At 46.4% G+C, this 144,179-nt stretch overlaps 1 protein-coding gene across 2 annotated transcripts; it reads left to right on the plus strand.

Moving 5' to 3' along the window:
- Positions 1–658: 658 nt before the first annotated feature.
- RGS9 (regulator of G protein signaling 9) lies at positions 659–69,573 on the plus strand. Of its 2 annotated transcripts, XM_048818970.2 has the most exons (19): positions 659–875; positions 12,933–13,029; positions 21,391–21,441; positions 21,602–21,708; positions 23,188–23,239; positions 24,210–24,268; positions 25,548–25,624; positions 27,823–27,904; positions 29,562–29,624; positions 43,639–43,668; positions 44,359–44,420; positions 48,363–48,476; positions 50,790–50,905; positions 51,432–51,519; positions 52,249–52,387; positions 53,901–53,986; positions 57,598–57,715; positions 64,076–64,578; positions 68,232–69,573. In XM_048818970.2, exons 1-19 carry the CDS (start codon positions 813–815, stop codon positions 68,386–68,388), a joined length of 2,064 nt encoding a protein of 687 aa, XP_048674927.2. In that variant the 5' UTR covers positions 659–812; the 3' UTR covers positions 68,389–69,573. The 2 variants fall into 2 exon arrangements, with proteins under 2 accessions (XP_048674927.2, XP_074975311.1); XM_075119210.1 differs by lacking the exons at positions 57,598–57,715; positions 64,076–64,578; positions 68,232–69,573 and having other exon boundaries at positions 53,898–53,986.
- Positions 69,574–144,179: the final 74,606 nt, after the last annotated feature.

Raw genomic sequence — 144,179 nt, forward strand, 5'->3', positions numbered from 1 at the left:
TATTAGCAGTAAAACATTTTATTAAACAAAGAAAAATATTTTTAAATGTTTTCCAGTAAACAGTCAGAATGTTGACTTTTTCACAGCTTACTACATTTAAACACCATTAGGAATGTTGATTTAAAAATACTTTCCTATTACACTTTTGCAGAAATGTTGGCAAAGGCACTTTTTATTAAACAACTGAAAGTGCTGATTTAATTTTTAGAAACGAAATGTTAACCACTGGCAGAAATATTTGTTTTTTTAGACAGTTTTCTAAAGCACCAGCCGAAACACTGAATTTTAAGGCAACTGCTTATCAATATAAATCAGCAAAATATGTTGATTTAAAGACATTGTTAATTAAATCTCTTTTACATGGTGGAAAGTTAAAAAATCCTTTTAAATATCCTCAGAAAACTGGAGGGGACTAGTTGGCATTCCAGAGCATGTAACAATGTATTGGGTTTGGAACGTTGAGACTCTGGAAAGACCCGATTGGCTGAAGGCACGCCCTTTCCCCCCACTCCTGAGCCTTTCTTCTCCCTGTGTGTGCAGGCGAGCTCCCCCTAGCGCTGAGAGGCGGGAAGGGCGGAGGCCGGTCGGCCATGCAAATCAGGTCCTCGGAGCTGCTTGTTGATTGGCTGTGGCGGAGCAGTGTTTGCTCACCGCTGTCCTTAGTCTCTAGACTGGGGAGTGCTCCAGTCTCCAGCAGCAGCAGCCGCCGCAGCAGCCCTGCAATTGAGGAGTAGAAACCTGGCTTCTAATTGTTTTGTTGTTGTTTTTAGTTTGCTTTCTTGGTGGCTGTTGCCTTGACTAAGTGGGGCACGATGACTGTGAAACGGATGGACCAAGGGCAGCATTACAGGCCAAGAATGGCATTCCTGAAAAAGGTAACATGGTCTTGAAAATATAATAGTAATTCTACCTGATAGCGACCATCAACATCTATTGCAGATCCCTATTTAGGACCCCTAGACACATCTGTAAAATGTTTGCCGCCTGTATGGCTAATCAAGGGGGCAGTTTGACGGGCAGGGCGTCAACAGGCATTTTGTTATTATGTATTATTTATGACCGTTTGCTGAATTGAACGTCTTCAAGGGCACTTGTGTGACTTATCGGTTATTAAGTGTTTGAAAATCCTTTTTAGTTCTCTTTTTCCTGCTCTGTTGTTACTGAAGGATTCAAGGCAAGTGTCCTCGTTTTCTGCAGGCTCCAGAGGAGGGCAACCTGTTACATGGTACTGTTTGCATCATGGGAGTTGTAGAGGCATTGTGATAAAAACTGGGAGGTGTTTAAGATGTATATTCAAAACAGCCACAAAAAACATTAAGTCCTCTAATCATGCAATTTTATACTATGCCTCCTATTGGAAAGTTTTTCTAATTTTTTTCCCCTGAGGGCCGCTCTAACTGTATCATTCATTGGGACAAAAATCATCATCCCAAAAGTTCGATTCCCTAATTCTGCTTTGAGACATAATCTGGTTTATTTTCCTTCCCAGGAGTCGCTCTTTGCTACATATGACATACAGCTCATGTACATTTTCAAGGGGTACATCTTGCCAAAAGGTTTGCAGTCTGGCTGCTCTACAGCATTTTGGAAGGGGCGTGTGTATTTATAATTGTTAGACGTTTACAGAGCATAACGATGAAAAACTACGGTTTGGATGAAATGTATAATTTTGTAAAGTGTTTCTGTTTTTTTTCAACGTCCATTTAGAAGCATTTTAATATAACCAGTATTTGAAAAGATTTTAAACAGGATAGGTATTAATCCAGCTTTTCTCCCATGAGTAGTCTGTCTTTCTTGTCTATGGCTTATCCTGTTGAATGGAATTAGCTGAATTTTCAGTGACAAGTACAGCTGCCTGGTTCGGGTTTGCAATATAGAGAACTCTCCAAAACAATCAGGGGCAACAAAAAAATTAAAAAAAGTACACACATCCACTCTTTTGGCAGAGCATGTATGTAAACACCCCAACAGGAGGAGGTGGTGGGTACACAAATCTAAAGGTGAGATGAGATGGAGTGTGAATTTATTCAGTCTGACAATGTGAGTCCTATAGCAACAAACACTTGCACTTTGCATGCTGAAGGAGGCACACACAATACTTCCTGTGGGGCTATTTGTTTCTCCTGGCTTTGGCAGAGAAGCTCTGTCCTGTCAAGAAGAAAAAATAGTGGGCCAAATTTGGGGTTGGTTTGTACTCTGTGAAATTCTACTTACTGTGATGGGAAGGTCCAGAGCATTGGCCTCTATATGAAAACAAAACCAAATGCGCAGCATTCAGTTACCTAGCTGTAAAATGGGAGTGGTGCTGCTTATCAACCTTTGCAAAGTGCATTGAGATTCTAAAATGGAAGAGTCTGTGTAGGTGCAGTGAATGCCAGTACACTCCGGATTATCTGGTTAGCAGTGGGGATATGGATTTTGTTCAGAATTGGAAGTTTGGATAATTGGAAGTTTGGATAATCAAGAGGGCAGGAGCCATTCAGCAGCGGGGTGACTTCCCCTGCAGCGTGGTCCTCCTCCTCCTCCTCCTGGCAGTCCTGGCCAGGGGTCTTTGCTCTGCTCTGCTCACTCACTCCTGTGACAGCGGGGCTGCAGGCGGCTCACTGTGCTGCAGGAACCATTCAGCAGCAGGGTGGCCTCCTCTCTGGCCAGGGGCTCCTCCTCCTCCTCCTCGCACTCCTGGCTGGGGTTCTCCGCTCTATATCCAAGGCACTGCATTATCCAAATCACTTCCTTGTCCCCCAACATAAGCTGCGTGGGGGAGAAAGAAGGGATTTGGATACTGCAGAGGTTTGCATAACAGGGTTTTGGATGAGTAGGAGTATACTGTATTATTATATTGGGCTATGTACAGCTGTACATCACTATCCATGAGGCTAGTCATGACGTATAGTGCTATGCAACGTGAACAACAGCGGCAGAATCTGGCCCTTTATTATCACATGGGGTCCGAATACAGAGGACACATTTTTAAATGAAGTAAGATGGACCTTTCGTGTTAGCTGTTTCAGTGTTTGGAAAGCTTGCTATCAGTGGTTCCATCCTGCACGTACAGAGTAGTGTTATTGGCTTCACTGAGAGGTGAGGTTGCTCAGCACCAGTCTGAATCAGACCACTATTGTACCAATATAGAGTTGACAGCGAAGTTTCCTGGAAGCTTCGTACAGAGGCTTATATGCCTAGCTTTACAAGTACACACTCATCGACAGCTATCCTGGCAAATGCTGCTAGCTCTTTTAAAACACAGTGATACGTATCTGAGACATATTGAGCCCAGCTTCTGGCAGCTCCGCTGGAGGACGCTCCCATTCAGCTTACATGGGGCTGATCCAAAACCTTTTGAAATCAATGGAAAGACTCTCGGGGTACGTCAGGGTGTTGCAAGAAAATCCCTGCGGCAGTGAGGGTCAACCGACTTGGGCTCGCTCTCCAGGGTTAAAAACAGCGGTGGAGACATTCCCACTCGGGCTGGAATCCAGTCTCTGAAACCTTGCGGGGGACAGAGGGTCCCAGAGCCCAGGCTCCAGCCCAAGCAAGAACATCTACACTGCTATTTTTAGCCCTGTATTGTGAGCCCAAGTCAGTTGACCAGGGCTCTGACACTCACTGCAGCCCTGGTGCAGAAAGGGTGCTCTGCAGTCAGCATGAGCCTCTGCTTCCTGCACCAGTACTGGTATACAGTTTTGGGGGGGGCAATGCCCCCTCCCATGCCCCCCCCCCAGTCTCTGCCCACGTGCTCAGCACCTTTAACCTCACGGACAGCAGGACTTGAGGATACGTGGTAAGTGTCTGCTCAACACCTTGCAGGATCAAGCCCGTAGGAAGCTGAGATACCGCATAAAGTCTTCATTAATTGCTCAAGTCTGTGCAAATGCCTTGCCATCAGTTGACACCCACAACAATCACATATTCTCCAAGTGTGTGTTTGTGCCAGCTAGGCGTATGGGCTTTTCTGCTGACGTCACAATGCTGTTGGTCCTGGTAGCAGTGTGGGAGTTGCAATCCTAGTGCCTTTGACGGTGCCCGTGTGGGCTGCCTGTCAGCTTGATACTGGCATACACAACGTGGGGTGCATGTGACAACGGATTCTCTTCTCCCACGCATGAGCTTTGTAGCTTCTCCATGCAACTGATGCTCATCTGAAATGGCTTCACGCTGCACACGGTTGGTTGTGAATTAAATGGCACCACTGAGCTAACTGTGTGCAAGGGAGCTGGGCTGTCATGCTCCAGGCTTAGGGGTGTATAGCAACATGCTGTAGCAATGCATCCAGAAAGCAAATGCAGGTAGCAGCTGCTGCTTGTGCTGTGAGTAACCACAACAGCTCAGCTAAAACTGAGGGCAAACAGCTTTCTAAAGGAATCTCCAGCAGCACCAATTAAAGCAGCCAATAAAAGGGTTTGTGCCCTTTATTGGACTGAATGATTTTTGGGTTTAGTTGCTTTTATCCTCCTGCTTGGTGTTTTAGGATAGAAATGTCCTGTGGGTCTAGTTCTGGGCCTGGAACATGAACAAATGTTCACTGGGCAATTGGCTTTGAGCAACAAACTCACTTTCATTTCTGATCTAATTTATAAGCCATCCCAGATTCCCAACAGCCAGCACAGTAACCTGACCTCAGGGATTGCTACCAAATGGTTTGGCTGCTGATGTTGCCTGGTTAGAAGAGGATGAGGGAAGTCGAGAGAGCAGTACCCCATTTCCCCTCCCCCCATGTGGTGTGGGGAGAGGAAGTCACTATGCCCCACAATCTCTAAAGCATCTTCTAATTATGGGAGCCTCGGGTTTTGGGTGGTGTCTAAACTTGGGCACCCAGAATCAGACCTGCCAAAAAATTATAGAGTCTAGTCTGGAAAACGTGAGCCAGAATCTCTCTGTGCCTCAGTTCCCCACTCTGTGAAGTGGGCATAATATTTAGCCACCTTGTAAAGTGCTTGGAGCGCCTCAGGCAAAAGGTGCCTGGAAGTGTAAAGCATGAAACAATCAAGCTTTGAGAGCTTCCTTTGCCGTATTAAAGGGGGCTGGCTGTGCCAAGCACCTGCTGTGGCGTTTACAATCGGGTTTTAAGTGGTGGGTTAAAAAGACGCTGTTAAATCCCTTCCCTAGGTATTTACATTCTGATGCTCTCCACTCTGTGTGGTGTCCTCTTAGCCTTTTCTGTTTTGTGCCTCCTTACATGCTGTGGTCATTCAGAAATTCAGGGTGACAGTGGGGATAGAACTCAGCCCTTCCTGCTCCAAAAAGCACAGGCCTCTCCTAGTTGAGGTTAAGGTGAATCTCTATTCGCTGATGGCACTATCGGGTCTATGACACACAGTCGAGCAGTTCTGATTCCATCCAGCAGAGAGCAGTGCTAGTTCATCACATTACTGGTATAGAGCCAGCGGAGAGGTTACCATCCGTGAACAATAAAAGTGAGAAAAATGGAGGGTAAGTTAAAGAAGAGAGGAAAAGAGAAGAAATGGGAGGCTACAAAAGCCAGTGGAGGGATGTAGGTGTGAGAGTAGTGGGTCGTCTGTAGTGAGGAACTGCAGTAGATGGTTCGTGCTGAGAACCAAAATCCCAAAAGAGCTGGAAGTGAAGTGGTAGGGAAGATAATAAGGGACTAAGAAGGGGAAGAAGAGGAAAAAAAGGGGCCTGATCTGGATCCTCTTACTCTCGTGTCTGTCTCTTGGCGTTACTCCTGCTTTACCCCAGTGTCAGTGGGATCAGAGTCAGGCCCAAAGGCAGGTGGTGACAAAAGTTGGTATATAAGAAGCTTAATGCGAAAGGCGCATGGGAGATTCCGAAGGACAACAAAGACCTCGGCGATGATCCTTGGGAAGGATTCTGTAGGCCCCTCTGCCCGTAAGCCAGCACCTGGTAACAGGTGTTTCTAACACCAGCTCAGCCCAGCCTTCAGCAAGACACACGTGTGCAGATGGAATATGGCAGGCATTGCTCTTGGAGAAGGCAAGGCAGTCAGTTTGGCACCTGCTGCCTGTTTTAAAGCACGGTCTGGTGATGGGAAGCACCTGCAACAGCTGCTTGGGTTCTTTTATTTATGTGTTTTTCTCTCAAACCATCTGAGAAGCGCTGTGGCAGGAAAGCCCGTCAGGCAGTGAAGCAAGCTTAAGAAATAAACCCTCCAAGTTACACATGCGTTGGGTCATACCCTCAGTGGGTGTAAATTGGCACAGTTCAGTGATTTACACCCGCTGAGGACCTGGCCCACCATTGTGCAGTGGCTCGCCTCAGGGCTGGTGGTGGGATATGTACCTTTCCCTTCGGTTCTGTGCTAGCTGCATCATGACTCATATCACGTAGGTAGGGCTGAAGGATGGGGCCTGCCTGTTCCCTCTGCTTCTCTTTCAAGCTGGTCTCTCAAGCCCCTTCTAGTGTCTTCTGGAAGTATGGTTTAGTTAGAAACAGGCCTGACTCCTGGATCCTGAGCTCAGAACTGGAAGTTTCAATCCAGCTCCATCTTTGGTATTAATTCCTTTAGCTCAAACTCTCTCCTCAGCCTTTTGCCCTCAAATCGTCCTTTTGGAGCGGGGTGCCTGCTTTTTCCCCCTAGCTCCCAGCGCTTGTGTCGCGAAACAGCTGTTTCGAGTGGCTGGGAGGGAGCGGGGAGGAGGGGGAACGCGGCACGCTCAGGGGAGAAGGCGGGGCTGGGACGGGGATTTGGGGAAGGGGTCCAATGGGGCAGGGAGGGGTCGGAGTTGGGGTGGGGATTTTGGGGAAGGGGTTGGAATGGGGGCAGGGAAGGGGTGAAGTTGGGGTGGGGCCAGGGGCGGGGAGGCCGCGAGCAAATACCCCTTACCCTGTGGAGTGTCCCCTTTTTTGAATGTTCAAATATGATAACCCTAAGAGGATAGCATAAAGGACTGGAACTTGGAACACCTTGGTTCTATTCCCAGCTATTTTACTGGCCTGCTGGATGACTTTGAGCAAGTCACTTCCCTGCGCTCTGCCTCAGAAGACAGGATAATATTACTGACCTCCTTAATAAAATGCTTTGAGTTCTGCTGATGAACAGGGCTAGGCATTAATGTTATTTTGACTTTTGCATATATCCTTGTAAATTTCATGAGGAGGCACCCTTACAGTGGTGTGGGGTAACACTGAGCAAAGAAGGGTTCTGTGGCAGAGGGGAATCGCCCTTAGCTGTTAATTTCCAGGCTGGTTAGCATTTGTGGGTAGGATTTTTGTAGCTGAAGAGCGATAGTGGGCAGGTGTGAGTGGACTTCAGGGAAACACACTTTCCATCTGCACTTTTTTTTTTTTTTAAATAGAGTTTCAGTTGGTTAACAAGCTCTTTAATGTTTGTAAAAGCACTTTGTGACCCTGTCTCGATACACGACTTAATTGCAGGCCTAGAAAAGAATAAAATGAGGAGGATGATGCTGGGATTAAGATGAAAGGGTGCTTTACCGCCTCGAAAATTGGAGCTGGGAGTGTGTCCTTTACAAATAGGAGCAGGGAAGGCTGGGTGAGGGAGCAGAACCGGGCAAGCATTTATGATGGAGTAAATGGCAGATGTTTAATTAGAGCACTGTGAGTTGGCGCTGGCATCATAGAGAGTCTACTGGGAGAATGTGTCGAGTGGCTTTGTGTTAGAATGTGGTTAAACCCCTTCAACTCTGAATGCGTTGCCATCACAGGCAAAACGCTCCACAAACACCATTTGACTCCTGGGTTAAGGTGTTGGAATTTGAAACTGTCTGCTCTGAGGGGAACTGCTGTGTAATCCCTAAACCTGTCTCCGCATGGCTTTAAAGTCAATCCTGTTTGCATAAGCAAAGGTCAATTAGGCAGAGAGCAGGGAGTACACACATGGCAAACAGCGCAGTAATCCAGTGGCAGTAATCCATCCACTTTATGCCTTTAAAGAGGAAGGGATCAGTATAGTGGATATATCCCGAGAGTTCATTTTCCAGCATCAAAAATGTATAATTGATCATGGTCTGTTCTTTCAGGCTGCTGCATGGGCATAACTCATGTTTCGTAGTATATTGAAGTGTATCTGAGAGGAGCAGGGAACTGTTTTCTCAACTCATCTGTGTAATGAACCAGGGGCAAAATCCTTGGCCACCTGGAACTTCTGGCCTGTTGCTGCAGTGCAGCCATTTGAAATATCCTGGGGACAGCAGGGATGGTGGAACACAGATCCTTCTGCTCCAGATACACAGGCCCTGAGCTAAACATCTCCATGAGGTGTTAGCAGCCTCTGACATTAAGTGCTTATCTATATAGGAAGTTATTCAGAAATAGCTATTCCTGATTAACTCTTCCTAATTAACTCCATGTGTGTGGACATACTTATTCTGGAATAAGAGGTCCTTATTCTGCATTAGCTTAATCCAGTTTCCATTGCCCTTTTCTCCCAGCACCCTCTGTATGACACCTCTCTACTACGTTTCATTTATTAAACTACAGTAGAACCTCCAAGTTACAAACATCTAGGGATTAGAGGTTGTTTGTAACTCTGAAATGCACGTAACTTTGAGCAAAACGTGATGGTTGTTTTTTCAAAAGTTTACAATTGATCTTGACTTAATTGACTTAATACAGCTTTGAAACTTTGCTACGCAGAAGAAAAATGCTGCTTTTATATTTTCTTAGTTTAAATGAAAAAAACACTGGAACAGTTTCCTTACCTTAGCTGTCAAATCTTTTTTTTTAAACTTTCCCTTTATTCTTTTTAGTAGTTTACATTTAACACAGTACTGTACTGTATTTGCCTTTTTGGTCTCTGCTGTTGCCTGATTGTGTACTTCTGGTTTCAGTGAGGTGTGTGGTTGACTAATCAGTTTGTAACTGGTGTTTGTAACTCTGGGGTTCTACTGTAAACCCTTCTGAAGAATTGAAAGGGAATGGGTGTGGGGAGGGAAAACTGTTAAGGGACGAGATTATAGTTTTATAATGACCATGGTAGGACAGGCGGTGTGGTGTAGTGGCTAGGGTACTGGGCAGGGAGTGTGTAGACTTAGGTTCCACTCCCAGTCAGCCACTGACCTGCTGTGTGACCTTGGCCTCTCTGTGCCCTGTATCTCCTCCCACCCTTAAAGCCTGTCTTGCCTATTTAGACTGTAAGATCTTCAGGGCAGGAGCTGTCTCTTATTATGTGTTTGTTCAGTGACTACTTCAAAGCAGCCCTGATCTTGGTGGAGTCCTAGAGGTGCTATTGTAATACAAACAATACAAGAGTTGAAGCAGGAGGTGAGCATTTGAAATACAACTGACAATCCTACGGGGGAAATAAACCCATTTCCATACATTGCCTTCCAATAAGGCTATTTTTCTGCAAGGAAACAAACCCGCATTTTGAAGCAGCATAAACGCCTCCGCCTCCATAAAGGGAACATGCTTCTCTATTTCCTTTGGCTATCTGCAGGGGGTTCTTATGCTATATTATTGTAGAAACACGCCACTCTCAAGGAAACACAAATGCCAGATGGAAGAAAAGGAGCATTCAGAGGAGATCATGTTGGAGAAGACTTCTCACGCCCACCAGAGCTATCTTGGAGGTTTCCTGGTCCAGATAACCTAGGAGACTCCTTTAAACGCATTTGTTTTCTGTGTCCCTTTTTGATTTCCCAGAACAGTTGGAACCCACTGAGGAGTAAAAACAAAACGGCCCCAAACCTCAACCCCATAATGAAAGCTGTGGCCTATGTCATGAAACAAGAACTAACCTGCCTACAAAGGCAGTTGTGCCCTAAAGCATTTGGATAAGCTACTGCCTCAACCGCTTAGCCACAACAATGAGCTATAAAACCTCACTGAGCCAGAGGGTTTTACATAGTGACTGTACTGAATGTGCAGTGCAGAAATTCTGAGTTTAATCATTTGTATTGGGGGATGCCCCCAAGGACCAAACCTGAGTGCTGCAGCCAGATGTCAATGGGGCTGGGCTGGTGACTCATGATATGCAGCAATGAAGGAGATAGCTCCAGAGACACTTGCTTGTTTAGCACTTGGAGGCTGCTTTGGATTGCAGAAGCCTCTCCTTATAGGGATTTCCAAGCAAGGGGAAAAAGCAAAGCAGGAGGATTGGAGGATTAAATAGCTGACACTCAAAATTCTGTTCACTGTGCTACCTCCTCCTCCCACCTGCTGCCTCCTGCATTTAGACTGTACGGTCTCTGGGCAGGGACTGTTTGCTTTGTTCTTTGTCTGTAGAGTGCCTAGGATCATGGGTTCCTGACCCTGGACTGGGATTCCTAGGTGTTACCATAAAACAAACAATAAACTTCTTCCGCGAGTACTGAGTTCAGGATTCTGCTTTTCCTCTCCACAGTTGATGGCCTCCCAAGTACAGACCAGGGAGACTTTGCCAGAGATGAAATTCACCCCCTATGCAGAGATCTTAGGAACCACTGATCTGCTCAAAATAGGACTGATGTGGGTCTTCAGTGGTCCTTATGCTTTGTGCTGGCTCTTTGCGCTGTGGTAAATTTCACCTGGTGTGAATTGATCTCTGTTGTAGCCTCCCCCCGTGGACCAAGGCCAAGACATGGCTTCAATATGTACAAAATGAAAACCAGCTAGAGAGCTCTCCTGGGCAAAATCATGTTACAAAATGTGACAAAGCTGCAGAAAGGAAAGCAGATGTCCTCATTGTATTTTAAACAGCCCTTCTTGGCTCCTGCTGACAAGCTGGTGCTGATGGCAACTTCTAATCTCTAGGAATCCCTAATAAGCAGCCGGTTCCCTTAGGAGAAGAGGAAAAGACCTGCTGAGTTTTGATCAGCAAAGTGCGCAGTTTGCAGCCGAATCAGCAGGCACCACCCGATGGTAGCTCCCTAGCTTGTCTCGCTTGTTTTCTTTGATATATGTTATTTCTTAAATGACCAGAGGGTGCTCAGCAGGGGTAGGAAAGCTACAAGTCTCCGGAGTTATTTGCTCATTAGGAAAAGAGAACATCCTGCACCAGAAAACTGAGTGGGTTTTATGAACTAACTATTGGCTTTTGACTAGTAAAGGCCCAGCAGGGAGATGCTGAGAGCCCTGTACAACCACTCCAGACACGAGGGGTCAAAATGGAACATGGGCTAGATAACAAGCTGGCTCAAAAGACCAGGCCTGGAAAGGCACGGCTCCCACTGAAGCTTCTGGGACTCGCAGGGGTCAGAACTGTGGTGTATGTAGCTCTGTAACTTATCTACCATGGTCTTGTTTTCTGTGCATTGCACCTTTAGATTTCTGCACACCTGCTCTCTTCAGTACTTCTACAACCCCATTGCTACATTATCAGAGGACTTCACCATCTTTAGTGTATTTTTCTTCACAACACTTCTGGAAGGTAGGGCGATGCTGTTATCCCCATTTACAGGTGGGAAACAGAAGCACAGAGGGGCTAAATGACTCACCCAACGTCACACGGGAAGTCTGTGACAGAACAAGGAATTGAATCCAGGTCTCCCAAGTCACAGGCTAATGCCCTAAGCACGGGACCATCTTTACTCTCCTCAGAGCAACTGTTCTGTCTTCCTCCATCTTCAGAGCAAAGTCTGGTAGCTAACAGGAAATAAAATCTTGAAAGGGAAAAAAGTTATTTTGTATTCTTTTAAAAAGGGCTGAGAGGACAATTTCAAAGGTATTTAGATGGCTGAAAATGCAGATAGGCACCTGGGAGCTTATCTGTATCTTTAGGTGCCTCACTGACCTTTAAAAATCATACCCGAGGGCCCAGAACCTCAAAGGTGTTCAGTCACATAACTCTCAGCTCCCATTGAAATCAGTGGGAGGTAGGTGCTTAAATACTCTTGAGGATCTGGGCCTAAGTGTTAGGGCAGGCGTGAGCAAGAGCTCAAGAATAGCAGCACAATTGTTTCTCCCCTCACTTATAGGCACTTTACACTGTTGTTACTTCACTTGCTTCAGTGGGGTTGTTGGTGATCTCACCATTGTGAGAGGTGAATCAGGCCCAGTGGTGTTCCGTGGTCCACAAGAAGGGATGAAGAACCCCAAAGCTGCCTCTTTGCTAAGAGCTGTGTTTTATTTCTATTTCTGTTGTCATGGATGATCCCTAAAGTAGTCAAGAAAAGGAGGGTGCCGTAGCCATCTTCCTAACCGGCTGGATGCTGAGTGCTGCCTGAGAGGTGCTGGCTGCCCTGAGCTCTCTTTGCCGTCGGGCTCCAACTGACTTGCACTTTTTGCACAGCCCATTAGCGGTGGAACGTACTTTTGCTGCTCTTGTGTTTTTAAAAATCCACCCCAGCTATTCTCTGCAGGCCCTGAAACAGACTGTCTTGGGTTTGGCTTTCACCCAGTCTGTGTGAAGAAAAGGAGGACTTGTGGCACCTTAGAGACTAACAAGTTTATTTGAGCATAAGCTTTCGTGAGCTACAGCTCACTTCATCGGATGCAACACTTGTGTGGACACCTTTGCTAATTCAACCTGTGAGTGATGCACTCTCAAGTTAGTCTTTAAGCAAAAGGGGATAGGTATGCAATGGAGCTAGCTGCCTGGGTATTATTCAACCCCACTGGTATTGCAACAGTTCTCTTGATGTCCCAGCAAATTGCTAGGAGAACAAAAAGGAACCCATGTTTGTAGTTTGTCAGTTGGCCACTGTCTCTCCTGAAAAAGCCAAGCTGAATTCTCTCTCAGCCGAATTTGTGTGCAACAGCTACATCCAGTGGCCCGGTAAACTAATCACAGGGGCGTGCCTCTCCTATGGGGTAGCCTAGCAGGGAGTGATTGCAAGATGGCACTTGGAGAAGGGATTGCCCATTGGGGTTAGCATGCTTGTACAAGTAGCATGTTCACATAAGCAGCTTCTGTGAAAGAGGGAGGGGAGGGGGGTGAGCCCAGCCCCTTAATTCTCTCCCCTTGTGCTAGTCTGGATTAGTTGCCTTTACAAAATGGTCCAGGTCAGGCTGTGCTCTTGTTTTGCCCTCCTGTTTGTTCTCACAAAACTGCTTGTACCCATCATGCTTTGCAGATTGAAGCCCTCCTCATGGAGATGCAGAATCCAGACACTGGCATCAAAATGCACACTCAGAGGGTGATGATCACAAATATCCCACATGCTATGACAGGTAAGATGCCAATGGCACTACCCTGCTATTTTTCTGAGCCTCTGGAGAAGAGCCTGTTTCTTTGTACAAATGGTAATAAACCCCAAACTGGCTTCTCTTACTATTATTCTATTTACAAGCATGTATATGGCTCCCATCACCATGTATCAGTGGCATAGCTAGGCTAGGAAAAGTGGGTGAGCCCTGCTTTTGGGTGGACTGGCAATGACGGGGGGCCACCTCCACCTACGGGGATTATGGTTTTGTGGGGCCTGGGCCAGGACAACTGGGGGTCCTTCCCACCCCTTCTGACTGCAGTCCCTGTGTGCCCCTGCCATGGAAATGGGGTCAGGGCGTGGGGGCTTGCCTTGCTCTGCCCGCCTACTGGGCGCTTCCGCCAGGGAGCGGGGTCCAGGCCCCTGGGGCTTGCCCCAATCCGCCTGCCAGCCTGGCACTCCCGCCGGGGAGCACGGTCCGGGCACAATTTGGGAGGGGCCTGGATGGAAGTGAGTGGGCCAAGGCCCACCCGTGGCTACGCCCCTGCCGTGTATGCTGGTAGTTTCAGGCAAAAAAGAAAAAAAGTGGGCTTGTGTCCTTCCCCCACCCTCCTTATTTTATGACTCTGTGATACACAACTATTTATCATCTGGCATGAGGCCACTGTTTGTTAGGGATAAAAATCAAGACCCTTTCTCCATTTACCATCACTGGGGAGGAATATTGTTCCTTGGTTAAAGGCTGGATCTGTAGGTATAAAGAATGCTTAGAATTCTATTAAACAAGTACAGCGCAAATGAGCATTTAATATACAATTAACCCCCCTGAGTGGGGGGGATTAACTCTGGGTAGGCTGGGCAAAAACTCCATAGCCATGCTGGCTTAAAAGTGTATTACTAATACTTTCTAACTAATGTTCTAACCCTCTAGGATAGACAAGGCAGTGTGTGCCAGTTAAGAGCCTAAAATGGGCCATGTGCCTGTGCAAATACCTGATTTCTGCATGCACATCAGACATTTTGCCCACTTATGAGAAGTGTCTTCAAATATAGGCCTGTTGTTTCACGCACCCATCTTTGGAAATCTGGGCTGAAATCCTGGCTCACTGTGTCAATGGCAAAATTCCTGTTGACTTAAATGGGCACAGGATTTCGCTCCAGCTCTTAAAGCAGAAGATAGGAAGGTCATTACTAGTTAAGAACAAATGATTGCCCATACAGCCTTAACAAGTCATACTGTGTCTGAACTGAAGAGCTGTTCCCCTCTCCACCTCTGTGACGTACCTACTTCAGAGAGATCTTCAATAGCTATGGCGTAAGGTAGTGTACTCTCCTCCTGTAGCATTCCCTTGTGTCAGGGTATAATGCTGCAAGGGGTCCTGGTCCCTGGCATCTCCTGCAGGCCGTCTGTCTCTTGCTGGGTCTTCTGTGGCTCAGCTCTCTGGTCAAGTCACTAAGTTCAGTCCCCTTCCAGGGTAACAAGAAGGTCCAACTGAAAGTTCACAAGAAATCCCAATACAAAAGAGCCTCCGTCCCATTCTTTGGGGTCAGTCATCAGCCTCACCTTGAGCTCACTATTGCTTCCAGTGGGCTTGCATGATCCTTCCTGAGGGACTGGTGGGGGAACCCAGGCCCACTGCCGACTCCAGGTTCTGGCCCAAGAACCCTGTACTGGGCAGGCAGGTCGACTTCTTCAGACTTGCTGCTGTTTCCCTGGGCTGCTTCCTTCCTCTGATCTCCCGCGTGTTGCTTTCCTGCAGCTTGTGCCTAATGCAGCCTTCCTTTGGTTCCCAGGCCTCTGGATTCTCCCCAGGTCCTTCTAGCTCCTCCTTTCTCTGCTGGAAGAACCATCCTTCCACCCCTCTCAGCTTCCACTGAAGTGCTTTTACTGACCCTAACTCAGGGCTCCCCTCTGACAGGAGCCTGACCTGCTCTCTGGGGGTTTCTCTCCACAGAAGAATCATGTCCCCTCTGCAGTCTCCCCGTGCCAAGTTCTCTCCAGTTCCTTGTGAGGGCCAGGTACCTAATGATCCTTACCTACTTCCACCCCCACTGGGCAGGAGGCAATGAATCAGTCATAGGTGCACTCACTGGATCTTAACTCCATGTCTAGCAGGTGATGAGAGTGTGCCCCATCACATCTGGATATACATTTGCAGAAATAATTAAATGGGCAGAGCGATACCAGACTGTAATATGGAACTTTAGAAATGAATAGCAATCAATTAATCTCCCCTTTGAGCATTTTCTGGTAATAATCATTTTTCTTGAATTCGCTGGAGAGGAGCAAAATATTCAACCCACTTCTATGCCTCTAAATTACAGCTTTTCCTCATTTGAATAGGTTGAAGAAGAAACAGACAGGTAGCTGTGTTTTGATGTGCCAAGTTTGTCATTGCCATCAGCTGCTAACACACTCTCCGTTTGTGTGTGCCAGCTCCTTTCACATGGCGCTGGAAATACACTATCAACACCTTTACTTCCCTCTCCTAGAAACCATCAAAAGAATATTACACTATAAATACCTGCTGTTTCACACACCTTGTACCAAATTCTGCTCTCGTTTTGCCCCTTCTGCAGCCCTGGGGAACCCAGGAGCGCAGAAGATCCTACTGTTCCTCTCGGCCAAATCGTCCTCTCCAGTGATGTCCTGGGGCTGCACAGGGGTCACTGAGAGGAGGATTTGGTCCTGAAGAACTGTAGGGGAATATTGCTTTCTCCATTTTCTGGATGGGGAAACTGAGGTAGAATAATAGAATCAAAGAATATTAAGAGGCCATCTAGTCCAACCCCCTGCTCAAAGCAGGACCAACACCAACTAAATCATCCCAGCCAGGGCTTTGTCAAGCTGGGCCTTAAAAATCTCTAAGGATGGAGATTCCACCACCTCCCTAGGTAAGCCATTCCAGTGTTTTACCACCCTCCTAGTGAAATAGTGTTTCCTAATATCCAACCTAGACCCCCCCCACTGCAACTTGAGACCATTGCTTCTTGTTCTATCATCTGCCACCACTGAGAAGAGCTGAGCTTCATCCTCTTTGGAACCCCCCTTCAGGTAGTTGAACGCTGCTGTCAAATCCCTCCTCACTCTAGGTAGATATGTTAAGTAACTTGCTAGACGGCATGATGGGAATTGGTGTCAGGGCAGGGAGTAGCTGGCAGAACTTGGGAAGTTCTGACCATCAATCTTATTCTCAGACCATGCCTTCTATCCTTCTACACACTATGGGGCAGACCCTTTGTTTGCTTAAACAGGTGTAGCACAAAGTCAGTGAAGTGATATATAGCAGCAGAGGCTCCGGCCCTACATCTTCCAATAGCGCTATTACGATGTTTTAAGACAGCACTGTGGAGCTGGGAAGTTCTTGTTATACTGGAGATAACCAAGCGGCCCCATTACATTTGTGAAAATATGATGAAAGCAAATACGAATTGCGATGATCATAGAATCATAGAATATAAGGGTTGGAAGGGACCCCAGAAGGTCATCTAGTCCAACCCCCTGCTCGAAGCAGGACCAATTCCCAGTTAAATCATCCCAGCCAGGGCTTTGTCAAGCCTGACCTTAAAAACCTCTAAGGAAGGAGATTCTACCACCTCCCTAGGTAACGCATTCCAGTGTTTCACCACCCTCTTAGTGAAAAAGCTTTTCCTAATATCCAATCTAAACCTCCCCCACTGCAACTTGAGACCATTACTCCTCGTTCTGTCATCTGCTACCATTGAGAACAGTCTAGAGCCATCCTCTTTGGAACCCCCTTTCAGGTAGTTGAAAGCAGCTATCAAATCCACCCTCATTCTTCTCTTCTGCAGGCTAAACAATCCCAGCTCCCTCAGCCTCTCCTCATAAGTCATGTGTTCCAGACCCCTAATCATTTTTGTTGCCCTTCGCTGGACTCTCTCCAATTTATCCACATCCTTCTTGAAGTGTGGGGCCCAAAACTGGACACAGTACTCCAGATGAGGCCTCACCAATGTCGAATAGAGGGGAGCAATCACGTCCCTCGATCTGCTCGCTATGCTGATGCATTATAAAGTACAACCGTGATTAAAAAATAATCAATGGTTAAATGATGGGAAGGGAAAACACCTCTGGGTGGCCATAGCCTGGTGGTTGCTGTCTGCTTTTACTCCGGTTCTGTAATTCCTGCACTAAGTGCCCTCTTCCATAAGGTCATAAATCCTGCCAGCTGAGGAAATCTGACTTCTGGTCTCCTGCACTCTAATCACTGTTGTTTCCTGGGCTGTGATATTCGTAGTGCTGCCTGGATTGCATATCCATTGGCCGAATACTGAGTGTTTCCAAACAGATCAACGTGTAGGTAGTGCGGGGGCCTAGAGTGTGTGGTATAAATGGGCACAACTCCACTGAAGGCAATGCAGAGAACTTGGCTCTTTGTGTTCAGGAAACTACGTAGGTGCATGCCAAATCCCTAAAAAGTTTCAGAATTTCTTTGCAGGGGGCAGATAGTTCCCATGTTTAATTTGCTTCTTTTAGGGAGAGCACTTACAGTCAGAGCTCTCTAGGTATGAGTGACAGAATAATCTTTTAATTTGATCTATTTAAGGAAGCAGTCAGTGGGATAAAAGCTCCAGGCTCCTAGTGCAAGGCTAAGTAATCAGTATAATGTCAGGAAAGGTCAGCACTTCAATCTGCAACTGTAGGTGACATTTGAAGGGAAAGGTTAGTAATTGATCAGGGACTGAATGCAATTTAGCTTGGCCTTGTTTAAATGGCGAGAGCTTCACAGTTTTGTTTGCTCCCCAGAAGATAATGAAAAGGCTCTAGTGGAGGCTGATGGCTGACGTTGTGTAAGCCAGATCACTGGGGTTTAAATGATTCCCAGACCTCATGTGGCCCCTCTGTGCAGAGGTGATTTCACCCCCCTGTGAGGTTTTAAAACTGAAATACCTAACACAGCCACCCTGACCCATCACATGCCCCTATAAGCACCTCCTCACCAACTTCCTTTTGGGCACATTTTCTTCTAGGGAGAAGGGATTCTTCTTGTAAATATTGGAGCCCTGAAGATCCCTCTCCCCCATTTCTTTCCTTAATACCCCACACCTCTGAGGTCCCTGTTACAGCCACCAGCCTCCTGGCCCAGGATGACTGAGCTGGGTCCTGTTCAAGGTCCATCACTACCACTCCCTGACCATCATGATAAGAGAGCAGCGGTGCTGATGTTGTCATCCAATGCTGTGAGAGGGTAGTTCCGTTTCCATGACCCATTCCATACTTGGCTTTGCATAGGATTGGCCACTTCGTGTCAGTCCAGATGGCATTTATTATGATGGAGATATCTCGACAGAGGCCCACAAAACTCAAGTCACATAGCCAGCAGATGGTAACAAGTCTTAGATTTGAACCTACAATGACCTAAAAATGAGGGGCTCTGTATTAGTCCTGGTTGATGGTTTTTAATCAAAATATATTGTTGACAAAATAGCTTTTTGACCAAAGTGAAAGTTTTAAAATTTAATTTTGGCTGAAATTTTTCAATTTTTTAAAATTTTGTCTAAAAAAAATGGAAACTGAAAATATTTTGATAACCAAAATCTTACAGTTTTTAACATTTTCCTTTTTTGGTTCAGTTTTCAGGAAAAACTTCTGGCTTTTGGTTTTTAAAACCCAAACATTTAAATTAAAAAAATGATTTAAAGACACTTAAAACGATTTTTAGTTTTTAAAAAACATTTTCAGTGAAAATGTTCTGTTTCTGAAAATAAAAAATTCTCATGGAAAATTTTGCAAAAAAGATTTTTGTTTCCCAAAACTTCCTGTAGAAAGACATTTTTTAACCAGCTCTACTTTGTTTCCCATTACCAATTCCCCAAGGCTTCTAGCTCCTCTGCCTACAGAATGTATTTCTATTCAAACGATAAATCCCCTTTCAAGCTGGATTCATGAATGCTTTTTATATCACTGAGTTATACATTTTCAGCCTTTGAAACCTGAATTGTTTCTTTATGCTTCAATTTAATTTGAGAGTAAGGATTCTAATTGAGTTGTGTGATTCCTGATGAGCATTCCCTTCCTTTTCATGCTGGCAATAAAACGTTCCCTATGAGTTCACCTTTACAAAGAACACATCCACTTCACATTTCCAATTATGTTGAGTTTTGATGTGGAGTCTCACTAGCAACACTGAAAATTGTTCGTCTTTATAAAAGATTTTGTTTGGTTATTGCAGAAAGATATTCATTAAAAACTAGCAGAGATATGAATTTTAAAATGAAGGTGTTTGTAGATATCTAAAGGCACAATAGCAGCAGCTAAAAGATGTTTAAAAATACCCTGTGCAGGGACTGGCTGGGTGTCTCACATAATGGGCAATTACTATTATTTGTTGTTTGTATTGCCATAGCACCTAGGAGCTCTAGTCATGGACAGGACCCCCATTGCGTTAGGTGCTGTACAAACACAGAACAAAAGAGACAGCCCCTGTCCCAGAGAGCTTGCAATCTAAGTAGTGATAATACTTTTCCCTTCCATTGTGCTTCTATTTCAGGATCTCAAAGCACTTTGCAGACATTAGGCTGAACTTCATCCTCCCTCTAAGGAAAGGTCTATGCGTCAAGTCCCACTTGAGCCCAGACATGGCCTGTGCATGTCAAAGCTGTCTAGGAGCAAGGCCTCCCAAACAGCAAGCCCCTTGCTAGTCTAGCAGTGAATTGAAATTCAGCTGAAAATGACCATCCGGGCAAGTCAACTCCACGACAGAAAATAAACAGTTCATTGCCCGCTTCAGCTGAAGGTGCAGTCGGATTGCTAGGCCCTGACCCAGGCATGGGAGTTTTGGGTTAGAACCAGGGAGCTCCTCTTCTGCCCCGAATTCAACCAACACCCACCCAGTGAAGAAGCAGGCAAGCCTTCTTATCTCGCCTGATGGGTCCTGATTGGCTGCTGCCTCTGTCTCTCCTGTCTAGCCGCTGGGGAGGGAATCACATCTTGTTGGTTCTGCTGGTACTAGAGCCTGAGTGGCATCTCTAGGCAGTGCTTGGAGGACTAAACGCACTGCCCCTCTTTCCCAAGTGACGTTCTTCCATTGGGCGGGTGTGTCACAGTGGCGATGCCTTCATCGGGGTAGAGGAGGCCTGGTACACCCTGTCATAATGCACCATTTAGGGTTTAAGTGGGACTTTACTGTGCTTGCCTTTTGTTGGCCTTCTGCACTGGGGTGAATTTCACCGCTCCATGAATGAAGGAAACCGGTGCGTATCGGTCATGTACACATGGAGCAACTACGCCACAGGGAGATTAGGGGCCTCATGTTCCTCTCTGCATACATGAGCAGAAAAGGCTAGACCTACAGAAGGCTGTGGGTATTTTGCCTCTGTGGCATGCTCTCCCTTGGGTGAAATTCATTCCTATTCAGAGGCCCAGCACAAGAGGCCTATGGATCGCTGAAGTCCCACTAAATCTCTACTTTGAGGGCTTAAATAGTGCATAGCCCTGGCGTCATCCCTTTTCAGAGGGGTGGCTCTTACCCCACTTGCAGCAGGGGTGGCAGAAGGTTCCTAACAGTGGGGGGGCCACCGGTGCCTGAACTGTGGTCCCAGCCCTTGTTCTGCCCCTTCCCCCTGAACCTCTGCCCCTTCATTTCCCCCGAGACCCTGTACCCACACAGCCTCTTCTCCCTAAGACCCCACTCCCTTCCCCCCGTCACTTGTCCTTTGGGACGATTAAAAGTGGGGGGCCATGGCCTTCTGGCCCCCCCCTCCCCGTTCTGGTGCCTCTGACTTGCAGCAGCCCCTCTTTGGTGGCTTCATGAGTTTCCATCTCTGCGGGGGCTGTAGGAGCGTAGAGCAGAGGAGATACAGTCACTGGGCTCCTCTGCACTAGTCTCCTCCACTGCCCCAAGCATGACAAATTTACTTTCCAGTGGCGCTGTGCTCAGTCATTTCAGAGTGTGCTGTGCTTTCCAGTTAGCTGTGAGGTCCTTCCGAGTTAGTTGCGTGACACAGGAAATGCTGAGAAGCCAATGGGTGAGACCTGTCTGACAAGGGGGAAACATCAGATCAAGTACCATCATCCAGGGACAGTGTGATAACTGAGAAGGGCCTGCTGTAGTCTGGAGGATCCCTCTTTACTGCATGGGTTTGACTGTATGTTTACTGCCCGACCAAGAGCTGGACTGGCAATTAACCAGAAGCCTGTGGGTCACACCTGCTTTGAATAAATGGGAGTGCAGTGTAGTTGCCTTAATTTTTAATATGTGCGGGTTGCCTGGTTTAAAATAGGGCTTGGCATGCTGGGACCTATAGTCCTCACAGGCTCCATCTCCATACTGGACATAATGAGTGTACTGGTCCCCATTGCAGGACTCTGTGGGCTGTACACCACTTCTGATTTATAGTGTCTGGTATTTTCTTTGCCTTGTAGGTAGTGATATACTGCAGTGGATTATCCAGCATCTGAAAATCACTGAGGAAGGTAGGAGTGTAACCATCTAATGCTTTTATAGCTTTGAATCGTGAGACTATAATTAATTGTTAGATGCAACCTAAATTCTTTTCTCCTGGGTAGTGGGTTGCTTCTGAATTCTGCTGCAGTCTCTTTGTATCATCAATATATCTGACTTCTCTTTTTTTAGAGGCACTCAACTTGGGGAATCTAATTGTCAAGTATGGATACATCTACCCTCTGCAGGAGCCAAAAAACCTCACCCTCAAAACAGATAGCAGCCTCTACAGATTTCAGGCAAGTTATATCTTAGACACAGAACACAGGCTGGACATAATGTATTCTACATCTTGGCTTAGAATCGGAGGCTTCTGTGCTTCTGTTTAATTAAATTACTTTTCCTTGTAGCTTTGAAATGCCAGTGGTTCCTTCTGAATGTATTTTCCCTTGCAGCTTGTACACTAGCAAATAAAATCATTGGAACAATTTCAGGAGACAGTATAATGAGCAAATAGAATACACTGTAGTAACAGGATGTGATAAGAAATTGGGATCATGGTTCATGGCTGGAATTGCCTCCACATACAAGAAAAGATTAGGGCAGAGGTGGGCAAACTACAGCCCGTGGGCCATGTCTGGCCTGCAGGACCGTCCTGCCTGACCCTTGAGCACTCGGCCGGGGAGACTAGCCCCCGGCCCCTCCCTTGCTGCTCCCCCTCCCCTGCAGCCTCAGCTTGCCGTGCCACCCGCGCTCTGGGCGGCGGGGCTGCGAGCTCCTGCCGGGCAGCGCAGCGGCATGGTTGGCTCCGGCCGGGCGGCAGGGCTGCCATTCCTGCTGCTCTGAGCGGCATGGTAAGGGGGCGGGGAGCGGAGGGGTTGGATAAGGGGCAGGGGATCCTGGGGTGCAGTCAGGGGACAGGGAGCAGGGGGCGGTTGGATGGGGTGGAGGTTCTGGGGGGGGGCGGTCAGGGGATGGGGAACGGAGGGTTGGATAGGTGTGGGAGTCCTGGGGGGCCTGTCAGGGGGTGGGGGTGTGGATAGGGCTTGGGGCAGTCAGGGGACAGGGAGCGGGGAGGTTGGATGGGTGGAGGGTTTTGAGGGGGGTAGTCAGGGCAGGAAGTGAGAGGGGGCAGATAGGGGGTGGGGGCCAGGCTGTTTGAGGAAGCACAACCTTCCCTACCTGGCCTTCCATACAGTTTTGGAAACCCGATGTGGCCCTCAGGCCAAAAAGTTTGCCCACCCCGGATTAGGGCACTATCATATAGTTTTCAAATGAGGTTATTAATACCAGTCGTCTGGTTCCCTTCATGTTCCCCAATCCATGCTCCAACATCTTTACAATATCAAGGAGAACACTGGAATGATAAGCATGTACTTTGCTATTCTGAAAGCTTGCATGGTTTTGAAAGTCTCACCTTGTTAACAATAACTGATTGTCAAAGCAGAGGAAGTGGATATGTAATTGACTCCATTAAACCTGATTTAATAACAACAACAAAAATAACCTTGTCTTATCCTCCTAACTGCTTATGCTGAGCTAAGAAGATGGATATTTTGTGGGTGTGTTGATTCAGCCCTTTAAATGGTAGAAGTATGGAAATGATAAGCTTCTTTTTGTAGCATATTTGCAAAGCAGGTGACTCCCTCCTTCTTCTGTTTACCCAAAAATACAACAATACAGTATGATACCAACAAACGTAATGATTGTAAAGAGCCAGATGCAGCTGATGGTGGCTACATGAAAACTGAGGTCTTGTTTTTGGCTTCTTTCTGCAGACACCCTATTTCTGGCCCACCCAGCAGTGGGCAGCAGATGATACCGACTATGGTAAGTGTTAACATTATAGCTTTTCTGTGAAAGCTGAATGGAGCGTGAGGATGTACAGCACACTCCCATATAATCAGGTGGATGCTGATGATACTCTTGAGTGCTTTCTCCAGGTGCTGCTGTTCTGGCTATGTAGGGCTACTTACGAAGACTGGGCTGATCATCTTGGTTTATTATTATAGGGCTGCTCATGGGCTTTAGGGTACACACTACTTTGTTCATTGCAGGGTTGCTCCTGACGTCTGGGTCACCAGCTTTTATTTACCTGATACTTTTGTACCTTCATAGAATATCAGGATTGGAAGGGACCTTAGGAGGTCATCTAGTCCAACCCCCTGCTCAAAGCAGGACCAATCCCCAATTTTTGCCCCAAATCCCTAAATGGCCCCCTCAAGGATTGAACTCACAACCCTGGGTTTAGCAGGCCAGTGCTCAAACCACTGAGCTATCCTATATATTTGTCCTGAAAGCCGAAGGCCTCGCCTTCTGAAAATAACCCAGTTTGGTTTTAAACATTAAAAGAATATATTTTTAAAAGCTTTAGAACAAAAACAAAAAAAAAATTGCCCCAAAATTGGGAAAAAAAACCTTCCTAACCTTTTAAGAGTTTGATCCAGTGCCCACTGAAGACAAATTGAAACCCTTCCATTGACTCCAATGTACTTTGGCCCAGGCTTTCAGGAAGGCACAATTTGTTGGCCTATAACTGCATAATCAACCACATCAAGCTCAAGAGTGAGGGAGGATAGCCATTCTTGCACTTCTGTATCGACGCATGGAGGATCCTTGACAGAATGCAGCCACTAAGGACGTCTTCCTTGAGTGGGCTTCTGTGAGATTGGAGCTTGTGTCTGGGAAAGATGTCACAATGGACAATGGTTCACTCCTTTGTCATGGGGTCAGCGTGCCAATTATAGGGATTAGCTTTATTGATCTGCCTAGTGACTGAACCTTTTTGCTTTTCTCCCAGCAATCTACCTAGCCAAGAAAAATATTAAGAGGAAAGGGATTCTGGAAGAGTATGAAAAGGTAGGAAGACGTTCTATTGTTTGTGCCTTTGCCAGCTCCGAGCCTGCTTTAGCTTGAGCCAGCTGCTCTTGAGATTGGAGGGTGGAAAGTGACAAAAAGCCTTCAATGCACTCCCCACTTTGTTTGCACCAAGCCCCAGGGGCACCTCTGTTTTGTGAAATAGCTGCTGATGTACAAAAGTGTTTAAAGTAAATGATCATATTAGTAGGGCCGTTACCCTCTCCAGAATGCTGGAATGAAGTATTCAGAGTGAACGGAGTTCATAGTAATTCATTTCAGAACCACCCATTTTTTCTAGCTCAAATTGCCAGCCTATCCCTTGTTTAGTTCAGAGAGGAGGGCATGTTTTTTATCATGTTCTTCATGTTGAGAACCAAAAGCTCTGGACTGAATGATATTGTTGTCACAGTTTCGGAGCAATTGCAGCTGTATTCACCCTCTTTGGTTCACCACTTTAGACTTCTGGCTCCCAGCTGTCTCCTCTCTTGGGCAGAGACCCACATCTCCCTCCCTCCTGACTGGGGATTTTAAGGCTGCATAGGTCCCTGCCTACACTGTGATATCCCCAGCAAGCCAGACTGTCTAAACGGCCTGTGCCTGCGTTTTGCTTCCTGTCCGAGGGGTATGACCCGGGTATTGCCTGCAGCTATAAGTCACCACCCAGCTCCTTCTGAGCAAGCACATTTAAGCATTACAGAGAAAACATACTAAAATAATTTTAAAAAACCCTATACGCATGCTAGAAAGCTTACCAGAGATCACCCCCTGATTCTAGTCTTTGGCTCTGGTAGGTTTTAGTCCTTCCAAACGTACAGCTGTTTTCCCTGTGGTCACAAATTCATCCATCTTTGACCCAAAATGAGACCCCAAGTCTGCGCAGAACAGCCATTTTTTTAATTCAACTTGGACCTTTGATCTTGGCCTTCTGTAACAGGTAATCAGCAGACAATGGCCTTCTCTTCAGGGCACAGTTTCAGAAGGCTGGTTTTTGCATAACCAGAGCTGGGGAATTCACATTAACTTCTCCCTTGGGATTCCTCAGGAAATACACTTCACTCTAATTGTCCCAGAAGCCCATACTTGTCTGCTACATTTTCTGTATCGTCTTTTGAACTCCCAGGTCTCACATTTGTCACATCTGTCCTATAGAGAGGTTACATACAATCCTGGCCTGCAATAATACATAAACTTAGTCTTCCAATCATATTGCAGGAAATTGCCAGGTCTGTCACAATTGTTCATAATTTTGTACTAACAGGTTTGTTTTTTTTAATTTCAGGAACATTACAACTTGTTAAATAAAAAAATAAACTACAAATGGGATTTTGTTGTTATGCAGGCCAAAGAGCAGTATAGGTGAGCTCTCTCCAGTTCTGTTACCTGTTTCTTTATTTGGGGGCATGAGGGACTATGGGGTGTTGACTTGATGTGCAATCAAATAATAGAGTTAAATTAAAAATATTAAATTACAATTTTACAGCAGCTTATTAACAGTCCCTTGGGAACGTGAAGGGGAAAACTGTTTCCATATGAACTGTATTCCTCCACACACGACCTGCTATTCGTTTGACACTTAACAAATGAGAAATTTTAGCCCAAGTTTTCAAGGGAGTGGGCAGTGGCCTACACAAATTCACACTCTCCCATTGCACCTGCATTTGCTCTTGTAAACAAGCATAACTAAATTTGCTTATACACAATGTGGAGTTGCAGTGTGGTTTACATATGCAAAGAAGCACATGTGTGGATGTGCATATACCCTCCTTGCGTGTACAAATACCTCTTTGCAATTGCTTCATTGCACATGCAAAAGTAGGTTTTTGCACTTATATCTGTTACAACTTCTGTTGAAAATGAGGGGCCTGATCCTGCCGCACAAAAGACCTTACTCAGGCAAAGCTTCCAGCAACTTCAGTACCAGTTTTGCTGGAGTAGGGATTTCCAAATCAGGCCCTTGACCCTTTGGAGTTGTAAAAGGTTCTCTTTGAATCACAATCTGAGTGGCCTGGCTGACAGCCAGCATGAGGTCTGTGGTGCCATCTTCTCTGTTGTGTGTGCTCAGCCCCTTTGAACTTTGAATCAGGCCACTTTTATTTAGGGGCTTAACCCTGGATTCCTGTCTCAACCTTTCGGCATCCAGGCCCTTGCATATAATATGTTGCCCTGGTACCCCAGCACCGCATTACAATTGCATCAGGCAAGTCAGAACAGAAAGTATCAGATTGCCTCATAGAAACATGCCATCAATTCCTGTTTGTTGCTGCAAATTAACACTGTTTGGTACAGATCTGGTTCACGCTAAGGGGATGTCGACACTGCAGTCCCAGCGTGTGATTGCAGCTGATGGAGACATACCCGAGCTTGCTTTAATCTTGCTAGTTAGGGTGCTGGAGCAGTCGAGCTCTGGGGCAGTGTTGACTTCAGTGCGGTCTAGTCACCCTGGTAATTACCCAGGTTCCGGGCGGGCTTGTAGAGCCCATGCTGAAACGCATGCTACCGTGGCATCAGTGCTCCAAGACCCGAGCTAGCTAGATTTAAGGTGGGGGAGGTATAGCTCAGTGGTTTGAGCATTGGCCTACTAAACCCAGGAGTGTGAGTTCAATCCTTGAGGGGGCCATTTAGGGATCTGGGGCAAAAAAAATTGGGGATTGGTCCTGCTTTGAGCAGGGGGTTGGACTAGATGATCTCCTGAGGTCCCTTCCAGCCCTGATATTCTATGATTCTATGAAGCTAGCTCGGACAGTCACACTCCATGATTGCAGTGTGAACATAGCCTAAGAGATCCAAAGTGCGGTTTTTAAAGCCAACACTGATCCTCCCAACATCTCTGTGAAATTTCACACAGGGCAACTGAAACAGTGATGGGGAAGTGACTTGTTCATCGCTATGCAGCGAATGCATTGGGAACCAGGACCCCAAGTCAGAGGTTTAGACCTAGGACTGCCTACCTTCCAGGCCTACATGGTGTGCGCTATGTTACTTCTGTGTACGGTAGTTCCCATCAAAATCACCCGTTCCCCAAACAAATGGGTGTCAGAGACATCACAGACACTGTATGCACCTGAAGTGTTATAGGGAATAGACATACATGAGGTGTCAGAATTGAGTGCAGGTAAAAGGGAGGAATTCTAACAAATTGTTGTCAGGCCAAACAGAAGAGGATACATCTAATCTCAGCTGAGCTCAGGAAGAGGTTGATTACTCAAAAGCGAGCACCCCTCATTTATATCAGTAGGGTTCAACCAATCATCAGTTGTAAGTTAGGACAGCATGACGTGCAGTCAGGAAAGAGCAAGGTCAGTTGTGGCCTGAAGAAGCAACACACACTCAAACCTGAATTTAGCCTTGTGAGCCTGTAGGTCAGGAGGCTGAGGAAAGATCAGAACAGCATCATGTTCTCGCTCTTGCTAGTTTTAACGGAAAACAGTGCAAATTCCTTCAGTGCTGTCCCCATCAGCTGCAGCTGTGGCTAACATGCAAGAAAATGTCATCAAAAGGGAGGAATAACCCACATGTTCTTCTGATGGGATTCAAACCTATTCTTTGCTTTGCAGGACAGGAAAGGAACGGAAAAAGGCAGACAGGTACGCGCTGGATTGTCAGGAGAAAGCCTATTGGCTAGTGCATCGAGCACCTGTAAGTAGAATACCGTCCTCCACAGCTGTAAAGTCTATATTGGAGGTATAGGGTCCAGAGAGCTCAGATAGGAGCAACTTACTGCACCTTTAAGAAGGCAACTTTGGGGGCACTGCCTCCAAGGTTGTGGTTGGCCAGCTGCCAGAGATGCAGAGGTGCACTTAGATGCAGAAAAGAGACTTTAATCCACTCTGCCTACCAAATTCCCGAACCCCTGAGATTTGCTTTTTAAAGATGAAGTAAGGAACCACTCACCACATCATCCATGCTGCGAACAGAGAATCCTAACTGCCTTTGCCCCTGGGGGGGCTGTTATTTTGGAGGCACATGTCACCAGGGTGTTTCCTGAATGAAGCCAGGCTGGTCCCAGTGTGCTGTCAGACTCTGACATGTACCCAGGAGCCACACTCCCTCATCCCAGTCATAATCAAAGAGCCATCTTAACTGTGTATGCTGAGTAAGTGGCCAGTTGAGAACCCAGCTATTAACATACAGGGGTGCGTCAAGCCTGAGGCAAATGTCAGCCTGTAATTAGAGCTTTGCTCACAGATAAAGCGGTTGGTGGGAGACTCTTTGCACCACTCAAATACTTTGGCCCCAGTTCATCCCCGATGAACCAGGGCTGAATTTGGTTCTTTTAGACTTCTTTTAAGTACTTCTTTCTTTTCCTGGTCTGTTTCTCCATTTTCCCCATACGAGCTCACTACCGAGATCTAATTATTGACTATTATCTAACTATGGTGGAGCTCAGGTAACTACTCAAAAGTCACTTGTGCTCAAGGCAGACATCACAGTGGTGCCATCCTATCCCTTCTCATTGCCTATATCAAGGTTTGTCTCCTCTATATAGATTGGTTTCAGAGTAACAGCCGTGTTAGTCTGTATTCGCAAAAAGAAAAGGAGTACTTGTGGCACCTTAGAGACTAACCAATTTATTTGAGCATGAGCTTTCGTGAGCTACAGCTCACTTCATCGGATGCATACCGTGGAAATTGCAGCAGACATTATATACACACAGAGATCATGAAACAATACCTCCTCCCACCCCACTGTCCTGCAGGTAATAGCTTATCTAAAGTGATCATCAAGTTGGGCCATTTCCAGCACAAATCCAGGCAGGACAGTGGGGTGGGAGGAGGTATTGTTTTATGGTCTCTGTGTATATATAATGTCTTCTGCAGTTTCCACAGTATGCATCCGATGAAGTGAGTTGTAGCTCACGAAAGCTCATGCTCAAATAAATTGGTTAGTCTCTAAGGTGCCACAAGTACTCCTTTTCTTTCTATATAGATTTATTGCTGGATTGAGCATGGTTTTCCCTATATATGTGCCCCTTGTATCACTCTTGCTCTCCAATGACTGGATGTCTCTGGATCTCTCCTGTTAAATCTCTCCTGGATTGTCTCCTGGTGTCACCTTTGCTTGGATGCTTCTTGGTTATCCATTCTATAGCTGTCTCTTGCTCTGTTGAGTGTCCCAAATACATTCCCATGCACTCCCAGCCAAGTCCTACGGCCATCTCAGGGAAGATCAATCAATGTTTTACCTTTTTCCACCAATTGGAGGAATTATTCATTACCAGCAGATTTCTTCATGTAACTTAAGATGGTTTTGAAAAAGCAGACCCAACTGTATTGTTGTTTCTTATTTCTAACAGCCGGGCATGCAAGACATCCTAGACTATGGACTAGACCGAGTAACCGATCCAAATGAAAATAAGGTAAACTAGGTAAGGCTGCTTGATTTCAAACTTATTGATCGTACGAGGACATAGACAGCAGGTAGATCTACATTACACTCAGAGGGTATATCTATGTGCTGCAGTCAGAGGTGTGGACTGCACCTCTGCAGTATGTGTAGACATATTTGAACTAGCATTGATCTAGGTTGTTCAAATTACAATAGCGATGAAACCATGGTAGCATGGGCTAGTTGCCCGAGTACATACCCATCCAGTCCAGTCCATGTTGCTGCAGCTTCACTGCTATTAATACTCAAGGTAACTATATCAAAGGTACCTTGGGCATACGTACGCTGGCTGCAGTCACATCTCTGATTGCAGTGCAGACCTACTCATTGTGTGTGAATGGCACTCCATGAATCTCCAGTGTTGCATAGCAACTGTCTGAATGAGCCATATCAAGCCAAATAGCAACTGATAGGCATGTAGAAATATGCCAGAACCAGAACTGTCAAGTCAAACCCATTTGATTTTCACTTCTGCTGAGCGCAGTGGAGTTTCTCTGGATTTGTGCTGGTATGGTGTGAGAGAGAACTGAATTTGGCCCTAGGAATAGAATCTGGCAGCTTCATTTGGCTCATCAATTTTTCAGTGGTTTCTTGCCACATTAGTTAAATCATACAGAATAGTGCTATTGATCTGAGAATGTAAATAATGTAAGTGACTAGCCCTGGCGTAGACTTGTCTATAGCACTGGTTCTCAAGCAGGACTATGAGTACTCCTGGGGGGTACATCATCCTCTAGATATTTGCCTAGTTTTACAACAGGCTACATATAAAGCACTAGTGAAGTCAGGACAAACTAAAATTTCATACAATGACTTGTTTATACTGCTCTATATACTATACAGTGAAATGTGACTACAATATTTATATTCCAATTGGTTTATTTTATAACGATATCATAAAAATGAGAAAGTAAGCAGTTTTGTCGGTAATAGTGTGCTCTGTCACTTTTATATTTTTATGTTTGATTTTGTAAGCAAGTAGTTTTAAAGTGAGGTGAAAGTTGGGGTAATCAAGACAAATCGGACTCTGGAAAGGGGTACAGTAGTCTAGAAAGGTTGAGAACCACTGATCTATAGGATTAAGTGTATGCGGTGGTAGTTAGAACTGTCCTTATCTTTCACCCATGGCTCTGCTGAAGGTGAATAGTGGAGACCGTGAGTCAGTTATTTCAAGTGGTCCCATATTTACATACCTAGGGCCGCAGCTGACAGCACATGCTTGGCCTGTGCTTGGTGAACGAAGGCAGAACATTTCTCATTGATCAAAGGTGATGGTTGCTTTGACGAAACTTATCCTATCTCCTGTAAACTTTTCATTTTCATAGCGGCCCTTAAATGTCAGAGGGAGATAATTGCTTTGGGCAAGTGGGTTCTGTTGCCATGGCGACTGAAAAGCAGAGTAAAATGCTAGGGTTTAGTATTTTCTCTTTTTGCTCTAAGTGGGAGCTACTGAAATGTCCTTTAAAAGGAAATAAAAATGTGAGCTGCTGTTGGGCTGGAGGATCCAAACAGAGACTGAAAAGAGTAATAAGATAGACTCCCCCGCACAATATTATAGCTACCATCCTGGAAAGAGGTCTTTAGGTTTGCAAATGTTTTCAAAAGTCATTAATCATCTGATGGCTATTCAGTGGCTTACGTGAAACGAGTTAATGGTTCTCAGTTCAGTTCCTACTGGACGGAAGAAAGCCCCCACAACAAAAGAAACAAATCACTAGCACAGTTGACTCCCTTGTTAGCATCTCAGCAGAGAGCCCAAGGAGTGAAGGCCTGATGCCATGCCCACTGAAGTCAATGTGAGAGTTTCCGTTGATTTCAATGGGCTTTGATTGGGCCCTGCATGGGCCATGTGAACCTTAACACCCTCTCAGCTTATGGGCTCAAGGCTGAAGTATATTGGTAGGGTGATGGGAAGAGTATACTCCGAGTGCCCCTGCTGTGCCTGCTCTGTAGATAAACGAGGACTGCAGGCTTCTGGATCGTCAGGGGGCCCTTTCCACCAACGCACACGGATACATTAAGTCTATGATTGAAACCCCAACCCAGTGTTCCCACGTTCTGTACTGCAAAATCTGCAGGTTATCAGGAAAGATTTTACACTTTAGTTTAGGGATAGAAAATAAGCCCCAGGGGCAGTAATAACAGGCAACTACAAAGAAATCCAAAATTCACTTTTAGCATACTGCAATCCTAGAGAATGTCATGGACACAAGCGACAAATAATGAACACTAGTGCAAGGGGCAAGGGGACTGTGCCTCTCACTGTTCACATTACGAGCTGGATTCTCCATTCTTTTCCTTCATGCCAGTGTAACACCATTGTGTTTAGTGGAGTTACTCCCGATTAACACCAGTGGGAGATCAGAATCAGACCCTTTGTGTTCCCTCTCTCCCTGGGATATACTGCTGTAGCTGAAGTTAGTGGAAGCACTGCTGTTAGATTCCCCTAGATATAATAGGGAGGGGGCGGTCAGCAGGCATTCTCTGTAAAGGCCTCCCACATCTAGTCCAGACTGCTGGCTTTCAGAGCACTCTGCAGGGCTTGTTTATTTCCCCTGGCCTTTGGAAAGAGGCGGGTGGATTGCAGTAGAGACCAATGTCTGGGGGCAGTATAGTGTTTGGGTTCGTAGATGGGTTGAACTCATTGTATTGCTTTTCAGTTTTTAGAGTGGTAGCCGTGTTAGTCTGTATCAGCAGAAAGAATGAGGAGAACTTGTGGCACCTTAGAGACTAACCAATTTATTTGAGCATAAGCTTTCGTGGGCTAAAGCCATCCTACTGTATTTTCCACTGCATGCATCTGATGAAGTGGGCTTTAGCTCACGAAAACTTTTATGCCCAAATAAATTTGTTAGTCTCTAAGGTGCCACAAGTACTCCTCGTTCTTTTCAATTTTTGTAATTTTTATATAGTTAACAGCGTCTGTGGGCTCTTTTTATTTCTTCTAAATCTAAAGAAGGTAAATACAGAAATAAATGAAAATTAGTACGATTTGGTAGGTTGCTGTTAGTAACTGAGAGCAGCACAAAGAAAGGAGAAGGCAAGAAGAGGGGCAGAAAGAGAGAGGGAATAGGAAAGAGAAAAGTGGCTACGCAGAGCAGTGGGTGTCTGGGGGAGGGATATCTTTGCAATTTTGGGGGGTTTTTCTAAAAAGCAAACGTTTTCAATTTTTCACAGTCTCAGTTTTTCAACAAAGACCCTAACATTTTAGATGCAAATGGAAGTTTTTGAGTGAAGATTTCTATTTAGTTAAAAATCCATTTTCCATCAATCCAACATGGATGAAACTGTTTTGAGCAGCTCTAGCGGTTTGGGGCTCTAAGCTGTGCCTCTGGGTGGTTGTCTCTGGAAGTTAATCTTCTCCATGCAAAGTGGATAGGATGCTTCCTGTTTCTTTTTTTACATTTCAAACTTTGATTGGAACTAATGCACTAAAATAATCGGCTGGAACACAAGACTTTTCCAGCATCTGACTAGCAGCTTTTCTTGCATTTCTTGAAAAATGCCAGACTTTCTGGCCCCTCTAGACTGGTGGCTTTCCCAAACTCCTGAGGCTCAATCTGCAAGGAACTGAGCAGAACAATGATACTTTTAGTCTTCTCACCAAGCACTCAGCTCTTTGGGGGATCTTGCCCTGATGGTCAAATCCTGCTCCTACTGAAGCCAATGGCAGTTTTACTAATGTTTGCAATAGGACCTAGATCTAGCTATAATACATGTGGAACAATGAGAACAGGAGAAACATGTGCACTAATCCAACTGCAGTTTGCTTTATTCATGACTCTGCTTGGGCCCAGGCTATTGCATCTTAGTCTGCTAATTAGTTTTCCTTTATGTCACTAGCTGAAGAGAAAATATTCTCATTGATAGTTCATTTCAGACATCAAAATTACTTCTTCGAAGCTGATTTTGGAATGAGCAGTATCAAAGTGCTTGCTTCTTGCCTGGGATAGTTAGCTGCTATACAAGCTGCTCACTGTCTAGATGTTTTTTAGAGTCTTTTTGGAAAAAATAGCAGCTGAGTCATGGCACTTTTGAGGTGGCTTTTAGTGCTACCTAGTGGGTTGTGGTTGGATGAAGTCCAATGAGATGCAGATTTTCAGCAATAAGGCATAGTCATCTGCTGGAACAACTTACCAAGGCATGTGATAGATTCTCCATCACTTTCATTCTTTTAAAATAAGAATGGATACCTCTCTAAAAGAGGGGCTGTATTTCAACCACAGGTTACTGGGTTTGAGGCAGGGATTAAAGGGTAAAATTCTCAGGCCTGTGTTATGCAGCTTGTCCAACTAGATGGTCATAATAGGCCCTTCTGGTCTTAAAATCTGTGAATAGCAGTAGAGCTTACTGATAAAGATGTCGTGTTAGTCACAATTGCTAATTGAAATGATAGCGTTTGTTACTAATATTAATATAACTTCCGCGGTTTCTATTGCACCTTTCATGAGTGTCTTGGAGATGGGACAATAAAGCAAATAAGCAAGATAGAGAAACTGGAAAATCCTGCAAATTAAGGGTAAAAATAATTGGAGAAAGGTAATACTTTTCAGTTTAGGTTAAGATAGCCAAGGAAGTCAGCTATAAGGTTATGAGAGGGATTTTCCCCAAGCAGGGACAACACGAGCAATTACTTCATATTTAGAAGCAGTGAATGGCAACACTGTAATACAAAGGCCAGTGTTAAGGAGTGGGGAGGAGCATATTGTAGGCACTAACTGAGATACATAACCGTGAAAGAGGCCGGTGGTAGGAAGGATTCAAAACCCAATTTGTAGGTATGGAGTGACCAATGCATTTCAAAGAGATGCATCTTCAAAAGGGGCCTTATCTGAGACTTCAAATTTTCCCTTATGGTTTTGGGCTTCTAAAGCCAAGGATGGTCTCAAAGCCCACAGGATCTGGACTGTGCAGTCCACCTTTTTCAGGGCATGGCAGAGGTGCTCCACCCTGTGGTTCCCCGGTTGGTTCTTCCTGAGATCCAACTCTGCCAGTGAATGGTTCTGGCTGAGAAGGGAAGCGAGATCTGGGCTGTGTGGCCACAGCGATGCGAGTCCGGGATGCGCAGCTGGAATCTGGCATTTTTCATGCCCAGGATCCCCCAGGTCACGTCTCTCGCTCAGCTCCAGTCTCACAACTCCCTGTGCAGCTCCCAGCAGAGAGGAGAGCTGCTGGCAGTGCTCGATAATGAGGCTGCAGTTTCCAGAGGTGGAGCTCAGTGCATCGGCGCAGGGTGGGCACTTCATTTCATGGGCTGGTTCTTAATTTCAAGTGCCGTCCTGGAGTGCATGAAGAAGTCGGTGTAATCTGCCTGTTTTCAGACCCTGTAAACACCAGAACATAAGAATGGCCAGATTGGGTCAGACCAAAGGTCCATCTAGCCCAGTATCCTGGCTTCCGACAGCGGCCAATGCCAGGTGCCCCAGAGGGAATGACCAGAACAGGGAATCGTCAAGTGATCCATCCCGTCGCTCACTCCCAGCTTCTAGCTAGTGCTATCACAAGTAGAAGCACAGTTACAGTAATCCCACTGCCTTGGAAATAATCACCTGTCATTTCAGTGCTTCTCCTTTGCCCTTGGCAGTGGGGCTTTGTACATCAAAGGCACTTAGGGTGACCAGACGTCCAGGTAAAATCGGGACTGTCCTGATATTTAGTTGTTTGTCCCACGTCCTGACGAATGTATGGTCGGGACGCCATTTGTCCTGATATTTTCCTTTGGTGGTACTCCGGCTTTTTTTTTTTTTTTTGCTTGGGGCGGCAAAAACCCTAGAGCTGGCCCTAGTGGGGGGGGGGGTGAGCCTGTGGCTGCCCCCCCCCAACACCATGTCCTGATATTTTGTTCTTGTCATCTGGTCACCCTAAAGGCACTTCAGTGCACTACATAGGAACAGCACTTTCTTTACTCTGAGACTCCTGCTCCTCTTCCTCCCATGGCGGTGTTCCTTTGTACTTTGGTCAGCCCAGGAGATGTGGGAAAGGCAAGTGCTAGTTAAACATTCTGCTCTGTGATTGGCCACCTCATGGAGAGGGACACATCTCTTAGCCACTCAGGAGTGAGCCGGTGGGACTTAGTTGTTGATTGACATATTTAGGTCAGCACTGGAGCTGCAGAAAACATTTGCAGTGAAATCAGGGCATGCTCGCTACCCCCCTGGTTTCAGGGTGTGTTGCAGACTTGAAACTCGGGACTGTTGTCACTGAAAGGATCTGAGCGTGCCTAGGCCATGTTTAACTATGCTTGGGATGATTTATGTGTTGACATCAAAATCATGCTCAACGCACAGCTCCGTATGGTTTCGATATGAAACCTGAAGGTTTTGGCTTCGCACTACGTGAAATTCAGAGTGAAACCCAGGGGGCAGGAATGCTCCTGCAGTTGGAAACACGGAACAGGGTTTGCCTGAGCACCTACATATCCTCAGAAAGGGACTCAACAATTACATGAATGGAAAACATTTTCTGCTCTTACCTTCCGACTCTGAGGAGATACAGCTGGCTGCAAAGAGGAGCCCAGACTGCATAGCCCAGACTGCTTGGGTCTGGGCTATGACCCTGCATGAAGTAAGTTTTGTGGAGGTCCAGATGGACATCAGTAACCCACAAGGTGCATTTCAGAGACAGGAGGAGGCGCTTTGTGTTTCTGTGTGGTCATTTGTCTTTGTGGAGACGTTGGGGCTTGGGTCCCTCTTGTTCTTTTTCAAGGTGATTGTGACAGAGCACAGCAGAAAGGGGCAAGCAGTGCTGGGAAGAAGGCTTGGTCGAGCGAGGCCCCAACAAGGGCCTCTTGATTTATGCTGCCTCTTGACTTATGCCTAAAGCCTAGGCCACGTCTCCCTATGCAGGCCAGTCTGCAGGGTGGGCAAGCAGGCTCCAGAAATTGGCTGCACCCATGGGAGCTGCGGGTGAATATTAACCCCCCATTGCCCTTTTCTGTAGGGAGCTGAATGACCAATGGCTGGTCCTGTGTAGTGGCTCCTTAGGGAGTGGTTGCGAGAAGCATCTTCGGTGGAATGCCTGAATGGATCACTAGTGCTGTAGTAACAAGTGACACACACATGCCGTGAGACTTTATAATCATGCCAGTATCCTGAACAGTGGCATCTTCTCCCCAGTGGGGCCAGATCCTCAGATCAGCTGCGCTGAGGATCTGGCCTTTTACCTTCAGGCAGCAGCGACTCGGAATCAGTATCACAGTGAAAACAGGCAACAGTACCCTCAAATGTCTCTTACAACCCCCACTTACTCCCATGGTGGAGTAGCAGAGGAAGAGGTGGGCCTGACCCAGAACTCCAGATCCAAATACCACCTGGGCCCATCTCTGTTGCTGTAGAAACTAGTCTTTTATATGCTCTGCACTGATTATTGGTGCACCCAGGTATGTTCTGTGTGCCACTTGGAACTGATCTACCTGCAGCACGTGGACAGCCCCCGGGGGGCATTTTGCCCCAACAATCCAGGATATTCACCAGCAAAAGGGGTTAATCCTCGGCAGCTTGTATTCAGAGCCAGGGCACAGCGTTGTGCCAGGAGCTCCTCCCTTCCTCCCGCCAGGTTTGGACCAAACAAAGGATTCTTGATTAGGAGACGCTTTGGTACATCTCATCTTTTCCTCTTTCAGTTGCTGTGTATCTGTATGGTATGACCAGCCCCATAGCATGCTGCCTTTGGAGCTTTGTCTCAAGTGACAGGGCTGCGTGCATGCTCCTTGAATGCTGATACAAACCCCACAACGCAAAACGTTTTGTAGAGCATGTGACGGTTAGATGAGACTGGCTGAAGCCTTTCACTAATTGGCATTTTGATTTAAGCCTAGGGGGACATTAAGCTTCTGCACTGGATAATTGTGATAATTCACTGGTTGATGGGTATTACTCAATTAATCTGTTTTACACTCATTAAGGGAAAATGGTAAATGGCTCTTGGCCGCTGAATGATATTCCTGTATAAATCCGAGTGTAGGATTTATCTCTTTGTCGGAGATAGTGCACGGCAGGTCGGGAGGGTGATTCTGCGTTGGAAGGGGGCATGTATGTGTAGTGGGTTGGGAAAAAGTGGCGGTATGTTTAGTGGGTCTCTGAATTCAACCTAAAGGCTTGCCTATGCGGTGAGTTCACACACGGCAAGTCGGGGTATGTGAATCGATATGACGCATTAGCTGCTGCACAGTAATTGGCCACGTGGACCCTGCGCCCACTTACTAAAAATTCCCTCCTGCACTTTGTCGTACTCCAGTTCCAAGGAGCAGTACGTCAGAGCACACGAGGAAACTTTCAATGTGTGGCAGCAGGATCCATGTGGCCAGTGAGTGCATGGCAAGCGAATGCACAGTAGATTCACACCCTGGCTTGCCAGGCACTAAATCACCATGTAGACAAGCTGTAGGTGGCAGAGGAGAGCCAGGATGCACAGAATCATAGAAGATCAGGGTTGGAAGGGACCTCAGGAGGTCATCCAGTCCAACCCCCTGCTCAAAGCAGGACCTATCCCCAACTAAATCACCCCAGCCAGGGCTTTGTCAAGCCTGACCTTAAAAACCTCTAAGGAAGGAGATTCCACCACCTCCCTAGATAACTCATTCCAGTGCTTCGCCACCCTCCGAGTGAAAAAGTTTTTTCCTCATATCCAACCTAAACCTAGAGCGTTTACAGTCGCTGGGATGGGTTTCTAGCAGAGACAGAAGCAGTGAAAGTAGAGATGCTGGGGCGGGGAATGTTGTGGGAGGAAGCTAAGGAGAGCTAAGTGCAGCTGTGGGTGCGAGGCTGCTGGGATTCCTTCTTTTGTTGTCTTAAAATGCGCAGTGTGGAGTTAAGGATTGTAAAACGCGGCCAGATTGACAGTTCTGGAGGCTGAAGCCCTCTCCCACATGACAGGTGCAGCACGGATCCTGGCAGTGCACGTTTCATCTCCCTGCTCCAGCGATGTTCCACTGTTACTTCTAGTGGTGAGAGGGGAGACCAGTCCCAATGGCCCGCCCAGTCCACCGCTTTCTCCTGAAACTCTGAACCAGGGGGGTAATTATGCTGTTGACTGGTGACATGGAGGAAGGCTTGGACACTGGACTGAGAATCAGCAATTCACTTCCACAAAACAGGCGGGAGAGGTTGTGGATTTGGGGTATATGTTTGGGGCCCCACTCCAGGAAAAAGCCAAGTGACCAAGAAGGAAGTTACTTCCTAATGGTTTCATGCCTTTGGGGGGATCCAGTTGCTGTTTCAGAATCTGTATGTTTAAATCACGGCTCCCATCCCTGTGTGTAGGGTTGTGTGAATTTAGTACTCGGGAAAGCAAGGGGAGAAAACAACCGTCTAGAGAGGGGCACAGTGGGCATTATCCTGCAAACCCAGCAAACTCCCACCAGCCTTTGGGAGGGAATGGGGAATCACGTATTCCATACTGTGCTCATCTTTCAATTCATCCCAGATTCAGTGTGCTCAGCTACCATGCCATGACCCCCCGATCTGTGATGCCCCTGGCACCCCCACCCATCTAATTTGGACCCTGCCTCCTCCTATCTAGCTGGGACCACCTTCCAGTTTAGCAATATGGAAGGGGGAGGGGCCATGACCCCTGACACCTGCTTGTGACCCTCAAATTGGGAATGGAGTAGATGGCTGCACTTTGACCTCTCCCGCAGAGGGCTCACTGTGCCAGCCTCTTCATTGCGGTGACACATTACCTCTTGCTGCAGGGCCTTCATTTCCAAAGTAAGCTCACTCCTCCTGCTTCAGAAACAAACCCATTTGTCTTGTCAAAGGCTGGCTCTCCTGCATCCCTGGCACACCCAAAGCTCTCACTGAAGTCAATACAAAGGGCATGCAGGGAGGGGAGGTTCCAGCCCTGAATGTAAACTGAACACTCAGGAATACTTTCCAAACGAATGCTGCCAGGTGCTTAGGTAGGACATGAGTGGTATTACAACACAGACAGCTTGGAGAAGAGCTTTGATTTTTTTCTGAAGAGCAACAATGTCAATTTCATTCACGGATTTATTGTTCTAAGTAACATTTAATTTACTCTCCCCCCTCCCCCTTTTTCTCTTTCCCACCAGTTACTTGTTTCTCCTGCGTGTGGCATGGCTGTCTGCCGGCCTCTGAGGCCCTTGATCTGTTGCGCTGTAGAAGACTAGAGCATCTTAACTTCCATGAAAACCGTCTCCACCCATTCTGCTGGGCATCCTCCTTTCCTCTCTCCTCATCCAGCTGCACTGTGTCTGTCAGAAATATCCATCCAGGATAATAAAGATCAGCGGGGGGGCATAGGCGGCCATTGGAGGAGGCTAGCCCCGGCCCCGCCCCTTGTGCCCAAAGCCCCTCCCCTCCCCCCCTCTACCCTCCCCCTCCACTTTTGCGCCCCTCCCCCGCAGGAGTCCAGAGCACCTCCGGCACCGGGTGGCGAGGCTCCAGTCTTGGTGCTCCGGGCAGCAGCGCTCTGGGCAGCCGGGTGGCACAGTCGGCCCCGGTGCTCCAGACGGCATGGCCAGCCCAGGTGCGCCGAGTGGCAGGCCCCCAGCCCTGGTGCTTGGGAGCCAGCCGGGCTGTCCCCAGCCCCAGTGCTCCAGGCGGCACGGCCCCAGTGCCCTCAGCCCCGGTGCTCCGAGCAGCACGGCCCCAGCACCGGTCACCCTGAGTCCCTGCGGGAGGCAGGCCAGCCAGCCCGGGCCAGCTAGGGCAGAGCTCTGGGAACTGCAGAACAGGGCCTGGCCTGGGGGCGCAGCATGGGCAGGGCAACACGAGGCTGTTTGGGGAGGCACAGCCTACCCCTGCCTTTGATACCCGCCACCCATGGTGCGGGGGCCTTTTATTTCATTTAGAAAATTTTTCTTTCTGATCTAATGGAGTTAACCCATTGATGTCTCCTAAAATTAACCGCACCAGCCACCCTCATGCCTCAGCAAGTAGAATAGTTTAGCCAGCACTTGGTAAATCTGAAGGGTTCTGATTATGTCTCAGGGCTCCTCAGGAAGATAGTGAACTCCCATTATACATGAAATAGCTTGGTATGAATAGAACTGTAGTTCTCCAGAGAAGATGCTTTCTAAGGTAGTAGAAGTGCAGTGGGTTTCAGTCTGTCCTATGGGAATGGGTAGAAACAGATGATTTTCTGCCCTCCATGGCTACAGCAATTGGATCTGAAATAAAGACAACGCATGTAGAAATGTGAGGAATCTTTATATGGCTATAATAGGTGCTAGTTAGCCAGCGGCACCAACTCAGACCAGGAAATGTGTGCAAACACAGGCTGATCTTTAGTCCCTGTATGTAGTATGCTATCAGCTCTGACAGTACTTACAATGGACCTGATGCTGCATTGAAAGAAACAAAAGTTTTCCCATTGACTTCACTGGTCCCAGAATCTGGCCCAATGTCACAGACACAGTGGGTGCAAATTTCTACTAACAATTTAACTATGTGCAGAATAACAGGCTTGTTGCAAATAATGAGCCTGCAGCCCAGACTCAAGCAGAATTCCCATTGTCTTCAAAAAGAAAAGGAGGACTTGTGACACCTTAGAGACTAACCAATTTATTAGTCTCTAAGGTGCCACAAGTCCTCCTTTTCTTTTTGCGAATGCAGACTAACACGGCTGCTACTCTGAAACCTGTCATTGTCTTGAAGTATTCCAGTACCATTTACATTCCGAGCCTGATTCCTTGCATCCTACAGACACCCACAGGAGTTCTGCCACTACACAGGCAACAGGAGCAATGCCCCTGTTGTTAATAAGCTCTCTCGTTCCCTGTCTTTCACCAGCACTTGCTACTTATCAGTCCCTTCCATCTAAGCAAGGCAGTTGTGTCCTCCATCAAATGCAAAGTCCTCCAAAGGCAGACTAAGGCCATTGGATCCCACATGTGTAAAGATCTTATTGTACTCCGAGGGGTTGCATTTTCCCCTTCTTGTGTAAGCCTCACTCTCATTCACATCAGGTCCTGCATGTATCTAGTGGAGAACCACTCTCATTGGTGCAGAAATTGTTTTTGCTTTTCCTATTAGCTTGTTTGTTTCAGCTGAGCTCGCTTTCACTGCAGCAGGTCAGAGCTATTCATGATCTTTCCAATGGACGTCTCTGAAAAAGACCTTCTCCTGCTTATGTCATGTAGGTTAGATCTGTGTTAGTACCACACAGGATAGGTTGTGTTAGCATCACACAGGTTGGATTTGTGTTTGCATGGGGCATACTGGATGCTCTGCTGCATATCCTGCTCTTGTCACTGAGGTGGTGAGTATATCCTGTCAGAAACAGCCGGGCGTGCACATTTTCTCCCTCCGTATGTGTAACGGGGTGTGTGTGTGAAGCTGTAGAGTGGTAGCTCTCTGATCATAGCAAGCAAACGTGGCACTGGTGGTCTGAGGGGAGTAGGCAGCAATTGGGAGAAAGCAGAAGTAATGAATTATTTTTGGGGGGTGGGTCAGAGGTGTCCAGCACCTGGTCCCGGGACTGGATCTGATGTGCTGGACATATTTCTGCTACCCACATGGCATGTACAGATTCTGAATAATCTAAGCTTTTGTTTTAAAGAGAAGCATCTCTCCCTCATGTCTGCAAATTTAACTTTCCAAATGGTATTACTGCAGCCCATCAACATTGCTGCCAAATTTTTAAATTAAGGGCCCAATCCTTCATCCCTTTTCCAGGCAAAACTCCTGTGAACTGCAGTGGGAGTTTTGCCTCAATACAGATGCAGCTGCCAAGGTAAAAGCTGAGGTTCACTGGCGAGACCGTGTGTGTGTGTGTGTGTGTGTGAAACATTTGCTGGTCTTGTTGTCCACCCTGTACTAGCTCAGTAGACAAAGGACTTGGGTCTCTAGGGCTGCCAAGCCAGCACTTTTCACAAGCGCTAGCCTCCCGCAAAGCAATCCATGTCCCTGATTCTCCCACAGTGTTAATTAGATGGGATAATTCTGGGCTGCAGCTCCAAAGATTACACATGGCAGATTAGCTGCATGACTTTAATGGGAGACACGGGGTTAAAAAGCCTACACAAGGTTTTAGAGGCTTGCCTGCAAGATCCCTGGCTTTACCTGCCTTTCCTTCTCTCTCCTTCAGTTTATTCAAGACAAAATAACTGTGCTGCACTTCAAAGGAAGCTGTGTGAATAAATACCCTGCAGTTAATTTCTTGCCTTCAATTGCTTGTTCATTTGTGGATGACAGATAACATAGTGTGAGCTGTTCCAACCACAATTTAAGCACCTTTCCACAGCAGATATTGTTTCTGAGGCTTTTTAATTGTGGTGTTTATATTTTGCAACGTGTTGATTCCTGTCTCCTTTAACTAATATTGAATGATCTAATCTGTGTCTGCTAAATGCATCTATTTTAGCTCTATTAGAATAACCCTGTAATTGAATGCACATGGGCTGTAATGGAGTAGGCAGCACTGTACAATATATACATTTAATGGAACCACATATGGTCTGTAGATGCACTTAGCATTAGAATCATACAAGATGAGGGTTGGCAGAGACCTCAGGAGGTCATCTAGTCCAACCCCCTGCTCAAAGCAGGACCAATCCCCAACTAAATCATCCCAGCCAGGGCTTTGTTAAGCCGGGTCTTAAAAACCACTAAGGATGGAGATTCCACCACCTCCCCATGTAACCATTCCAGTGCTTCACCACCCTCCTAGTGAAACAGTGTTTCCTAATATCCAACCTAAACCTTCCCCACTGCAACTTGAGACCATTGCTCCTTGTTCTGTCATCTCCCACCACTGAGAACAGCCGAGATCCATCCACTTTGGAACCCCCCTGCAGGTGGTTGAAGGCTTCTATCAAATCCCCCCCTCACTCTTCTGCAAACTAAATAAGAATTGATGGTACTATGATTAGATGAGCTGCTTGGATGCTAACCTGTATTTGTTTTCAATTGTAATGAGGGTTAAACGGGAGAAAGGTGCCCAATAGGGAATCTTTTTCTTCTTTTAAAGAGTAGTTTTGAGTACCCACCCAACTTTAATGCTTTTGCTTCTTTGTTTTACAGAAAAAAACCATTGATGTTTACAGAAGAGAGGTAATGTGACCTTCACTTCTTCGCAAATATTAGGTGTTTTTCTATTATTATTGTTGGAATTTGTGTTGCATTAGTGCCCAAAGATAGGTGCTTCTCATACACACGGATCAACGTTGTTCCTGCCTCCAAAAGCTTTCAGTCTAATGCATTTTCAGGAAATCTCTCCGCATTGCACTGCCCTCATTTCTAGCAATGGTGGGAAAGCTCTGAGTGGGATTAAACAATGTGGTGGTAAAAACACTCCCACCATCGCTGAATGCTGATGGAGCTGCACCTGTGGTAGAGCCATGATAGGAAATATCTCCAAAGTTGCCAGCATAGAGACAACCAAGTAGCAATGATAATTGCACACCTAAATCCTCCAGAGCATCTGGAGGTGATCAGACTCATTGTGCAGACAGAAGTGCCGTTGCAGCTATTATTCCATTCTGATAGAGCATGGGGAACTCCGGCTAATTACTTGCACATCATAGAACATTCTCCTGACATTTGAAAAACCCTCATGAAAATAACCATAGTGATAAAATCATTCAGGGATTCTGGACTCCATGGACACCCACTTGTTAGGGGTGATGCAGAAACTATTGTAACTGTCCCGCTATCTTGCAGAAGGGATGCAGAAGTAGATGACCAGCTTTCACTCACATGACTGCAATTCTACTAACTACAAACCATATCTGTGCCTCTTAGATCATGTACTATCAGCAGGTCCTCATGAAGTCCACAGTGAAGTCTTCCGTCTCCCTTGGAGGGTAAGCTCTCATTCCCTTATGCCCCTACATTAATTAGTCTTAAATTCTCTTCCCTTAATAAGGTGATTAACCTATTTACTCTGGCAGCTGGTGACTGACTAGGGCAATCAATTGCATGGTGTCACACTGTGTTCTTTACACACAGTGTCTCAAGGCTGTGTAATAACTGGATTGGAAACTGGTGGTAAAACCAAGATCACCCATAAAGCAGAGAAGGCTCTGAGTCCCAGTCCTGGCATGAAGGCTCAGTTCTGCTTAGCCATAAACTGAAATGGAAACAGGGTCAGGTCTTTCATTAAGATTCCGGTTATAACCAATAGGAACTTTGACTAAGCAGGGACTGAGTATAGGTACCCTATCATATTCATCAGCACCACCATTGTTTTGACAGGAAGTCAGTATCCTGAAGGGCTGTGAATGTAACCCAGGTTCTGGGTTAAAAGGAAAAGATTATTTGGGAAAACAGGGTGGAACAAAGCACCATCAATAAAGAAAACTTTCTGGTTCCAGCAGTGGAAAGCATCTGATCTACCAGTTTGTTAGACAGATAATGTATGTGGGCGGTGGAATCCAGCTGTACAGTATCAGAATGCAACAGGCTGCTTTGCTGTGATTCAGCTGTGTCTCTGTCTCCCATCCGTTTGCTGTAGTGGGCTGAGTGACCAATGGAGATGGGCACTTCCCCTCCCCACCCTCCACAACCCGCTTTGCCGCCATCCGCTGGGTGTCCGTGTTCTATTTCCTGATGTGGGTGTTCTGCGGAATGCGGTGAATGAAGTCACTTGGGGGGGGGGAAGGGGGAGGGGCGTGTCTACACTGCCCGTGGCAGCCAGCCTCCCAGCCCGGGCCCACAGACTTGTACTGGCTCTCTGAAAATAGTTGTGTGGACAGCACTTAGAGGCTGAGGCTGGAGGTCGGGCTTTGAAGCCTAAGGAGGGGAATGAGCTTCAGAGCCTGAGCCGCGACGGCTACACGGCTTCTTTCGGCGTGGTAGCATGAGCCCTTAGAGCCTGTTGACTCGGGGTGGGTGGCTCGGTGCCGCAGACAGTGTAAACATATCCTGGTTGTCCCACATTGTTCAAAGTGGTGTCTGAAGGATAGTCCGAGTGACGGGCTGCCCTTCCTCCCCTGTCCCTACTCCCCATTGGGGTCTTTCCCAAACAGATCTCATATCATGCCAATTACCTGCCATGCTCTCGGAACAGAAAGGCTCTTGGGATGGGAGACGAATTACAAAGCATGTTTACCAAGGACTGCAGCTATGTGACCTGGGTGCTGGAAACTTAGATGGCAGAAGATTGCCAGTGATGGACACTGACTGAATATCCAGCCATACCATCATAAGGACCTAGCAAGATTTGATGTGGTAATGCTCGATTGGCAAAAAGAGGTTACATCCCTTTGGCATTTGCCATGAAATTAATGCCCAACCTCAGACATAGGTCACTTATTTTCTTGCAGAGGTTTGCATGTGCTGGGCAGTTACGTTGGAGTCCAGTCCAGGCACATCAAGCCCCGCCAGCTATTTTGCATATAGTGCCACCCTCTCTTGCGATTTTACTGCAAGTCTCATGAAATTTGGTGTTTTGTCTTAAAGCCCCAGCTCTTGGAGTCATGTGATGACATCAGACGATCCCAGTTTTCATTTAAAACCCCCCCACAAGTTTCTGTCCCTCGTGGTTGTGGAGGAAAACCTGAGAATGTGACCTCTAGAGACTCAAAACCCAGAAGGCAACTCCCTTTCCCCCAAAGTGTATTACAGGATATTTAAACATTCATGAGTTTAAACCAATCTCATGATGTGGGGCAGGGGCTCGTCACTCAGGAATTTTGAGTGCTTGGGATTGGCAATGCTGGGACAGGGGCAGTTGGGGGCCTAGGAGATTCATAGATTTTTAAGGAGAAGAGACCATTTATGATCATCTAGTCTGACCTCCTGCCTAACACAGGCCAGAGAATCAATCAACCGAAAGTGCGAGGGGACTGTGATGTGTCATAGTGTGATAATATTTGGAATTGCACACAGACAAGCCCTGCCTTCTGGGAGTGTAGAGAGCGTTCAGGTCACGGGACTGGTACAGCCCTGAGGATTTGGGAGGCTGTGCACCTCTTACCCAGCACTGTGTGGCTATGGAGAAAGGGCGGGGAAGGACAGCAGGGTCCCCGAGCCCTATCCCCAACTCCATCACACGGGGAGGCCACCATTCCTATCTTTCGGCTGAAGCAGTCTCCATGCATTGGTGGGGCTGCTGCTCCATGCCCCCTGGGGAGGATTCCTTCCCCCAGGCCCTGCAATCCACCTGGTACTGAGCCATGGTACCTGGGAACGGATTTCCCCAGGTGGGTGTGAAATGGTCACAGTCTTGAGGAAGGCATGGGAGGAAGGCATTGTGGGCTAGTGGTTATAGCGGGGGAAAAGGAATCAGGAGTTCTTGTTCTGTGCCTGTCTCTGCTTCTGTCTCCCCTCTGTGGCCTTGGGCAGGTCACATACACCTCTCTGTGCCTCAGTTTCCCAGTCTGTGAACTGGAGCTGAGGACACTTGCCTACCTCCCAGGGGTGCCGTGATGCTTAATTAGCTAACAGTTGCTGATGAAACACTTCACACAAGAGTGACTAGCCCTGTCTCTATACTGGGTCAAACCCAGTCTCTAGAGCTAAGCTTCCCTCAGCTTTGAGGAAATGTTGCCCTTGAGCCAATCTCAGAGATCAGGCCTTATTTGTTAGGGCAGGGTCAGTCTCCAGACAGTATGCACACAGCAGAGTGCTTTATTGATCCAGGAGGAGCTGGAAAGCCTGGATCATTAGAGGGACAGTGCAATGTAACCTGGGCTGATGGGTTTAGATTTGCAGCTCGATTAGAATATATGGATTGGTCTGAATGATGCGAGCACTGAATGCCTTGGCATTTCCACTGAGAAGATAGTATCAAGTGTGCTGGTGTCAAACCCCAATATGCTTTGGGTATAGTTATAGGATCTGTGCCAAGATATCTATTAGCATCACTGCGGTGGACAGCACGCACCCAGCTGGGAACCCGTGACAGCAGCTTAGCCTGGGTTGAATTTTAAACACAGAAACCAGACAAATTTTTCAAAAGTGAAGAAGGGGAAAAAAACTTTCACAGCGTGTTAATGAAATTGGGTGTAATTACAAGTCTGGCCAGCGCCTGGAGGTGGGATGTTAAATATTTCTCTGCTTTTCTCTAACGAGAACAGAAGAGACTTTGGCTTCATTCGTAAAGCAGCTCAAAGTGCTCTGCAGAGTAATGAGCTATACAGAAGCTGTGGAGAGGAATGTGATAGCCAGCTGGGGCATGCTCAGCCAGCTCCCATCTACCCAGGGTTCCCTGAGACAGGATGCTGGGCAGGACAGCCCCTGGGAGGGAGCCCATTGCAGCAAAATTTAAAAGATGCTGTTTTTGTAAGGAAGCTGCTCAAGGTCCTTCTAGAAGTTGTTCCCGTCGTCCATCAGTCAGGTTGTCTGGATCCTAGTTCAGGTTCCTGCAACATCCGTTTTCCTTTCTGTCTGCTCCCTTTCTCTCATATCAAAGCAGCAAACCATTCTGTGAGGGAATCTGAGCTCCCGATTCCTGGGTTCTATTCCTCGCTCTGCTTCTCAAGTCACTGTGGGTGTGTGTCTTAAGTTCAGCTCCCAAACACTGGGACCCCCCCCCAAGATCACTGGCCACTTTTGAAAGACAACATACAGGCCCACATTTGGTGGGTGTTTTTGTTGCGTGTTGTGGCTGTATGGGAAAAGATTCATTGTTCTTATTAATTATTATTCACACTGCAGAGGTCCCATTCAGGATCCAGGCCCCGTTATGCATGCACTTAGGAAGAGGTCCAAGCCCTGTGTAATAATTTTCTTAGGTTTATAAACATACTGGTTGAAGTGCTGCCAGCAGCCGATCATCTTGGTTTATTCTCAATTATTTTCAGGCTTGTGAAATACTGTGAACAGTTCCTCTCCAATGATCCCATCATGTCTGGATGCCTCCCCAGCAACCCCTGGATAACTGATGACTCTGAGTTCTGGGAGCTCAATGCAAAGCTGTATGTATTTGTTCTCCCACCAACTCGTGGCTTACAAAGCCTTTATATTGCGGGATATTGGAAAAAAAGCAGCATTGACCTAATCATGATATCCACTCTCCTGTGATAAGTGGCGATGCTTTCCTATTCTTAGCATGTGAAGTAGCTTAACAGCGAAAAGGCCAGTGGTCCTTGGGCAGTGCTGATACCTGTACTTGCTGTATCATCTGCCTTCTCTTTAAGTGTAGTCTTCCTTAATGGTGTGGGAGTTCATAAATTCATACCATGCCTCTGGACCTAATTCTGCTCTTGGATAAGTGTGAAGGGTTCCCATTCACCCGAGAGCAGAATGTGGCCAATTATGAACAAGGGAGCCTACTTAGCTAAGTTATAGGTGTGGACCCCAGTCCTGAGGTCCTAGGCAGGCAAAACTTCACCAAGAGATTTCCCTGCCTAAGGACTGAAGCATCAGACCCATACAGTGTGTCCCCTAAGGGATCTATTCCATTGCAAGTGCACACATGAACTGGTCAGTTAAACTGGGTACACCGCTGTGTTGTGTTGCTGAAGGGATGCAATGCCCCCACACATTGCAGCCTCCAGACAGATATTTTATGTTGGATTCTAATCTCACGCCAATGTAAATCAGCAGTAGCAAGCCAATGGTGTGGCACCAGTATAGAACTGGTGTAAATCAGAGCAGAATCAGCCCCTCATTCCTGATCTCACTGTGCAGAAGGTTGTTTAATTGCCACTTACCTAGTGGGCTGACCTCAGGAGCTCATTACAGCAGACTGGAAAGCAGACGGCGCTGGGAAATCTCTTGGCACTCCAGTGAAGGGCGTTCTGTTTTTAATTAATATGCCAAATCCCGCAGCGAGCAGTGACCTGACTCCAGAGGGAAACGGTGGTGTTTGTGCTCGATATAGTGCCCATCTTTAAAAAAGGGAAGGAGGAGGATCCGGGGAACTACAGGCCAGTCAGCCTCACCTCAGTCCCTGGAAAAATCATGGAGCAGGTCCTCAAGGAATCAATTCTGAAGCACTTAGAGGAGAGGAAAGTGATCAGGAACAGTCAGCATGGATTCACCAAGGGCAAGTCATGCCTGACTAATCTAATTGCCTTCTATGACAAGATAACTGGCTCTGTGGATGAGGGGAAAGCAGTGGACCTGTTATTCCTTGACTTTAGCAAAGCTTTTGACACGGTCCCCCACAGTATTCTTGCCAGCAAGTTAAAGAAGTATGGGCTGGATGAATGGACTATAAGGTGGATAGAAAGCTGGCTAGGTTGTCGGGCTCAACGGGTAGTGATCAATGGCTCCATGTCCAGCTGGCAGCCAGTATCTAGTGGAGTGTCCCAAGGGTCGGTCCTGGGGCCGGTTTTGTTCAATATCTTCATTAATGATCTGGAGGATGGCGTGGATTACACCCTCAGCAAGTTTGCAGATGACACTAAACTGGGAGGAGAGGTAGATATGCTGGAGGGTAGGGATAGGATACAGAGGGACCTAGACAAATTAAAGGATTGGGCTAAAAGAAATCTGATGAGGTTCAACAAGGACAAGTGCAGAGTCCTGCACTTAGGACAGAAGAATCCCATGTGCCGCTACAGACTAGGGACCGAATGGCTAGGCAGCAGTTCTGCAGAAAAGGACCCAGGGGTTACAGTGGACGAGAAGCTGGATATGAGTCAATAGTGTGCCCTTGTTGCCAAGAAGGCCAATGGCATTTTGGGCTGTATAAGTAGGGGCATTGCCAGCAGATCGAGGGATGTGATCGTTCCCCTCTATTCAACATTGGTGAGGCCTCATCTGGAGTACTGTGTCCAGTTTTGGGCCCCACACTACAAGAAGGAGGTGGAAAAATTGGAAAACGTCCAGCGGAGGGCAACAAAAATGATTAGGGGACTGGAACACATGACTTACGAGGAGAGGCTGAGGGAACTGGGATTTTTAGTCTGCGGAATGAGGGGGGATTTGATAGCTTCTTTCAACTACCTGAAAGGGGGTTCCAAAGAGGATGGATCTAGACTGTTCTCCGTGGTAGCAGATGACAGAACGAGGAGTAATGGTCTCAAGTTGCAGTGGGGGAGGTTTAGGTTGGATATTAGGAAAAACTTTTTCACTAGGAAGATAGTGAAGCACTGGAATGCGTTACCTAGGGAGGTGGTGGAATTTCCTTCCTTAGAAGTTTTTAAGGTCAGGCTTGAGAAACCCCTGGCTGGGATGATTTAGTTGGGGATTGTTCCTGCTTTGAGCAGGGGGTTGGACTAGATGACCTCCTGAGGTCCCTTCCAACCCTGATATTCTATGATTCTATGAAACCTTTGCAGAGTGGAAATCCCTACCAAGATGCGCGTGGAGCGATGGGCCTTTAATTTTAACGAGCTGATGAGGGACCCGAAAGGCCGCCAGAGCTTCCAGCTGTTCCTGAAGAAAGAATTCAGTGGTGGGTCTGTGTTCCTGTCCCTCCCCCATCACCCTCTCAGCATCACTACAGCATATTTACAACACAAAGTGGTATTTTTAGAAAGCCATTATAATAGGGGCAGTGATCTGAGACATTAATGGGAAGTCTTAAGAAGTGACGTTGACGTTTGCGGAGACAGGCTGTAGAGTCAGTGCATGCAATGCCATCTAGTGGCAGAGGACATAAAATTCAATAGCAAAGAACTCACTCTGCAAAGTGAGCTGGTTTGTTGCCAGACCACCTACAAATCAACTGATGCTAATAAGAAATTGCATATGTCAATTTTATATGCACTTAAGGTGAAATTCATCTTTGTGCAGAGAGCCATCAAAAAGCCTATGCCAAACAGAAAGCCTCAGGGTGACTGTCATAATCGGAGACATAATTTCAGGAGCTTGGCCAACAAATATTGAATCAAGTGAATTCAGTTGTGGATTTTTATTTCACTCAGCCATCATTTTCTTTGTCCCTCTCCCACCCTTGTCACTGATCCCTCATTGTTCAGGAGAGAACCTGGGGTTCTGGGAAGCCTGTGAGGACCTGAAGTATGGAGACCAATCCAAGGTCAAAGAAAAAGCAGAAGAAATTTACAAGTGAGTGTTAGGATGCCTTGGTTTTCAGTCCACCTTCCTGATGTGTTGCCATCCCTATCCTTGTCTTGTGTTGCTCTCCTCTAGGAAAAGTGTATTGCTGAGTATCTGCCAGGATTTCCTTTGGGAGCCGGCATGAAGCACGCATGTGGGATAGTCCCACTGTAGGAAGGAAGTCCCTTTAAATAAAGAAAACAAACGTTGTTTTATTATAAAGCAACTTTCCCCCCTCCCCTTTCCACCTACATGATTCATACAAGGGAGAGGGTTAGTCTTTCTGGGAGACAAAAGCTCTGGGTTCTGCCTAAGTCTTATTCTGTGAGGTTCAGCCTCCTCTATCCAGTCTGGAGAATGGGGATGGTATTATGTCCGTACTTCTCATTAGTGTTATGAGGCTTCATTAATTAATATTCAAGAAAGCGCTTGGAGCTTTCTGGATGAGGGGCTAACCCAAAGCCCATGGAAGTCTTTGGAAAGACCCACATTGGGTTTTGGAGTAGGTCCTGAGTGCAAAATATTGTTAATACTGTAAATTGTGGCATCAAAGCATGTGATTGTAGGTGGTGCATGAGGTGGTCATTCTGGCGAAAGGGAGGTTTACTACCCTACGGTATGAAAAAGAACCAGGGGTGAATTCTGGCTGGCAGTTGAAAGCACTTTTCGTTCCATTAGTGGAAGCAGAACAGTCTCTGTTAGTTCTCACCTCATGAAATTGACTGTTTCTGGTTTCAGACTCTTCCTGGCTCCAGGGGCAAGGCGCTGGATTAACATTGATGGCACAACGATGGGCATCACAGTCAAAGGTCTCAAGCACCCTCACCGCTACGTTTTAGATGCTGCTCAGACTCATATTTATATGCTCATGAAAAAGGTTTGTCATTTGCGTACAAATCCAGATGGCATCCCAGCTTGTCTGTGCCTTTTCGTGTCTCTGCATGCTAGCTGCCGTCGCTCCCAAGTGACCCCTATTTGAAAGGAGACCACTTGCTGCCCTGCAGTGGGAAAGAAATGGTTCATGCCATCCCATTGTAAGGCAACGTGCTCTAGTTAGTGGATAGAACTCAGGGCTATGAGCTAGGAAATTCCAAATTCAAACCTTAACTCTGCCACTGACTCACACCGAGCCTTGGACAAATCACTTAGCTCCTCTACGGTTCATTTTTCCTATCTGTCAAGTGGGGATGATAAAACTGTCCTAGATTATAAGGCTAGGAGTGACCATTATGATCATCTAGTCTGATGTCTGGTATAACACAGGCCACAGAATTTCCCTGAATTAATTAGGGTTGTGAGGCTATATTAATCAATGTTTGTACAGCACTTTATGGTGCTATATGAGCATTGATTGTCATTATTGTTTTGTGGAGTTATAGATGCCCACCCTATTCGGCATCTATCATTTTGCATCCCAGATCAAGTCAACATGTGGTAGGATGCACATTTTAGCAGAGTGTGTTCCAGCGATAATTGAGGGAAGGTTCATAACACTGGGGTACAAATAGGTGACTTTTGTGCCAAGAACATATGCTGTGGTGCTGCTCCTGAAAAGTAAGCTTTTTGTCCTGTGTTTACATGCACTTTCCCCTGGTCCGTAGGCAGGCACCCTATTGTAGATGTGATGTTTGGAGCTGTGTTGACTCTCAGCTAGATCAAGGCAGTGTAGTCCATTAGACTACGGTAACAAGAAATAACGGCCCAGCTGGGACCTCCCCTCACGTATGATCTAGACAGGACACTTAGAAAAGAGGGGCACTGGGGGCCAGACCTGCATCTGGGGGGAATTGGCATTGCCGTCAGCGGAGCTGTGCTGTTTTGCACCAGCTGAGGACATGGCCCAGCACTAGATTTTGACGCACACTGCCATGACAGTGAGGGTCCATCTACACTGCAGCAAAAGACCCCTGGCTGGCCCGGTTCAGCTGACTCAGGCTGGCGGGGTTCAGGCTGGAGGGCTAAAAATGGCAGTGTAGACGTTTGGGCTTGGGTTGGAGCCTGGTCTCTGAAACCCCACGAGAGGGGTGGGACTCAGATCCCAGCTCCAGACCAAGCCTGAACGTCTATTTTTAGCCCCGCAGCCTGAGCCCTGTGAGCCTGCGTCAGTGGACCTGGGCTCTGAGACTTGGGGAGTGGGTTTTTTATTGCAGTGTAGACGTAGCCTAAAAGACCTTAATCTTGAGCTAGGCTCATCAATCCCCTTTTCATTCTGAATTCTACGTCAGGGACTTTCCCGTCCCATGAGAAGCTGTTAGTTTTAATGAATGAGATCTGCTAGGCGAGATTTCCAATTTCTCAGCCTCATTGGCTCCTGAGCACTGTACTCCAAAATGATTTTAATTAGGCTGTTTGCAATTCGTAACTACTGGTTTCCCTTTTCCCCCCAGTAGGACTCTTATGGTCGCTATTTAAAGTCTCCAATATACAAGGAGATGTTGGCCAAGGCCATTGTGCCCCAAGAGACAGTGAAAAAAAGGCAAGTAAATTGCGGTGTGATTGTGGGTTACGTGCTTTTTTTATTGTGCTGGGGCTACAAAGAGCCTGAGTTTCAGCAAAATGACTGTGATTTAGACATTTGTTTAATTACAGTGGATTTAAGTCTTGCTGATTACCCTGTTTGTTTGTGAACCCCGTGGAAATGGCTTGTGTGCAGTCAGAGCCTATCTGGCAAGTGCTAAATCCTTTTTGTGACTGCTGAGCTAATCATTACCCGCTCCCAGAAGGGTGCTGTACATCAGGCCTGAGAGAACCTACGCAGGGTTAAAGTGATCCCATCCAAAGCCCTCTGGGTTTTAAGACAAGATGGGGTAACTCTGTTCTCCTCCATGGCACGTGGCATTTGTGTGGTGTGAGCACTCACAGCCCTGCGCTCAGGTAGCTATTTACACCAGTGCAAAGCAGAGCAGAGTAATAGTGTCTGACACTCCCTTTTGCGCTGGTGGGAATGCGGGCACAAGGTGCAAGGCACTGGAAAATCAGGCTCCACAAGACTGTTTCCAGATCAAATGCTGGCTTCTCACATCAGCTGTCACAGCAGTTTCAGGGACTTTTGTGGGGGGAGGGTTAGCTCAGTGGTTTGAGCATTGGCCTGCTAAACGCAGGGTTGTGAGCTCAATCCTGGAGGGGGCCACTTAGGGATCTGGAGCAAAAAAAAATTGGGGATTGGCCCTGCTTTGAGCAGGGGGTTGGACTAGATGCCCTCCTGATGTCCCTTCCAACCCTGATCTTCTATGATTCTGTGACTTCAGGCAGCCTGGTTTAAGTACAGCCGTCTCATCAGGCCGAACTTGCCATGTCAGAGCCAAAAGGGGTGGCTTGCTGCCTCTGGGACAGGGAGCTCCTCTTTCTCTGTGCCCCTGACAGCCCATAACACAGCAAGTAAGGAGTAAGGGTCTCACAAACTCTGCTCTCATAGGGCCGGATCCAAAGCCCATTGAAGTTAATGGAAAGACTCCAGCTAACTTCAGTGGGCTTTGGATCAGGTTCTTACTGGGGGCCACCACTCCAATGGCCGGTCGAGTTAAGGTCATTGAGGAGGAGTTACAGATGCCAGCTTACCCCATGCTTCAGGCACGTTGGGATCCCTATCAGGAGATTGTGTCTCCTCTGCAGAGACCCCACCGGCTCTTGATTTGTTCTTGTTCCTTCCCAAGCGGTGCGGAACCCTGGTCCAGGGCTCTTCCAGGCACTACTCCAATAGAAGATGATAACTGATTAGGATTCCTCCCTCCCCTGCCCCCAGCAGATGCAATGTGCAGCTCAGTAACACCCCCAGCTGCCACCACGGTCTTGCCGCCCTACCGCACATCCTGGAGAGGCCGCTTGTAATCTCGGCATATGCATTAATGTTTGCAGATAGCTGCTCCCGGGATGTAATATTCACACTTCAGACAGCATCCAGCAGATGCTGAGAGAGAAAAACACATCAAAGGCTGCCTATTTGATACTTGTTTTCATTGTTGTTGATAATGATTCCATCGTGGAAAAGCAAAGGAAGTGGAGAGAGAGAGAGAGAGATCTGTACGTCACAGAGGACATGAAAGCTCCTGTTTAAACAGCCAGAGAGGGGCATCACAGCACGATATGCCTTGCGAGTAGAGGTTATAGAAGAGCCTTGCTCTAGGTCCACTCAGGATGGTGTAAGGTGAAACTCCTCATGAAGGGAGGGAAGTAATTTGCAGCCAAGCAGGCAGCGCATTTCACTAAAGAAAGCGTTTTGGGCAGGGTTTGAGCACTGGTCTAACGATGTTTCTCAACCTTCTTGAGACTAGGGCTGGCTTGCTGCCTTCCTAAACTGTGTCAGGGAGATCTCAGGGACCAGTGCCGGTCCACGGACGGATTGTTAAGAAACACTGGTCTAATTGCCCCATTGAAGTCAATGGTAAAGTGCCCGTTGACGTCACTAGCAGTTAGGCCAATGTAGGGAGCACTTGTAAAAATCTCACCCATCATTCCCATCCCTTCTAGCACGTTTGATGATTAAGGACAAAACGGCCCCGATCCTAATCCCATTGAGGTCAATGGCACAACTCCCATTGACTTCAGTGGTTCAGGCTCAGTGTTAGTTGCCTGCCAATGTGTATAATGAAGGGGTAGTTTGCTACTCCCATATCTGGGACTAGGAGCAAGGACCCTTTTGTTCTGCTGACAGCTCTGCAACTGATTTGTGTGGCTTCAGTCCATTCACTGAGACCATGTTTGCTTTTAAAATGTGCATGCTCCATAAACCTCTTACTTTGCACATGCATTTTCCTAATTGGCACAGTGGTGGAAATGACGTGTGCACTAATGCACGTTTACAAATCAGGCTCTCCGTCTCTCTGTATCTCAACATATCCTCCTGTGAAATGGGTATTATGTCACCTGTCTCCCAGGGCTGGTGGAATTCATAACCAGCTGTTGTTTGAAAGCGCCCTGAGATCTCTAGCTGAAAGATGCGATCAAGGATCAGCATCATATGTTATCTCATAATGCACTGCCTTTGTTCAGACGCTGTGACAGGAGACCACACGCACACCTCACGCAGAGCCTCAGGGATTTAATTGAATAGGCTGTTTCTGTAATTGGTATTTCTTCTCTACCTGAGGCCATCTGGATGCTCAGAGATTTCAGGCCAGGCACTTCTTGCTCAGCGAATTGCTGTGTTATTTGCTGTCTGTCGAAAACAACCGTCTCTTACTTTGGAATAATTGGCACCAGCCAAGGGAAATTTGGGGGTTATTGTTGGACTTGGGGTGGTGTCAGAATTTCGATGTTTCTATATCCAATGTCCTATCTAAGATATTCTAAGTGAGACAGGAGAGGGGGCTTGCTACTATTTTACAGCTATTTTCCCTGGTTAGGGCCAGATTCTGCCACCTTTATTCATGATAAGTCGTACCTTCCTATGCAGATAGTTCCACTGATTTCAGTGTGAACTCAGAGTGATTGTGGGTGGCAGAACTGGGCCCTCATTGACTAGAGATGGACAAAATATTCCCAGCACAATTTGAAATCCGTGACATTTGAGCAGTTTGGCCGATTCAAACCTGGTCCCATTTTCATGACGTCTTCATGCCACTGTAGCGCCTTTCCCAGCTAAGTGGTTTATATAGAGTGTCTTAATCCTGCACAGTCTCACCATCAAGTTTCTGCTTGTATGAAATCCCGTAACAACGGAACGTCTGGGTGGTGTGCAAATGGGCTGGGAGGATGAATCTGCAGGAAATGCCATGGGAAAAGTCTGCTCAGTGCATCCTGCTGCTGAACTGCAGTGGGACGATAGTCACATGCAGACATAAACATTTGCAGCATCGAGGACTGAGTCTGGGGCCCAGCCTGGCTCCTGAAGAAGCTCTGGGGAGTTCTGATATTGATATTAATTGTGGCAGGGCCGGGCTCTTGGGCTGGGTTCTGCTGAGATGTCTGGAATGTGAGTCTGCACGTTCTGTACCCTGGTTAAGCAGGTTGTTTGCTCCAAATGGAGGACACTAACAACGCCCCTCCCTCCAAGCAGGTTCCTTGGGCTTTTGGTGACAAGGACCCATTTTCTGGTCAGTTTTGCCTCTCTCTGTCCCCCAGTAACTCCCTGCATCTCTCTCTGCTTAGTTCCAGTTTCCCATTCGCACGCCGTCACCTCCGCTCCAGCCCCAGCCCCGTCATCCTGAGGCAGCAGGAAGAAGAGGCCAAGGCTAAAGAAGCAGCAACAAACGTGGACATTACCCAGGTTATGAGCAGGCTGGATCGTAGGAGCCAGCTCAAGCAGGAGCCTCTTAAGTAGGCTCCAGATCCTTGTCTAGGGCACAAAGCAGGGGAAAGACAAGACTGCTGGCAAGGCTGGTGCTGAGATTCCTGCCCCCCACCTGCAGGTGTCAGTGCTGCTTTACCTTTCCAGCCCCCGTTCTCCCTGCAGCCTGGTTCCTGCAGGTTGCCATGGCATCTGAAGCAGCAGATGTCACGTCACAGCACGGAAATGCTGCTAGAGTCCGAAAGCCGGCTGTGTCCGAATCTCATTGTGGGTCCCGTGCAATGGGCTCTTTTTACAAGTCAGGGAAGGGATGTTTTGTAACTGCCCCAAACCCTGCCCAGGAGGATCCAAAACTCCATCTGGGTCTCTCTGCCTCTTAAATCCCTGCCCGCAACCCAGAGAACTCGGACAGTGATTCAGTTATGATGCACAAGGCAGCATAGAACGCAGCTCCTTCGCCTGTCCCCGTCCTCTGCGTCAGGTGGTGCAGAGCCACCCCACCCCAGTGGGAGCACAAGAAGGTCCATCACCTCTTGGCACTCTCAATCATGTGGTGGGAGCATGCCCACTGCTAGTACCCCAAGCACCGCTCTGGGCAGCTGGCCAGCTCTGCCAGGGCTCCACTTCGGGTGTCTCGCACCAATGTGGCAATAGGAGGGAGCACATGGAGGCTGCAGTTGTGCTCGGCAGCTGTGCAGAAGGATGGGGAGGGGGGGAATTCCTGGTGGGAGCAACAAGGTTAACATTTCCAAAGGCACCTAGGTGGTTTGGATGCCCGAGTCATTTTAAGTAATTGGGCCCCCATATTCCTTAGGCAGCTTTGAAGATCTCAGCCTAGAGGTGATTAGCTGAGACCTCCAGTCAGTGAAAGGGATTTCTCCTTGTCCCTCAGGAACTCACCCATGTAATGAGTTATGCACGGGCCTGGAGGGAAGAGCAGCCTCCTGCTAGTACAGATGGGTAGAAGAGCAATGCCTCGCTCCGGATGGGTTTCCTTTAGCAAACCCTGTCTCGCTCTTGTCTTGTCTTTGCCCTGCAATGCTCTTTCCCGTTGTTAAAAATGAACAAACCTCGGCTTCCCGTGGTCATCCCGGCTTGTAGCCCAGTATCCCAGAAGCTGCTGTGTTCAGGAGAGGTCAGAAGGGCTGATTCAGCCCCTATTGTAATAGAATACTCTCTTGTTCCTTTTTGGAGGGAATGGGGAGTGGAAATTACTTCCTGAAACCTAAACCCTCCAGTTAGGTACAAAGCACATTTCAGGGAGATACCAAACCTGCTTGGGAAGCCCCCGGGGTTGGACCAGCCAAGGTCACCAGGACACGAAGGGATTTGTGAAAAACCCAGGGGTGGAAGGTAAAGAAGCTTCCTCCTCCTTCAGAATTTAGGGGATGCTGGGGGATGGGCAAATGTTGAGGCTCAGAAAATGTTTTAATCCTTTCGGTCTTGCTCATCCACTGCTCTCGCTGGGATGATTTTACTGGAGGCAGCGAGAGCAGGATGTGGCTGGCAACAGGGCTAAGGTGCTGTGGAGGTGTCGAATCTCAGAAGTAGTTTCTCCTCTTTATCTGGACATGAGTTTCAGCCTGAGGGCCTTTCTGCTCTGGGGGCAGAGCCATGCCAGCTACAGCCAGGGCCTTGCAGCTGCACAGTTGTTCAGTAGCCAGTGCAGTTCAGCTCCCACAGCATTTGTCAAGGTCACAGGCTCAGCAGCCGATGCTCAGGAGCTCCACGCTGCATCCACATCAGGCTCTCGCCATGCAGTGTGGTGGTGCTTTTCAGAGAGACACCATCCGTACCATGTCAGGGTTTGGAGCTGGGGAGCCTCCGACATTCCCTGCTGTCACCTTGGGCCACTTCATGCGGTCCCTTCTCGGGCCAAACTCTTGCAAGTTGATGGGAGCGGGTGCACCTTTGTTCCACCCAGGGCTTTATGTCTCCAAAACAGCAGCCAGTCCTAATGTCCTGGGCAGTGTGGGGAGGGAGGAGGTGAAGGGAAGTCCTTCCATCTCTCACACACATTGCTTCTATTCTGGGCTGCTTCCTTCTTTTACTATTACCCTCCCGCCCACAGAGATGCCCTCACCAGTGAGTTAGAAAAACGAAGGCCTCCAATGAGGCTGGAATCCCATCGGCAGTCAGGGGCTAACAGTTGTCTGAGTGGGCATAGAGAACCCTGTCCTTGGAGACACCTCATTGACCTTCCCAGGAAAAGCCAGGTTGCAACTCTAGGCTGGGATTTTCCAATCAGCCTAGGGGAATTAGGCACACAAATCCCATTATTAATGACACAACTCCATTAGGCTCCTTTAAAAATCCTAGCTCGAGAGTCCCACTTGTGCCAGATTGGGGCTCGTAGATGCTGTTGTAACACAAGTAATAAAATAGGTTCCAGTCAGTTGGCTTAATGATGCGATTTTAGGTCTCATCTCCTTTGATAGGTTTCCCCAGATTTTATCTCAGTCCCAACGCTGCCCAGCCATCAGTTCGGTACTGCAGTCAGAGGCGTGACTGCAGCCCGGATAGCTCCGACAACAGCAGCAGGGAAGCCGCAGGAGCATGGGCTAGCTGCTTGCATATGTACCCAGGGTCCTGGGTGGGCCTGACCGGCCCATGCTGCTGCAGCTTTACTGCGTCTATATGTGGTGCAGCCACACCTCAGAAGCAGTGTTGGCAGACCCTATGAGTGTTAAACATCTACCCAGGACTGGCAAGATCATGACCAAATACCAGCGCTCTTAGAAGGAAGCTCATTTTTGGTGCCCTATCTCACAGTGTATTCCATTTGTAGCTGGCTGCGTTCATCCCTTGCTCTTCATCTTCTCTGAGTAGGACTGTTTATTGGCCATCCCCCTCAGCATGCTATGAATTGAACTTCACTCCGTATCTGCCAAGAAATAGTTTGCGTCCACTGGATTTCGTGTCCATTGGATTTCATTGTATTCCAATGTATCTCCATTGACTTTTATCCATCATGTCCATGCTTTATTTGCGTTAGCTCACCTGTCTAATAAAAGTGTATGTAGAAAATGGAAAAGACCATTGTGTTGGACCTTCATTGTGTTGTCTCTTTGCATGTGTGTATTTATTTTTTGTGCTGCTGCTTTTAACATTTTGGTTTAAAAAGTTGAGCATATTTTTATTTCGGTTGGTAGAGACTTATTTAGAACCTTATGGAAAAGCCATGCCTTGGAGAAGCCTGAAATGCGTAATCGAAGATTAAATCATTGGCAAATTCTCCCTCTGAGCTTGTGTAACCCACGGATGAGGGTGTGCACTAGGTCTCCCACGGAGGTCACGAGACTGTTACAGCCGCAGCTAGACAGCCTTGAGGCTTGAGCTTGTTAGTTCCGGAGGTCCCTGGGTCAGTCCCTGGGTCAGTCCAAGATGGCGTCCGTCACACACACACCTTCAAGTCAGATCTTATCCTGGTTATGCCATCCATAACCAAAGTCCCGCCCTCGCTACATGCTTTAACCATGTTGTAACAGATTCGGGGGCTAACTGGGTTGTCACTAGATACGCTCCCCAGTTGTAACTAGCAGTAGCAGAGCCTTATAGTCTCCCTGAACTCCCTGCTTACAACTAATCTCTCTTTAATGAATTAGGTAAGATGAGCACCCTTATAACAATCCGCCTGGTAACCATGGCCCAATCCAGCGGTTGCTGAAGCCAGTAGGAATCTTTCCAGTGACTTCAGTGGATGTTCGATCAGGCCTCAGGTGCCCTTTATCTCCCCCTTTTGGTTCATCACTGTACATGCTTCAGAGTAACTCTGTCCAAGTCACAGAAATGCTGAGATATTCCGACTCTGGAAAGCGATGATTTCCCAAAGGCAGATTGGGATCTGGAGCCCCAGCATCTGGCCCATCCATTCTTCCTGCTAGCTCATGGAGACAGACCTTTACACCCTCACTGAACTTCCTATTGCTGCTCTTATTCTCTGAGCACCTCCACGCCTCACCGTCCCTAAGGCCCGTCCTGTGGCATGAAATGAATCCAACATTCATTCTCGTTCCGGCCTGAGCATTGTCCTTATAAGTGCAGCCACAGGCCGTTCTGTGCAATCCCAGCTATGCTTACAGTTGGCCACATCAGCGTGTAAGGGAAAGAAACAAAGAAGAGATGAATTCTTCAGTGCCTCATTCCCCAGGAGATCTGCCATCTTCAAGGCCAATGGGAGGGAGTTTGGTGGATGGAAGCATCTGCATAGCTAGGATAGTGCTAGCTCTTCTTAGCGCAGCTCAAAGCAACAAGTTTAGAGTTCCCCAAAGTGTGGCTGAGCCAGAAGGAGAGAGGTCATGGAGGGGACAGCTCCTGCTTGTCAGAAAGCCCTCAAAGCATTCCACCGACCTCAGCCACGAATACAGGAGGAGAATCCCTCGCATCTCCGGGTCTCATGTGTCAGGTTTCCCCATGACAATCAGGTTTGAAAAGTGCTGCATTCGGTGGCAGGGCAGCAGTCAGGGAATTGTATCTTTTCTTTTGAGCGCCTCTGTCCTTTGTTCTTCAAGGAGGTTCAATCCCTATTCTCTCTCGCCAGCTCTTTCTTATATTACAAACCTAAAAAAAGGTAATAAAAAGAGTTGATCTGATTGTGTGGAAGCCCACCACAGGCAACAAGCCAGAACAAAACTCTGCATCTGGCTTCCCTCTGGTTCTTTGATGCAGGGGCAGACAGGCGGGGATTGTCCTATCCCCAATGCACAGTGCTTTGCGGGAGGATGCCCTGAAGATAACACCAAATTGTATCCTTTGGAGAGGGGAATCAGAGCTTGTAGTGAAGAAGAGCTGGCAGCTCTCCTGTGCAGCTAAGATTTGGCTAAGCTGACAGGACAAGCAAAGGCAACTTGTATCAACAGTACTGCAACGATCTAGGGGTCTGGTCCAGGGGTAGGACAGGTGACTAGGAATCAGGAGATGTAGGCTCTGATCCTGGGCAAGTCACATCTCTATGACTCATTTTACCCAGTTCTATAAAGGGGATAATGATACCCACTTACCTTCATGAAGCCCTTTGTGATCTTGGGGTGAAAAGTGATAGAACAGAGCTGAGTTAGCTGCCCTAAAGCCCCGCAAAAGGCCATGAGAGATGGGTCTCAAGGCAAATCTCCCAGCTCAGCACTGGAGTGTTTAGACCCACATGTGGATACGTTTCTTGCTGTCTGGGCCCATCTTGTTAGAGGTGAGCTCAAGCTCCAAAGTCTGGGTCTGGATTCCTCCTACCTTCCCCCAAGTTCGGTGTGTTCTTGGTGGGATTTTGGCTCAGACCATTATTAATGGCCTGTGAAATGCAGGCTCTGATCCAGGTCCAAATTCCTCCAGGATGCATTGGGGTTGCAATGAGCTTGGGCCATTCCTGTGGAAGCAGTTTCCAGCGTTGGTTTGGTGGAGCTACCATGATGGTTTGACCCAGCTGCCACCATCTCTTTTGTTCTGCCCGTCTCCCTTCCCTTCTTTTCTCCTGGGTAATTTCCCCTCCTTTTAGTTTTCTGTCTAGTCTCTCTCTTTTGTTCCCTGTATTTTTCCTTTCCTTTGCTCTGCCCTCTAGCTGCTCCCTTTCTCAGTTCCCTCACGGCCCCAGGGCTCCATGCTGCTCAGCTAGGGATGCCCCTTGGTGGCTGTAGGAGCAGACAGCAGCTTGAACGAGCAGACAGGACTCTCTTTTCTTTGAGGGGACACATCTGGGGTCAGGTAGCACTTCTCCTCTTCACCCATGGCCTAGTCAGAGGCCCTCCATGTTGGGAAATTCTAGCCTAAGTTTTCATCAGCCTCACCTACAGTATGGCCCAAAAGCTGTCAACCTGATTCACCATCTGAGTGTTTGCTCTCTGGAGTGTTGTTATTAATAATCCTCAGCATTTCTATGGCACGGTAGATGTGCCAGGGGTAATTCCGTGCCAGACAGATAAAGAGGTTCCTTTTGTTATGGATCTGACAACCACCATTACTATGTACATCCTGCTGGGATGCCAGGTCCTGGAGATCCAAGAACACAAGCTCTATCATCTGAGCTAAGAGAGAGCTCTTCCAGCAGCTAGCAGTAGTAGGTCCCTTAGCCTAGCTCAGGGCCAGTCACTAGAGGGCACCATCACACAGTCTCTAATATACACAGTCTGTCTACCTACCTATCGAGGTATTTACCTGCCCTACATTGCTGTAATCTATGAGCTCCAGTAAACTATATATCCCCCAAAGTGGTCGTAATCTTTCACTTGCCTACTCCAAGGGCATTATTTCCAATTGGTAGCTAGAGGGAGGGTTTCGGGGCTTGGTGTTGTGTATCCTGTGACTAGCAGGCAGCTTTTCCTGCTCTAAAATGTCTCCTTTTCTTCTCTGCAGTTGTGTCAGTTCACTGCTCCAGTCCCTCACCTGGCTGTGTACACCGGTACCTCTGTTCCTTCATCTCCATCAACCTCGCACCCCTCCTGCCACATCTCAAACAACCTGCCTTCCCAATCCCCTGGACACATCACTCTGCCAAACAGCACTGTCTGCCCCTCACCCATTAGCATAGCCCTAGACAGCACCTCCTGCTTTGAGAGCAAGTGGGAAGGCAATGGGTCCAACTCTAACCACTTTCCTTCTATCACTGAGAGCACTGAGATCTCCATGGACTCTGAATCGGGCACTTGCAACAGTCAGGTGCCGGGGAACATGGAAGCCAAGGTGCCTCCCAAATCCCGGACGACCTTGTCCTTCAGCAGGTTCTTGAAACGGGGATGTTTAAACTCACCGATGTTTGCCACTCTCTCGCCAAAGTGCCCGGCTATCACCCACGGAAAGGTCCAGCCACTGGATGACCTGGAACAACAACTGCAGCAGAAGTCCAAAAAAATGACCAAGTAAGTACACCTGTCTGTGGTGTGTGAAGGAACTCAGCTCTGAGTGATTACACGCGGCCAGCCTGAGTGAGAGGGACTCCCAGGCAGTGGTGTTTCTACGTCACTAGCCATGGTCTCTCCACCTAATTATATGTTGCACTCTGGCAGCATGAAGGGGCCTCCCATGGGGAAGACACAGCCCCCTGAGAACGCCTGGGTGGGCCAGGTGCAGAGAGGGACACGGACAGAGCTCACAGTGCTACGGCTCTGCTCTCAGAGAACTGCGAGAAGTAGGGTATAAGCACAGCTCTGAGATGGCTCTAACTTACACTAGGGGCATTGACCAGGTTCAGAATATGGGGCATGCAAAGGTGGCTTACCACCCCACCCACCCCCTCCGTCACCGCCCTCAATGCAGGGGCAGAGTCACTGAGATGGGTGCTCTCCGTCTCTCACCGACAAGTGGAAGAGCCCTGAGAAGTCAGAGGGTCTTGCCAAGATGTGTACAACTTCTGAAAAGCTCTTCAACTTTTCAGAATTTTCAAATAAGGAGACAGGGGAAGGGAAAGAGGGAAATACCCAGCAGGCAAAGGCTCCCTCCCACAACACCACCAGCCTTTGGGGCAGGCTCTCAGCGATGACGATCACCAGAGGCTGCAGCTGCTGAGCCGCGGGTGGCAGACCCCCAAGCTCGGCGGTGGGAGGAAGGGCAGAGATCTCTCCCAGTGTCTCTCAAGCCCCCAGCTCTTGCTTAGCATCTATAGCCAGGCCTGGCCTGCTGTGCCCAAACCAGTTTCATACCTGCTCCCAGCCAGCTAGTGCCTCTACCTTTCCACCAGTCCACTGTGTGCATGAAACCATTCATCTCCTCTGCTCTTGGGGCCAGCAGGAAGCTTGCGGATGGGGTGGGCATGGGGACGACCACCGCCACCCCCCAACCCTGTAGAGACAAGCTAGGAACCAGCCAGTAAGCCAGAGAAACAAAACACACATTAGTTAACAGAGCAGCCCCAGTTTCCCTTTCAGCCCAGGGATGGGGAGTCTGCAGGACAGCATTTCTGCCACCGCCTGCTGGTGGGGGAGGCTACAGATGAGCCTCACCTGCAGGCCCTGCTGCCTTCCCCTGGAGCTGTCTGGATTCAGAGCTATCCCTGCAGGGAAGCAGCCCCACGGTAAGCCAATGCCCGGGGCCTCTAGCTCCACAAGGGAGGGGGCCAACTCAGCAATGTCGCTCACTTTCACTGCCCTGTGCCCTCCTGTCCCGCATTACGTGGGCTGCGGTGCCCACTGACTATGAATCTCCATGTCAGCCTGCTGCTTGCAATGCTCCTGGGGTGCCCTGTTGACAGGGCTTCACAGAGGGGGTTTTTTGTGTGTAGGGGTGCAGGGACCAAATCTGAAATGGAGACCACCCTCTTCGAAAAGAATTACCACTGAGGGGAGGCCTGGGGGAGTGGGGGTATTGGAGAGTAAGTCTGTGTCTGTAGCGGTGCTTTGGCTCCTGTCCCGTGGGACTGGGCTCATCTCCTGCCCTGGGTGTTGAGACCTGGCTCGCAGAGCCACGATTCAGGTTCGGGCCAACTGCCCTCCGTCGTGACAGAGGTCCTTCTGGGGCAAATGTTAGTGAGGGGCACTGTGACCCCGCCTGGCAAGTCTCAAGCCCACTTGGTTGGGGGCCCTGTCAAAAGGTTCCTTTTGCCCCCTGGCGGCCCTGCCCGTGGATTCAGCAGGGAGTACGTGGGAGTTCGGTTTGGCAGGATTTGTGTCCACCATGCTCCGTGGGAACGAGCTGCCTGGGTTATTGTGATCCTGAGGCTCCCTGCACCCCAGTGCCTGAGCATGCATGACATACCCTCCCGCTACTTCATTGTCCTCATCTTTCCTCCTCCACACCTCCCTCGGACACAGCTGTATCTGGGGAGCTTCCAACCCTCTGCTCGGCCCAGGCCTGCACAAGAGATGTGGAGTTTGGCTCAGGCTCAGTAGTTAGGGCTTTAGCCTAGGATTTAGGAGATCTGGCTTCAATTTCCTGCTCCGCTACAGACTCCCTGTATGACCTTGGGCAAGTCACTTAACATCTGTCCCCCCTCTGTAAAACCAGGATAATATTGCCTCCTTTCCTGTGTGAGGATAAATCCTATTTCCCCATGGCCCAAATGGGTAGCCCATTGGGCTGTTTCTATTAGGAGAAGAAATTGATTATGAGTCAGGTATTTGGTGCAATCCTGTTTATTTACACAGCCCTGTTTCCCTGGACACAGTAGAAACAAACAGCAGCGGGCAGTTTCCTGGCTCACAGTTTCCAAGCTCTGTCTCTGGTCCCTCTCAGGGCTGCATTCATGACTGCTTTTCACACTGTCTCCTGGCTTTCGGGTTCCTGTCACCCACACACAGCTGCCAACCACTAATAGCTCCAGCCCCCGTGTTTGCAGTCTGTCTCCAGGGAAACACCTCAGCCCCCATGGTTTAGCCTTGCCATGCTTGTCTGTGCCTTGTGTGGTGGCTTCTACTGTGTCAGCTATCATTAAACAAAGGACGCTTAATTTCTCCTTCATTAATCAGGGACATGGGTGCTTAGACTTCACCCAGATCTGTGACTGGTGGCAGCTATTAGAATCTTCCAACAGAGCAAAACATTAAAGAGTGTGAGATGCACAGATACAAGTAAGATAGAGCCGCAGGGACTGATGCGGAGGGCGGGAGGCTGCTGACAGACACACACTGAGCCTCCTCGGAGTCTGTATCCTTCCCGGTCATCTTACCTCATGCAGATCTCTCTGAGTTAATGTGTTTTCCTGCAAGAAGAACTGGGACTCAGGCCCCCACAGGGATTTTTTTACACTCTAATTGAAAACCACCGCTCAGGAAAGCTTGTTTGGTTTTGTGCTGCCTGTCTCCAGTCACAGTCGATCTTCAAATGCTGCCTCTCTTTCCTGGTGTGAGCACTGTGTTCCTGTGCTGAATGGCCACCTTGATAATAGGCAGAGAGGGTGGCAGCATTGCTGGAAAGATCCAGCACTGGTTGTTGCCCTCAAAACACATTAGTGGGTAATGTCAGAGAAGTCTAGCAAGCAGGCCTCCCATATCCGGCTTCTCAGACTCCGCTGAATTTCCAAATGCACTCCTATGGCTTTGGTTCCAACCCCAGAAGGGGTCTTTCCCCAGGTCTGGTTCAGATGTGGCCCACGGAGGTGGAAGCACAAACAACAAGATGGGGGGAACCTCGTGAGGTGACCTCAAGAGTCCCACCATTTGGGGTTAAAATAGTACAACACCAGCTGATGACCCAAGAGGTGTTGGCCTGGAGATTCCATCACCCTCCCGCCTTAGCCCTGGTTCCTCCACCAGCCTAAAATTAATCCAGATGGGAAACCCTCCCCCCCCCCCCGCCCCCACTTTTGGGTCCATCTCTGCTCCTGACCAGGTAACTGAGCCTAAAATGCAAAAACAGACCCACAAATTCAAGACCTCTTAATTCACTTGGCTGTGGAACTGTGGCACTCAGCACTTTTGCTTCAGTGGGGTTGGTATGCATATTCTCCCCTCTTCAAGTCACGTGGGCTTGTGTCCATAAAGTATGCTCTGAGAAATAGAAAAACTCAAAGCCAAACTCTGTGTTGCGCGTTGTGTCAGAAAGTGCCTTGTGTGTGACACGTTTTCATTTTGCAACACAGCTTCTTCCAGATAAAAGTGGATATTCCTCTGGAGAGCAGAATCTACCCAATAGACTCTGAGGAGGAAGAGGAGGACTGCCCCCGGGCCTGTAAGGACTCTGTGAAGGAAGTTATCTGCCCTTGGGAGAACTTTACAGAACAAGGAAAAGCTGGATAACAAGCAGCTTTTAAGGCAGACAGGATGTGACCTACTTATAAATGGATGTTTTCTTTCCAGGCCCTGACTCTGCAAGGTTCACCAAGTACAGATCAATATATGAACCATACTGCTAAAGAAGTGCGTTAGAGTCATGCTTCAGTGTCAAGGAGGCGCAAACCACCCTGGTTATGAGTAATAGACCCAGATGCGCACATCTGTGTGTAATTCGGGAACTCTAAGTGTCTCCTGACCTATTTTCCTTCGTATCTTTAGAAAGTCAGACTCATCTGTTACTGACTTCTTGATAAATGAACCTTATTTGCTGCCTTATAGCTGATAGAAATATGTCCTAGGAGATACTCTCTCACATGTAAGTAGTTTCTTGGGCCTGAGGTGTTGGTGCCCTGCACGCGAAGTGCTGTGCTGGTGAAACATAGCTGTCTTGAAGGCCTCTCTAAGACTGGAATTCAGTCTTCAAGCATCTCCAAAGTTTGGGAGTCTTTGGAATCTGGGTTTGAGTTCAGGCCCATCTCTAATTATTAGCAGCTTTGAATTTTAAAGCAATGTAACTTGGAAGCGTCTGATGGCTGGGGGGGCGGAGGAATTCTAAGATCAGACATCCTCATGGGGCAGTAGTAAGGTAGATGGATTGGCATAACCCACTACATGACAACAAAAATGAACCCCACAGAAAACAAAGAACAAAGGACTTATCTCCCACTTACCTCCAAGACAGGCCTTGACACCCTGGATCCAACCACCCTTCTGAACGTTTGGGAAGATCGGGATTGGCTCTGGATCCAAACTCGATAGATGGGGTCCATCTGAATATTAAATTGATATGTGGTCCCACGCCTTAACTGCATCTCTGCCAAGACTGTTAGAACATCACCTTCCTTGTATGGTGTCAGTACATCAAGAGAGTCCTCTTCTTTTCAGTTTCTACCAATGAGTCCATGTACAGTGGCAGTCCCTCAACATGACTAACCTTGGGTGTTGTTTGGTAAATAGGCCACGTGGCCTGCGACTGTAGGTGTTGGCGTTATTTTGTATTTTCTAATGGTATGTGGAGACGTGTCCATGTTGATTTGAAATGGTTCAACACGCTGATTCCTACTGCAGCATTTAAAGTCTTAACCTCTCCTGCCTGTGATAACAGGAACCTGATTTCCGTGGCTGGAAGTAAAGCTGCTGTTTAACGCATTGTACTTGTTTGAGCTCAACACAGTTCACTATATTGGCTGTTTCAGCTGAAGATCTGCTTTCGAGTCCTTCTCTTTAGTGGGGGGCCAAGCTCCAACAGGCAAGTGTGGTGTGTGAATTCCTCCCTCCCCATCCCCCAGCACAAAGCTCAGGCTGTTCAGATTCATGGTTCTGGCTCAGGCCCATCTCCACTTGCTTTTGATTAACACAGATATGAAAGCTGGGGTGCGTCAATCATTGAATGGAGCCCAGCTTGGCAAGGCTGTAATAGGACAACCTCTTTTCTTTAATCTTCTCTTAGGGAGCTTGTTTTTAAGGGTGGTAGGGGAAGACGGAGGGGGGAGTGTCTCTGGAGCTCTCCCAGTGCCCCCCCACCTGGCATGGTCCTGTCATAGCGACCCACACTCTTTGCTAGATGTGGCTCTCCCAGGGCTTTTTCCACCCTGCTCCTGTGTCAGGTAAGATGTGAGATACTCCCCTCCCCGTCTTGGGAGTTGCCAGGCTGCCCACAAAAAGAGACAGATTCTCCTGTCAATAACCTCAGTAAAAACCAGGAGGGACCTTGCTGAAGTTGGCACCGTGCAAAACTGGTGTAAGTGGGAGGAGAACTGGGCCCCTCATTTAAATCGTAGTCCCCCAGCACCACCCTCTCACCCTTTCCTGTGCATGGGCTAAACCGTGGCCCATCGGGGCAATCCTGTCAGATTTCGAACATGCCTGGTCTCAAACCACGCACCTGCTGCCCAGCATTATATGCAGGGAGTTTTCTAATGCAGGGGTCCCGGCCTGGGCCTCACTAGGATCCTCCCTGTCTTTACAACTGGATGAGAAGGGCTCCCACAGCTTCTCATGGGGTCACAAGACGTGTTAGGAGCTTCAGAGGGGATACACCTTTGGGTGGGAGGGTGCAGGGGTTATCTCCAGTGTTCTAGTCCAATTCTCCCCATCAGGGCACAGGTACGGCAGTGACACTTTTGTTTCCAGAGTAGCAGCCGTGTTAGTCTGTATCCACAAAAAGAAAAGGAGGACTTGTGGCACCTTAGAGACTTATAGATTTATTTGAGCATAAGCTTTCGTGAGCTACAGCTCACTTGATGCATCCGATGAAGTGAGCAGTAGCTCACGAAAGCTTATGCTCAAATAAATTGGTTAGTCTCTAAGGTGCCACAAGTCCTCCTTTTCTTTTTACTTTTGTTTCCGCTCATCTGAGGTCTGAACAATCTGAGCAAGCGGCACTGTCTGCACAGGGGGTTCGCCCGTTTCTTAAGAGAACTCGGGGCGACAAACTGAAACTCGCTCCAGCCAGGCCAAGACTCTCAGGCCAGTCACTGTCCCGGCCGGTTTTGTTAAAGAGTTGCTGCCCTCTGCTGGGGACTTTGGTTCACCGCATCCAGCTTCTGAGATGATTGGGCCTTACAAGGCTCACTGTTGAATTTAATGACAGGTTTCAGAGGAACAGCCGTGTTAGTCTGTATTTGCAAAAAGAAAAGGAGTACTTGTGGCACCTTAGAGACTAACCAATTTATTTGAGCATGAGCTTTCGTGAGCTACAGCTCACTTCATCAGATGTATACCGTGGAAACTGCAGCAGACTTTATATACACACAGAGAATATGAAACAATACCTCCTCCCACCCCACTGTCCTGCTGGTAATAGCTTATCTAAAGTGATCAACAGGTGGGCCATTTCCAGCACAAATCCAGGTTTTCTCACCCTCCACCCCCCCCCACAAATTCACTCTCCTGCTGGTGCTAGCCCATCCAAAGTGACAACTCTTTACATAATCAAGTTGGGCTATTTCCTGCATAGATCCAGGTTTTCTCACATCCCCAGGAGAGTGAATTTGTGTGGGGGGGTGGAGGGTGAGAAAACCTGGATTTGTGCTGGAAATGGCCCACCTGTTGATCACTTTAGATAAGCTATTACCAGCAGGACAGTGGGGTGGGAGGAGGTATTGTTTCATATTCTCTGTGTGTATATAAAGTCTGCTGCAGTTTCCACGGTATACATCTGATGAAGTGAGCTGTAGCTCACGAAAGCTCATGCTCAAATAAATTGGTTAGTCTCTAAGGTGCCACAAGTACTCCTTTTCTTTTTGTTGAATTTAAACTGATATTTGAGGAGGAGAGAGAGAGGTAGGGGTGTGTGTGTGTATGTGTGAGTGAGGGAGAGATGGGTCTGTGAGGGAGAGACTGACAGGTGTGTCTGTGTGTGTGTGTGAGAGAGAGATGAGTGTGGGGGGGGGGTGAGAAAGAAAGAGAGAGAGAGATGGGGCACAGCAGAGAGTACCTATGTCATATATTGGCTTCAGCCTTAAAATTTGTCCTCCAGGTCCCAGTCTGTATGGTCCTGTTCAGCTTTTCTATGAGGCAAAGGGCTGTGGAGGCCCCACTTTGCTAGTCAGATGTAGAGGGATATTGAAAGTGCTAATGTCACACGCACCCCCACGCCCACCCCCCCACCCAGCTAATTCTGATCTCTTGATCTGAGTTTACACCCCGTCGATGTGGCCTGTTTGCTGTTGCACTTTAATTTTGCACCCCCATGCACCATGCTGCTGTGGCCCGCCTTCCAGCTGGGCTTTGCCACCTGGCCCCTATTTCATTGGGACAGTTCCAATTCCAATGTTTAATTTAGGTATGAAATAGAGCTGGGGGGGGGGGGGAAGCTTCCTGTACTGGGTATTCATGTCCCTGTATAATTATGGACCCTGACAGACAGCAGCGTATGGCAAAGATGGGGGCCGCACTTCTGGCTGAGGAGAGAGGTGAGGAGCCCATCAATGCAGCTCCTTCATCAGCCAGGGAAGGCGTGATAGAACAAGACACCTTCCTCCAACTCCAGGGCCGAGCATACTTGCTGCCAGCCCAGGGAGCAGGAGGAGGGAGTTAGAATGATACCAGGTCTCCTGCCTGGCAGTACAGCCCACAAGGCTACTGGCCTGGCCTGTTTGATACTCACTGAGTCATGTTGTGAATCCTGAGGCCAGCTTCCCCAACCTGTTTTGGGGACGAGGTGACCTAGGCAATTGGTCAGACACAGCTGGAGATGTTTCTGAACTGGCCCTGCCCTGTTAGAGTTGGAGCTGCTTTCTCAGAGAAACACCCTTGTCCAGCTCAGGGGTCCCAAAGACCAGAAGGGAATCAGACAGGAGCCCAGAGGTGCAGCATCCCTCCCTACCTTTCCTAGCACTAGCTGCGAAATAGCTTCTTTGAGAAGGAAACCTTCCAAAAAGGAATTGTTACACAGGAGCTGAGCAATAGTCCATCTACTCTGGAATCCTGGTCTTGGGCCCCAATTAAGCAAAGCACTTAATCATGTGGTCTCAGTAGGATTTAAGCACATGCTTAAAGTTAAGTGCTTTCCTGAACTGGGGCCTGCGACAACAGGCAGTGCCCAATGAGTAACGCTGTGCCAATTTTCTAGCTGAAACTGATTGTTCATGAGTTTATGCCTCGAAGCGTGATGGCTGATGGCTCCCACACCATTTTATCCTGGCAAGTGTCACTGCAGATGTTCATGTTCATATACCTTTTTGAAGCACTTCCTCAGCTGTTTTCCTCCCCAACATCCTACAGCAGAGAGTTCCGCAGGTTTGTGGTACATTGCATATAAATGTATTCCCTTCTGTCTGCTTTAGATGTGTTGCCTTTTAATCAGCTGCGATCATTTATGGTGACTCCCACTGTGATACTGAATCCTTCTGGCAACTCCCATTCCCACTTCTCCTCTCTTTCACCCCTTTGTGAGGAGGGGAGCTAGACCCCTGCTGGAGTCTGGAACCCTCCAAGATTTTGACCTACTTTAACTGCCTCCTACATTCAAGGCCACTATCCCTGTGACTGAAGAGTACCGGAAAGGGACAGGGCTTTGTTCAGAGCCAATCAGCAACTCCTCATGTGCCCTGCTGGGTAGTGGAAAGCCACAAACACCTACTTGGCTTTTCTAGCTATTCTTAGGTATAGACAGTTTCACCAAGGGAAGAGGGGAATTGTGCAGCAGTGTCTGGTCAGCGGCTGGGCACACGTCTCTGTTCAGAAGCCGCTCTTAGCTGTTTTGTACCACTCTGCCTGCAGTCTGAAACTCAGGTTAGCACAATCATTGTTGCAACGAATAGCCTAAGCCAACAGCAACACAGCTTACACCTGGCGTCTCGCTGACCTGTGCAAAACTTTCATCATTTACCCTTTAATTACGAGATAAAAAATATTGTGCAAAACTCATCTACAAAGAAGAACTGCAGGTTTATAACACTGAGTTATGTCCTGGTCTGACCCCACCTCTCATTCCCTTCTCCCAGAGGCTGAGCATATTGACAGTCCCTTCTGTTCAAAGTGTCAAGCCACTGGCAATATGATCCAACATTTATTTTATCCTGGAAAAAATATCTTCAGTATAACATAACACAGGCCAGACCTTGCAGTCAAAAGTCCCATTGCCTGCCTTGAGAGTTTTGATTTGGATTTTGCCCAGACTTTGAACAGAAAAAATTAGCCCCTCGCGATTAAGCTTTCCCCTTAAACGAAAATATTCCAAGACCACCAGATTTAAAAAGAGAAATGAAAACATGTTTTCTCCCTGATTCTCTTCTATTTACTGGAAGGATTCTGCTTCCACTGCTCTTAGTTCCAGACAATGGTCATCTCTGACCTCAGTGTGACAAATGTGGTGTCATTTGCCATCATTAACACTGTGTGTGTTACAAGTTACTCTGCTGTACTTGCTTTGCGCAGTGGTAATCTAGAACCCAATACTTACAATTTTAGGGCAACTTTGTGGTGTAGTGGGTTTGGGGAGTGTCCCTTTAAATAGTTGGGGAACCCTCTAATGCAGCAGTTCTCAACCAGGGGTCCTGGGCCCTTAGGGGGCCTCGAGCAGGTTTCGGGGGGCCTCCAAGCAGGGCCCGCATTAGACTCGCTGGGGCCCAGGGCAGAAAGCCAAAGCCCCGCCGTGTGGGGCTGAAGCCCAGATCCCTGAACCCCTCCACCTGGGGCTGAAGCTGCAGCCTGAACAATGTTGCTTTGTGGCAACCCTTGTGGCATGGGGCCCCAGCCCTGCCCTGCTTGCTACCCCCTAACCCCGGGCCTGGCTTTTATATGCAGAAAACCAGTTGTTGTGGCACAGGTGGGCCGTGGGGTTTTATCGCATGTTGGGGGCCCCTCAGAAAGGAAAAGGTTGAGAACCCCCGCTCTAATGGGCCACCTTCCTCTTCTATTGCAGAAGCTACCAGAACCTAACGGAGTAGCAGTGTATACATGTAGCTAGGATATGTAGGTTTGTATGTCACTCGTAATCATGGTTATTTAGAAGCCAGCCGTATCCGTGTGGTTTCCTCCTATCCGTAAGGCTGTGCAGAGTGCTTAGACACACCAGCAATGACCTCTGACAGCAACCACCTTTAGTGGGTTTCTCCCTGCACCGTATCTGAACAGGGATTTGATTATGTGTTGAGCTCTGACATTATCCTCTGAGCTTCGTGAGGAAGGCATGCGGCCTGTCCCCAGGAGCTTACCATGTTGCGATCAACTGGTCGGTGCATTGATTCTCCATGGCCATCCCTGACAGCTTGTTCTCTTTTTTTTTTGTATCACCAACAGTGTGCTCATTGCTGTACCGTACACAGTAATCATGGCAATCCCTGCCCCAAAGGGCTTATGGTCAAACAAATCCAGAGAAGACCGGAAATCCCTCATTGCAGCCGTGGGTTCTGCAAACACTGACCCCTTCAGGGTGGAATTGTTTGTACAGCACCTAGCACAGTGGAGTCCTGCTCCATAACCCAGGCTCCTAGGTACTACGGCAATACAAATAACTAATAATTCTTGGGTTCTAACTAGGCTCAGAGGCCTAAGGGGAATAGGGCTTTGCACTGGGATCCCCAGCCTAGATTTTTGCTTTCTGTGAATTTTGATGGACAACATCAGCATCTTATTTCTAGGTATGTTGAACAAAGAATTGACTTGATTTTTTTCCAAGAGTGTGACAGACAGTAGACTGATCACTGATCAGCACCGGCTTTCCAATAATGCCAACAGACGTGACCAAAAGCTACGGCCATGTGGTGACCGTTAAGTGACCCATGGACACTCCTTCCAGTCCCTAGTGGATACGCAACAATCTTCCCTGCTATTGGTAATATCAGCGGCAAGGCCCGGGGCTGAATGGGGCTGGAGACGGTACAGTTCTAATGGGGCCTCCAGATTTGGGTCAAGGCAAACTGGAGGTGGCACAGGAGAAGCTTGGCCTGCTGCCCTGCTGGCCCTGCTTTGTGCACAGAGGGTGAAATTGGCCTCTGTGCCAAGGGCCAGCTCTCTGCACCACTGAATCCCACAAAATGGGGCGTAGGCAGGATTTCAGTGGGCACCCAGAGAGGGGTCTTCAGTGTCCACAGTCAGTAGTAATAGTGAGACCTTTGAGAGGTCAACCCGGCGGTGGGACCTTGTCAGTTATGCCTCTGGAGGCCTCAGATCCCTAGACAGCTCCGAGACGTGCCGGCGTCACTACTCTCGGCTAGCACAATGGCGTCCGGCGATGCTCCCTCCCATCCCCGCGTGGGAGGCCTGACGTGCGGGAGACTGGCGTGCTTTTGGCTCTGGTTGTTCAAGTCCCCCTTGCTGTGCGGTGGCCCATTTAAAGCTGGCTGAAGTCACCTGGAGAAGGAATTAGCTCGCTGCAGCAACGTAGGCATCCAAAGTATTCTGATAACGTGAAGGATGTGTACAGTTAATGACTGGGAAAAGCGATCGCTCCCTGTGGGCAGCGTCTCCAAAAGTTCCCTGCTGCTTGGCTGACAGAAGAAAGAAGAATCCAGCGGCAGCAGAGGAGAACCTTTGCCCTAGTGCGAGTAGGTCTCTGCTGCACCTGCCTCCCCGCTGACGGGGTGGGTGTGCGGGGGGGGGAGGAAGATATTTTATCCCCAGTTCAGCACAGGCCCATAAAGTGGCCTCAGCCGCTCAGATCCTATTACCGTTCGCCTCAGCCCCGCAAAGCAGACATCTGTGCCTTTCCCACAGGCAGTGTTTACCGCTACTGCGCTGCTTCTGACTTGTAGGCACAGGGAATTTCGGCTCCTGGTTCTTGCTGTCGGACATTACATGGCAGGGGTGGTAATAGAAGGACTTACAAGAATTCCTTTGGGGGGTGGCCAGGAGGAGAAAGATACTTGATTCACAATGTGAGTCCCAACCTACCCCCAGCTGACAGACGGGGGCACACACAGAGCAGTGGGGAGGTGGGGGGTCAAGTTCTCGGGTTGGGTTTATTTAGTTCTGGCTAAAATAAAAAGGGACCCAAACATGGGCTCAGAGCTGAGACACAACCAAGTTTTCTGGAGTTCACGTGCATGGGCATTATGCTGGTGAAAGGGGCCAGCCTGACACCGCTGGAGGCTGAAATCCATGATTGGCCCAGAAGGTAGAGGCAGCATCTGGGCAAGCTTGCCTCATGCCGCGTCAATGTGGCATGACTGGGATACTGGGTGTCTGACGCTGGGCACCTACATCTTTAGACACTTCCCATTGCTGTTTTTACCCCATTCTCTCCAGCTGGGACCGGCAGCCAAAGTGCCCAAATACAGGAAGTGAGCCTGTTAGTCAGAAGCCTGGTGCTTGGCATTGCTGAGCGCTCTGCTCTCGAGGCCCACTGACTTTGAAAGGAGCAGAGAGCACTTGGCACCTCAGAAGCAGGAAGTACCAGATATCTCACATGAGATTTCCGGCCCAGTTTTGCCCACCTATTTGGTTTGAGTAGTTCTGGCCAGCGTGCAAGCTCTTCCTATCTGCAAACCACAGTGATGATTGCAGGAAAAGGACCCGTATAGAATAGGATCAGAATAGGAAGAATAGCTGACGCAGAGCATGCTGGCTGCTTGCAGCATCCCATCAGTAACTTTCCTGTCACTGCTGCCTTTGCAGCTTGAAAGCGGAGAGTAAACAGAGCCCCCGTGCGCAGCTCTCTGGTTAATGATGCTCTTGGAAATCATGCTCTCTGGTGGAATTCACTTTGGTGTAGATGCATGTGCAGCACTTAAACCCCACTCATGCCCTCAAAATAGGGCATACGTGGGACTTAAGTGGTGGATAGGTCTTGTTTTGGCCCTCTGCACAGGGGTGAATTCCACCCAGTTAGAATTAGGACCAATACATTGTGAAGATACCCTGAAGGAGGGATAGAGCCTAGATTAGGGGTGTGACTGGGGGGAGAGGGCAGGGAATCCAGTCACTGGTGGAATCTCCTCCTTGCTCCCTGGTGACATGGTTTATGCATTTTGCAAGATGCCTGGCTCAGAAGTAGCTGTGATTGCTAGATGGGATCCTCCTAGGAATACTGGTTCCCAGAGCTGTTCCGTGCCACTCTAAAAAGGGAAAGGGAAGCTCTTGTAATTCGATTTACTTTTTAAAATTCATGTTGCCATAGCAGCTTGGTACAGTGCCTCAAGTTCTCATTCTTGCAAAACTTTGATCACCATGAAAACAGAATTATGTTTCTCTCCATAGTGCTCTGTGTGTGTGTGTGTTAAATCTCCCAGAGTTCATGCTTTTGCTCTCCACAAAGATCTGTTATCTCCTCCTCAGAAAAAGGTCACAGTCAGAGGGGTAGAATTTCAACCCCCCCAAAATGCTGCAGGGTACAGTCTGAAGGATCAGGGCCAGATTCTCAGTTGGTGTAAATCGGAGTAGTTCCATTGATGCCACTGACTTCTGATTTACACCAGCTGAGGATCTGGTTCCAGGTGTTTCCTGACAGATTGTGGAATGTCACACGACCCCGGACGGGCTCTGTTCCCAGGGGCCAAGGGATGAGTGCATCGGACTTTTCAGACATAGAAAACCCAAGGGCTTGAGAGGTGAATCTTTTCCAGAGCCCCGTCACAGGAAGGGCTTTGATGGTACAAAGCGGGGAGCCTCCGGGGGGAAACGGGGCATAGAAGGAAAAAGAATCTCAGCAATCCAGAACACGAGCATGTGTGTAATTTCCTTTCTCACATTTTGCATCCACAACACTAGCAGCTGGCTCACTAACTCCCATCCTCCTATGCAGTCCCCTGTATCTCACAGCTTAAAAGGCTCACTGGACTGGTGTGTATATTCTCCATTTTGGAGTCTCCAACCGCACCCTTCCCTGGACGTATAAGAAACTAAATGATGCAAAAAATAAATAAATTGAATCATTTGATTACCCATAACAACATCCAGCACTGATACCTGATATTCTTCCAACCCCCCTGTGAGGGGAGAAACTGGTATCACTCCCCTATTTCACAACTGAGAAAACGGAGGCATAAAGAGAGGTGAAGTAACTTTCCCAAGGCCACACAGTGAGACAGTGGCAGGGCTGCGATCGGCAGTCCCTGGCTCCAAGTCCATTGCATAGTTTGCTACCCCACACTGCCTCTCCCAAGTTCAGTTTTGGGGCCAGAATTTATCTGCATTTTCACCTGCTGCACTTTCAAGATTTTCAATTGATAAAACTTCTCTGGATTAGTCTGCAAACCAGGGCAAGCAGAGATACACCCCTCACCCTGCCCCATGCCCCGCCCCCATTACAATGGCATCATTTATGGAGACCCATCAGAGTGCTAATTCTCTGGAACTGGCCATATTCATTCTTCCCCACTGAAATCAATGTAGTTCCCCCATGCTGCACCAGAAGTAAAAATGGCTATTCATGTCTATTTCTTACTGTGTTCCCATCCTGGATTTGCAGAAGCCTCAGAGGAGTTAGGTGCCAAACTCCTGTTGACTGCCAATGGGTGTTAGGCTCCTAAACTGCTTATGCTCTTTTGAAAATCCCACTAGGTGCCTTTATGCATCTGTAGGAGCCTAAATACCTTTGCAAATCTGGCTCTTAGGAGCCAAGTCTCCTTGAAAGTCAATAGGATTTGACATCTCAGTGACTTTGGAAAATGGGACTTAGGTTCCTAAATCACTTAGGTGTATTTGGAAAAATTGCCCTTAGTCACTGTATCCCTCAGCATGCAACTGTGTAAAGACCTAATTCAATGCCTACTGAAGCCAGTGGGAGGCTTCCTGTTGTCTGCATCGGGCATTGGCTCAACCCCTAAATGGAGAGAATAATTTGTGTGGTCTAGTGAGGGTTCAATTTAAGGGGTTTTCAGATCTTTGGATGAAAGGGGGGTACAGAAATGCAAAGTATTATTAATGCAAGCGAAAGGGAACAGTATCACTCGGCAACATAATTCTGTTCTATTTCCCCAGCTTCTCTAATGCACACAGGCTGTGTCTACTTAGCTTGTGTGACCTATTATAGGTCCTCTCTATGGCTAGTCCACTCAGCAAATAACTGATTTTTTTATTCATTGGCCAACCCACAAAATCAAAACAATCTTTAGTTTCAGTTTGACCAGAAACAAAAATATGTTGAGTTTTTGGGCAAGCCGGGAAAGTGTGTGTGCGTGTGTGAGTTGGGGAAGGGGAATTATTTCAGTTCAGACAGAACATTTGGTTTGACCCAAAATGTTTAATTTCAGCGTTGATTGTTTAAAATGGTTTTGAAAAATAAAATTGAAGTAAGAATTGAAACTAAAAGTTGCTTCAAAGTCAAAACGTTTCATTTCGACACTGTTTGGGTTTTTTTTTTTTTCTACAATTCGGTAAATTTGACATGACTTTGCAAAATTTTCGGTTGACCCAAATGTGCATTTTTCAGGAAAAAGAGAAGCTGAGGCTGAAACATTTTGCCTGGGTTTAGGTTTGAGTCTGTGACAGCCCCCGTTAAGGAAGCTTGCTTCTTTAGCTTAAGGAGTAGCAGCTCCTGCTTTCACTTCTACAGGTCCTTGGTTCAACCCTCAGTTTGTCAGCCAAGATGGTAGCTGTCACCCTGGTTCTGAAAATTCCCCGCTGTTGCATTATGCGTCTCTGGTTGGAGCTGTCACAGAGACAAGGGGCTGGCCTTTTTACCAAGGTCTACATCAGCTCCATCAACAGCACTGGGACATTCCCAGGAAGAAATTGACAACCCCCAGAACCGTGTGGTTAAACACCAAATCAACCAGCACCGCCCTTTCGTTGTTGTAGTCAAGAACCCATTACCCCAACTCTGAAGAAGCTCATCTAAGACGGGAGCTCAGGACTGGGATGTAGGAAAGCTCCGTATGATTGTTATTCGCGTCCGCAGCCAGACATTTTTAGTCAGCCTCCCCCTCCTCCCCCTGCCATCAACTGGGGAAAAAACAAATGCAGAAATTGGGGTAAAAGTTGAAGAAGACTTTAATTTATACGAAAAAGCACTAAATAATTGATGTAGCCGTGGTGCCAAAGGTAACTTCTGCTGCTCCCTCTATCTTGCAAAGACATTGAGCATTGATTGAGATCAAAGTATCAAAAACCCCTGCTGCTGAGCTGAAAGGCAAAACTTTCTGCTGCCTTTCTCCGCTCTAATAATATCGTCTTTATGTAGTTAATAAACTGTACACTTCAGTCAAACGATATCATTACAGAAGACTTAGGGAGCTAATAATTTAAAAGCAAAGAATCGCCTCTGTTCTTCGCTTTGAACTAAACAACATTCTGTTGAATGAGGGGGACATCAAAGCTTTGTCACTATTACCAATGTGGCTGGAGCATAAGGCCTCACAGAGTGTGTACTTCAGTCATCAAGGGAAAAAAACCAAGATTAAAGATATTGGCTTATCAACCCATAGGCAGAACCAGGTGTTTTCTTTTCTGCTGTGCAGGCATCAGGTGGTTTGCTTATCAATGAGTTTTCTTGTTAAGTGGGTGTATATGAATTAGGCTAAGCCCTTCACTCCTAGTTCTGGCCCTTATAAAGAGCCTCTCTTATTTTTAACTATCCTTTTTCTTTGGATAAAGGTCTTTTTCTCCTTTTTTTTTAATGGCTGCTTTATGTTTTTTTCCCCATGCTATCACACTTCTCTGCTAGTCTACTTGGTTCCATTTTCCAGGGGTTGTTCCATCTCCTTATCACCCTGGTGTCTGACAACCTTCCTGTTGTGCACTGCACAATGTGACTAACATCTGGCCCGTGGATTTGCTGTTCTTCCTGTTTTCCGTGTGTATTGCTATGTGCTTCTATTCGCTTATGTTAGTTCCACTCCCCTAGGGAGGGTGAAGGAATGGGGCAGGATGCAGGGAGCCCCATGTACATCGGGGTCATTGTTCCCTGCAGGGCAAGAAGCAGTGCACTGTGGGCCACTTTCATCCACTGTTAATGCACGGGGGGAGGGGGAGATAAGGGATGGGCTGGGGCAAGATCCATGATGGCTGCAGATCCATGGTTGCAGAGCCACCCATCAAGTTCTGCTGTAGTGGGTGAAGGGGGCACAGCTGTGACGGAGACAAGTGCAACCTTTAGACTATTGTCCCTAGCTCAGGAGAATCCCCCGTGCTGTTGCAGTGCTGTTCCATGGCCTGGCCCCCGCAGAATACATATTCATGTAGCACCTTTACGGACCAGGCGTGGGCTGTAATGGGATATATTATTCCCCACCACCACAAAACACTTTCTTCTCATACTCAGTAGCAACGTGCTGTCTTCGGCCAAACCCTGGGTAGCCATAAAACACTCACAACACGGCAACTAGAAACAGGCCCTGGCTCACATGAGGGCAGGGGGTGGGAGAAGGATACCACGACCACTTTCTACTCCCTTTGAGTCAGAGAGGAAGGAGAAAAGAGGCTTGGACCTGGTGCCCCACCCCCTGGTTGCTCTGGAGCAGGGAAGATCCCAGCCTAGAGTGGCTCTCTACCCCGCCTTGAGGGTTTGCAACTATTTGGCTGGTGCCAGGCCTGAGTGACCCACGGGCAAGCTTTGGAGTGAAGACTCTAAATATGACTAATGGGGTCTGAAGCCCTCAGGTCCACACCACTGACACTTTGGCTCCACGCAGCTCTCCACGAAGCACCGCACCATGACGGTGAGCTGCAGATTACGGGGCAGTGGGATCTCATGAGGATGAGGGAATCTCACAGGTCCCTCAGGATCCCACCCCAAGTCATGAGGCACTGGGCAGTCAGATAACAAAAACAGCCATCTTGGTGGATTTATTTACACTTGGGGTGGGTCTGGATCTGAATTCAGATTGGTACCCCCCAGATCTCAGGGACATTCAGACGGGGGCTGTAGTTTGGGCTCAGCATTGCTAGCGCAAGGTGAAAACCCATGAAGAAAGTGCTTGGCGGGGAGGGGACTTTAATCTCTGCCCCTGCCCTCTCCCTGCAGGTGTGTGAGGCAGCGCTCTGAGCCCCTGCTCCCCCAGGTCGACAGTCGGTGTGTGCCCATTATGGTATATACCTCTGCCTCTCAAATCCTGAACTTTCATTTGCATCAGACATTCTCCTTGGTTCTCTGCAGTCTGGACCTCATCCCCCATTAAAGGCTAGCGTTTAAAAAGTGGAAAATAATGGCTTCTTTCAAAGTAACAATTCTGCTGCCTTTTGAAATGCCGTCTTTATTCAAAACCACTTAAATTTATACATCTTTCTAAGTCTTTATTATCCTCAGAGGCGGAACCAATTTGGATCTAATGCCCCTGATTTTTGTAAATGTTCTCCTTGATTTCTGTGTCAGAAAGTGGAGATGTAATGTGAACGGATTGGACATTAACTGTGGGTAACAAATGCTTTCCTGGGAATTATTGCTCAAATTATTCTTTAAAATACTTTGCAAAGCCTATTGCTTTGGGGATGAAACTTGTAGCAAATAGATTTTCAGAAATGGATGAGCGCTTGATTCCTAGATTGTGAGTATGTGTGTTGTGTGCCCATTTATGTGTGTGTGCCTCATTCGCATTTACACTAAGGCCACTTTACACCACACTGAGGGTGAACCCCTGGCCTACTGAAGTCAATCAGAGTTTTGCTTTTGGCTTCAGTGGGGCCAGAATTTCACCATGGAAGTGTAAAGAGGATATAAGGGGAGCGCAAATGTAACTGACAGCCAGAGTTGTGTAAACTGGCCTTAGTGTAAATAGGAATCAGATGATTGTGTGTTCACATGTGCAGGTTTGTAAGTGTGGGCATGTTCCTTGATAGCATGTGGGAGCATGTGGTGGCATATATGTGTGTGCATGATCCTGTGTGTGTGGTTGTGTGCACGCATGCATGTGCACCTAGGCATTCGGCGGGGGTGAGAAGATTATTTAAAACATGCTGATGAAACACCCAATGTTTTAATACTAGAAATGGTGGGCTGAGGAGGTAGTGCTTGGAACACAGCACATTGTAGTTTGGGGGTCTGAGTTCAAAGCCAAACCTGGGCTAGGACTTGGGTTCCTTTTTAACAGCACCCAAGTCTTGTCAGTTTGGAAAATGTTGGCCCCCTATAGCAGAAATGTCTTGCAATCGCCTGGTCTCATGAAATTTCCACCATCCTGAATGATACAAGACAGCGTGATTTTATACAGCGTCTTTCATACACCCCATGGGCCAAATCAATCCCTTATATAACACCACTGACGGTACTGGGCTTTCATCCCTGGGGTGTTTTGGGAACGGCATCTCAAATACGTGTACAGAAACTAGCTCTGCAAGAGAGCGATTGGCACATGACGCAACTTGAAGAACACAGTGGTGTAAGATAGATAGATAGATAATGGCGCCACTGAGAGTCATGAGGTTAATAAGAAGAGCAATTAGAGGTACAGCCAGTGCAGATCAGAGATGTATTCAGAGGAGAGCTGGAAAGTGCTGGAGAGTCAATGAGCTGCAAAGGAGGATAACTGGAGGGAGCTTCAGAGAACAAGGTTCTTGTACCAGCAGTGGCAAGATCTGGCAAAAGAAAGTGAAGCGACTTTGTTGATGGTCATTGTAGTGCAAGACACAGTGAGCCTCTCAGTAGTCTTTACTAAAGCCATAAATAGGGCCACTGCCTTGTAACAGTGGAGCTCCCGGCAGAGCTAATTAAGTGAGTGCCTTGCAGTGGGTTTTCAGTTACTGCCAGAGACGGGAGGCGGCAAACACTCGCCCTGTGTAGGACACCCTTTTTCACACCGTCGCTCGCTCCCTGGCTTCTGGTTTCAAACACCAAAGTCCGGGGCTGTTCCTCAGTTACAATATTTCAGCTCTTTCCTCCAAGCTATTTTCCAGTGTTCAACTTAAAAGGAAAATGTTTCATTTTAGGCCACATTTCTCTCCCCCCCCTTTCCCCCCACCCCCGCCACTCTCTGGAAGAACAAAGTGATTCAAATCAGGAAGCTAAGGAACTCTGTGTATATTGTCCATTGGGACCTAGATCCCGGCTGGATTTTGGTTTGATTTGATTGAAGTGTAATTTCATCCCTCATCATTTGTCATAATGCCATTTATAAATAAAAACAACGCTGCACCAGACTTTCAAATCCCCACTGAGGAGCTCTCCAGGAGGAGGGTGCTATAAAAAGGGGCTTGAGGAATAGCCTTTGATTGTGAAACTGGCAGATGATATGACTGAGTTTTCAGGACTTGGGATGATGCTAAGTTGCAGCATATGCCTTATTTAACTTGGGTCTTGTTTCTCAGCCTTGTGATGAAGATGGAAAGGATGTGACTGGAGTTCTGCTCCCGTCTCTGTCACTGGGCAAGTCACTTATATCTTCAAAAGTCACTCGGATTTTGGGGGCCCACCTGAGAGGGGCCTGAATTTCAGGGGGCAGGTTCTCAGCACTTTCTGAAAATGAGGGCCCTTTCAGGGTGTTTCAAGCCAAGCAACCTATAACTGAGGCCCTCCCCTCCCTCCCCCAAAAGCGCCAGTCATTTTTGAAAACCTTGATTTAGGTGCCTCCCTTTAGGAACCAACACTCGAGTATCGCAGCCCAAGTTGGGCATCTGAAAACTAGAGATATGGGCTGTGACCTCTCTGTGCCTCAGTTTAAACTCTCCCTGCCTGCACAGTGAGGGGTAAAAATACTGAGCTCCCCTACACGTATGGCGGGAGGCTTTGAGAGACTTGGGTGGAAGTTACTATAGAAGCATGAAGTGTTATTACTAATGTGCACCTGCTTCTCAAAGGAACCATTCCCCCTTTATACCTACTGCCTCATTACATCAGCAGAGATGTTCTATGAGGTCTTCATATCTTCAGCACCACACACATGCTGGCCCCTGCCAGCTAAAGGGGAGGGAGATATTTGGCTAGGTGTGCTCTTGCAGAGTCTAGCCTTCGGAGATAATGTTCTTCCTGGAAGTATACCCTCCAAACCAATGGTCCACCTGATCACACCTTAGGTGACCAGAACATGTCTCTGCCAGTGAGAATGTCTGCGGGACCCTGGACATTCTGCCATTCTCAATTTTTCTAGGAGATCCGAAAACAGCAACGGGTACTATCCTGCATAATGAGTGTCTTCTATGTACACCTGTATGCTGAGAGGCAGTGCGGCCTACTGGGTGGCACGTTTGGACCTTGAGCTAAATTCTAAACCCAGTCTGGACTCCTGAGTTCTGTGCCTTGCTCTGCCCTGATGGACCTGTGTGATCTTGGGCAATCTCTTCATTTCTCTGTTTCCCCATCTGTAAAATGGGAACAATAACACGTACCTACCTCATGTCTTGTAAGGATTAAATGGGGGAATATCTGTACAGTGCTTTGAAATGACATAACACAAGGCGAGTGCTTAGTATCAGTGTAATGGAGGAAGGCCACACTCAAGTCAGCATGCAGCAAAGTGATTTGTGTTTGGTTCAGTTTGTTACACAGGTGAGTAATGTAGGGGCACCGGGGGGGGGGGCACTTGGAAAGTCCCCTTCCTGCATGTTGTTGCTTCCACCAGTTTCCTCAGACCAGGAGAATCTTTCCAGCTGGAAGCAACGTTTGAAGTGTCCCCACTGTAGCTACTCAGGTAGCTTTCCCCCAGCACAATACAGTATGAACGGGAGCAGCCCCAGCACAGAGTTTCCTGTAACAGTGATACTTTGGGAAAATGCTGTATTGTGTAGCCCCAAGGCTCTCACTTGCACCTGTGTGCCTTGTTGAGGCAGGGGTAGCACACTGGACTGTAATCTAACACACCTTCGGAGGGACTGAGCTGGCACAGGACCTAGGAAAGGTTCCTTCCTATCCTCTTTAAAGTCCTCTGGCTTATCAGGTGTTGCTGAAATTTTTGGCACAGTTGGAAAACTGGGCATGTCCCACAACAACATCTCAGCGGAGGGAAAAGGGGGTGCATCCTCGGGTGCGAGGCTGCCTGAATAAATCATCCCAGCACGCACTGTGGAATCTGGTAGCTTCAGCTAACGGAGTCAGAGAGATTTTTGAGCCTCTTTCCCCGCCACCCCCACTTCTCTCTTTGCCCTGGGCACCCTTAAAGAGGAAACATGAATCAGAAGAATGAGATGAGCCTGACCCGCCAGAAGCGAAGTGTGGAGAGCATTATGGAAGCTAGATTGTATGCACCAGCCATTGCCTGATTTGTTTTCATGCAAGCCACTGGGTTTCCACAGATGTAGCGAAGCTCTGAGTGTGGACAGTTGAAAAGGCTAGGAACCCTGTTGAAGTTTAGCCTCATTCATAGTTACTGAGCTAGCCCAGTTCATTTCAGCGAGAGGCGTTCTTTTGTTCATTGGGTCTTGTTTATTCCTTGGGGGGGGGGGGAAAGGCGTGTGGTGGCCCTACCTGTGGCCTCTGTCCCTCAGATGGCTGATAACTCCAGCTATCTCCAGTGGGCACATGGGTGGGCTGGGCTGTCAAGGGTCAGAGTGCAAATACCCTCCCAGCCTAGCTCCTCCTAAGCTTGGAGAGGACCAATAGTGCAGCTGCTTTGTGTTTCAGACAAGAAAGGGGTGCAGGTGCCTCTTTGCTTCCCTTTGATGGCTGTCAGTGCCCCGCTCTCTGGTGCTGCCAGCTGAATCGGTGGGTTTATTTCATGATGCGGCCCCCTTTGCCCACTGGGAAAGGGCTTGAGACTATGAAACTCCACGTAGGCCACTAAAAAGCCACCATCTGGTCACTATCAACCTGGGCTGGAGTTGAACTGGTGACCCAGATATGAATGCTCTACATCTAAGGCATTTCGAAGGTGTCTGTCATCATGGTACCAAAGCACCCAGCCAGCCCCATTGCCTAGTGTGCCCTTATTTCTTCCATTGACATCAATGTAAATCCTGTGCACAGAGTATGATTGTTATTGTTTGCATTGCAAACGAGAGGGTCCAACTGAGTTTGGGTCCCCAGTGTGGTAGGAGCTGAGCAAACACATACCAAGAGACAATCCCTGACCAGAAGCGCTCACAGTCTAAAGAGACCATACCGACTTTAAAGGGGTGGGGGGTGAGGGGGGGAAACTGATGCACAGAGTGGTGCACTGGCTTGCCAAGGTCACCCACCTGGTCACTGGCAGTGCCAGGAATAGAAACCAGGTTTCCTGTTTCCCACAGCAGTGTCCTAGCCATTAGACCGTGGCCCCCAGCGATCTGCAAGGTGGATGTGAGGGGAGAATTTTTCCGTAAACATGTAACAGATCAGCATGGGAATGATGGACTCTCACTTGTACTTCCCAGAACCTGTTCTCCCCTTTGGGGGCTGCCCCATGTGCTGCTATCTTCCCTCTACTACTACAGGGGAGCAGCTCAGAAAGTTCAATCCCTTTCCTCTAATAGTGGCGAATAGTGTCTATTCATAACACTTGTCAAAAAATTAATGCCAAACCTGCTTTCAGATGCTCTGTCTGCACTTGTCTGCCAGAAAAGTGACTCTTCCCCCGAAGAATTTGCATTTGAAATTCCAAATGTGCACTTTTGTTCAGACAAAAGAATGTGTGTTCCCACTTTCAAGCCCGGGTTCTCTCTGACCTCCATGTCTGAATGTTTCCAACAAAGTGTCATTTGACAATTTGACTAGTGTCAGTAATGGAGAAAGTGAATGCTATATCCAAGAGAAGTGTATGCTATAGCGAGAGTCCGTGATGAGAAGCTTTCACCTACAGCTAGAGGCTTTAGCATCACATACATCGTTTTTTTGTCTCTTAAAAAAATTCTTTGGTGAAAAATTGCTGTTTGCAGGTTTCAGCTCTTATTCTCATCACCGGGCTAATGCACAGGATACTTCTACTGCTTAATTCATTAGGCACATTTGAGGACCCATGCCTAGGATTGTTATGGTTTCAGGTGCCTCTTTTCAGAGCTCAAATCCCACTTGCCACTGATTTCAGTGGGAGAAGGATCAGGTCCTAGATAACTTTAAGGACCAGATCATCTTCGGCAATCTGGCTCCTTTGTGGTGGTGCAACGAAGCCAGGATGTGGCTATTGCTGGCCAGCTGAGAATTCCCTTAGCTCTCAGGGCATAAAACTGGCATAGTTGGCTGTAGCTCCAACCCCTCCCTAGCACAGGCTGTGTGTCAGGAGTGAAACAATGGGAGTGTGGGGGTGGATCTCTGCTGCTTTAATTCTAGGCTGCCCCAACTGATGCTTGGGCCGGGCAGATTAGCCCACCAAACGAAAGTACCTGATGCAGTTTTGTTTCCCTCCCCCACTGTCTCCATCTGCCTCCAGCAAAGTTCTGCAACATGGGAGAGAATCTGCACCCAATTTCCTAAAATGCAAGATTAGCTCCCCCTCCCCCCCACCAGCATGAATGAGATCAAACTGGACAATGAGATTTGGGGAAATGCTAAGATGGCGCTGATCTTGTTAGTTTTCAGCTTGGGATTTTGTCAAGAATTATTTAGTTTTGGACTCTTATCTTGTGCTTGTGTTTTCTCAAATCCTTTCAACTGTATTGCGCTTTCTTGAAACTTTGCACAGAGGGGTCTGTTATTAAAAAAAAAAAATACACCATCCCTGGAACTCAATCCACCAGTCAGCGAGCAGATCAGTCTGTCACAATAATTAATAGGCCTCCCTGTGGTCCCTGGTAATTCATCCCAGGACTGCACAGCACTGGCTCTGTTTTACTTAGGTATATGTAAGCTTTAGACCTACACTAAACAGTGCCTTTTTCATGAAACTGATTCATTCAACACCTTATAAGGATTGCGGGTATAGGGAGGGGGCAAGTTTACACAGATGCTAGTGTCTCAGGACTTGCTAGCAGGTGTCTCCTAACTTTACACAGACCACCCTGACACTAAAGGGACCCCTTTGCTTTGAGCCTCTTTGAGTTACATGACTTTGGTCTTTGAGTTCCTGTTCAGTGAGCGATTTATGACCTTCCTTATTGATAATGTTACTAATAAGTGGAGGGATAGCTAGCTAGCAAAGGGTGTGGGTTTCACAAGACCTTAAAATAGCTGAGGTTTCTTGACCATGCAATTCCACAAACTACCTATGAAAAGGAAAACAACAACATGAATTGCTGTAAAAAATAGCTAACGACAGGTTTGTTGAGCAAACAGCATTTGCCTCTGAATTTTACCATGCTGAAGTCACATGACAGCAAAGATCCCATGGTTAGAGACGTGCTGAGGTAGAAGGAGGATGGAAAACACGGGGTATTTTACTTAGAAATTTCCCTAGACCATTTGGGAGCAAAGATGTCTGAACAATTGTCCTTTGTAGCTACAGCAACATATCCCCTACTACAGACACTACTGCATGGTAAAGATGGGCTCAGGTGGCAATATATGGCTCAGTCACCCCATAGTTTCAAGGGTGATTGGTTTCAGATGGGCCATTATAAACTGAGGGTCCACTTGCAAAGTTCTGATCATTTTTGTGGCTCTTCACAGAAGCCTCTCCAAGTTTTCAGCGTTGTTTTCAAGTGAGGGTGCCACAAGTGGACACGCTCTTCCAATAACGGTACCACATACAGAGGCAATATCACTTCCCTACGCGTGATCCCCTGTTTATACAGCTAAGGATCACGTTAGGCCTTTTTGCCAAGACATTGCACTGTGGTCCTAATGCAAAACTTCTCCCTGGAAAGAGACTTATTTTTTTTCAATTTTTACCTACACGTTCTTTATCCTGCATGGCATGCAGTAGTCCTTGCTGAGTAAGCCCCCTATCTTTATCAGTGTTATCCCTGCCTCTCCTCCCTAATACCTACCCAACTGCTTTATGGCATCATATTGGAAAAATTAGTCTGTAAGATCTTCAAAGCAAAGATTATGTCTCTTTATGTCTATTGTGAGGCACCTGGCATGCTTTTGGGCATTTTAAACATAAGGATGATGACTTTTGTGGGGAAAAAACCCTAAACACAGCCCCTTCTTGGCCCATCCCTGGTCCAACCCATTTGAGGTTCATCCATCACTAAAATAAAACATTTTAGGTCAATTTTTGCCACCTTTACTCTCACTGAGTCATACCATTGGATGCACAAGGAATCCAATTGAAATTAACAGGACTCCTTCTGGAGGAAAGTCCAACCGAACACGAGAAAGGATGGCAGAACCACTCCCTGAATCTTGTGGGTGGGTGTTAGGCATATCCCTAGGTGTCACTGATAAATAGTTGTCCTGATGCTGGCATGGTTTTCTGATGGACAGTTTCCTTTTCTGCTTCCCTGAACATGAGGCCACAGCTGAAAAGCAAAGGCACATTTCATGTGTTATTTCTGATTGAGTGCCAGTTGCCAGCAATTAGAGAAGGAAGATATAATTGGTATTCACTGAAGTGAGCCCAGCTCTTGCAAATATTTCTGCATAGCAAAGTATGTTTCTGCTCAATTCAATTTGTCAGCAAATGGTAATATCACACTACCGACCAATTGAACCACTCTGCGTGGGGCTGTCATTTCAGGATAAAGGCCCAGACAGCCAATGAAAGGCCCAGTTGGCTGATGAGGATGAGTTGCAAACCTTTGTGTACCCAATGGGCACAGAGATCATGAAGTCTTTGGCAGCCTTGCCACTGATTAAATCTGCCTGTCCCTGGATGAATTTCTAAAGCCTGGCTTGATCAAAGACACTAGATCAAAGTGTGCCAGAGTTGTGTGAAAGAACAAAACACATGCACCTGGGGGCTGGATGCCTCATAGAACTGGTACCTGGGAATGAAGCTTTCAGCCCTAGGTCATCGCTAAGACTGGTTGGTGGCCGACACCTGGTACCATCCCATGACTGTTCAGTTAGCTGTAAGAAATAAGCTAATGATCTCAGCCCAGCTTCCAGTGGACAAGTAACTATGACTTAACCGCCCCCCAGTCCCCATTACAGCTGACTTTTGCTAGCAGCCTCAGCACCAAGGATAAGTACTGAGCGAGATGTGGACCTTGAAGGACCCACCCACTCCAAGTGCTGATACCTCTAGGCCAAGGGGGGTGCACATTTAGTTGAGGGCAGTGGGGTCAGGGAGCAGAAGGGAGTCTGCGCTTCCATGGCCTATGTTGCTTTTCATTCTCCACAGGTCACATCTAGGACCTTGGATTAGATGAAAATTAATTTTAAAAATTGAAAGAAAGAGAATGTGGCTCATCTAGTGCCCTGTGCCTCTAGGAACAGCATTTCTATGGGATTGGTAGAAGAAATATACTGGACAGGTGTAGCATGTTCCCTCTTCCAAGGGTCTGCAAGGTAACTCCCTTCTCTTCATGGGTCAGTATATTTATGCCTGCAGCTGTAATTTTCACTCCATGCATCTGAAGAAGGGGGTTTTTTTACCCTCCAAAGCTTATGCCCAAATAAATCTGCTAGTCTTTAAGGTGCCACCGGACTCCTTGTTGTTTTTAAGGGTCTGTAGTATCTCTCACACACATACAGACCTCTCCAAAGGTATTCTTTGTTTGATTCTTGAGATCATAGCAGCTCACTGAACATTGGATGAAAACTTGATCTTACTGAAGTCTATGGGAATATTGCCATTGACTTCCACAGAGCCAGGACTTCAGCCACAGTTTCCTGGTCAAGTCTTCTCTTTTATCTGTACCACTAAGAAATAGCCCCCATGTCCACACTGTTTGCCCATCTAGCTCCCACTGGTAAAGCAAATGAAAGAGTTTGCTGCGAGTTTTGGACCAAATAATGCTTTACTAGCAGAATCCTTTTCAAAGTTGCCAGTTCAAAGTAAGCTGCACTTTAGGCAACACAGGCATCTGCTTCAGGGATTTTCCCTCATAATTACTTTATGAGCTTGATGTACTTTCCCCGTCTCATTAAGTTGCAGCGGCTTTAGCTTTGTTAGGAATGTCGACGTTTTATTGAGAGGAATTATAGTTGAGTTTCATAGTAGAGGACCCCTAACTAGACACAGCCTGTTAATTTTCCTACCGTGGATACCGCTACTGTATAGGCACTCCCTCAGGAGCAGGGAGTGATTCCCTCAAGTCCCAGTGTGGCGCTGAGGTTGGTAGTGGGCCCCAAAGATAAATGTATCTCAGTGCTTTCCATTCAGAGGGTTGATACACAGGCAGGCAAGAAGAAAGAAATGTGGTTCTTTTTCTGGATATGGAGTGTCAGTTCTTCTCCTCTACCCGTTGGGAAGTCTGTGCAGCCATCCCTCTGCTGATGCCTTCCACATATTTGCCCAGCTGTGTGGCACACTTACTGAGCTAACTTCACCTCTGACTCCCGGTCTCTTTAAGTGCCCCCCACCCAGCTATCAGGTCACGAGCCGGCATATGTCTCTTGTGGTGGAATCACGCAATGCTCCACTCTCAGATCCAGCCTGCACAGCAGTCCTCTGTCATCAGCTGTGATTGCCTCAACAGGCCTGACTTATCTCCAGTACTGTGCTGGCAGTTCTGTCCCATACTGGAGCAATGACGGTGGGAACCAGTGGGCAGATAGCCTCCACAATGCAAGGCATTATTTATTTAGAACAAAAGCATTTCATAGTAAACAGATCCCAAAACAATAAACACCGCACATATATCTGCCTCTCTGTAAGGCTTGCCATCCCTAGGAGCCAGGGGAGGTCTAAATTTCTTCAAACACTCCCACAGGACCAGTGGGGCATAATCTGTTCCTTTATTTCACAAACCATTTCTCTCCCGCTGCTTCAGGGAAAGTCTCCTTTAAAAGCTGCTCCATCTGTTTGGTCACCCTCCTTCCCAGAGGTATCAGCACTTGGAGTGAGTGGGTCCTTTTAAGAGTCCTTGGATTTGCTAGTTCCCAGCATTGACAAAACAGCCCTGTCACTTCAGGCTGGAGCCTGGAAGCAGGCCAATGTCCTGTAATTTCTCCCCAAGTGCTTCAGAGGTTACTTCTCTAGAGCCACTGTCTTGCTTTTCTGCTTATTTTTCCCACAGCCTATAAAGCTAGATCAATACTGTGATGGGCTGGCCACCCCACACAAGGCCTGAAGACGTGAATTAGGCCAATTAACCTTAGGCTGCACCTGGAGGGCATGCTAGGACCTAATTGCTGATGAAGTCTGGCTGGGGGAGAAGCTGAGCAGAGCTGAGCTCTGTAAAGAGAGGAAGCTGGTAGGCTGCAGGGAGTAAAACCTGAAGTCATACCCTCCAGGGGGAAGAACAGAATGCTGTAAAGGCAGCATAGGGAGCAGTCAGGGTTAGGAGAGTGAAAACCCAGAACTGCTGGGCAGAGGGTCCCTGGACTGGAACCCAGCACAGATGGTGGGCTGGGTTCCCATACCAGTCCCTGCTGGAGTGACAGACTAGGGATAGCCCATTTAGGGATGGCTGGAAGCAGACTTTGATGATAACCAGATGGGAGGAGAACCTTAATGTGACTTAGCCAGAGGGCTAAGCCATGAAGAGGAAACTGTGGCAGCTGCTGGCAAAGGAGAGGCCATGGAGTAAGCGAGTAGAATGATGGACTGAGTCACTTCAGGGAGGCGCCTCAGACCCGCTGGCAGAGCTAATTCCCCAGATGAGCCACAAGGAAGTGCTGCTGAGCGGTGAGTAGAGCAGACCCCATCACTAATACATTCATTCAGGTCTTATAACCCACTCTACCATAACTTCACCTCACTGACCAGGAAACTGCAGTGTTCATAAAACTACTTCACCTCCATAGTCTTAGATTATTACACAGCAGTGCCACATCTGTCACAAACTGGTTTCTCTATATTTTCCCATGTGCATGCACGCCCCATCTCTATAATAGCTATCTCCATCATTTATCAAGTTGATATTCTAGCTATCCGAGGATAATGTTCTGAATCCTGGTTCCAAATTCAGAAATGCTAAAACTAATTTTTTCTTAAAAGATGAGACCCTTCTGACCCAGCCCCCTTCCTGCCACGGAAACATGGGAGTCCCAGACTCCAAATTAAAACACCCAAAGCATTCATGGGCAAGGGGGAAGGCTCCTGAAAAGTTCAGATCCTCCTTTAGGCTGGACTTAGATATTTTTGTCCCTAATGTTTGGAGGGGGAATGGGCTTATGAGGCCACATATGATACCAGAGGTTCGGGGAGAATGCAGTGTGGCCACAGAGGACTGGGGCTTCTGAGGCCTACAGGGTGCCACATCTGGGTTCTGCACAGATTTTGGGGGCTTGGCAGGAATTCCACCCCTGAGACTTAGGGTTACCACCTGGCCGGTGTTTGACTGGCCTGTCTGGGTTTTTTTATGGATTTGCTGGTTGCAAGAAAAATAATTTAGTCTGCTGTGTTTTTGTTTTTTGTTTTAATATGGGTCTAAAGATTTGCATTATTATCACAGTACACTGGGATAGCTAATGGTAAAAGTTTCTGTGTCCAGCTAAAGATGCTGCAGTGTTCCCACTTATGTAAGCAATCACAGATCAAAACTGTTGACAATACAGCAGCTGTCTGCCCACCAACACGCAAGCGCACTGTGTGTTCTGTGAGAGAGAGAAGGCCTGAGTCATGCAAGGGTGAAGAGACATGCAATGTTATCAATCTTATCTATATTTTATCATCTCCCTAGATACTATAAGTGGCTGTTGGGGGAGGGGGTTGTGGAGTTGCCTTGTGGTGGGGTGTGTGCTGTTTTTTTTTTTTTTTTTTTTTTTTGCAGTTCAATGGTGGTAACCCCGCTGAGGCTAGAATGCCAGGCTTCCAGGATCGTCCTTCTTGGGCACAGAGCTTACTGAAGTGGCATCCTTGGGGGTTTCTGAGCAAGGAAAGGAAAAAGGAAAGTGCTGGGGGGGTGTTTCTACTGTGGTTAAGAAAACAGGACTTTGTGTACAATTTTTGGGGTAATTAAGCAAGGTTTCACTAAGAATATACCTATCTTAGGTCACCAATTCTTTCTCCTAAGGGAAACAACCCTGCTAACCACTTGGGCCAGAGGGGTGACATGCCTCTAACTGCCAGGTCTGCAACCATTATTAGGATCCGACTTGATGATTCTCCCAAAAACCCTGCTCCCTGGGTGTTTCTGAATGACCTCTCCTCATCTCACTGCCAGAGAGAGAGGTTTTATTGTGATAATGCAGGAGTGGGTTGCAGGCCCCTGTGAGGGACCGGATGGCTATCAAAGTCACAAGGCAGAATCTTCATTACCAGCAATGATGATGTAAATAAAGAAGCGAAAAGAACATGGCTTGATTTTTTTTCGGATCCCGTGTGGCACTGGCCATTGGAAAAATCATGTGGCCTTGTAACTGTTAGATGGCTAGAGTTTGACTTGGGCTACACATCTCTACAGGGAACTAAGAACTCCCTTTAGCCCCCTTAGGGATATACCAGGACCTTGGGTGGACAGAGAGTGGGTGGAGAATGGGCAAACTGGGCAACACAGCAGAACCCCTAAGGGCTCTTCTATACAGCTGGTCTAGAAGAGTACTAAATAACTACCCTCTACAAGCAGGGCAGAAATCGTGATTCGTGAGCCACAATTCCTTCCCTAGGATGTGTCTGCAACAGCGCAGCTATGCATTTGCCCACTGCTTTGGGCTTTTGCCTTATGGCACAATCTATCCCTAGGTGAGCAAATTCTGGGAATCCTTCAGTGAATAAGTCTAGAGACCGTGTCTTACTCTTTCTCTAACAGTAGCTGTACTTAAAGCTGGTAGCATGACTTAGTGTGCACAACGGGTGTACCCCATACTCCGATACATGGGGTTCCTATTTTGACCCCTCTTGTTCCCTCAGCTGGGCTTCAAACCCTGGATATATTTCCTTCTATCTTGCAGAACACTGACTGGATTTAAGTAGGAAAAGCTCTGTTCTCTACGCAGGCTCAGCCTTTTGGTTAAAAGTACAGCATGCTAAGAGGTATGGTTGTTTGCTTTTTTTCCAGGCCTTTTATTAGAAATAGGTTCAGGTCTTTTTCTGTGTCTCCTTATGAACTAGTGTTGAAAGCTTCTGTGATATAATGATCTCATGGTCAGATATGCAGTGTTTCCCCCAGTTACTTACAGTTTTCCTGGCTAATTCCACTGTGAACTCCACTTAATTGCCTTTTCTTTTGTTTTGAGCCCTGAAGGTCTTTGCTGGCACACATGTGTGGAGCTGCTGGCTGTGCACCTGGCAAGGATTAATGGTTAGGGGCCCCGTCTTGCAGCCCTTATGCTGAAACCAGCGGGACTAGTCACTGGGCTTCAGGATCGGGCTCTGGGACTGTAACAAACTTCAGCGTGCTGTCCCCTCGCATTTCATCAGCTACCAGCTTTGCCTCTCACGCAGTAGCATAACCCTGCTTCAGCAGCCAGAGCAGAGAATCCTACTACTGTGTGGGTGGGGAATTCAAATGTCTAGAACTTCAAATGTCAACCAAACAAATGAAACAAGGCTGCAACCTGCGCCAGATCTCTCACTGGATCAGCGTCTTCTTGCAAACATAAGATTAATATAATTCTATGGGGTGGAAGGAAGTTAGCCAGTGAGGCAGGTTACGGCACCCAGACAGGCCCAAACGTTCTCTGGTTTCTCCTATCCTCCTCACTTACTAGAGTTGGAGGGACTAAGGGCTAGTTTGGGTAAAACTCCCATTGTCCTCCCTGGGAGCTATAGGAGAGGAAGACCCAGGCATATTCTCTCTCTCAGGTGCTTGGTTGTCTGGTTCTTGCTCATGTGATTAGAGTCTAACTGGCCACCCTATGTAGGTTGGGAAGGAATTTTCTCCCAGGTCCAATTGGCAGCGACATGGGGGTGGTGGGTCCTCCTTCCTCTTCAGCATGTGGGTGCATGTCACATGCCAGGATTATCTGGGTGTATCTCACGTAATCATTTCCCTGCCAGTGCAGGGGCCTTGGACACTGGTGCATCTTGGTCCTTCATATTCTCTGCTTGGGAACATAATAGCCTAGTCTCCTGTGGTTGCACTGACATGGCTCTCATTTCCATTGTTGGGCTTAGTGTGTGGGTGCTGGCAGGCCTGTGACATACTGGCCAGCCTAGATGATCTTGTGGTCCCTTCTGGCCTAAAACTCTCAGAGAGAGGGGTGAGGTGGGAACGTTGACGGAAAACCTAAGCCGCTCTTTTAAGATTTGTTGGGAGGTCCTCTCCAATCCACCTCTTACCAGCAGCCTCCAACCTAGAGCCAGCTAGGGCTTGATCCAAAGCCCATCAAGGTCAAAGTGAGTCTTTCCGTTGACTTCAGTGGCTCCTAAGCCAAGCCCCTAGGGAGCAATGTGCAATGCTTAGGACACTAGATCTCCGGGCTTGGTATTTCAAAGCTCTTCCACAACAATCAAGACCCTGCCAGAGGGCAAGGGCAGAGATGGGTTCATGGATCAAATGCCAAATCATCACATTTACATGGCTTCTTTCCCCTGTGTCCTCCTTTACCCCACCCTTCCCCACCAAAAGGCGAGAACAGATGAGAAAAGAAGGAAGGAGAAAGCAAGAAGAGGCGAAGGGCCAGCCCCTATCTGCACTGTCAAATACTATACGTAAAGCACTGGGATGAATTTGTGTGTTTAAACAGTTAAAAGCAAATGGTCCTTGCAAGAGGCCCATCTGATATGAGCACAGTCTACAGATGTCAGATTTCCCCCATCCCAATCCATGTACGTCTCAGTCCTGAGCTATAACACTCCAGCAATCTTAATCCCAAATCCAAGATGCCGGTCATGCAGGAGTCCGCCAATTATGCAGTAGCACTTTGATGTGGGTGCACACACGCACACAACCACTCAATTCAGGCTCATATTGACTTGTGACCCATGCCACATTTTGAATCGTTTGAATGCTTCTGTTTAATCCAGTTGTATATCTCTGAAGCTGTCTCTTGTAGCCTGTGAGTAAATGATCAACTGCAGGTTATTTTTAATTCATTAAGAGGCTCCAGCATATTCCTTGTAAAAACTGCTCTGAAACATGTTGCATCAGCAAAGACTGAGCATTGAGGCTGTTTATTTAGTCCCCTCTGAACCCATTCAAATATTAGCACCGATTTGTGCTTCACTGATAGGGTAGGAAGGTCAAAGGTTCAACCCCACCATGACCTAATTCTAACTACTAATTTTTCAGGATCCCAAGGAAAGTAGCTACAGCTGCAATACGGGCTCAAGGGGTTTTTGGGAGCAGAGTGGTGGTCTGTGTAGCATCTTAGGTCCAAAGAAGCCCAGAGTCAACTTTGAAGTTTGCTAACAAATCCTAGCTAAGCAGAGTGCAGGGTGGGTGAAAGCAGGAAAGGAGCCCTTCCTTTAGGGGAGGAAAAGTTTGATGATGTCTCCCCTCCAGCACTGTTACAACTAGCCCTGTTTGAATGGTTGCAGGTTTGATTTACAGGGATTCACACAAACCTTCCCCTTCCCTTCAGTTTAGATTTGTGTGGATTCACTAACCTCTCACTCCAAACATGAGATTTAAAGCACAGCTTGAGGAAGTGAACAACAGAAAAAGACCCTAAGTTAAACTTAATAGAAAACCACCATGTTCCATCTGTTTTCCCCCCAATGCTGGACAACACTGCCATTTTCAGAAGGTTTTTTTAACTCAAAATCATAAATCGGCCCCGGCTTGCTTCAGATTGGGTTCAAACTAGCTCAGAATTGGGACCAGGTTTGCTCCAGGAATTTGCAAACCGCTGCAGAAGCTTTGGCCCAACCTGGGCTGAATATTGAGTTTGGAACAAGCCGAGTGAGTTTAGGATTTGGTACCGTATGTTTTGCACAGCTGCAGTTATAACACTGGGACACTTATAACTGTTTAACATACAGTTGAGGGGGATCGTTCTTTTAAGAATATTCCCTTTCTTCACCCACAAAAGAAAAGCTAAAGGGGACTGGTACAGTACTGCCTAATGCTTAGCTCCCCCTGGGCCATCTGAAATAATGAACCTTGGGCACCACACCCCAGACTTACTTTCACTGGTATCTCCCTCCATCCTAACCAATGGTTACTGAAGTGCCATCAAATTAGTGCAGAGTAGTCTGGGGAACATTCTTTTTCCCATTGACCAAGGCCGGCTGATATGTCAGTCATTGGTCGAGGGCTGATGTAAGGGTGCTGATACATTCTGTCCCCTGTTGGTCCCTACACAGGGCCTCTGAAGTGCTGGGGATGAGCATGGGGGTACGGAGTCAGTGCTGGGGGGTGGTGGGGGCACTCTATCCCTGTGGTTCTGCCCACAGTGTCAGTGAGGGTGAACACCAGAGTGCTGATCGGATGGAGAGTAGCCAGGAAGTGTCTCTTTCCTGGGTTCTGGCCCCAGGCACCTGAAATGATGCTAGTGGGTGAGCCCCTGGGTATGCGGCCACCCTGGCAGTCTGGGAATATTCTCTCTCCTTTAGGGCCTGCTCCGAAGCCTAGCTTCAGCTCTCAAATGCTGCTCGCTGGCCAGAGCGATGAATGGACGACCCAATCCTCTTCATGAATACACAGAGAGCCTTCCCTTCTAGATATCTTAATGAAAACAAGACTCCCAGCAGAGGGTCCTTGCCTCATCTGGGGCATGTCGTGTTTTATCTGACCTTATAAGTTTGTCTGAGGGTTTTTTAACCATGCAATCTAAAATCCCCTGTAGGGCGTTCACTGCAGTCATTTTTGTTCCTGTAAGTAAAAAAAGCCTGCATTTTGCATTCTTGTTGGCCTCTCTGGACACTGAGAAGGTGGAAGGAAACTTCTCTCCTCACCCGCCTCCCGACTTATTTTATTTTTTGTCTTTTGGGCTTTTTGCTGTCTCACAAAGCCTACAGGGCTGAGAATTCTAGCATGACCATTGAAACAGTGCTCTCTTGGGAGCTGTGGGCTGTAAAAGTACAGTCAAGGAGCTCCTTATTCCAAACATAATGGAAAGAGGGCCCCCTATATATTAAAAAAATAAATAAATAAAGCTCTTTTCTTTTGTACGAGCCTGCCATAAAACCATAGTATTAGATTTTGATAGGTTGGAAATAATACAGCAGCCATCCTGTAGGATGATTCTGTAAGGGGTATCGGAGGTAACATTACTTGGTGACATTAGAAATGATGGCAGCCCTTAATTCTTTGGTGAATAGGAGAGTTAATAGTTGCATGAAACACTTATTAATTTTCTAAGCATAACACACTGCTACCCGTGGGAAGTTGACTAGTTTTGGTTTGGTTTTGTTTTTTAATGACTTCACATCTTTAAGAGACAAATGCTCAGACAATCCTTTCTCTTTGTGGCTGACTCTGTACCTTCTGGAATTGAGCATCCCCTTATGATGTGTAAATGATGAGCGACTACCGATGATCAAAGAACACTGGCTTGATAGACATATTTCAGCTTCATATTTGATATCCATACAGTATTTCAGATCATCCCTCACATCCAGATATATGTCTTAGACTAGACACTTCTGGGGTGGTTATTATTATTATTTTTTTAGGCACCCAGCTCTAAATAAAATGGGAGCAAAGTTCCTTTTTAGGTCCTGAATCCTGCAATGACTTGTGCATATGAGTAGCATTCCTCACGTGAGTAACTTCATGCACATGAGGAGTTCTGTTGAACTCATTGGCATTACTCCCCAAACCACCAGGGCCTTAGGGCCAAGTTAATTAGGATAAATCCCACTGTGGCAGTTTGCACCAGACAGCAAAAGGTACCAAATCAAGGTTTTCACCATGTCAAAATAGGAGGTGTTTTGTTTTTGTTTTGTTTCAATTAATTGGATTTTGTTAGGGACAAAGTTTCAGTGGGTCATCAACCCCACCCCTGTGTTTGTGGTCATAGTTCATATGCCTCACCTCTCTATCTAGAAAAGGAGGACTTGTGGCACCTTAGAGACTAACCAATTTATTTGAGCATGAGCTTTCGTGAGCTACAGCTCACTTCATCGGATGCATACCGTGGAAACTGCAGCAGACTTTACTGCTGCAGTTTCCACGGTATGCATCCGATGAAGTGAGCTGTAGCTCACGAAAGCTCATGCTCAAATAAATTGGTTAGTCTCTACGGTGCCACAAGTCCTCCTTTTCTTTTTGCGAATACAGACTAACACGGCTGCTACTCTGAAACCTCTCTACCTGTGAGCATGCACAGCATTGCTGCATGCCAGTGGGGCAGTTGAGCACTGAACTGACTTGTGAATGTAGTGGTTGTGTGAACAGCAATATGCACCGGCAAAATAGCTTCTGCAAACAGAGTCTTTCTTTTGGGCAAGACCACTTTGCAAAACCCATGAAATCTGTGCTGGGATTTTCAAGAGAGTCCTTAGATGCCCCAAATCCCAGCCTGCGTTTGTAACATTTCCGTCAATGCAAATTCCAACTGCAAATCAGATCATTCCTCGAAAGAGAGTCAAAAAAGATTAGGTGTGTCGTATCGCACGCACACACACACTCCAAAGAAATGTTTTCTCTTCATTTGAAATTTTCAATTTTTTTTTTTTTTGTCAAAACAAAAATTTTCAAAAACCTTTTCTTCAGTTTGGTGAGAAAACCATGAGAAAGTCCCTCTCCCTCCCCCAGTCCAAAAAAAGTGGAAATTTGTTGTTTTGAAAATGTTCATTGAAAAACCAAACATTTTGATCAAAGTCTTCTTATCAGTGTATGTGCAACATGCCTCAGGTGGCATGTGACCAGGATTCATCATTGAATTTGGTCCTCTGGTTGGATCATTAGCTTCCCCAGCTTTATCTGGGTACTGACTGGGAGTGTGACATGAACGCTGATCCATGCCCCCTTTGACCAAAGTGAAACTTTTTGCTGGAAATTTTCATTTGGGTTCAAAAAACATTTTCTGTTGGAAAAAAGTTCATGATGAAACATTTTCAGCCAGCTCTAACTTGCACCTTTATGCTTTACCAAGGCTGTTTCATGCCACTCAGGAGCTCTCTGAAGAGTCATTTAAAACGGGCCCAGTTTTTGAAGGCCCAAGATTCTGGGTGCGACCTTCTTTCTCCAACATGCCATGCAAACTGTGAGGGATGGAGTCCAATGGGGCTGAAGAGGGGAGAGAATAGAGAAAGTATCCAGAACTGCTGCATAGTTTAATAGCTTAATAGGCCGTAGAACTTGTCTGAATTAATTCCTGTTTGAACTAGAGCAGATCTGTTAGAAAAACATCCAATCCTGATTTAAAGATTGCCAGGGATGGAGGGTGCATGACTTTGCAGAGAGAGTTAGAGGTAAAATGAATGGGAGATTTTCTGTTAAATACAAGAGAGGAAACTGAAATGTGCCCCATTCACAGCAAGGACAAAGAGACCCCTGATGGGGGCTCAAGCGGTTATCTGCACAGAGATCTCTTCCAGTGTGAAGCACTTCCATTTCCACACCTATAGCAGCGGAGCAGAAAACCTCACCCTAGCATTGCTGGGCTCACTATGCCCTGGGAGCACCCTGCAGATGAAGGTTTGCTACAGTGGGCTGAACCAGCCCTGTATCTAACCAATTTGCACCCGCAATGAGTCCGTTATAGGTGCAGGAAGTCTGACCTGCACTTGCAGTTCAGATGTGGCTGCAAAATTCCAGGCATAAACTGTGAATGTACCTTGGATGGTCAGCATGCTTTTCAAAATCCTGCCCATAGCAGGGTCCATGGTTCTGAAAAATCTGAGGGCGTGTTCTTCACCCACTGAAGTCATTGGGAGATTTGCTACTACCTTGATTGAGGAACAGGACTGGTCACTCAGCCCTTTATTCCTGAAAATGTGGACACCGCCATTCTAAGAAATGCTGTGGTGTTTCCTTGCGTTTCTCTGTATAATCTTTAGAAATTAGCAAAATTCCTCATGTCTCCAAATGAAATAGTAAGTGACTAGTGAGAGCCATAGACATTACATGGAAACTGCAATCTGTTGCTCAAGATTTACCAAACCTTGTATTTCTGCACATAAAAATTCACCTTTATATTAGGTCTAATTGTTAAATAATAGCAATAAAGCTCTTAGGAAATCTCCCTGCGGAAAAAGTAATTGACCCAGGAATTTTCAGAACAAGGAAAATATATAACCACACACAGCTATAGATATTTCCTCCACCGGTGATACACCACCATTGTTCTCATCCGAGCGGATGCTTTGCCTTCACCCTTTGAGTTTTCTCAGAGGATTGAGATTATTTGGTTTCTTTGAAGAACAAAGGGCAAAGACTTTTTTTTTCTTAGATGACTGGCTATTTTGATCTGATAGGTCTGCTCACAGTGTGATGGAACAAACATCAGAAATCATTAAGGGGGGGGAAGGAGGGGATGCATAATTGAAAGGAGAAACACAAAAGCCATGTGGTCTAGTGGTTAGAATAGGGGACTGGGAGGCAGGATGCATCGGTGCTATTTTCAGCTCTGCCACTGACTCACTGTGTGACCTTGGACAAGTCACTTAATCACTCTGCCTCGGTTTCCCCAACCTGTAAAATCAGTCTAATTATTCTTACAGCAAAGGAGCATTGTGAGGCTTAATTACTGAGTTGTGATAAAGCACTTTGAGCTCCTCAGTCCTAAGAAGGTACTACAGAAATGTAATCTAACATCCATCGAGTCCAAAATCCTGTCTCCAAGCCTGATGCTTTGGAGAAAGGTGTAAAACCACTATAATGCATCTATTAATAGCTCCTGGGAGCATGGTACCTTCTTGTCTACAATTGGTGATCAATTAGTCTCCAGTTCAGCAAGGTATTTAAGCCCGTGTTTAACTTTTTAAGCATGTGAATAGCCCTATTGACAGCAGTGCTACCTGACTTCAATGGGACTGCTCATGTGGTTAAAGTTAGGCATGTGCTTAAGTACCTTGCTGAACTGGGGCCTTGATGCCTGATAGATAACTTATCTTGTATCTCTGGTACTTGTATGGTTCTGAGTATCTGAGCACCTCACAATCTTTAATGAATTTATCCTTACAACCTGAGAGGTTCGGAATTGCTGTTACCCTCACTGTTCAGATAAGGAATTGAGGCCCAGAGAGAATCCAAGGTCACACAAGTCTGTGGACCACTAACTAGACCATAACATTTAAGCTTTTTACCGTAGCTAGTGTGTCTGCTGTTCTTAGCCATGAAATATGTAGACAATCAAAGTTCCTCCATGAATCATAATATAATACCCACACATACTCTTCGTTCAAATGTGCCTCTTCCATTTTGAGAGATAAGAAAAAAATCACATGTTCTGAGGAACTAGGATTAGCCTGTAATTAAGCAAAAATTTGGCTATTTAGCATAATTTTTTAAATTAAAGATAGAACATTACCTGTTACTTGTGAGTTTCATAATATACAAATTAGACATCACACTGTGTCTGTGTGGAAGAGGCGCATTTGAACTAAGAATGTGTGTATTCTACTATTCAGTGCAACTACCTGACACGTGAGCCTGTATTATGTGGTAGTCAAGGACCTGTGCACCCTCCTAAAACCTAAGAAAGGGGAAAGCCTCACCCAAAGAAAACTATTCATGCACCGTCAATGTCATTGCCCCATGAGAAAAGGTTTCCACTGTTAACTCTCCAACCTCCAGAAATTAACAGTGCAGACAGCAGTTAAAATATTGAGGGGGGGAAGGGTGCAATTATATACTAGTAAGTAGGGTGGGAATAGACAGCTGTTGGAGCAAAACAAGGGTGTCTGAGAGCTCTCTCCTGAGTTCTGATCCTAGCTATGTCATTCACTGTGCACGTATGGACAAGTCACTTCAACCAATGTTTTTAGAGGTCTCATGCTATTTTGGAATTACCTCACTTTTTGGATGCCCAATTTGAGTCCTGGGGCCTGATTTTTTTTTCCAGAGGTGCTGAGCACCCACAATTTTCATTGACTTAATATTCAAACGGGGCACCCAAAAATCTTTTGAAAAATCTTGGCATTCACCTCTTTGCTTCAGTTTTCTGTTTGCGAAATGAGGCTAATAAACCCTACCTCGCAGAAATGTGCTTTGTGGTTTCCTGATGAAGGGCACTAGAGAAATGCAAAAGAGGATGTATTCTTTTATTAGCACTACTATTAATCATTGGACTTCTCTGAAAGGCACAGGGCATGTTCCCAACCAGTTTTGTTATCTCCTCATGCCAGGTACTTGTTGTTGTTGTGACCACTTGAACATCTGCATTTAGTGGAACATGTAAAACTTTTGGAAGTAGTTTAGATGAGACACCAGTCGGTAGAAGAGGTCCCGTCTTCAAGCCAGCATCACTCCCCAAGGGTCAGTATCTGAATTTGTAAATTATGCTATTAACCTACATTTTATTTATGATCATCTGACAAATGGGGGCCTTTTTTTTTTCTAGTGCAGTTTAGTGCATTCTACTTCAAAGGGTAAGAGTGGGCGCATGAAGCCTTGAAGAGACTAAGTGCTTTAGCCATCCAGAATATCTGGGTTATGATTAAGGGACAGTCCTTTCTGAATAACTTATGCATCTGATTGTACTTTGGTGAATTTGCTCTTTCTCAATTTGCATTACAGAAAAACAATCTTTTTTTTATTTTATTTAAGTTCAAAATCACTTTGCATCTGAACTTCAAGTGAGCACCAAACACTCTTTGATCATTTTAATGCAAAAGTCACTGATTTACAATAAATATTGTGTTTTCTTTTCATATTTCTTTTGTTCTTTGAGACGATTACAGCAAAGGAAAGGGAATAGTTTTGACCTCATTTAGAATTTGCTTGGTGAAAGAAAATATGCAGAACTGGAAAGATTCTAGGCTCTGAATTGTCCCAAGCTGGGGTTAGAAATTATAGCATCTGCCAAATACTCATTAATACTGGACACAATTAATTGGGGAACTCTTTTGGGGTCTTTCTGCCTTTGCTTCTTCTGTATGTTTAGAAGAAAGCAGCCCATACGCTCAGCCAGTAGATGTCTCTGTTCCACACTCACATCCTAGCCATTACTCAGCCACTCTTGACATATAGCACACAAAACGCTCAGCTGAGTTTGTTTTCTCAGGTGCTTGTGATCTAGTTTTGTGTCTCTGTTTCTAAGCAGGCTGGACTCAAAGCTGCAATACCACTAAATGCAAAAAGGTGAACTGCTATTTAAAGGAGAATATAATCAGGAGAGTTTATCAATCCCAAAAGTATTGAGGAGAAAGTGCACCTCTTGAGCCATGTCACCACTTGGGGGACAATGTATGTGTCCAGGTTGTAGGTAGTGGAGGAGTAAAAGTAAGTTCCTCCTTGCAAAGATCAGGATTTCTGGGGAGGAGTAGGGAAGGGGGGAGTTTCTGTGCACAGAGATTTAGTGCTTTGGGGAAGGTCCCAAACTGACCCACCTGGGGCACTGAATGCCTAATGTTCTGTTGCCCTGCATCTTGTGCAGTCCTACACGAGTGCAAAGTGTGTACCCAGTGGGTGTACCACTGCCAAGTGCTGGTGGTTTACATGACCATGCAAGGTACAGGTCAAGAGATGATCATTGAGTTCGTAGATTAAGGCCAGAGGGACCATTGTGATCACTTACTCTGACCTCCTGCAAAACCCCAGCCCTAGATTTCACCCAGCACATTCTGCATCAGCCCCTGAAAGCCTTTCTCCACAGAACCAGCATAGCACAAGTAGCAACCACAGTGGAAGTGTCTCCATACGGCTCTGCTTCAGTCCTGCCCTGGGAGGAGCCATTCCTACAGGGAAGAGAGCTGTGTAGGCCCACCTCCATTCACTTCTTGATCTCCTTGCTGAGACTGCAATTTATGCCAATTGCAATGTGGACACTCGTGCTAAGGGAACTGGACTGGAACCACTCAGCATCCTTCAGGTTTCAGTTACTGCTGAATTGGCTTTGTACCAGCAGCCCCAAGCTAAATGGCTCTGTAACGTGTTACTAATCCCTCAGGCCATCCAAAGCCTCACTTCCACTCCCCTGGATTAGTTTTTGTGCCATGTAAAATAACTTATTGATAGCTGGTTGTTTAAAAAGGTCCAAATCCTTGCCTCACTGAAGTCCTTGTCTGTTTTGCCATTGACTGCAATGGGACCAGGGTTTGGTCCAAAGTGAACAGCAGGACGATGTGAAAGAAAGTAGCAGTTTTCCCCTGGATCTTACACATGGCCCCGACCCCTAGTTAGGGGAGGTGAATTTACAGTGATCAGATCTGGCGATGACCAGCCAAGTAATGTCAAAAGAATTTAGAGTCTCACACAGTCAAACACAGACCAATTATGAAGCCACCGAGGACCCTTTTGGTTAAGGTTTAGAAGGGATAATTTGCTGAAACTAGTTGACTATTTTTGTTTTGTGCTATGTCTGAGCACATAGTTTTCCAGTCATGCATCTAAAAAGCTCCAGGACCAATCCGCTCCAATGACAAATGATTTCCTCACAAGCGGCTGAAGAAGCTTTCATTTGAATTCGCAGGACCCTTTGGGGATGGACACAGATACAAAGTGAATACTTCAAAACAACAATCACTATTCAGCCCATCGCGGACAAATACTGCTTTCTTCCAGAGTAATCCAGTGTAAAGGCAAGTTCAGTTTCCTTTACGCACCAGCTGCGGTGAAACTGATCTAAGCTGACTTGTGTCTATTTAGCCATCCTGATCCAAGGAGGCAGCGGTTCCAGCTTACAGGTGTGAATTCTCACTCGGTTCCCTTTAAAATGGGGGCTTTCACACTGGAGCAGGCTTGGAAAGAAAGCATTTAAACAAAAGTGCAATTTACTTTGCCTCCCTTGGTCTGTCTGTCCCTTGCTGTTCCTTCCGCGTCCTCAACATATCTGTGTTTGAATAAGTTCCTTCTGCATCTTTCAGTCCTTCACCTGCCTCTTTCCTCCTGCAGAGGAATCGTAAAACCCCATTTATGGGGCCATATTTCCAAAATGTAGAAGCCAAGTTCTTCAAGCAAAAAAACTACCATGTAATAGATCCCTCCCCCCACTTCCCCCAATGGACATTACTGCTGCTCCATGCACAGACTGGACCAATGTGCACAAACATGGCTAGTTAGAACAGCATCCTAGGGGTGGAAGTTCAGGCAAAGGATCAGCTTCAGGGATCCAGGTGCAAAGGGGAAAAAGACACTTGTTCACAGCCAAATCCTATTGATGATTGTGATAATAAAGAAAAATACACGAAGCACAAGAAAGGTCCAACTGATTGGGAAATGATTTTTTTTCCTGTGAAAGATTTTGAGGAGGTGGGGAGGGGCATCTTTTTGGGTGAAATTGTTTGTGGTTTTGTAAAAATAATTTAAAAAAATCTGTTTTTAATGGTGATTTTTCATTGAAAAACTGAAAATCCTAAAACCATAAACTTGATGTTGAAAAATCGTTTATTTTTAATGGCTTCCTTTTTGTCAAAAAGCTAGTTTCTATCCAAACAGGAACTGGGAGTGAAATCTTTAGGAGAGTGAATATATTTTTTTCAAATTCTTTCCCTATATGATTACTTATATTCATGTTAGGGTAGTACTGAGATACCCCAGCTGAGATCAGGGTCCCACTGTTCTAGGTGCTGTACATATACATGGGATTCAGGCATTCCCAGGCCAGAAGGGATCATTGTGACCATGTAGTCTGACCTGCTGGATAACACAGGCCAGAGAACTTCCGCCAGAAAATTCCTAGAGCAGAGCTTTTAGAAAAACATCCAATGCTGATTTTAAAAACCACCGGTGATGGAGAATTCATCATGACCCTGGGTAAATTGTTCAGTGATTAATTATGCTCTGCCCCAAAGATCTCACAATCTAAATAGAAAAGACAAAGAGGGCGGGGGAGGGGGATTAATTACTACACCCATTTTACAGATGGGGAATTAATTCACAGAGAAATTAGGTGACTTGTCTAAGGTCACATACAGAAAGTGTGTGACTGAGCTCGGATTTGAACTCAGAGCTACTACATCCCATTCCATTGCCTTAGTCACAAAAGCATCCTGCCTCTCCTGTCAGGAATACTTTGGGTTGTTCCAGGACCTTTCAGCTGGAGCTGCAGATACTCAGCTCCTCTGAATCAGGTCCCAAATTCACATTAGTGCTGTAATGTAGATAAGGATTATTATCCCCATTTTGCAAATGGGAAACTGAGGCATGGGAAGATGAAGTAACTTGCTCTCTTGACATTAATAGGAGCTCTCAGAAACTATTCATCAATCCAGAAGATTATGATCACAATGTGCAGAGTTTTCCTCTTTGCTTTTGGAAAAATATTGAGAAATCTTAAGGCAAAAATAGCATCCATTGTTGACTTGCCTGGCATGAATTCAAACTGATTGTCACTGACCTTTACTTCTCTTTGTTGTCTCTTATCAATAATTTTAAGTAGCCAAACTTGAAATGTTCAGCCTCTCACTCTGTGCCTCAGTTTCTCATCTGTATTATGTCACCACCTCACAGGTTTGCTGTGAGGTTTAATTCATTAATGTCTGTGTTGCTCACACAGTAAGGTGAGTTGATCACACATTAAGATATAAAAGAAACATGATGTATGTATAACCCATCTGGTCCCCCAGGCTGCCCTTCAGACACATTGTTGGGGCAGTGTGAAAGAAGCTCGCACTACTGTTTGCCAGGCTGCAGCTGCTCTGCAGATTGTATAGTTTGGTTCTTTTCCTTGCCTTGGCTGAGTTTGGCGTTTCACGTGTCCTGGGAAACAATAGTGCAGAATCCCCCTACAGTACAGGTGAGCCCATTCCCAAGGGACACTCTGCATGTCTACACATTTCTCTTACTGCCTCTGATGGTAACCTAGGGAGGCCTTGCTTCTTCTGACACCTCCACTGAGGTCCTGTGTCCTAAGGCTGGTTCCCTTGGACAACTATAGCCTCTCCCTTGAGTGAGGGTCCCTTTTAATCCTCTCAGTCCGTTGTTCTTTTTCTTTCTGAGTTTGTGGACTTTGACTCTTCTGGTCAAAACCAGTCCTGTAGGAACACCAGGAGACTGCGGCAAAATCATCGAAGATAATCCTGCTATAGGTACCTTAACAACTCCTAGATGTTAGCCGAAGTGGCTAATATGACCCATTTTTCTGCCTGCCTGCCTGTTTTGCCAGACAGACCTCTCCTGAGTTAACCCAATATATTCATACTGTGAACATCCCAATAACCAGGCCAACATGTAGTATTCATAAATGATTACAGTGCAGCTCCCACATTCATCACAGAAAAGTTGTGGGGTGCCTAGTAAGCTTCTGGGAAAGGAGGTGTGGAGGCTCAGGTTGTGCAAATCCTCATTCAGTGGTACCCCAGGAAGGAATGTGTTCCAAAGGTGTGGGCCCACTGAGTAAGCCTAGCTGAATGCTGATTGCAGGGGTGTCCACATCATCTGCCTCGACACGTAGGAGGGGGACTCTGGAGTGGAGTGTGGCGCTCAGCTGTGCACCCCTATAAATCTGGAGTCAATGGAATTTCTGCAGTTTTGTACTCCTGTAACGGGGATCACAGTCTCGACCATCGAGGTCTCTCCAGGGCGTATTGATTAGTTTTAGGTCCGAACCAGTAAGTGGCCATTTCTCCAGAGTGATTCTGTGCACAGTCGCTTCTGTAATAATTCTGTGAAATTCCTATTATCTTAAGTCTGTTGTGTTGGGTTTTTTTAAGCTTGCAGTAGTGAGTGTTAGAAATGGCTTCAAATGAGGAAAGGAGCAGAGTTTGGTCTCTAAAGCAGAGAGATGGGAGTCAGGAAATTTGAGAACCATTCTTAAGTTCAGTTAAGCTCAGGCTTTCCTCTGGTGTGTCTGAGATCAGAATCTGGCACATTATTTCATTCTCCTTCGCCATATGACAATTTGTCATTCTAAGGGATTCTGAGCAGGTGCATTTAGCCTAAAAATGATCCACCCTCAATTACATGCTACTGTATTGCTTCAAATACAGAGAGATCAGGGAGACATCCCTTTATCCTGAGCATCTTATAAAAACAAAGCAGGGGGTTAGTAGCAGTATAAATACACTTAAATTGCCCTTTATGGAAAACCTCCATCACTTATTTTGGTCAGTTTCAGATAGAAGGAGCCCGTGTGACATTTCAAGGTTTTGTCTATGCTGGGAAAACGCACCATGGTAGAAAGCATGTGAACGAACGCTCAGAGTGTTGCACACAATTTAGTGCGGAGAAGGACAATACCTGTTTACAATGTATTCCTTGGTTGTCATTTATGCTAGTTCCCGCATAGATTTACCATGACCTGCCAACCTGCTTTCTAAACGACTACCCCATCTATGCTATGTGCTGAGTGCAAATTGTAAACTGCTTGTTCTGTGTTTGTACAGCAGTGCATAGCACAACAGTAACACACACAATACTAATGTACAACCACAGAGTAGTTACATTTTTTTCACATGATGTCCCCCAAAGTGAATACAGGGCTCCTCTGAGAGCTATACTGTGTGGAGGGATATTCAGGTCAGTAGCTTCTGCTTGACCTCGGCCAGCAGAATACAGAAAGCAGAGCAGACAGGTCACCTCAGTAGTCACTGGCGCACCTTGAGGCCGTAGCGGGAGGACTAATTGCACTGTTGGGGCTATTGCCCCATGTTCTCAGTCTCCCCTGGCACAGTGGAAGCCCACCTGGTGGTTAGTCAGTTCAGCCTTGATCTAAGCAGGTCTAATCCAAATGGCGGTTACTCTTTGTTCATGTCTGGGAGCCCATTTTGTGTGGGGATGCTACAGTGCGTTATAGGTGTAGGAGGGGTTCCAAATGCTGCTTAGTGCTTCACATTTCTCTAAGGTAGAGCAGTCCTTTGTGAAGGTCAGAAACCTCGATTAACAGAGAGACTCTCATTCTCATTGGTTGAGATGGAAACAGCAGTAAGCTTTGGACAGTGTTTTTATGTACTTTTTTATTCACTACCCTTGAAAATACACCATTTCCTCTCTGGTGGATGCGTCTCTGGGAAGCCGTTTCCCTGCCAGCCACTGCTCTCCTGCAGGATGCTATTTTTGCATTAAGATTTGCTGTGGAAAAATATAGAGGGAAAACTCTGCACGTAGTATTCCTCCTTCCTGAGAAGGCTTATGATCATGGTCCAAGAGACATCCTCTGGTGGTGTCTGAGAATGAAACCGATATCTGTCCTGGATAAGTCTGATATAGTCTTCATGTACTCCAGTGGGAGGACTGGGACCACACTGCAGGGACAGAAAATCCATGTTAAGAAACCTTCCTTTGGTAGTAGAAAGCAGAGAGCCCTGGAAACCAGATAATAAGATTGGTGCAAAACAGGCACCATCCCATACAATTTCAATACAAACAGTGCCCTCGCTGTCTGGTGGCAAGATAGACTGTAGCCTCTGATCTTCTATTATTGCCTATCTCGCTCTGTCTATATATTCTGCACACTAGCTGTTCACAGGGTACGCAAAATCTAACCAATTACTCTCCCTCCCCCAAACGCTGACACAAGCGTGCTCCAAAACAGCATTCGGTGTCAAATGATTTTTCCCACTGAAATCATGGGGGAAGAGTTTCTCAGTCTCACTTGCTGTGGCTTCACATGGCTTCTTCCAGGCAGGGAGCTGAAAGCTGTGCACTGCTAATGGACTGCTGGAATGTCCATTGCTATTTATTTATACCTGCATGCATGCTTTTTACAGTAACTGTTTTGTCTCTGGAAAGTTTGATAGGGAAACACTCAAGTTGTCACTTAAGCCAGAAGGGATCATTGTGACCAATTAGTCTGACCTGCTGGATAACACAGGCCAGAGAACTTCCCCCAGATAATTCGTAGAGCAGAGCTTTTAGAAAAACATCCAATGCTGACTTTAAAAACCACTGGTGATGGAGAATCCATCATGACCCTGGGTAAATTGTTCAGTGACTAAGTACTCTCTGCCCCAAAGATCTCACAATCTAAATGGACAGGACAGACAAAGAGGATGGGGGGCGGGAGGAAGGGGGGAGAGGATTAATTATTACACCCATTTTCTAGATGGGGAATTAATTCACAGAGAGATTAGGTGACTTGCCTAAGGTCACACACAGGAAGTCTGTGACTGAGCTGGGACTTGAACTCAGAGCTACTGCATCCCCATCCATTGCCTTAGTCACAAAACCATCCTGCCACATAATTTCCATTGAATGGGATGTGAGCTGAATCAACCCCAATGGACTTTAATAGGGATTTAGCCACACAGGCACCATTACATACAACTTGCACTGGGCAAGTTCATCTCTGGTGAAGCTCTGGTGACTTCTGAAGAGTTACACCAAGGATGAATCTATCCCATCGACTTCAATTGGATTTAAGTACACTGTTCCCATTGAAATCAATGGACTTTTAGTTACACAGTTTTCCATGGCACAGAATTCCCATTGACTTTAATGGGATTTCATCACACGGCTCCCATTACATGCAATTTCCATTGACTAAATCCTACGCAACTCTTTGAAACTGTAGAAGTTGAACTTTAAATATGGAACATGCAAAAAATAAACAGGCTGTCCTTTTTGGCAAATCCCAGTCACAAACCCAATTTTCCATGTAGCCATAAAACAATGGGCCTTGCTGATTACATTTTCAAGTTATTAGCCAATAGTTGGTTAAGCTTAGACACCCCTTGGCAATAAAATAATTGGCAAAATAAAGCATTGAATGGCTTATAACTATATTTAGTCCTGTTTGAGTAAAGCTCCATGCTGTATTCTGAGGACTGGGATAACGAACTGTACGGTACATTGTTTGAAATTGCATCCTCTGTTTTGGAAAAACTCCATATATTTTGTTTCCATGTTATCTGCATGGCTGTAATTTGAAAATGATGTGCCTGCTACATGACCTTCTCATAAGAGGATTTAAAGGGAGACAATAACAGTCAATTCCCTTTCTAAGCCATCAACAAGAAAATGGTGTTCAAGGCATTTCTTACCCCTCAATCTTCTCCCCTCAGCCACCTGGGTGGTCTCATTTGACAAATTTTATAATAGAGGGTTTCATTTCCCATGAACAAACATGGAAGTTCCAGAGAAAAATCTGGAACTGGGGAAACAATAAAGAAATCTGAGCATCAATACATTCCTGCCTTCACCAGTCCCTGTCCTAAGTGAAGAAACTGGTAAAGGTGACACTGCTGGGAAGACCTTCAGGTGCAAGGGAAATTCTGCCAGACTTTTCTGTCTTTTCTTCTTGCCTGAGCTAGTGCCACAAAGGATTTGCAGTCTGTGCCTGCTGGAGAGGAGAGGCTGACATTGAGGAACTTTCACCTAGTTCCCAGAACTGGGAGGCATGGATAGAAGATGTGAGATTGCAATAGGAAATCCACAAAGTTCCCTATGCACAGTACAAGATCATGGCATGTGTCCAAGAGAGGTCTCGGAAATCTGTGCATTGCAGGAAAGTTTTTGGCTTATCCTCGCTTGGAGGAAGGCGAACCATGTGCAGTGAGACACATGCAAGTTTAAAAACAAGATGTATGTTCATTTCCAAAACTGCATTTCTGAGGCTAGCTGAATCGTCATTTATTTGCTTTAGTTCTTCCTTAAAATGAATGGTCTAGCAGAGGAGGGAAGTTGGAGGAGAGAAAGAGAAGGAGATGGAAGGGACAAGAGGGGAAAAAATAGCAGATCTTTCAGGGGTAGCTGGCTGGTTGGCTTTGCAGCTAAAGACTAATATTTGACGTGAGGGAAATCCCTATTCCCGTTTATAGAAGCATAGGACTGGAAGAGACCTCGAGAGGTCATCTAGTCCAGTCCCCTGCACTCATGGCAGGACTAAGTATTACCTAGACCATTTATGTTAAATGTGAAAAGGGTGGACAGGGAGACTAAATCTCTTTTCCCTATTTTTCATTACCCAAAAAAACCCTCACCAGCCAATCAAATCATCTTTCTCTCCAGGTATTTATACTGAAATCATCAGTGTGCTATCTGAGTGCATGTTTAGAAATAGAATGAATGGCACTTTTGGGCATGGGAAGAAGAGTTCCGCACTGTAGCAAAACTGAGATGAGACATTTGCCATCTTTAAAATGGGCTTGATCCAAACACCAGATCTCCGCACTCCTTCCTGAGCTTTGAGGATGTTCAGGTTCAGCTCTGGTTCCACATCAGAACGTTGTGTCTGAACAATAGGCTGAGCCAGAACACAACTGTGAACAAACTCCAGTTTCAGGGAAGCGTGGATCCAGATGCAGTTCTGGAGCTGACATCATCATACAGTTCTACTTATAATGAGCTGAAGTAGAACACACGTCTCCACCAGACCTGAACTTTGGCGAAGACTGGGCTCAGATCCATTTGCGAATCTGAACTTCATGAGTTGGCTCGATCTTTCCTAAAGAAGAGGACTTGGAACGCTTTCCAGGTAGGTTGGCTTTGCAATCCATTGTTCATGGCAGTGTCCCTTTAATAGCCTATGGGAGCAATGTCTCCTGTGTTGTTTCCCAAAAGAGAATTTAAGAGAATTTCCACTGTTTCTGTATGAACAATAGCGACATGGGCCTGATTGTTCTCCCAGTTATACTGGTTTAACCCTACTGGCTTCAGTGGAGTGACTCCAGGTAGATTGTCAGAGTGGGATCTGGTCCATAAACCTTTGCTGTTGAAGCACACTTGAGTTGCTATTCCTGTTGTACTAAAGCTACCAGAATAGCACGCTTCCCCTGGCATTTTCAGGTAGATAAAAGTTTACACCCCAGGCCTGAACTGTATGTAACAGGAGAGTCTGGGAGACCAGAAGGAATGAAAAAAGAGCAGGTAGCTAGATGTTAGTTATAACACTGCGTGATTAAAATAAAAGTGGAGCAGCATAAAGTATGTGATGGAGGTAAAAATATAATATATATAAATAAAAATGGATCAAACCGTGAAAACACAAATCCCGGCCATCTTTGAACTCCAGCAAGATTCCCCTAGATCAAAGGAGAGCAAACTGAATATCAATATTGGGGGAATGGAGAATTAAGTTCCCTTAATTAGATAGCAACATTCTGATAGAGGAAGTGATTACTGCAGAATTAACAGAAATAAGATTAAAAGCCAAAAACTCCTTCTCTGAGATGGCGGGGTCATGGATGGGCCTTCTGCAGGACGGGTGTTCTTCAGAATTGTGAACCTGTGCAGGACTCCTATCCTGTCCTTCAATCAGATGCTACAGCGATCAGCATGGTATTAACACTCAGACAAAGGTGGATGATTGTGATGCAGGTGCCAATTTCAGCAGGTGGTGTAATTTCAGTCATATTACACCTGGGATTAACTTGATCCTGGATGCTCATTAAGGGGGTTAGTGTGTGCATCCTCAGATCTCTGAGAAGGATATGAAGAATTCCCCAACACAACCAAACGGGTCTTGAGAGGGGACACTTCTTCACAGACATCATGTAACTTAAGTGTCCAAGCAAAATTACTCAACACTGCTTGAATGTCAAATATTTCCAATGAGCAGTCTGTTCATGTCAAACTTCCTTTGCAGTTAGCCATCACCGTGTAGCTTGGAAAGTGGGTCAAATATTGTTGAAAAAACCAATACAAATCAGAAAAGCATGCCAGCTTTTTTACGGCTGTATTTATATGTTGCATATGTATATCTTTCTTTAGAATTTTTGATGCTGAGATGACAGAAGAGAAAAATATAAATATTTAAAGTCTAAACTAGCATCAGTATTTCCATTGGGGGTGAAGGCTTTATATCATTTATAGCCTGCTTAGATTCACTATGAAATGAGTTTGGTGTCCCAGAAGACAAGTGTTTCCTTAAAGAAAGAAAACAGGATCCAAGGACTTTGTAGAATTGTCTGTGGTTGGGTAGCTCTATGAGTCGCATGTGAAGAAAGTAAAGGAAAGATGCACACGACAGGAACAAAACAAACAAGATTAGAAATGCAAACCAGAGCATAACTTTCATATCGCTCATTGGCTTTGTCACAGAACAAGTAATACAGCAGATCTTTGCCTTCTGACCATAAAGAGTACCCTAAAGGCTCCTTCCCACTCACTCACTCCAGATATTTTTTTGTCTTGTTGCTGATGTACTTCTGACCACTGTCCCTGTTTCTACACTACATTAGTGGAACAGGTAAAGGGATTACAGTAGCACAGAGGTTCTCAAATGGTGGGTCAGGACAACGTTTTAATGGGGTCACCAGGGCTGGCGTTAAACTTCCTGGGGCCTGAGGCCCTAGCCCCGGTGCCCAGGGCTGCAGCCCTGGGCGGTGAGGCTCAGGTTACAGCCCCCCACCCCCGGGTTGATATAGTAATTTTTGTTGTCTGAAGGGGGCGGTCACGGTGCAATGAAGTTTGAGAACCCCCGCGTAGCACATGCGTTGCCTCTCCTGGCTATTGCTGAGGCTTTACCTTCATGCATTGGCCATCTCTGAAAACAGGGTGGGCTCACCTTTTATTCTTAAGCAGCCCTCCTTGATTTTTGAAATGAAGCTGGGACTTTGGCACTCACCAAAAAGGAACGTTTTCTTCCATTTAATGGCTGGAACAATGCAAGGGAAGTTGCGGAATTAACAGCAGTGAATGTAAAAGTGGATAGGACATTTTTTGAAACTTGTCTTTGCCTCTGAAATAGCCTTTTTCCACCTTCCCTCCTAGGTCACACTGCAGCATCCTTTAGGCTCTTCTGCCAAAGACATTTCAATAAAATTTCTTTCACATACTTTTCTGGTCTTTGCAAAGTTAGATCAGCAGGAATCCTATATCCGCCATAAAGAGAAAACAGAGTCAAATGTTGAAAACAGACAGCTGTATTCAGCATATATTATTGACTCCTTCTGTTAGTGGGAGTAATATTTAAAACCCCAGGAAAGCATTCAAACAAAGTCAAATCAAATCTAATGCAGAGAATCAAGTGGTAAGCACTATGTAAATGAGACCACAGCCTCAAAGAGCTTGATCCAAAGTCCACTGACCTCAAGGAGCACCTACCCATTGACTTAAGCGGGCTTTGGAAAAGTCCCTAAGTGTCAGGCTTCTGTCTGAGGCAAGGGTTCAAGTCCTAAAGTAGCTCAGAAGCTGGGGAGAGCTGAGATTATATATTATCAAATACAGCGAAACAGGAAAAGTTATAGGTGGCTGGTTGATTTTTACTTCCCTTCCCCAAAATCTGGTGTGAGTCATCCTCTGCCAGCAACTCTACACCTGTTCCCTCCTAGGGGTGGATCCATTTTGATGCCTGGCGGAGCAATTACAGTGCATTCAGGGCCAAACTGTACTCAGGTTACACCAATGCAAGGTCTATGTAATCAACTTTTATAGCTGTTCAGGGATTCTTCCAACTGTATCTAAAGTTGACCAGGACTTTATGTTGGGACGTAGGTCCTGTGTTACAGTACCTGTGCACCAGGAGGTAGAACTCAAAGTTCTATGGAAGCCATAAAGTCACACCGTCTTTTATTCTATGCTATTCCATTGATGTTCCTATAATACACTCCTCACCGTGGTATCTGAACACAAAATATTGGTTTTCAAGCTTTGGAGAACAAAATTTGCCCAATGGTGTGTGTATACATATGCTTTTTGGGACCCTGCTGAATGAAAGGTGCTATATAAATGTGTATCGCTAATCCATTCAAGATGGAGACTATTCTTCTGTAACACGAATAAACCGACAGCCAAGTTAGTTTGGAGGATCACTGTTCTTCGTGTGGCCTGTGATCGAATCAAAATTACAGGGCATTTATATTTATGTATGGGGCAGACTATGCATGACAGATCAAAAGAGCCAGATGTTAGTGGCATTTAGGAAAATTAGTTGTTAGCTAATAGAAATCAAGGATCCTCATGGGGGAGTTTTTTGCTGGGCTAAGGCTTCCTTTAGATTGTTCATAAACAAATAAAAGTGGGGGTTGAGACTGCATAGTGCAGTGGATGCCACTTTTACAATCCAGTGCTACAGCTTCACTTTTTCTTTTTCAGTCTGGGTCATATTTAGCTGCTCCTCTGTTTTATTTTTCCCTCTGATTATTTTTTTTTTAAATTGCTTTCAGCTATCCTAACAGGAGGATTTGCATCTGAAGTTTATTTCAGTGCATGGAAAAGCAGATGGTAAATAGCAACAAACACATAATGGATATTAACAAAAGATGTGCTGGGTTGTTTGGCTGAATTCTGGGTATCTCAAGAAGGGCTGGACCATGCACATGCAATTTGCATGAAGTGGCAGGGTGAGGAGATAAGAAACTCAAAGAGCGTGAAACAGTAGTAAGTGTATATATGCTGATTGTATGGCACAGAATTGTCTCTTTCAGAGTTGCCCTTAGCGCAGTTAAATTTCCATATCAAGATGTCTTGGTGAATATCCTAATGCCAGGATGTTCCTTAGCAAGACTTTATGCTTGCTTTCCATCTAGGGTTGCATACTCTGTCAAGATTTGTTGATCTTGCCTAGTTTGGATTCTTTCAGAAATTACATGCACGTGACGTGGCTGAGGCAGCAAGCCCTTTCACACATTTGGGCAATACAGGAGCAAAAGGTAGTCACTCTGTCCTAAATGAGTCTTGGTCTTTGTTTTGTTCAATCAACCCAAAAAAGGACATTACCAAGTACAGAACCTTGGACCCAGACACATCATCACCTAAGCAGGACCTAGAGCTGCGGGATAATATTGGCTCTTCTGGATTTTCCCTTGGAACAATCCCTCTTGGATTTGCTTGGCTGTAAATGCTCAACCTGGTGCTTCCCCAGAAAGCATCTGGAAACTGCACGTAGCACTGAATTCAGCAGCCTGGCTTTTAGGTGGGGTTTCTTGCACAGAACACGGTGACTTCAACTTACCAAGCCCTACATGGTTTGAGGCCTGGCTATCTAAGGGACAGCTTCTCTCCTTGTGTGATACTGCGGGTGGCAGCTACCATCAGCCAAAGCACTTGAGCCAACAGCCCTTGTCATTTGAACCAGAGGGGGCTTCATGGCCGAGCTTTCTTGGGGACAGCTCCTTCTTGGGGAGTGGTGTTTGAATACATCCTGTGCTGTAGTGGGGCCGCATAGTGCTGGAATGGCATATTGGCATGTGAGGGATGCCATTTTATTCTCAAAATGGTGTCCCCCATATAGCATGACCTTGCATGTGAGATCACACCAGTAGGGGCGTTCCCTTAGCTGCCCATTCATGACTATGTCTCTGAATACACCTCCACACTTTCTATTTGTGTGTGTCTTGGGGGTAGGGGGCAGGGTAGAGAAATCAATTAGACAGACTGGAATTATCAGGGGAATCACACGATAAAATTCCCATTTCACGAGTATTTCAAATAGTGATATCTGCAAATGGTTAGACAGTTTGTTTGCTTGCTACTGGCATCATCTGAGGTATAAATATTGTGTGTGTACCTGTGATCAACGGAATGTTTCAGAGGGATTTTTAAATACGGCTTTTAAAAAATATTTTGCTTTCATCTTCCATTCAGTTTCCCTCCTTTCTCTTACTGTATGTCTGATTTATCGCAGTGGCTTAACACATGTTTCTCTCCCTCTCTCTCTCTCTCTCTCTCTCTCTGACATTCATAAACAAATCTCCACAGTTTCATGGGAAGTGGGAGATAAGAAAGAGGCTACGTAATGGGTTGATAACGGAAGCTGCTGTTAATGGCGACGCTTTACAGGCCCAGGTAGTGAACTTTCATTGAGCAGTTCCCAGCCATGATGATGTTGCACAGTGCTGGCATACACTGCAGCATCACTTCTTCCAGATTCATCATGAAACCCTATGCTGCTCTTGCCTCACAGAATCCAATGACTGGCCCCCTGGTTTATGTGGGTTGCTGACCTTACACCAGGATGGGGGCCCTTAATAGTTATATTCATTAACAATTTGCCCAAGATTTTCAAAAGTGATTTTGGTTGACCCATTTCTGAGGTAACCAACCTCAGCCCCCTAAAGGGGCATGGTCTCCAGAGGGTGGATGCTCCGCACTTTCTGAAAATCAGCCCCCTTAAAAATGTATCAAGTTGGGTGGCCAAAAATGGAGGCATCTAGAATTAATAGTCACTTTTTGGCTATTAATTTAAGTGGTCAGCTAGGCTTATGGTACAGGTGGGCTACTCTGCCTGGCCATAAGAAAGATGCCAGAATGTGAAAACGATTTTAGAACCAAACTCTAGAAAGAGGTGGGTGTCCTCTTCTTAAACAGGTGGCATTTATTAAACAAAACAACAGCAACAAGACACAGACAGACTTACACACAGTTCAAGTTCCAATATTGTCTCCCTCGCTTACCAGGGACCGCACCCTTTCTGGAACTCTCCACAGCATATTGCAAGTAACCATATCATTACAATGAGCTTGAATGGCAAAGGTGAGACCTACATCTAAATTTGCTCAGGGTTGAACCAATATCTCTTCAGATCTTTGGAGTTTGCTTTAGTTCATTGTAAGGAGAAGACACAGCCACACATTATAGATCTGCATTAGAACTTCTTCATAGTGTGAAGTGTTGGGAGCAGGTATTCAGACAAGCCTGTTTATGATACCTAAATTATAAGACCAAGAGCAGACATAAGTGCTTTGTGATATTCAGGTGTGAGGGACTATGCTAGGTATTAACACCCAAGGCCAGCGTTAGGCACCTACCATATGTGCCACACTGGCATGACCACTGTAATCCAAAAGCTGATCCTGTGTTCTAAAGTCCTCTCCTGACAGCTTCGCTGGACATGGCACAAACTCCCAAACACTAGAGCAGTGGTTCCCCAGTCTGTGGGATGAACCGCGAAGGGGGCATGGAGGAATGTTCGGGGGGTGCAGTGGGAGCCAGCCCAGCCCCCACAGGGCATGGGGAAGGAGCACCACCCAGCCTCGCTTTGCCCCCAACTCTGCTCCTGGCTTGTCTGTGGCCCTGCCCCTGGCACCCGGCCGCAGCCACGCTCCTGGCCGCGGCCCCTGGTGCCTGACCCTGGCCATGCTCTCAACCACGGCGCCTGGCCCCACCACTCCTGGCCCCACCACTGCTCCCAGGGGGGTGCAGACCAGGCAAGGGGGGGCTGCAAGCAAAAACATTTGGGGACCACTGCACTAGAGGCTGGCTTTTCAAGACTTCTCCCACTACTGAATGTCACTGTAGGTTGGTAGGTGGGGAGGAGGTTGTGGCCTTTCTCTGCCATTGTGCTTAGCCACGTGGGTGATGCTGTAGTATAGTCAGCCGCCCCTTCCAGGAGTGTGTATTCTAGACCAGGACTTGGTAAGACCTTGACTGGTGACACTAGGTCTGTTTGCAATCAGCTGCAGAACTAGAGAGACCAAGAGAACCACAGGGTCTTTCTGTGTCCAGCCACCTCTGTGAAGTATCCCGTTTATACTCCTAACAACTGGGTCCTGTCTCTTCTCTGCCAAGGGGGCACTATAATTACCATCAGAGATAAATGGCGGAAGCCAATTAGCAAAAAATAAAAGGAGGGAGAGAAGAGAGAATCAAACAAACCCCGGAGGAATGATAGGGAGTCCAGAGCTTGGGGCCTACGCATAACACCAACAAACTGAATGAAAATAATACTGTTGCAGACCACAGAAACATGCCTTGTACTGTGGGAATGCAGAGAAAAGAGAAGTGATATGATAAGGCTTGTTAAGTCAGCTAAGTTAGTGTAATGAACCTCAGGACATTTAACTGGATGGGCTGTGTTAGAGAAGTTTCCTTGTGTGGGAAAAATCAATAACTGGAATGGTTCTGTCTTTCCACCACAACAAACCTATACTTAAGTGTCATTAAAATGCTTTTGGCGAAGGAAATACCCTGTAGTTTGAGCCAAGCATGGGGACATCCTTTCTCCCTTGAGCTGATGTTGTGGTGGTTTATGTGGCATACTATATTCTGAACTGGGCCCAAGTCAATTAGGCATCATTTCAAAGTATTTTCTCATGCAACCCAAGGGTTTGTTCATGCCAGCCAGAAATCTGAAACTTGGGAAAATGATAGCAGAAATGCATTCTGTCAAGGATCCCAACCAAGCCACGAGGTTAGCGAGCACTTCAGGAGTCCCTGCTTCAAGGATCAAGCTGACTTTTTCAAGTTGTGAGATTTAATGGCCTTTTGGCTAAGATCAAGTGTGGTATCGGGGTAATATCTGATATGACGTCCAGCAGGGGACGAAATCCTACTTTGCAGAGGGGCACAATGATCTAATTATAAGATGATTAGCCCCCAATAGTTCTTTCCTAAGGCCAATTAGGATTTCTGCTCTGGAGACGACATATAAAACATCTTTACATTCAGCCTCTGGCAGCTTGCAGGTGATCAGAGTGTGGGGAAGGACTTGGCTTACAAATCTTCCACCCTTTAAATCCTGAAATATCATTCCCTATGATGGAAGAGAGAAATATGTGAAAGCACCATCACAAAGCCAGGCAACAAAGGAAATAACTGTGACCTTATAAAATCAGTGCTAGTCCCCTTCCCCACCATCATAGGGTTAAATACCACCAAAGTAATGATTCTCCTAGTTTATCTCACTCAATATAAACTGCATTTGAAACCCAGCCACTAGTAATTATATTGCATCAAGGACATATATAAAATATCACTCACACTGTTTAGTGTAAGATTCCATAGTATAACAGACCTATTCCTATGTTTTGCAAAACACTGTCACTGATTTTGGACAGCTAATAACTAAGCTTAAATTTCTCCTTTGTAGAAGGAGATCTTTGAAACTCTTATTTGATCGCTTCTCCAGATTAGGATGATTCTGCACACCTTTGGAGAAATTTGTTCCCTCTGCCCAGTGCCCTTCTTCCCCCATAGTGATAAGGCATCTGTAAACACTCTCTGAAACTCTTTACAGAGCGTCCCCTGTGTGCCACTTTGAAGCAGAGCTGCATGAAAACCTCTGTACAAGCTGAAAATATCTTGCAAACTGATAAAGAAGTGCAGGTACAGCTAAAATCCACAGTGTAATAAGGATTAGTGGAACTTGAGGAGGTTTGTGTGGATTGAAGATTGAGCTGAAATAGATGAGATTTGGATTTAGTCAGAATTAAACTGAACAGTGGATGCTGGATATATACACACGTTTAGAATATCTCTCCCCTCAAAAAAAGCAGTTACATTTCATCATCAGCTCATATGATTTTAAAATGCTCCCTACTTTAGTTAAGCTCTCAAATTTCCAAACCAGAACACCTGTCTGTGTATCTAGCTACCTGCCTGCAGGTCTGTACGGATCTTAGGTATGTGTGCAATTATTTGATCGGATACAATCGACAAGAATCGCAACTGGTGTGAAAGATGATAACCTAGCATATACTCTGACTAATTCTGTCCATGGAAATCAAGTGCACTTTGACTAATGGGGGGAAAAGATAACGTGGTCAAAGCTTATTTGAAGAAATGACATGTTTAAAAACCTGACATGATTTAAAACAGAATCATAGAAGTTCCTTTGCTAAAACACTTTCAGGATATATTAGGTATAACAATAGTTTTCTACATAAAAATGGCTTTGAAATCTTAAAAGTATTTTAAAAGAAAAGAATTTTTGCGATGCATTAAATTGGATGTGAATATGACAGATTTCAAAGAGTGTCAAAATAACGAATTTACATCATAAATGCACCGGCTCCCTTTTTAAAGGCCTCTTCAACAACTCAGGAAGGCGTTTAATGGTGAGCGAGTTCAAAGTGTCATGGACTCCCAACTGGTATGAAAGGGAGGCAATACCCACTATACTCTCTGTGTTTCAGATAATGTATCTGTCTCTTTTCAAGTTAATAAACTGCACTCCTGTCAAATTGCAGATAAATGAAAGCGACCAAGACATTGTTTTCCCCACATATTGCTAAGAAAGATATCTCCCAATATTTCTGAACAACCAGTATGCTAAAAAGAACTTGAAATGAATCCACCCTGCAGTTGTTTTACAGCATCAAAGACAATGAAATTTCCACAGAGGCACTTTCTGAAGTTTTAAATGCTTTATTTCTGATAGCTGCTCATTAAGAAGCTTCCAAAGCTTTTTATTGTTTCAAAGGCAGTCATCTAAATTTTTAATCATTCACTAGTGCTATATGGTCATGTTTCTCTCTCTAAAAACCCTTTTTTATTTTCTAAACAGTAATGTCAACATAATGTTTCCCTGAATAATTGTTAGGTAGGCCCGCGCTGAAAGAACGCCTCTGATTATAAGAGAGGATTTTTTAAGCAGCTTTTACAATGGAGAAAATCTTTAAGTTTCAGGAAATTACAATTCAGGGTCAATATTTTCCAAAGCTGGCCCCTGATTTTAAATCATTGGCCTTTTGTGGAAATTTTAGCCAAGATCTTTTATGGCTGAGATGTTTGCCATGGGTTATTTTGCTTGCTTGCTTTTTAAGGCTAACTGTGATGCGACAAAGGAGAACTTGAAGGGCTGAATCCTGCCCTTTGATATGTGAGTGCAGAAAGGTTTAGGTAACTTTGCCGTCCCCGCTCCTTGTGGCAGTCTCTCCCACCCCACTCACAGTGCATGGTAAAGCAGCAGTCCCGCTCCACAGAAGCATGGTGTGCTGGATAGAGGCTGCATCCACGTCTCCAGACAGCGAGCAGCTTTCTGAAGTTAGTGGCAGGCATTAGCCATCAGTCCACACTCTCCTTTCAAATGAGCAACAAAGTGCACTCCAAGCTAGCATTCTATGCTTGCGACATCCCTGTCTAGCCTACCCTCCCTTGGCATGATGACCCTAGTGTTGGACCCTCCACTGATTTCACTTTGCATCCCACCCCCAGAACAGTTGCACTCATGAAGGGCAGGGTTTCACTCTTAGTAACCGGGATTGTATCTTCTCACACTCTAGTCATAAGAATGAGATTGCAATTTATTTACTCTAAACTCTTGTATTAAATTTCTCCTTCCAGAAACCACAACACCGCCTCTTTCCTCTTTAGAGACTCTGAGTTTTCCCTTCTCAGAAACTGAGTATTGGACTGAGCCCATATTACAGCTCAGACATTGTTCCTCTCTTGCACATAATTAAAGCAGAGTCCGTTCCATGGCCAGCCAATTATGATGAGAGATGGGACTGGATCTGAAGATGCCTGGATGTCGGAGAAGTTTGGCTCCTGATATATAAAGGTCAGCGTGTTGGTTTGATTGATTTCCAGTTCTTTTCTTAGAGAGGTTAAAAACCAAACAAGCCAAATGGAAAGCTTGGAATATCCATTAATTAGTGTCATAAAGTACTTTGAGATCCTCATGTGTAGGGTTGCATAGAAGGACAAAATATAATAATAATTCACCATTAATATAATACTTGACCCTCTGTTATGACACTTCTCATTTAAGCACCTCAAAGCACTTACAAACATTAATCCATTCACCTTCATAATACCTCTCCTAGCTGTTGTAGGTAGGGGAACTGATGCTTGGAGAAGATGAGGTCCCTTAGGAAGTCAGTGGACTAGAACAGCCACTTGTGTTAACAATAACATTATATTTTCTCCCTGAGATGATGCATATAGACCTTCTGCCTTCAAAGGATCCAATTTTCTTGCTGAATACAGTAACTGGCTATTTAGCTTTATTCACACAAAGGCTTATTACTGGTACAGACATAGGTACCTCTACATAAACACCTCAAGGGTTGGGGGTTTTGGGGTGTAGGTGGGGGGTTGTTTTGTTTTTAAAGTACTAAATGTGACTTCCCAATATTCCCCTCATGCAGTCTCCTTTATTTTTTTGCATTGTAAACCGTGTCTCCCTCAGTGTGTATAACCAAGGAGAAAAAAGCAATTTGCCCGAACTCAGGAGTTCTGCAATGCACATAGTTTCAAAGGAAGGTTGGTTATTAACTTGAAGTGAGAGAGATCAGCATGTACCCTGCCCCCTGGACTGGCTCTCATCCTCTGAGGCAGAATGGTAACTTGACAGAGAAGCAAGAGGAACTCTGCTGATTACAATTAACTACTCCTATCATGGGAACAAAAAGCAAAACCGACAACTCATAAAGGCAGTTTCTCCACTTGTACCAAAGCCCTGAGAAAGGATTAGTTGCCAACCATTTCTATCAGAAGCTAAAATGTGAACTTGGCTGGCTAGCTGGCCTGTAGGTGTCAAAGCTGGGTCTGGGAATGATGTATGTCCTCTGAGTCAGGATTTACTCTTCTTGTGAAGAGCTGCAGTTGATGTTCTTGGGCTTTCAGTGCAGTGCCGGGCTCTCCAGATGTTCTGAACATTTGTCAATTGTCTGCATTCTCATTTCTGTGTATGCTGGGATCTCCGTTTCTCCTCTCAGTCAAGCAAGACTAAAATGATGTTCCCAGATGGGTTTTAAATACCACACCATCTTCTATACACACTGACGTGTTTCCAGGAACACGAACGTTCACACAAACCTGGCATCCATCTAACCTGCTTGCTCGGTTGTGAAAAGAGCTGCATAAAAAGCCACTGACATTTAGATCTTTTCCTCTCTTTCCAAACTCTGTACTGTTTTATTTTTTTACTGAAAATCCTTCTCTAGGCCAGGCTCAGTGACTGGTCTACTTCTGGAGTCTTCTGCCTTCTCCACAGCAAGGTGCATATGGACCTCCTCTAAGGTCTTCAGTTTTTTGGTTTATTTTAAATAATAAAAGGAGAGCTGTTGCACTTTACCTTTCTCTTGGTTCTTGTAATGGAGGAAGAGAAAGAGGGTCTCTGGTCCTTGCTTTATATTAACATGGCTTATTCAGGCAGGGAACTGGCCTGGGAGTGTATTAATCAGTATAAAACTTTCCAGGCAGGCTGTTTCCCATCTCTAGTCTATGGTATAAGACACATAATCTCCCCCAGGTAGACATGGTCAGGACACTCAGTCTGTTCACTAACTGTGGCAGCTGCAGTTAAAGATACAGTGATGTGTACATAGAAGGCCTGATGAAGAACAAAGAAATGGTGCCATTTGCCATAAGAAATGTTACTGCCAGAAAAGTAAAACATGTCCTCTACAGAGTACATGGAATATTCCTGCCTACAGCCATGTAATCAGTATGGTTCCAGCACCTTGGGACTGATCCAAAGGTCACTGAAATCAATGGAAAGACTCCCATTGACTTCAAAGGACTTTGGATCAGGTCTGTGATGCACAAATTCAGTAAGAGAGAGGAGGTCCCATCTTAGTGTTGATGAACTGCGTGCAAACGCTCCTAACATTGGGGGGTATAGTAATAGAAGAACCCAGGTGAGTTTGAGTTTTGAGAAACCTCCAGATCATTTGTCAAAATCTCGTTTTAAAAACACACTTTCCCTGCAATGGAATAAAACTAAACCAAATTCCAAGTAAATGGGATCTTGTTTGAAAGTAACTCCCACCCTGCTTTTGGGATGAGTAGGGGAAGAAAATGAAACCTCAGAGAGGACTCACACTTTGCAGAATTTGCATTTTGCCAGAGCACAATGGAACTCAGACCTCAAAAATGCTGGGGTATGAACTACATCTAGAACCCCGTGATTTAGGATGAGTTCTAAGTACTGACATGTATGTTGAGTTCTAGGCTTGACATGACTAACTAATTTAGGCCTTGATCCAGTTCCCATTACAGCCAGTGTGAGTCTTTCCTTGGTGCAGCTATAGCAAATGGGTGTGAATGAATCTGTAACGATAAGACGATGATCATGACCTACGTGTGAATCACTTGGCAACCCCTTCTGGATGGGTGCCTCACTACATAAGCTACTGCTTAGTGGATCAGAGGTCTCAACCTCCTTATGCCACATTTTAATTATGACAAGGAGCTTTGGTTTTCCCAGGATGCATGGAGCTCTCCCTTTTGGTTCTCTGCTAGTTTTTCCTTTGCCTAGTGCAGGGCCGGCTTTAGGGGTGGGCCACTTAGGTGGCTGCCCAGGGCGCCTGGTGGTCAAGGGGGGCACCGGGCTGCAGCACAGAGGCGCGCGCTGCCGGTGTAGTGTTAGAAACTGCTCCCTGGGGGGTGCCACCTGGGAGCTGCTTCCTCCCGGCAGAGGAACATGGGGGCTGGGGAGGGCGAATGGTGACACACAGATACTGCTCTCCCCTCCCCCCCCCCGCCCACATTCTTCTGCAGCCCCCTAGGAGGCGGTGAGGGAGGGAGCGAGGAGCGACACCAGGGCTCCCTGCATCCAGGTCACTGTCCCCACCTGGGCGGTGCTGGGAGGCATCAGGAACTGCTGCTCTCCTGCCTTCCCCTTACGCAGCCCAGGTGGGGACAGTGACCTGGACGCAGGGAGCCCTGCTGTCGTGCCTCGCTCCCCCCCTCACCGCCCCCTAGGGGCACACAGAGGAGCAGCATTCAAGGGGGAGAGCGAGCAGCAATGTGGGTGCAGGAGGGGTTGGGGCGAAGGGGACATGGTATAGGGGTTGGAGTGCAGGAGAGGATGCAGGGGTGAAGGGTGGGTGTAGGGGTTGGGGCAAAGAGAGCACTGTGCAGGGGTTGGGGTACAGGGTGAAGGGAGAACAGTGCAGGGGCTGGGGATGCAAGAGGGGACAGGGGTTTGGGGTGAAGGGGGAGCGCAGGGGTTAGAGGCAAAGGGAGCACAATGTAGGGGTTGGGGTATAGGAGGGAACAGGGATTGGGGCACAGGAGGGAAGTGCAAAGGTTGGGGGAATGGGGCACCCACGGGAACCAAGGGCAATGGACGGGGGGGCACCGCACCCATGGGAGCCAGGGGTGCCAAAATACAAGTTCGCCCGGGGCACCATTTTCTCTAAGGCCAGCCCTGGTCTGATGGATAGAGTCAGCAGGTGCCTGAGAAAATGGCAGCGTGGGTGGAAAAACACAAAACAAAAAGCACTGACCAAACAAAACAATCCCTAATTAAGGTTTCAGAGGAACAGCCGTGTTAGTCTGTATTCGCAAAAAGAAAAGGAGTACTTGTGGCACCTTAGAGACTAACCAATTTATTTGAGCATGAGCTTTCGTGAGCTACAGCTCACTTCATCAGATGTTTACCGTGGAAACTGCAGCAGACTTTATATACACACAGAAATCATGAAACAATACCTCCTCCCACCCCACTGTCCTGCTGGTAATAGCTTATCTAAAGTGATCAACAGGTGGGCCATTTCCAGCACAAATCCAGGTTTTCTCACCCTCCACCCCCCCACACAAATTCACTCTCCTGCTGGTGCTAGCCCATCCAAAGTGACAACTCTTTACATAATCAAGTCGGGCTATTTCCTGCATAGATCAAGGTTTTCTCACATCCCCCCCACCCCCATACACACACAAACTCACTCTCCTGCTGGTAATAGCTCATCTAAACTGACCATTCTCCAGGTTTAAATCCAAGTTAAACCGGAACATCTGGGGGGGGGGGGGGTAGGAAAAAACAAGAGGAAACAGGCTACCTTGCATAATGACTTAGCCACTCCCAGTCTCTATTTAAGCCTAAATTAATAGTATCCAATTTGCAAATGAATTCCAATTCAGCAGTTTCTCGCTGGAGTCTGGATTTGAAGTTTTTTTGTTTTAAGATAGCGACCTTCATGTCTGTGATTGCGTGACCAGAGAGATTGAAGTGTTCTCCGACTGGTTTATGAATGTTATAATTCTTGACATCTGATTTGTGTCCATTTATTCTTTTACGTAGAGACTGTCCAGTTTGACCAATGTACATGGCAGAGGGGCATTGCTGGCACATGATGGCATATATCACATTGGTGGATGTGCAGGTGAACGAGCCTCTGATAGTGTGGCTGATGTTATTAGGCCCTGTGATGGTGTCCCCTGAATAGATATGTGGGCACAATTGGCAACGGGCTTTGTTGCAAGGATAAGTTCCTGGGTTAGTGGTTCTGTTGTGTGGTATGTGGTTGTTGGTGAGTATTTGCTTCAGGTTGCGGGGCTGTCTGTAGGCAAGGACTGGCCTGTCTCCCAAGACTTGTGAGAGTGTTGGGTCATCCTTTAGGATAGGTTGTAGATCCTTAATAATGCGTTGGAGGGGTTTTAGTTGGGGGCTGAAGGTGACGGCTAGTGGCGTTCTGTTATTTTCTTTGTTAGGCCTGTCCTGTAGTAGGTAACTTCTGGGAACTCCTCTGGCTCTATCAATCTGTTTCTTTACTTCTGCAGGTGGGTATTGTAGTTGTAAGAAAGCTTGACAGAGATCTTGTAGGTGTTTGTCTCTGTCTGAGGGGTTGGAGCAAATGCGGTTGTATCGCAGAGCTTGGCTGTAGACGATGGATCGTGTGGTGTGGTCAGGGTGAAAGCTGGAGGCATGCAGGTAGGAATAGCGGTCAGTAGGTTTCCGGTATAGGGTGGTGTTTATGTGGCCATTGTTTATTAGCACTGTAGTGTCCAGGAAGTGGATCTCTTGTGTGGACTGGACCAGGCTGAGGTTGGTGGTGGGATGGAAATTGTTGAAATCATGGTGGAATTCCTCAAGGGCTTCTTTTCCATGGGTCCAGATGATGAAGATGTCATCAATATAGCGCAAGTAGAGTAGGGGCTTTAGGGGACGAGAGCTGAGGAAGCGTTGTTCTAAATCAGCCATAAAAATGTTGGCATACTGTGGGGCCATGCGGGTACCCATAGCAGTGCCGCTGATCTGAAGGTATACATTGTCCCCAAATGTGAAATAGTTATGGGTAAGGACAAAGTCACAAAGTTCAGCCACCAGGTTAGCCGTGACATTATCGGGGATAGTGTTCTTGACGGCTTGTAGTCCATCTTTGTGTGGAATGTTGGTGTAGAGGGCTTCTACATCCATAGTAGCCAGGATGGTGTTATCAGGAAGATCACCGATGGATTGAAGTTTCCTCAGGAAGTCAGTGGTGTCTCGAAGGTAGCTGGGAGTGCTGGTAGCGTAGGGCCTGAGGAGGGAGTCTACATAGCCAGACAATCCTGCTGTCAGGGTGCCAATGCCTGAGATGATGGGGCGCCCAGGATTTCCAGGTTTATGGATCTTGGGTAGTAGATAGAATATCCCAGGTCGGGGTTCCAGGGGTGTGTCTGTGCGGATTTGATCTTGTGCTTTTTCAGGAAGTTTCTTGAGCAAATGCTGTAGTTGCTTTTGGTAACTCTCAGTGGGATCATAGGGTAATGGCTTGTAGAAACTCATGTTGGAGAGCTGCCGAGCAGCCTCTTGTTCATATTCCGACCTATTCATGATGACAACAGCACCTCCTTTGTCAGCCTTTTTGATTATGATGTCAGAGTTGTTTCTGAGGCTGTGGATGGCATTGCGTTCCGCATGGCTGAGGTTATGGGGCAAGTGATGCTGCTTTTCCACAATTTCAGCCCGTGCACGTCGGCGGAAGCACTCTATGTAGAAGTCCAGTCTGCTGTTTCGACCTTCAGGAGGAGTCCATCTAGAATCTATTTCACATTTGGGGACAATGTATACCTTCAGATCAGCGGCACTGCTATGGGTACCCGCATGGCCCCACAGTATGCCAACATTTTTATGGCTGATTTAGAACAACGCTTCCTCAGCTCTCGTCCCCTAAAGCCCCTACTCTACTTGCGCTATATTGATGACATCTTCATCATCTGGACCCATGGAAAAGAAGCCCTTGAGGAATTCCACCATGATTTCAACAATTTCCATCCCACCACCAACCTCAGCCTGGTCCAGTCCACACAAGAGATCCACTTCCTGGACACTACAGTGCTAATAAACAATGGCCACATAAACACCACCCTATACCGGAAACCTACTGACCGCTATTCCTACCTGCATGCCTCCAGCTTTCACCCTGACCACACCACACGATCCATCGTCTACAGCCAAGCTCTGCGATACAACCGCATTTGCTCCAACCCCTCAGACAGAGACAAACACCTACAAGATCTCTGTCAAGCTTTCTTACAACTACAATACCCACCTGCAGAAGTAAAGAAACAGATTGATAGAGCCAGAGGAGTTCCCAGAAGTTACCTACTACAGGACAGGCCTAACAAAGAAAATAACAGAACGCCACTAGCCGTCACCTTCAGCCCCCAACTAAAACCCCTCCAACGCATTATTAAGGATCTACAACCTATCCTAAAGGATGACCCAACACTCTCACAAGTCTTGGGAGACAGGCCAGTCCTTGCCTACAGACAGCCCCGCAACCTGAAGCAAATACTCACCAACAACCACATACCACACAACAGAACCACTAACCCAGGAACTTATCCTTGCAACAAAGCCCGTTGCCAATTGTGCCCACATATCTATTCAGGGGACACCATCACAGGGCCTAATAACATCAGCCACACTATCAGAGGCTCGTTCACCTGCACATCCACCAATGTGATATATGCCATCATGTGCCAGCAATGCCCCTCTGCCATGTACATTGGTCAAACTGGACAGTCTCTACGTAAAAGAATAAATGGACACAAATCAGATGTCAAGAATTATAACATTCATAAACCAGTCGGAGAACACTTCAATCTCTCTGGTCACGCAATCACAGACATGAAGGTCGCTATCTTAAAACAAAAAAACTTCAAATCCAGACTCCAGCGAGAAACTGCTGAATTGGAATTCATTTGCAAATTGGATACTATTAATTTAGGCTTAAATAGAGACTGGGAGTGGCTAAGTCATTATGCAAGGTAGCCTGTTTCCTCTTGTTTTTTCCTACCCCCCCCCCCCCAGATGTTCCGGTTTAACTTGGATTTAAACCTGGAGAATGGTCAGTTTAGATGAGCTATTACCAGCAGGAGAGTGAGTTTGTGTGTGTATGGGGGTGGGGGGGATGTGAGAAAACCTTGATCTATGCAGGAAATAGCCCGACTTGATTATGTAAAGAGTTGTCACTTTGGATGGGCTAGCACCAGCAGGAGAGTGAATTTGTGTGGGGGGGGTGGAGGGTGAGAAAACCTGGATTTGTGCTGGAAATGGCCCACCTGTTGATCACTTTAGATAAGCTATTACCAGCAGGACAGTGGGGTGGGAGGAGGTATTGTTTCATGATTTCTGTGTGTATATAAAGTCTGCTGCAGTTTCCACGGTAAACATCTGATGAAGTGAGCTGTAGCTCACGAAAGCTCATGCTCAAATAAATTGGTTAGTCTCTAAGGTGCCACAAGTACTCCTTTTCTTTTTGCGAATCCCTAATTAAGTGACCTCACTATTTCAGCCCATGTGATTCTCTGCTCCACTCCAGTGAGCTCCAGCCTAGTTTTATGAGATTGCATTTTATTTTAGGAGCACAGGATTTGATGACAAACAAGAGCTTCTCACTTCAAGCAGAGGGGAAGATTGTTCCTTTGGGCTCTTGTGGTCAGCATCAGCAAAAATGGTTCAAGATTCAAAGACAGCACACTGCCAGTAATAGCCTGTGTCAGGTAAATTCACCCACACCATGGTATCAGGGCACATATTGTTAATCTTGAGGGGTTTTTCTTGCAGCCAGAAAACAGATTCTTTAAATTTGGGATGGGCTTCTACCAACACCACATACACCATACAGTTGAACCTTCCTGTTTAAAATCCTAATGCAAATCTGCATTTTGCTTATGGCCCCTCTCTTTCTTTACAACTGGATTTAAATCCTAGATCTGAACTTCCTTGCACTCTGGGGTGTTTGAAACCGAGATCCAAATTTTGTGTTCGAGCCTGTCTCTGCTTTAAAGTGATCTCACAGATCATTGCACCAAAGCCAGACAAATATGTCGGCAGCTATCACTGTGCAGTCCATTGCTCCCAACCAGTTACAAAGCAGCATCTTGCTGTTCGCATGTGTTAAGCCAGGTCATGACCTATGGCATTTCCATCTTGGGACTCTGCATTTTATTTATTTATTTTGCAGGCTTTCTGCATCTAATTATTCTGTCTCTTAGCTGGTATAACTCTGTGGGCATCCTCTGAATAACTTCTGATTTGCACCAGTGTGAGAGCAGACTAAGAGCCTGTATCTATGTAAAATAAAAATGCAAATGTCTAAGCACAGAACACTGGACCGCAGTGCCACTTGGTCTCAGCATAACCTGTAAGCTATATTTCTGTTGTAATGGCCAGGTTGGGTCCTCACAGCTATAAAGTGTTGTAGTGAGGGTGTGATGGATGATTTTGCTTTGTTATAGCAGCCTTTTCTGGATAAGCGTTACTAACTTTCTGACATGTTCCTTGATGTGACCCACTGCTGCTTCATAGCTTGCAAGGGAGCTGCAGCTTCACACTGCTTTCACTCCCCAGTAGAATGATTTGCCTTGGGGATGAGGATGATGCCTGTATTTTCAAAGCTGATGTCTGTAGAAAAGGGGCTGAACTTGTTGTTTGAAGTAGAGGATTCAGTGATGTGAACTCAATTAGTGGTGGTGTAACTTAGCTATAGGACCAGATTTATAAAGGTATCTAGGTGCCTAAAGATACAGACAGGTGCCTATCAAAATGCCTAAACAGTTTAGGTGCCTAACTCATGTAGGCACTTTTGAAAATCCCACCCCTCTGTAGTTGCCTAAATACTTTTGAAAATCTGGCCCAAAATGTCTAGTAAATACAAAGTCTAATCTGCTTGACAGATCAAATGTGCAACACCTTTTTGGTTCAAAAAACCAATTTGATCCACTGTGTAACCCCAGGAATTAGCCAAGTTTTGTTTCAGAATAGAACGCTTTATCCACAAGAGCTGAAAATAGGCTCTTCTGCACTTCCTGAGTGATACCTTCCTGTTTACTAAGGAGTAGATTGTGCTACCCTTACACATGCAGAATAGTAACTTACTTCTTGAGGAATCCCACCAATGTCAATAGGACAACTTGTGGAGCAAGGTACTACTTGATGTGAATAAGAATATCACAATCTGTCCCTAACTTGGCATAAACCCAGATAATGTCTCTGTTTCTTGGGATGTGCACTGGTGAAAATTCTTCTATTCCCAGACTAAACCCTTCATATTTCTTTCTGATCACAAAACTGTAGGAAAATTCCTTTAGACTTGGATTTCCGGCTTTCGTCATGTTACTAAACTGCTAAGCTTGGCTTTGAAAAGGAGACAGCTTCACAGTGTCACTAGCAAACTGTGTGCTCGGGTCCAGACAGCCCCTCTCAAGTTGTGATTTGTGGCTGTCTGATCATTTCATAGCCGCAGCACCAGTGTCCGCACTCTTCCTGAACTGGTGCCATCTCTCCATAGACCTGGACAGGGGCCACTGAGCTCACTGTGAATTTGGAATACTTTCCGGAGAGTTGCTCCTCCCCTTGAAAGCTGGCGGGGAAGTAAATCATCCATGCAATCCAACAAGCCTGTATGAAATTCTATGGTATGGTAAAACCTATCACAATCACTGAATTCAACACATTGGCTTGCTTTCTTCCTCTCTTTTTCCATTTTAAAGAATGATTTTGATTTCCATGCTTATGTTTAGAAACATACGTTAGAAAGGCAGGTGTGTTGTCTACATTCAGCTGGAGTCTTTTGCAAGATGGCAATATTGACATCTGCTTCCCTGGATTATACTCGTTGAGAAATCACCCTGTTCTTGTTTTGCGGGATGGCAGATGACCACTTTCTCCACAGTAATGAATACCGATCTGATACTCAACAGCTGTTTAATCTATCAAAGGAAAAACAAGATCCAGTGGCTGGAAACTAGGAAAGGGTAAGGTGGAAATAAGGTGAAAATGTTTAACCATGAGGGTAACTGATGAGAGAAACAGTTTCCAATGGACGTGGTAGTTTTTTCATCGCTTGGAGTTTTTTTAAATCAAGATTGGATGTCTTTCTAAAATACACAGTCTCGTTCAATGCATTGTTAGCACAGGCACCGACTTGCCCTTCTCCTTGGGGGCCCTTCACCTCTGCTTCGCCCCGAGGCCCCAGCCGCACTCCACCCCTTCCCCCAATGTCCTGCCTTGGCTCTGCCTCTTCCTGCCCTCCCCCATCAGCTGAGGAGTGTTGGGTTGGGGGGACATCTGTGGCTGGACCCACTAATTTTTTTCCAGGGGGTGCCTGTGGTTGTTGGGCTTGACGCAGGAATCACTGGATGAAATTCTATGGCCTCTATTACACTGATCAGACTAGATAATCATAATGGTTCCTTCTGGTATTATTAAATCTATGAAGCATATACTGGGGACTTTTAGAATACTCCTTCTGCTCGTACATTTTGGGCAACCTGGTCACAGCAGCAATATGCCTGGCTCATGATTTACTAGACATCACTGTCAAGCTTGGCACAGCACCTATGGGCTCCCTTGTGGCTCACCTGCTTTCAAGTCTCCCAATCTGAGCACCCCAGAACTATGAGGCTCCCAGACGAGTCTCCTCTGACAAGACCTGGAGAAGAGCTCTGTGTAAGCCCGAAAGCTTGTCTATCTCACCAACAGAATTTGGCCTGATAAAAGATGTTACCTTCTTGTCCCGCTAATATCTGGGCACCAACACGCCTACAACGACGCTCCATAAGTCCTCTCCAGTCATCTGGCCATGTCTGTTTCAGAGATCTTTCCTCATATTGGCACATGTGCACTGTCTTTGTACCTCATTTTCTCCTGCTATGATGCACGTCTTCTAGGTCCTCTAAACCTAATTCTCGCTTTAGTTCTCAGTCTGCTTATCCAAATAGTCCAACGAGAGTAAGTTGTGCCGATACAGGTTGTGACAGAGAAAATGGATGTTTACTGGAACCTGCGGGGAAAAGTCTGATGCATAGAAAGATCGGGTTGAGTGTGTGGCAGTCTATCTACCAGATTTCTAAATGATTTGAGCTGAAATTATCCACTGTGATTTTTGGAAACACTTCTAGTGCTTAGGGCACTAGTCTGGAACTTCATAGGGTTGTTGAGAAGATAAATATATTAAAGATTGTGAAGCACTTTGATATCTACCGATGAAAAACGCTAGATAGGTTGTTTATTAATTATTATTAATTTAATTTACAGTAGAACCTCCGAGTTCCGAACACCTCGGGAATGGAGGTTGTTCTTAACTCAGAAACGTTCGTAACTCTGAACAAATGTTATGGTGGTTCTTTCAAAAGTTTACAACTGAACGTTGACTTAATACAGCTTTGAAACTTTACTATGCAAAGGAAAAAGGCTGCTTTCCCTTTATTTTTTTTAGTAGTTTAACATAGTACTGTACCGTGTTTGCTGTTTTTATTTAATTAGTTAGTTAGTTGTCTCTCCTGCTGCCTGGTTGTGTATTTCTGGTTCCAAATGAGATGTGTGATTGACCAACTGGTCGGTTCTTAACTCTAGTGTTCGTGACTCTGAGGTTCTACAGTATTACTCACGAGCAAAGTGTCCTGGATTTGTTTTGTTTTTCTTCCTCACAACTTCTCTGTTTCTCTAGTGATCCTGTATATTACCTTATAAATGGTGGCGTGCGATGTGCATCCTTCATGCTGTCATTAAGCTTCTCAGGAAGCTCTGCACGAAGGTTGCTCTCCATTTATACATATATTTTTTCCCCTGTTCTCTCAATCCTATTTTGGAAGGCAGCAAATGCCTTCACATCCTGTCATGATTTGACCTTGTATGTCAACATGCATTGGCCGGCCCTGTCTAGCTATAACACGTCTTACTCAGGGGAGATCTGCAATAGGGATTTAGGGGTTAATCTTGCATTCCTGGGGCACCCCAGACTCCTACTGAAGTCAATGAGAGTTTTGGGCACCCATGGAGAGCAGGATTAGAGACCTTCACTTTAAATATCTTAGCTAATGAAGTGCTGCTATGCAGAGGGTGGACCAGGGAGTCTGATACCACAGTGACAGGAATGGTGTAAGAACCAGAACAGACTAGAACAGGGAGGATAAATAGTAAGAGGAGGATGGACCCTGAAGTATCTGGAGAAGGGGCAGCTGAGGCCCTGACTTCATCAGGCAACTACGCTGAATCACAGTGCTTCGTAGGAAAAGAAGGGTGCAGTGATTCGGTCCAGTGTCCCACATTAGCTGGGTCGGATAGATAGGTCCTGAATACATGTAACATAACACATCCAATACAAAGAATACATAAAATAGGAACCAGGGCATCAAGCTCTCTAAATACCAAAATCTGTTTCTCACAGCATGTGTGGGTCTCTGTGGGTGGTGTCGTCACTTTGTGTGAGTGGGTGTGGTTTCATGTTGCGTGTTGTGCTTGTGCGTGTTGTCCTGTCGTTTTTTATATGTATGTATGGCCATGTGCTTAGCTTGGGTACAAAACCTTTCGCTTGGAGTCAATCTGAAATCCCCAGAAGATTCAGAATGAATCTGTGTGGTCTGGTGATTCAGACCAAGGAACTGGGAGGCAAAGCAGGGATGGGGGGGGGGGGGGTGTATGGTGGGGGAAGATTCCTGTTTCTCCTTTGGGCTGAGCCACCAGCTTGCTCTGTAGCCCTGGGCCTGTCACTGACCATTTTGTGTCTCAGAGAACCCCAGCTGGAAAAGTGCATGTCAGGGTAAAAAAAGAAAAAAGAGACTGGAACCTTCTCCCTGGACAGCCAGATGCTGCATCCCAGTGTTGAGCTTTCCCTGGGAAATAACTTACAAAAAGAAACCGAACCAAACAAAGCAACTAAATATCTCAGCCCTGCTGCTTATGTATTTTGTAAGGTTTTCAAACATCTTTGTGATGATTCTGTTCTCCCAGCGCCATGTTGAAACGTTAAATGACTTGAAAGCCCAAAAGTAGGGGGGAAGAAAAGACAAAGGGAGTTGTACAGACGGCAACCGGGGGAGTGTTGGGTTTTTTTTTTTCCATAGGCCCCAGTAACCACATGAAAGCTCTTAAAAAAACAACCCTATTCTCCCTAGCAGTTCTAGTGGTGCAGGTAGTAAAGGCTGGTATTAATTATCCGATTGAGCTTATTGCTGCAGGTGGAAGCTGTCAAATGCCAAAGCACCTGGGTGGCCAGTCATGCTGGTTTACACCTCATCAGCCTGGCATCCTTCTTGGTGCCGGGGGACGGGATGCAGAGCAGGACAATTCTGGAGGAGACTGCGCCGGGAAATCTTCAAAAGGAGCCTTGCAATCTAGAGCCACCTGGAACCACATCTATCTATCTATCTAAACCCATTGGAAAGGGGAAATATTTGTGTGACACAGACACCAGGCCTTTCAAAAGCCAGCACAGTGGGTGCTCCAATTAGCAGTGCCACAAAGACAGACAGACATCGGCAGGGGTCTTAAAATAATGGCTCCTTTTATCTGGTGATTGGCAGAGGTGAGGTGACAAGTACATTCACATTTTTATGTGTGTGTTTGTTTGATTTTGATACACAAACCCCCCACAATACAAGAAATGGAATGTAGTGATTCCACTGAAGAGTGACAAGAGCGTAGCAATCCTTCACCCAACCTGCCTTAGCATAGTTATTAAAGGGCCTCCTCGTTTGCCCCAAGTCTTGACAAGTGAATGGGTCAGCTTCGTTTCCCCAGTCCAGAAGGCAATCTCTGTCTTTATGGACCAAATTTCCCCTGTAGTTACCATGAGGGTGAATCTATTGGCCCTTATGTCTTGGCTACCTAGATGTTAGAGAGGACAGGCAGTCTCTGGGTTTATCTGAATGCTCTGGTGCTTAGTGAGAGACCAGCCCTGCCAGGTGTCACTCTCTCCCACGCTGAGCAGTCCTCGGCTGCTTGAGGGTCAAGGTCCTATTCAGGATGTGAAAGGGTAGCAGAAGTGGTCCGTGATTTTGTCACTTTTCTCTGGCCTGCATGGCTTTTCCAGCACTGGACAGCTTTCCCATAGATAGATCAACCTCTCAGTGGCTCTTGGAGTAGTCTACACTGCAGCAAGGAGCCAGCCACCTGGCCCAGGTAGATAGAATTTGTGTTAGCGGGGCTCATGCTAGTACACTAAAATAGTTGTATGGAAGTGCAACAGTGGTGGAGGCTTGGGCTGGACACCCGAACTCAAACACAGGGGTAGGGAGGGTCTAAGCTTGGGTGGCTAGCCCAGCTCCTGCTGGTGCCACAGTGTCCACACAACTATATTTAGTGCGCTCGCACACGTCTCTCTGCCTGGGCTGGGAGGCTCGCCCCCAGCTGCAATGTAGGCATACCCTTGGTGTCTTGAGAGATGGACTCTGTGTTACTAGGTCTCTTGAGAAGTATCTTTAAAAACCCAAATGAAGATAACAGTCCCATGGCTGCTTCCATTGAAGTCAGTGACAAAACTGCCATTGGGATGTCAATGGGAGCATGATGAACTCCAGCGAGAATTCCTAATCCTATTTAGGTCCATATGCTCAAAGGGATTTAGTTGCCTAACTCCCATTTGGGAATTTCCCAGCAGCAAGCCATATGATTCTTTCCTACTTATTGATCAACTCATAGGGAAAGTTAATTATGCAAATTATTTAAAGGGCCAGTCTTTTAGAATTTGCATGATGTTTGTAGATTGTCTCTTATTGCATTGTGTTATACTTCATATTTATTTTAAAACAGGGGAAAAATCCTAAATTGTTTTATGTGCTCTTCAGTGATTGCAGGCTATTTACCAGCTGAGCTTAAATATGAGGCCATGAGAGCAAATCATTGTAGCATGCTTAAAATGATGCAGGAAAACATGAAATGCATTTCTCCAGCAGCTATCAAACTTCCTGCTAATCTGTGCTGACACCTTTTGAGCATCAAGGTTAAGAGATGATAAAGAAAATGGAGCAACTGGGATCAAGACAAAAAAGTGAATTAGTGAATTAATGAAGAAAGATCTTGAGAAAAATGTCTTTGATACCTAAAAATAACCAATGGTTCGCATTAGTCTGGAAAGCACATTTACAATGCGGGGATAAGTACACACAGCAGGAAAGAATATATAAGAGGGGAGCTATACCAGTGAGTGCCTAGGGTGAATTTAACTGACAACAGATCCCCACAGCCTATGCTACTGAGTTTAGAGGGTTAGAAGGTTAAACATCGTGGCATTTAGTGGAAAATGCTGGCAGAATGCTCAATAATAAGAGATGGGCAGAAAATTACTTACCTGGGAATTTGAATGGAGCATTTTAAGGCTGGATTCTGCAACCCATATTCACATTGAGCAGCACTTATTCAATGGATAGGCCCAAAGGGCCCATGTCTTATTACCAGCATAGCAGGGAGACTTGTAAATCTTGTGGGATGTGACTTCAGTGCGACCAGCGTTCTCTCTAATTTTTGACAGGCTGTGTGCGCAAAAGATTTCTTCTGTGCAAATTGTTGTGCTTCTGTGCAAATTTCTGTGCGTGCGGTGTTTTGCCATGTGTGCGGGGTTCAGGATCTGTGTGCGCACGCACACGCGCCCAGCTTAGAGGGAACGGTGGGCGTGACGACTCCTATGTGTGCTACTCAACCTGAGTCGGGCTGGCAAAACCTGACCCTTGTCTAGGCAGAGTACAGGAATCAATTTCTTGATGGATGGGTTGAGAGGAGGGGAAGCAAGTCCAAGTTTCCAAGACCTTTCAGTCTTGTTCACAGACAAGTGCATTCCTGGGGGCCATGTTATAAGTAAACAAAATAGCATTTTCTCTTCTTGGCCTTGGCACATTTGGCCTTGGCCTGGGCTTTAATGACTGTATGTAAGGCACGGTAACTTTGCGCTGTATCTATCAATCTATCTTAGAGTTCTGTATTGCCACACACCACCTGTAGAATCACATAATAGCGACAACAATAGCAAAGTCCCTACTGGACTTCATGGGGTCAAAACTCTGCTTCGGGTAAGTTGTTGTTTTGGTTTTTTTTTTTTTTAAATTAGCAAAATCTTTAAAAACATTTTTGGGTAGCAGGTTTAGGAGTAGAAGGGGGCGTCAGTGCTGCATGAGCATCATGGTGGAAAAGCTTTGTGTTGTGCGTATAGCAAATATCACATCCTGTAGCCCGGCAACACACTGATTACACACAATAGATTTTACTTGTTTGCAGAGCGCGTGCGTGGGGGAGAGGAGAAGGTAACATTTTGTGTTTCTTCATTGAAAATTCTTTCCGGGCGGTGACCCGATTTGGTGTGGGCAGGTACAACTCCATTCATTTCAACAGGCCCCAAAACCAAGTAGAGCCACACCGTTCAGAAAATTCCCTCTCCTCCCTTTTATAGAGTCTTTAACTCGATCTGGTAACTCACGTGAAAACTACAAACTGCCTTGTCTTGACTAGGATTTTACCTCATGTTAGTAAACTTGAGTCCAGAACACTCCTGTCTTCCTAATGTAGACACAGCCTGTGTGTGTCCTCTGTCAGTCTTCCCTGAACTAAACACAAATAGCTACCTGTCGTCTCTGAAAACAAAAGTTTCTAGTACACAGAAAACAAAGGTGTATCGGCTACATAGCTAAATACACAACACATAGCAGTTGGCAACTACTTGAGGCAAACCAAATCCATTTTTAAAATTACTGTGTTGTGATGCTAAAGATCAAGCAACAAAAGATCAAGCAACAAAAAATCAAGCAACAAATATGTAAGATAAAGTTTGCTGAGGGTCTTAGTTGTGCATGAAAAATATAGATTGTTGTTTTAAGGAAAGGTTAAAAAAATGCCATCAAATATTTATGATAGAACGTTACAAAATTAAGCAAGAAGGAAGTGGCTTGAAGTCTTCTAAACACATTAAATTTGTATGCTGTTGTTCTAAGGAATGGTTTAAAAAACTGAGAAAGCAGAGTCGAATCAGGAATGTATTTAGATATGTGTTTGACTGTGTTTTTTGGGAACCAAGAATCTGGTACATGAACCAGTTGTAGAGTTAAGCAATAAAGACTGAAAGGGAGGGAAATTCCTAGCAATTTATGACTGAGAAGAGGCGTGCATGCCCCCACACTTACCCAAGCAAGGAAGCAGTTAATTCCTAATAGAGGCATGAGATGTCCAGTTTCAGCCCTGACCTGGGGCCACAGGGAGC

The sequence above is a fragment of the Caretta caretta genome, chromosome 14 (genome assembly GCF_965140235.1).
Source record: "Caretta caretta isolate rCarCar2 chromosome 14, rCarCar1.hap1, whole genome shotgun sequence".
NCBI classification, from domain to species: Eukaryota; Metazoa; Chordata; order Testudines; family Cheloniidae; genus Caretta; species Caretta caretta.

Bases quoted from the DNA above. Each gene is read 5' to 3' on its own strand.
- RGS9 (XM_048818970.2), top strand. From the start codon at position 813: ATGACTGTGAAACGGATGGACCAAGGGCAGCATTACAGGCCAAGAATG. The intron at 27,905-29,561 runs GTAAGTAGAATA...TATTTCTAACAG, and splicing joins GGCTAGTGCATCGAGCACCT to CCGGGCATGCAAGACATCCT. The intron at 48,477-50,789 runs GTATGTATTTGT...AAACCTTTGCAG, and splicing joins TGGGAGCTCAATGCAAAGCT to AGTGGAAATCCCTACCAAGA.